Raw genomic sequence first — 105,238 nt, 5'->3', positions numbered from 1 at the left:
CCTAGCCTGGCATGTACTTGAAGGTAAGAATGGTCGCGCGTGTTTGAAACAGCTGGGCATGTTTGTCAAGGGTACCTTATACACTGAGTGTACAAACATTAGGAACCCTTCTATCTGGTTTGTACCCCCCTTTTTGCCCTTAGAACAGCCTCAATTCGTCGGGGCATGGACTACAATGTCAGCGTTCCACAGGGATGCTGGCCCATGTTGACTCCAATGCTTCCCACAGTTGTGTCAAGTTACAATGTTTGGTACCATTCTTATCACACTGATTTCTGAACCCCAGCAGTGTTGCAGTTCTTGACACACTCAAACTTGTCACCTCACCTACTACTCCCTGTTCACATTTTTTTGTCTTGCCCATTCACATTTAAATTGTTCATACACAATCCATGTCTCAAGCTTAAAATCCATATTTAACCTGTCTCCTCCTCTTCATCTATCTGATTTTAAGTGGATTAAACAGGTGACATCAATAACGGATCATAGCTTTCACCTGGATTCACCTGATCATCTACTATGTCATGGAAAAATAATCTAGGTTGAAGGTTATGCCTTTAGATTTTGAGAAACTTTGCAAATAAGGAATACTTTTTTAATGTTTTGTACACTCAGTGACTTCAGAAATTATTCACACCCCTATTTTCCAAATGTTGTTATTACAAAGAGGGTTAAAAATTGGTCAATGATCTACACAAAATACTTTCATGTCAAAGTGGGGGGAAATGCTAACACATATTAGGGTTTTCCTAATGTTTGTATACTCAGTGTATATTAAATCCTTTGCAACTTTTCTACACTACTGTGGTCTTTTCTGGGTAAGTCTCTCTAAACCTTTCCACAACATGATTGTGCAACATTTGCCCATTATTCATTTCAAAATTCTTCAAGCTCTGTCAAATTGGTTGTTCATCATTGCAGACAACCATTTTCCAGATCTTGCCATATGAATTTCAAAGCAGATTTAAATCAAAACTGTAACTCGGCAACTCAGGAACACTCCAGTGTAGATGTGGTCTTATGTTTTGTCCTGCTGAAAGGTGAATTAATCTCCCAGTGTCTGGTGGAAAGCAGACTGAAGAGTTTTTTTCTAGGATTTTGCCTGTGCCCATTCCAATGATTACAAGCATACCCATAACATGAGTGCACCACCACTATGTTAACATATGGAGAGTGCTACTCAGTAATGTGTTGTATTGAATTTCCCCCAAACATAACACTGTGTATTCAGAATACATTGTTTTGTCAATGTTTTTGCTGTATTACTTTAGTGCCTTGTTGCAAACATGATGCATGTTTTGGAATATTTTTGTTCTGTACAGGCTTCCTTATTTTCCCTGTCAATTAAGTTAGTATTGTGGAGTAACTACAATGTTGATCCATCCTTAGTTTTCTCTTATCACATCCATTAAACTCTTAACTGTTTTAAAGTCATCGTTGGCCTCATGGCAATCCCTTGGTTTCCTTCCTCTCCAGCAACTGAGTTGAACCCCTATCTTTTTAGTCACTAGTGTATTGATACACCATCCAAAGTGTAGTTAATACTTCACCATGCTCAAAGGGATATTCAATGTCTGCTTTAATTTTTTTCTTACCCATCTACCAATAGGTGCCCTTCTTTATAGGCATTGGAAAACTCTGTGGTCTTTGTGGTTGAATATGTGTGTAAAGTTGACTGCTCGACTGAGGGACCTTCAGATAATTGTATGTGTGGGGTACAGAGATGAGGTAACATAAAATAAAATAAAACTATTATGTGACTTGTTAACATATGTTTACTCCTAACTTATTTAGGCTTGCAATAACAAAGGGTTGAATACTTATTCTAAACATTTAAGCTTTTCATTTTTATTTATTTGTAAACATTTCAAAAAACATAATTCCACTTAATTCCAGTACAAAAAATCTCAATTAATCAATTTTAAATTCAGTCTGTTACACTGTAAAAATCAGGGGTGTGAATACCTTCTGGAGGCACTGTAGGCTATGGGATACACATGCACACATTATTTTTCTTTTTAACTATGAAGGTTCAAGCAGACTGTGAGCCGTACATCATTCTTATTCGAGGTACTGTTTGCCATATAATGCATGACAATAAACCACCAAACACATGTATACCCCCCCAAAAAAAAAGATAATGGTAACTGATTTTTTTTTCTTATACAGACTGCAAGGGTATGTGGGACCACTTGAATTGCTGGTCTCCTGCTTTTGTAGGGGAAACTGCATCACATAACTGTCCCAATTTCTTCAAATCAGAAGGTGAGATACCCCCCACCCCACCCCTGGCTGTTACGATGTGTGTGTTAGACCCCCACCCCACCCCTGGCTGTTATGTGTTAGACCCCCCACCCCACCCCTGGCTGTTATGATGTGTTAGACCCCCACCCCACCCCTGGCTGTTATGTGTGTTAGACCCCCCACCCCACCCCTGGCTGTTATGTGTTAGACCCCCCACTCCACCCCTGGCTGTTATGTGTTAGACCCCCCACCCCACCCCTGGCTGTTGTGTGTTAGACCCCCACCCCACCCCTGGCTGTTATGATGTGTTAGACCCCCACCCCACCCCTGGCTGTTATGATGTGTTAGACCCCCCACCCCCACCCCTGGCTGTTATGTGTTAGACCCCCCACCCACCCCTGGCTGTTATGTTTAGACCCCCCACCCCACCCCTGGCTGTTATGTGTTAGACCCCCACCCCACCCTGGCTGTTATGATGTGTTGGACCCCCCACCCCACCCCTGGCTGTTACAATGCGTTAGACCCCCCACCCCACCCCTGGCTGTTATGTGTTAGACCCCACCCCACCCCTGGCTGTTATGTGTTAGACCCCCACCCCACCCCTGGCTGTTATGCTGGTTAGACCCCCCACCCCACCCCTGGCTGTTATGTGTTAGACCCCCACCCCACCCCTGGCTGTTATGTGTTAGACCCCCACCCCCCCCCCTGGCTGTTATGATGTGTTAGACCCCCCACCCCACCCCCTGGCTGTTATGTGTTAGACCCCCACCCCACCCCTGGCTGTTATGATGTGTTAGACCCCCCACCCCACCCCTGGCTGTTATGTGTTAGACCCCCACCCCACCCCTGGCTGTTATGATGTGTTAGACCCCCACCCCACCCCTGGCTGTTATGTGTTAGACCCCCCACCCCACCCCTGGCTGTTATGATGTCTTAGACTCCCACCCCACCCCTGGCTATTATGTATGTGTTAGTTAATGATCCACTACTAAGATAATTTGTTTCCATTCAATACAAAAATGTTTGTCTTTCTACCATAAACTGTTGATTGATGCTCATATATGCGATAGACTAAAAGGACAGAGGAGTGGTAAAGAGTTCATAAAAGGTCTGCTTGTGGAAACAGCGGCATCATGAAGTGATTTATGACAACCTTACATAACACAAATGAAGCCTGCAAAAACTACTGCCTGCACTAAAATACCAGAGAGATTGAACCTGCGTACTATGTAGGTCTGTGTGTCTTAGAAAATATTTGGTCTGTTCCACCGTTGCTCTGCATGGTCAAGTTTTTTTACTCTGATGCCGACTATTTTGATGGCCATAATTCGTTTATTTGAACAGAACAGTAAGTAAGTATTGATGAGACTGTATGATTTTCCAGGTAAAGTGTACCGGAACTGCACAGACACGGGCTGGACGGACCCATTCCCTCCCGTACGAGCATGCATGTTTCAACGAAACCTTACACTTACTTGGAGAGGTGGGTACATGTGTAATCTTAGTATATGCTACATCAATGGTTTTGTCTTTGATTCAGGACAAATACATAAAAATAAGGGAAAGCCATAGAAGTGTTGAGCAGTGATTTAAAAATACATGGACAATTTTCATAAAAATATATTCTTACACCAGGCCACTTTTTCCTCCCAGTCACATGACTCCCACATGTACTTCCCCTACGTGAAGACCATGTACACTGCAGGCTACGCTCTCTCTCTAATCTCTCTCACCATCGCCATCACCATCCTCTGTCTCTTTAGGTGAGAAACAGAGAATCAAGTCTAAGAATTATTATGATAAAAATATATGATAATCCATTTGGATACCCAATAAACCAGACTGTAACCAACATGCTTATCTTAATATTGTGTCTCAGTGGAGGATTAAACATATTACAACATGGGTGTCAAAAGCATGTTGGTCAAGGAGGACATTTACAGCTGCTTTGACACTTTTCCTGTTGTCTAGGAAACTGCACTGCACCAGAAACTACATCCACATCCAACTCTTTGTCTCCTTCATCCTGCGTGCTTCCTTCATCTTCATCAAAGACTCTGTGCTCTTCACCGATGAAGACTTCTACCATTGTGACGACTACCCAGTACGTATCTACTGTACTTTGTAGTGACTGTCAATGCATGTGTAAATGGATGAACACATTGATAGAGAGAAATGTGTAATTTAGTGTGTGAAAGCAGAATAACTCACTTTTCTAACTCTTCAAAAAATACTAAACATACTAAAATACCCCTCCTACACTATACAGTGCATTCGGAAAGTATTCGGACCCCTTGACTTTTCCACATTTTGTTACGTTACAGCCTTATTCTAAAATGGATTACATTGTTTTTTTCCCTCATCAATCTACACACAATACCCCATAATGACAAAGCAAAAACAGGTTTTTAGAAATGTTTGCAAATTTATGAAACATAAAAAACTGAAATATCACATTTACATAAGTATTCAGACCCTTTACTCAATAGTTTGTTGAAGCACCTTTGGCAGCGATTACAGCCTCAAGTCTTCTTGGGTATGACGCTACAAGCGTGGCACACCTGTATTTGGGAATTTCTCCCATTCTTCTCTGCAGATCCTCTCAAGCTCTGTCAGGTTGGATGGGGAGCATTGCTGCACACCTATTTTCAAGTCTCTCCAGAGATGTTCGATGGGGTTCAAGTCCAGGCTCTGGCTGGGCCACTCAAGGACATTCAGAGACTTGTCCCGAAGCCACTCCTGCGTTGTCTTGGCTGTGTGCTTAGGGTCGTTGTCCTGTTGGAAGGTGAACCTTCGCCTAAGTCTAAGGTCCTGAGCGCACTGGAGCAGGTTTTCATCAAGGATCTCTCTGTACTTTGCTCTGTTCATCTTTCCCTCAATCCTGACTAGTCTCCCAGTCCCTGCCGTTGAAAAACATCCCCACAGCATGATGCTGCCACCACCATGCTTCACCGTAGGGATGGTGCCAGGTTTCATCAGACCAGAGAATCTTGTTTCTCATGGTCTGAGAGTCCTTTAGCCAAACTCCAAGCGGGCTGTCATGTGCCTTTTACTGAGGAGTGGCTTCCGTCTGGCCACTTTACTATAAAGGCCTGATTGGTGGAGTGCTGCAGAGATGGTTGTCCTTCTGGAAGGTTCTCCCATCTCCACAGAGGAACTCTGAAGCTCTGTCAGAGTGACCATCGGGTTCTTGGTCAACTCCCCTGACCAAGGCCCTTCTCCCCGATTGCTAAGTTTGGCCGGGCAGCCAGCTCTAGGAAGAGTCTTGGTGGTTCCAAACTTCTTCCATTTAAGAATGATGGAGCCCACTGTGTTCTTGGGGACCTTCAATGCTGCAGACATTGCTGTACCCTTCCCCAGATCTGCGCCTCAACACAATCCTGTCTCTGGAGCTCTACGGACAATTCCTTCGACCTCATGGCTTGGTTTTTCCTCTGACATGCACTGTCAACTGTGGTACCTTATATAGACAGGTGTGTGCCTTTCCAAATCATGTCCAATCAATTGAATTTACCACTGGTGGACTCCAATCAAGTTGTAGAAACATCTCAAGGATGAACAATGGAAACAGGATGCACCTGAGCTCAATTTCGAGTCTCATAGCAAAGGGTCTGAATACTTATGTAAATAAGGTGTTTTTAGTTTTCGCTTTGTCATTATGGGGTATTGTGTGTAGATTGATGAGTAAATATAACTTGACTGGCCTGCACAGATCCCTGACCTCAACCCCATCGAACACCTTTGGGATAAATTGGACCGCCGACTGCGATTCAGGCCTAATCGCCCAACATCAGTGCCCGACCTCACTTATACTCGTGGCTGAATGGAAGCAAGTCCCCGTGGCAATGTTCCAACATCTAGTGGAAAGCCTTCCCAGAAGTGGAGGCTGTTATAGCAGCAAAGGGGGGACAAACTCCATATGAATGCCCATGATTTTGGAATGAGACGTTTGACAAGCAGGTGTCCACATACTTTTGGTCATGTAGTGTATCTTTTCTCATCATATCCTGTAGGTGGTGTGTAAGTTAGTGGTGATGTTCTCCAACTACTGCATCATGGCTAATTACAGCTGGCTGCTGGTGGAGGGACACTACCTCCACACCCTGGTCAGCGTCTCCTTCTTCTCCAAGAAGAAACCCCTGTGGTGGTACATCATCCAGGGCTGGGGTACGGACACCTGTCCCCTCTACATTACAACAACACTACACATGCCATGTCATTGATGTCATCTAGCAATGTCATGTCATAGTGAACTGTTCACTGAAAAGAGGGATTGAATTTAACTAAACAGTTTTTGTTTTTCTACATAGGTTTGCCAATGATTGTCATTGTATCCTGGGGCTTGGCAAAATACTTCTATGAGGATGAAGGGTAAGATACAGATGAATGGGATGTCATAGACCATTTTAAACAGATGACAATTGCATCATCATCATAGTTCACATACATTAATAGGTTTCTCTTTCTCCTCAAGCTGCTGGGAGACAAGGGTACATGACTGGGTTTGGTGGATTCTCAGAGTACCAGTCCTACTCTTCATAGTTGTAAGTGCATCAATCTCTGTTGATAACTAATGATTAGGCCTATGCATTGTTCAAGATTCTTCAAGACAGAATACCAGGGCACATTCTCAGAGCATGCGCAGACCAGCTGGCAAGTGTCTTCACGGACATGTTCAATCTCTCCTTGTACCAGATTGTAATCCTAACATGTTTCAAGCTGACCACCATTGTACCTGTTCCCAAGAACTCCAAGGTAAACTGCCTAAATGACTATCGCCCTGTAGCACTCGCATCTTTAATTATTAAGTGCTTTGGAAGGCTGGTCAAGTCACACATCAACACCATTATCCCAGACACCCTGGAACCACTCCCAATTCACATACTGCCCCAACAGATCCACAGATGATGCTATCTCAATTGCATTTCACACCGCCCTCTCCCACCTGGACAAGAGGGGAAATCACTATGTGAGATTGCTGTTCATAGACTACAGCGCAGCATTCAACACCATATTCCCCTCCAAGCTCCTCACCAAGCTCGGGACCCTGGGACTGAACCTCTGTAACTGGATCCTGGACTTCCTGACGGGCCGGCCCCAGATGGTGAGGGTAGGCAACAACACCTCCGCCACGCTGACCATCAACACGGGGGCCCCTCAGGGGTGTGTGCCTAGTCCCCTCCTGTACTCCCTGTTCACCCACGACTCCAGCACCATCAAGTTTGCTGACGACAACGGTGGTAGGCCTGATCACTGATGGTGATGAGACAGCCTACAGGGAGGAGGTCAGAGACTTGGCAGTGTGGTGGCAGGACATCAGCCTCTCCTCAACATCAGTAAGACCAAGGAGCTGAGTGTGGACTACAGGAGAAAGAGGGGAGAGCATGTCCCGATCCACATCGATGGGGCTGTAGTGGAGCAGGTCGAAAGCTTCAAGTTCCTTGGCGTCCACATCACTAAGGACTTAACATGGTGTACACACACCCGCACAGTCGTGAAGAGGGCACGAAAGTGTCTCTTCCCCTCAGGGCCGAAAAGATTTGGCATGGGCCCTTGGATCGTCAAAAAGTTACACAGCTGCATCGAGAGCATTTTGATTGGGTGCATCACCGCTTGGTATGGAAAATGCACCGCCCTCGACCGCAAAGCGCTACAGAGGGTGGTGCGGACGGCTCAGTACATCACTGGGACCGAGCTCCCTGCCATCCAGGACCTCTATATCAGGCAATGTCAGAGGAAGGCCTGAAAATGTGTCAAAGACACCCACCCAAGTTCACTGTTCACTCTGCTACCGTCCGGCAAATGGTACCGGAGCATCAGCTCTCGGCCCAACAGGTTCCGAGACAGCTTCTACCCCCAAGCCGTAAGACTGCTAATAGCCATAAATAGTTAATTAAATGGTTACCCGGACTATCTGCATTGACCCTATCTTGCACTGACTAGCCCTCTCTATACATTTTATATATATATACACACATACATACACACACACACACTGAGTGTACAAAACATTACGAACACCTTCCTAATATTGAGTTGCACCCCCTTTTGCCATCAGAATAGCCTCAATTCATCAGGGCATGGACTACAAGGTGTCGAAAGCGTTCCACAGGGATGCTGGCCCACGTTGACTTCAATGCTTCCCACAGTTGTGTCAAGTTGGCTGGATGTCCTTTGGGTGGTGGAGCATTCTTGATACACACAGGAAACTGTTGAGCGTGAAAAACCCAGCAGCGTTGCATTTCTTGAAACATTCAAACCGGTGTACCTGGCACCTACTACCATTCCCTATTCAAAAGCACTTAAATCTTTTGTCTTTCCCATTCACCCTCTGAATGGCACACACACACAATCCATGTCTCAAGGATTAAACATCCTTCTTTAACCTGTCTCCTCCCCTTCATCTACACTGATTGGAGTAGATTTAACAGGTGACATCAATAAGGGACCATAGCTTTCACCTGGTCAGTCTGTCATGGAAAGAGCAGGTGTTCTTAATGTTTTGTATACAAAAAAAGAAACACACACATGCTGCTGCTGCTACTCTGTGCTTTATTTTACTTATATTTTTATCTATCCTGATGCCTAGTCCCTTTACCCTGACTTCATGTACTTATCTACCTCAAATAGTGTACCCCATACCCATGCACATTGATCTGGTACTCCCTGTATACAGCTTCATTCTTGTATATATGTTTTTACTGCATTGTTGTAAAGGGCTCGTAAGCAAGCGTTTCACTGTCAGTTAACACCCTTTGTATTCGGTGTATGTGACAAATACAATTTGATGTTTGTTTTTATATAACTCAGAATGTAAATATTTGTTTTACTCCCTACGGTAATCATTTGTTGCCATTTCATTGCAGATTAATTTTATATTTTTTCTGAGTATCATACGAATTCTGGTGGGGAAACTGCGGATGCCAGACATGCATGGAACTGAATTCAGCCAATACAAGTGAGTTGTCAAAATCACCAGAATATACTATTACCAAAGCATTTCAAGGATGTTTATTCTGTAGGGTATAAAAAAACTTAAAACAGTGTTACAGTACCTGTGCTAACTTTCTGTAAGCGTTGCCCAGTCAAACCTGAAAGACCAGCACAACGGCAAACTAATGGAATCTCTCCAAACATGTGTACAGTATTGATTTATGTATTTTGTGTATTGTAAAATTGCATATTTTCCTTGTATCTTTTCAGGAGACTTACCAAATCTACTTTTCTTTTGGTGACCCTCTTTGGTTTGTACTACATCCTCTTTGCCTTCTTACCCATCAAAGTCAGTGGTTTAACTTACAAAATATGGACCTTTGTTGAGCTGGCTCTTGCATCAACACAGGTAATTTTGATTTTTACTTTTTTACTTTGCAGGAATACTATTTGATGTCTAAATTCCCCTTTCTTCCTTTCCAGGGCTTTGGAGTTGCTGTTCTTTACTGTTTTCTAAATGGGGAGGTAGGTTTTTTGTCCATTTCTCAAAACTATGATGTTAAATGAAGTTGAAATAAGTGGTATAAATGTGCTATTGCTAATATTAGGCAGCTAGCCCTGATTAACTAGTGCTCGATGATACACTTTCTCCATCCCCTCCCCCCACACACAGGTACAGTACGAGGTACAGAGGAGATGGCGAAGGTGGAGGCTGAAGACACCATGGCTCCATGAGCCAAAGCGGCTCTCCCCTTACCCAGGTCTCCTTGCTTCCCTGTTCCGGACCGGCCAGCCTGGCATGACCTTTGACGACCCCCCCCCCCAATCACTGGAGATCTCTTAGACATGCCAGATAAAAACACTCATACAGAGGGACTCTCTCAAGACATCAAGGGTACTTAAGTTACATAACTTTATTTAACTTGAGGAATGGTCCACAGAATCACTTGGCCACTCTTGAAGACTTGGACATTGCATGGGAAACAGCACTGTTATTTTGTGTCATTCCCTCAAGCTCAAGCAACATTTCTACGACTATGGACCAGGCCTGAAGATCTAGGACATTTTGGGTTCAGTGGAAATCCTAAGAAACAGGAAGATATTCAAAAACAAGAAGTAGGCCTCAGCTCTTCATCATCAACATGTGAAAGATAAATCCTGGAAAGGGGTCTGGTTATGGCCAGCCTCTTGTCCAGAGAATGTATCGACATGATTGAAAATTCTCACTTTTATTATACTTCAAAGACAGATCTTTTAAGAAACATAATTTACTGTTCTTTTGCATCAATGTACTGTATTTTCTCACAATTTGACATTTTCTGAAATAAATACCCAGATCAAAAGGCTGCACTTTTTCAAGAGGATAACAAATTGCTGGTGAGTTGTCTAATAAACGGTCATCTTGGTTGTCTCAACACTTCACCCATGTAAAATGTCAGATTTGGTCCCTTTTCTTCTTGCTCATGGTAATTTATTATAAACTGGATGGTTCAAGCCCTGAATGCGGATTTGGCTGACAGCCGTGGTATATCAGACCTTATACCACGGGTATGACAAAACATTTATTTTTACTGTTCTAATGACATTGGTAACCAGTTTATAATAGCAATAAGGCACCTCTGGGATTTGTGGTAGATGGTCAATATACCATGGCTAAGGGCTGTTCTTAGGCACGCACTGACGCAAAGCAGAGTGCCTTGATACAGCCCTTAACCGTGGTATATTGGCCATATACCACACCCCTCGTGCCTTATTGCTTTATTATAAAATGGTTCTTAGAAAAATATGTGCACTAATGTCCTAAAGATAACCTCTACATTGGATACTTTGCTTTCATTTCTTCCACAAAGGCAATATATTATTTTATGGCATCTTCTTTGGACTTTCCTATTGGATTGAAAATAGAAACAGGACACATTGAAGATTTGTGTTACATTCAAAACAGAGAGAGTGGAAAGGCAGAATAATACATTGTCCAAAATACTTACCTTCCTGTGCTTTCCAACCATCCCATTTAGATTTTCCTTACATTTTACATTACATTTTAGTCATTTAGCAGACGCTCTTATCCAGAGCGACTTACAGTTAGTGAATACATTTTTATTTTTTTATACTGGCCCCCCGTGGGAATCAAACCCACAACCCTGGCGTTGCAAACGCCATGCTCTATCAACTGAGCTACATCCCTACCGGCCATTCCCTCCCCTACCCTGGACGACGCTGGGCCAATTGTGCGCCGCCCATGAGTCTCCCGGTCGCGGCCGGCTGCGACAGAGCCTGGATTCGAACCAGGATCTCTAGTGGCACAGTTAGCACTGCGATGCAGTGCCTTAGACCACTGCGCCACTCCTTGGAAGTCAAATATTCCCGGACGCTCTGTGGACACAACACATACATTTTCAAAGTTACTCTTACATCAACAAAAATATTACTTTAACTGGCAGGTATTGACAAAGTCTGAATACACTTGCCCATCGGGTAAGTCAGGATTATTTTTTGGTTACCCGAAGATTATGATCGCTTTCCCGATAATGTAAAAATAAACTACACTGAACCAAAATATAAAACGCAACATGCAACAATTTTACAGTTCATATAAATAAATACATTAGGCCCTAATCTATGGATCTCACATGACTGGGAATACAGATTTGCCTCATGCAGCCCGACATCTTCGCATTGAGTTGATCAGGCTGTTGATTGTGGCCTGTGGAATGTTGTCTCACTCCTCTTCGATGGCTGTGTGAAGTTGCTGGATATTGGCGGGAACTGGAACACGCTGTCGGAAACATCAATCCAGAGCATCCCAAACATGTTCAATGGTTGACATGTCTAGGTATGCAGGCCATCGAAGAACTGGGACATTTTCAGCTTCCAGGAATGGTGTACAGATCCTTGCGACATCGGGCCGTGCATTATCATACTGAAACATGAGGTGATGGTGGCGGATGAATGGCACAACAATGGGCCTCAGGGTATCGTCACTGTATCTCTGTGCATTCAAATTGACATCAATAAATGCAACTGTGTACGTTGTCCATAACTTCTGCCTGCACTACCATAACCCCACAGCCACCATGGGGCACTCTATTCACAACGTTAAGATCAGCAAATCGCTCACCCACATGACATCATACACGCTGTCTGCCATCTGCCCAGTACAGTTGAAACCAGAACTCATCCATGAAGAGCATACTTCTCCAGTGTGCCAGTGGCCATCGAAGGTGAGCATTTGCCCACTGAAGTCCATTATAACGTCGAACTGCAGTCAGGTCAAGATCCTGTTGAGGACAATGAGCACACAGATGACATTCCCTGAGATGGTTTCTGACAGTTTGTGCAGAAATTCTTCAGTTGTGCATACCCACAGTTTCATCAGCTGTCCGGGTGGCTTGTCTCAGACCATCCTGCAGGTGAAGATGCCAGATGTGGAGGTCCTGGGCTGGCATGGTTACACGTGGTCTGCGGTTGTGAGGCCAGTTGGACGTACTGCCAAATTCTCTAAAACGTTCAGTTCTGGCAACAGCTCTGGTGGACATTCCTGCAGTCAGCATGCAAATTGCACACACCCTCAACTTGAGGGACATTTTAGAGTGGCCTTTTATTGTCCCCAGCACAAGGTGAACCTAGGTAATGATCATGCTGTTTATTCAGCTTATTGATATGCCACACCTGTCAGGTGGATATATTATCTTGGCAAAGGAGAAATGCTCACCAACAGGGATGTAAACAAATGTGTACACACAATGAGAGAAATAAGCTTTTTGTGCATATGGAACATTTCTGGGATATTTTTCAGCTTTTGAAACATGGGACCAACACTTTACATGTTGCATTTATATTTTTTTGTTCAGTATATTTTACACGCAATAGTGCCATATATTGCCTGCCTTTCACATACACAGGGGAGGAATCTGAAAAAGAAGAACTGGAATTCTTTGTATTTTGGTTGTTCTCAGAGCAGACTCAACTTGCCCGACTGCCAAACATCGTCTGTCTTTCACAAAGATCAGTTTTAGGCTAGGCCTACTGGAAGTATTCACTTTTTAAATCACCTGCCCAACGGGGCAACATCAGAGCATGTTCAGGTCACCGGCCTAAATGTCCGTCCCTGAATGGTTTACTTACAGACAAAAAGGCAGCTAAACAATTGATAAGTCAAGACATTTAACTCTTGAGAAATGCATATAGAGACAAAATTATAAGCCTTGGTCTCACGAGTGGCGCAGTGGTCTAAGGCGCATTGCCTTTAAAATTGTAACTACAGACCCGGGTTCAATCCCAGGCTGTGTCACAACCGGCTGTGATCGGGAGTCCCATTTGGCGGCGCACTATTGGCTCAACGTCGTCCGGGTTAGGTGAGGGTTTGGCCGGTGAGGCTTTACTTGGCTCATCGCGCTCTAGCGACTCCTTGTGGCACGCCGGACGCCTGCAGGCTGACCTCGGTAGTCAGTTGAACAGTGTTTCCTACGACACATTGGTGCGGCTGGCTTCCGGGTTAAGCAGGTGGGTGTAAGAAGCGCGGTTTGGCGGGTCATGTTTCGAAGGACGCATGACTGGACCTTCGCCTCCCGAGCCCGTTGGGGAGTTGCAGCGATGAGAAGATCGAAAAAGGGGGTAAAAAATAACAAATAATTATATATACAGTTGAAGTCGGAAGCTTACATACATCTTAGCCAAATACATTTAAACTCAGTTTTTCACAATTCCTGACATTTAATCCTAGTAAAAATTCCCCGTCTTATTTTAAGAATGTGAAATGTCAAAATAATAGTAGAGAGAATGATTTATTTCAGCTTTTATTTCTTTCATCACATTCCTAGTGGGTCAGAAGTTTTACATACTAATTGAGTGTATTTGGTAGCATTGCCTTTAAATTGTTTAACTTGGGTCAAACATTTCGGGTTGCCTTCCACAAGCTTCCCACAATAAGTTGGGTGAATTTTGGCCCATTCCTCCTGACAGAGCTGGTGTAACTGAGTCAGGTTTGTAGGCCTCCTTACTCGCACACGCTTTTTCAGTTCTGCCCACAAATGTTCTATAGGATTGAGGTCAGGGCTTTGTGATGGCCACTCCAATACCTTGACTTTGTTGTCCTTAAGCCATTTTGCCACAACTTTGGAAGTATGCTTGGGGTCATTGTCCATTTGGAAGACCCATTTGCGACCAAGCTTTAACTTCCTGACTGATGTCTTGAGATGTTGCTTCAATATATCCACATAATGTTCCTTCCTCATGATGCCATCTATTTTGTGAAGTGCACCAGTCCCTCCTGCAGCAAAGCACCCCCACAGCATGATGCTGCCACCCCCGTGCTTCACGGTTGGGATGGTGTTCTTCGGCTTGCAAGCGTTCCCCTTTTTCCTCAAAACATAACGATGGTCATTATGGCCAAACAGTTCTATTTTTGTTTCATCAGACCAGAGGACATTTCTACAAAGAGTACGATCTTTATCCCCATGTGCAGTTGCAAACCGTAGTCTGGCTTTTTTATGGCGGTTTTGGAGCAGTGGCTTCTTCCTTGCTGAGCAGCCTTTCAGGTTATGTCGATATAGGACTAGTTTCACTGTGGATATAGATACTTTTGTACCCGTTTCTTCCAGCATCTTCACAAGGTCTGTTGCTGTTGTTCTGGGATTGATTTGCACTTTTCGCACCAAAGTACCTTAATCTCTTGGAGACAGAACGCGTCTCCTTCCTGAGCGGTATGAAGGCTGCGTGGTCCCATGGTGTTTATACTGCGTACTATTGTTTGTACAGATGAACGTGGTACCTTCAGGCATTTGGAAATTGCTCCCAAGGATGAACCAGACTTGTGGAGGTCTACTATTTTTTTTCCTGAGGTCTTGGCTGATTTCTTTTGATTTTCCCATGATGTCAAGCAAAGAGGCACTGAGTTTGAAGGTAGGCCTTGAAATACATCCACAGGTACACCTCCAATTGACTCAAATGATGTCAATTATCCTATCAGAAGCTTCTAAAGCCAAGACATCATTTTCTGGAATTTTCCAAGCTGTTTAAAAGGCACAGTGAACTTAGTGTATGTAAACTTCTGACCCACTGGAATTGTGATACAGTGAATTATAAGTGAAATAATCTGTCTGTAAACTATTGTTGGAAAAATGACTTGTGTCATGCACAAAGTAGATGTCCTAACCGACTTGCCAAAACTATATTCTGTTAACAAGAAATGTGTGGAGTGGTGGAAAAACAAGTTAACGACTCCAACCTAAGTGTATGTAAACTTCCGACTTCAACTGTTATATATATATATATATGCCTTGTAATAAGACACTATAGGCTGATACCTGTTTATAAGTAGGACCAGGGGTTTTGGGGCACTGAGACACTACTTTTATTGGTATTACCTGCATCATCCACTAGCGCTGCAGCAGGTAGGAAATGTTCTGTAATTGACACAAGCTGTCTCCAATCAATCCATATCCAGTTGTGCGTGTGTGTTTGGCAGGGGGATTGCCTAAGCCAGGGGATGAGTAGCTCTGCTAATCTTAAATCGCACAAAATCTATTATTTGGCAAGGAATACCATTTGTAGATCAGTGATTCTAAACCTCACTTTACTCAAACTGATCCTCCCCAACGGAGTCCAAAGTTGTAGCTAAAAAAGGGTAAATTAGGGGCAGTGTCAATGAAACCAACCATGGATGTACTGTATGTTGCAGAAAACTTGGGGGGTAGCCCCAACCGGGACTTGAACCTGTGTCCAGTGACTGTCAAGCCAACACATGAACCGTTACGCCAAGAGGTCCGAACCTCTTGGTGTACAGTCGTGGTCAAAAGTTTAGAATGACACAAATATTAATTTTCACAAAGTCTGCTGCCTCAGTTTTTATAATGCCAATTTGCATATACTCCAGAATGTTATGAAGAGTGATCAGATGAATTGCAATTAATTGCAAATAATTAATTAATTGCCATGAAAATGAACTTAATCCCCCAAAAAAACATTTCCACTGCATTTCAGCCCTGCCACAAGAGGACCAGCTGACATCATGTCAGTTATTCTCTTGTTAACACAGGTGAGAGTGTTGACGAGGACAAGGCTGGAGATCACTCTGTCATGCTGATTGAGTTAGAATAACAGACTGGAAGCTTTAAAAGGAGGTTGGTGCTTGAAATCATTGTTCTTCCTCTGTTAACCATGGTTACCTGCAAGGAAACACGTGCCATCATCATTGCTTTGCACAAAAAGGGCTTCACAGGCAAGGACATTGCTGCTAGTAAGATTGCACCTAAATCAACCATTTATCAGATCATCAATGAAGGCTTCAGGGCACCCAAGAAAGTCCAGCATGCACCAGGACCGTCTCCTAAAGTTGATTTAGCTGCGGGATCGGGGCACCACCAGTGCAGAACTTGCTCAGGAATGGCAGCAGGCAGGTGTGAGTGCATCTGCACGCACAGTGAGGCGAAGACTTTTGGAGGATGGCCTGGTGTCAAGAAGGGCAGAGAGGAGCCCACTTCTCTCCAGGAAAAACATCAGGGACAGACTGATATTCTGCAAAAGGTACAGGGATTGGACTGCTGAGGACTGGGGTAAAGTCATTTTCTCTGATGAATCCCCTTTCCGATTGTTTGGGGCATCCGGAAAAAAGCTTGTCCGGAGAAGACAAGGTGAGCGCTACCATCAGTCCTGTGTCATGCCAACAGTAAAGCATCCTGAGACCATTCATGTGTGGGGTTGCTTCTCAGCCAAGGGAGTGGGTTCACTCACAATTTTGCCTAAAAACACAGCCATGAATAAAGAATGGTACCAACACATCCTCCGAGAGCAACTTCTCCCAACCATCCAAGAACAGTTTGGTGACGACCAATGCCTTTTCAAGCATGATGGAGCACCTTGCCATAAGGCAAAAGTGATAACTAAGTGGCTCGGGAACAAAACATCAACATTTTGGGTCCATGGCCAGGAAACTCCCCAGACCTTAATCCCGTTGAGAAATTGTGGTCGATCCTCAAGAGGCGGGTGGACAAACAATAACCCACAAATTCTGACAAACTCCAAGCATTGATTATGCAAGAATGGGCTGCCATCAGTCAGGATGTGGCCCATAAGTTAATTGACAGCATGCCAGGGCGGATTGCAGAGGTCTTGAAAAAGAAGGGTCAACACTGCAAATATTGACTCTCTGCATAAACGTAATGTAATTGTCAATAAAAGCCTTTGACACTTATGGAATGCTTGTAATTATACTTCAGTATACCATAGTAACATCTGACAAATATCTAAAAACACTGAAGCAGCAAACTTTGTGAAGACCAATACTTTGTCATTCTCAAAACTTGACCACGACTGTACGGTTAAGGTGTTGGTTTAACAGTCGCAGGACCCGTGTTCGAGTCCTATTCGGGGCTACTCACCGAATTCACTAAAATATACTTTCATGGTTGGTTTCATTGACTCTCCACATTAACTGCCCTTAATTGACAATTTTTTTGCTACAACTTCCGAGTCCGTTAGAGGATCAGTTTGAGAAAAGGTGAGGTGTACAAATAGTATTCCCCTGCCAAATAATAGGCTTTGTACGATTAAGATTCACAGAGCTATGCCTCCCTTGCTTTAAGCGATACCCCCGCCAACCAGACATGGATTGATTGAGTGGAGACAGCTTGCGTCAATTACAGAACATTTCCTACCTGCAGCAGCACTAGCTGACAATGCTGGAAATACCGGTAAAAGCACAGTGCCTCAAAGTGCCCCAAAACTCCTGGCCATACTTATAAGAAGTTGTATGTCATTATCTTGATGCTTGAAGTGGTACCAGAAAGATTAGACAATAATCAGGGATTTGGCTTTAAGAATGAGCTGCAGCCTGTAGGACAGGTTGAACAGAATGACTCACCCGTGTTGACGTTGCCAATTGTCGCCTGCTTGTACAAACCATATACCACTCCTAGTTCTATATCGTGGAGCTCCGCCCCATAGGGGAGCTCTGCTCCTAGTGGTTTACCCTCTGCCCTAAGGCAGCAACAGCCTGAGACAAAATTATGCACACACCTACAGCCAATAGGAGTACAGGTGTCCCTATAAGAGGGATGCCTCCCTCAATCAGCCTCCCTTTTTCTTCAGCGACTGGATGACTAGACTGAAGAGCCAAGAAGAGACGAAGCACAAGACTCAGGGACGAAAACGCCGTTTATATTCCAGTCATCAACGTCGTCTAAATGAGCACACCGGGAGATTTTCCACCCCCAAAAGCTATTTTCAGAGCTCAGTGCAGATGCACTTCCATGGCGGCCGTGACCACCACGACCTGTGCCGTGTGTTTGGGATCCCAGCATGCCAAGGAAGGCGTCTGCAGTCCCCAATTGCGCCTCCTGCGCCCTCCTTTCTTTAAAGGAGAGGAAGCAGCGTTGGGCGTTTTCAGGGAGGACATCCCCCCTTGAGGACGTGCTGTCGATACTAACCTCAGCTTCAGAGGCGTCGTCCGACGGCGCAGACTCCGGGGAAGATAGGGACTTTGAGGGGGGTCTGGCATTCCAATGGAACAGTCGGACCCCATCCCTCATACTTTCAAGCCCCCCTTTCCTTTGGCGAGCGAGAGGGCTTGTAGTCCCTATAGTGAAGGGGATACAAGCTCCTGAGAGATCAGAAGCTCTCTCTTTCGCTGCAGCCTCTCTGAGATCTGATTTTCCGGGTCTCATTGAGAGAGCTGCTCAACGGCTGGTGATAAGGCTGCCCCCTCTTCCCTCCGCACCGGGAGGTTGATATGATGGAGGGGCGGTCCCTTATTCCAGGCCAAGGAAGGCAGCAGAGCCAGTGGCTCCTGCCATGCCTTCTTTGGCTAGGTACGTTGAGGGCTCGTGGGAGGCACCTTTAGCGGCGCGTTCGCCGGTAAAAGCGTATCTCCCATTCACGAGAGTGGAAGGAAGGTTTCAGGGTCAGGGAATCCCCAGGTTAGAGAGCGCCATGGCGGCGTATCTTGTACCGGGTTCGAGCCCTTGGCCCTCTTCCAAGAAGGCCACGTTGCCATCCCAGAAGGACCGACTCACAGCGTCGCTGTTAGAGAAGTCTGTTTTGTTCCTGCCCACTAATCTCTGGGATTCCATTGAGTGAGTGAGGCGGTCTACCGCGTTTACAATGTAGAGTGACACTTGGTGTCATTCCATTAGTGGTTGGTAGTGTTTTCACAGGATATTGAGGCACATCTATCTGCTAGTACAGATTAGTATGGCTTCTATTCTGGTGATCTGCCCACTAGTCATTGGCATTGCCATTGGACTAGGTGGTGCGGGTCTTTAACCGATGACGCGGTATATTGTGACGCCCGTAGGGGTTTTTAGTTGCAGTACTGCGGGACTCGGTTGCAGCCATTGCTAGGCCTGACCTTCTCGTTTCGATGGGAAGTGTTAGGCTCGGCAGGGAGTACATTTTGGGAGCGCTCACGCTCCGCCTTAAACCACTAGGAGCAGAGCTCCCCTATGGGGCGGAGCTCCACGATATAGAACGATTAGTTACCGGAGTGTAACTCCAGTTCTATGAGTGGAGCGGAGCCCCATAGGACTTAAGGCCCTGCCGACCCTCTCTAGTCTCGCTGAAGAAAAATATCTCGGGAGGCTGATTGAGGGGAGGCATCCCCTCTTATAGGGACACCTGTACTCCTATTGGCTGTAGGTGTGTGCATAATTTTGTCTCAGGCTGTCGCTGCCTTAGGGCAGAGGGTAAACCACTAGGAGCAGAGCTCCCTATGGGGGCTCCGCTCCACTCATAGAACTGGAGTTACACTCCGGTAACTAATCGTTCAGCGTAGCTAGGTTGTACGGTCAGCCTCCTCACCTCATCCGCAGCCTTTTCAAATTCAGCCTCGAGAAGAGAAAAAAAAGTTTTGTATTGTGCTCCTTGTGGGGACCAAAGAATCGATTCCCATCCAAAATCCTATTTTCCTTAACCCTAAATCTAACCCTTAACCTAACATTAAACCAAACCCTAACCCTAATTGTAACCCTAAACCTAAAATAGTATTTAGTCCCCACTTGTCAAAATGTTCTTGTTTTACTATCCTTGTGAGGACTTCTGGTACCACAAGGTCAGTTAAACAAAACCACACACATAATTTCCCCTATATACTGAGAATAATATGTAAATCAGCGGATGCTGAAAATACTTCCACACCACATTGTGTCAAAATATTTGTATCCGACTTAAAAATAAGTTGAATACCTTAACACCCCAAAATTCTCCCTATGACAAAATCAGTCCTATATGCCACACACATCAGTTAAAATGCATGTGTCTACACGAAGCTATTTGCAGTAGCGTCATAATAGATTCGCTGCAAAAACTGTTTTAAAGAAATGCATGACACCTAGAAGGTATCTAACATTTTAAACAGATGATTGTTAGTTACTGCACATAAAAACAAAAATAACGAGGTTTCTGTTTACCATAGACATGTTATTCCCCAGAAAAAGACCCAGCTACTCCTTACATGTGGGAATGCTCACTTCCGTGATTTCATATGGGAGTTGTCTTACCTTTAACCCTTGAGTAGGTGGTGGTGACATCTCAAATTCCATTGGAAAGCAATGAAATGAGAGGTGACAAATGCAATAGCCTATAGCTACCACAAGAGGACAGCATGTGTCCACAGTCTCTCTCCAGGTCAGTAAGGAGTGAGACAATAAAATTTCATTCATGAACTTCTACATAACAATGAATTGGTAAGTTGTGGAAAATACTGTGTTTATTCTGAAAATAAGCACTATCAAAATATACATGTCTTTGATTTCATTTTGTGGATAAACCAATGGAAATTCGTACATTTAACAGAACCACAAGTGACGCAAGAAAAAATTTAACAGTCAGAGAATATAAAATAGCTCTTACAATTTCAGATGTACCATTGAGTCACCATGACAGCAGGTTTATTTGATCATTCAATAAAATTAGTACATTTTATACAATGTCATATTTAAATTATACCTATATTACAGTGTAACTTCAACACAGAAACAAAACATGAGCCATCCTCGACTGGGTTTGGTGCCAGCAACAATTTGGGACTTGATAGTACATTTCTCCAATCTTTGACACACATTTGATCTTTGAAAGACTCTGACCAGGTAAAGTCTAAACATTATAGTGCATTCATTGACGCGTAAAAACAGTGCAACAATAATCTAAGGCAGAAAATATAAAGGTCTATTTTCTAAACACATCTCCGAGCAGTAAGAAGCGATTACACAGCAGAAGCAGGCATGACACCCCCAAACAACCGATGACATTGTTGTGAGTTGCAACATTTTGGCTCTGACTGACCTTAGCGTCAGGGCAGGCAAATCAGACAGCTGAGCCAGATTCAGCCGCGAGCAGGACAGAGCTGAGGCATCTAACAGTACTACAAGTACAGCCTCGGATGCCCAGGCTTCGCTCACATTGAAGTGAAAGCCTGAGACAGAGGCTACTACAAGTACAATGTATTTTATTTTGATTTGTGTGATAGCATTGGATGCCCAGTATTTGACTGGCTAAGAGACTAGTAGGAAGACAATGACAATGTCTGGTTTCCAGTTTAGTTAAAGGGAGTAGCGGCAGCAAATTTAAAAGCAGCACTATAATAGCCATTTCCGAAATGCATAACTGTACATGTGCCGGAGGCTTAGTGAGCAATACAACCATAGTTCATTTCTCTTGATAAATATACCAAGGTAAACAGTAGTGCTATAGATGAAATGGCATCCAAACAAGTAGCATGTTCACTAGTAAAACAAAGGCCATTGAAATCCCTAAATTGTTTTTGATGCATAAGGCTACTGTTGGTGATATTCCATCCCTTATAATGACACGGTCAGTACTTCTCTCCCCATCGCCACTTGCCTGTGTGTGTGTGTGTCTTCCATGCTTCCTTCATTCAACCCTGCATGTAAGACTAAACCAAGCATCTCTCTCAAACATTACTGATGTCATCCTGTGATGGCCCGTTACACTCGTCCTCAGGCAGTGTGAAGCGGATGGCTCGGCTCTTCTCCCAACCCCTCCTGATACGACTCAGCCGGAGAGCCACACACGGCAGGGACAGAGCCAGCCTCCCCAGCAGCACAGCCAGCGGCAGGGCCAGCACCAGCAGGAAGGTGGTAGAAGCGATACTGCTCCGGGTCCAAGCCCCGGTCCCAGCCGTAGGTCAGCGTGTGGAGGGTGGCCATCACCAGGGCGGTGTAGCCAAGTCTGGACTAGAGGGGAGAAAACGTATTTGAATTGAACTGAATCTGGGTGATAGCCGGCTTCAGATGTACTCACTATAAGTTAATTTGGTTTGAAATCCAGTTTTTTTTATTCAATACAATGTCAGGTCGTGAGATCCGATGGTGATGGCCCATTTTATATTGAACGTTTTAAAAAATACACTTCGAACTTATAAATCCCCCAATACTCCATCCATACCCAATCAAACCCCTTTATGAAAGACTGTAAATGCAAACGAGGTTGGCCTACCCAGATGTACAGAACACCGGGGATCTGGCTGTTGACCTTTGAACCTTCTACATAACCTAATAACTCAACATCTTAGTGAGGTGAAAGGAAGTGGTGACTTGAGTGGTATATTATATGTGCAGTATATTAGCTCACGAGTGTAGTAAAGAGGCCCAAGGGGGACAGTATGACCTACAAGCTCAACATTTGTCCTTAATGAGCCCCTGTAGTCAGCGCGTGTGTGTGTCTGTGTGTGTGTTTCCCTCTAATTATTAGCACAGTACAGGGCACTACAGAGAGCAGCTGAATTATAATTACCCTTGACAGGCGGGAAGGTTCACTGTCGTGACTCACCCATTTCATCCCCATCCCTAAGTATACTGAACAAAAATATAAACGCAACATGTAAAGTGTTGGTCCCATGTTTCATGAGCTGAAATAAAAAATCCCAGAAATGTTCCACAAGCACAAAAAGCTTATTTTTCTTACATTTTGTGCACAAATTTGTTTACATCCCTGTTAGTGAGCATTTCTCCTTTGCCAAGATAATCCATCCACTTGACAGGTGTGGCATATCAAGAAGCTGATTAAACAGCATGATCATCACACAGGTTCACGTTGTGCTGAGGACAATAAAAGGCCACTTTAAAATGTGCAGTTTTGTCACAACACAATGCCAGAGATGTCTCAAGTTTTGAGGGAGTGTACAATTGGCATGCTGACTGCAGGAATGTCCACCAGAGCTGTTGCCAGAGAATTGAATGTTCATTTCTCTACCATAAGCTGCCTCCAATAAAATTTTACAGAATTTGGCAGTACATCCAACTGGCCTCACAACCGCAGACCACATGTAACCACACCAGCCCAGGACCTCCACATCCGGCTTCTTCACCTGCGGGATCGTCAGAGGGAGGGTGGGGGTATGCTGAGGAGTATTTCTGTCCGTAATAAAGCCCTTTTGTGGGGAAAAACTCATTCTGATTGGCTGGGCCTGGCTTCCCAGTGGGTGAGCCTATTCCCTCCAGGGCCCACCCATGGCTGCACTGCTGCCCAGTCATGTGAAATCCATAGATTAGGGCCTAATTTATTTATTTAAATTGACTATTTTCCTTATAAGAACTGTAACTCAGTAAAATCGTTGAGATTGTTGCATTTATACTTTTGTTCAGTATACATGTTTATTACTTTTATACTTAATGCATCTCATTTTACCAATAATTATACAAGGCTCTGTTAAGAAAGTCTGGGCAAGTTAACAGTTCCTAATACCAGCCTAACTCACTTAAAGCCATGTCCGTCTGTCGTCCGCACTATGAATCAGCAGGACTGAACTCACTACATTATGTCTGGCTGGCTGCAAGCTTAAGGGACTGCAAGACTGTAATCTTGATGGAGAATAATGCTCAAATGTTTTACTGCGGCTCCGGGCTGTTGGCAGACAGGCCATTCTGACAGGCCAAGCAGAACCCAGGCCTTTTATCACAGGGACTAGCAGCATGTGACTAATCTGGCGCCCGACTGGATCAGCTTAACATACATATGACGGGGAAGTTCTAAAAGCTCCAAAGAAGGACAAATCCCTGGAAAATGGAACCATTATAGTAAAGTTCCCCCTTTATGAATTCCGAGGCATGCGAGAAGAAGAGTTGACACGCATAGCTCAGAGGTTGTCTTTCTACAGTAGGCTACAATGTTAATGGGTTTTGCCAGTCTTTCGACTGCTCCATTGACTTACTGCTCATGTACACAGAAATTGTGGCGCAGTGGTCGGGAGAGGTTGTGTTTTTCTCTAGCAGGAGGTAAGCTTGGCTTCTTATATGGTGTTGAGTAAAGCTTAAACCATGTATTTAGATTGTAGGTAGGTAGTTAGTTGTACTTAGGTATTGTAGTTATTGTAGGTTAGTATTGTTGTTATTGTAGGTTTCCGTAGGTAATTGTAGGTTAGTATCGCAGCACGAGGCTAGCTAGCTAGCGGGTAGCTACTGGTAACGTTAGCTAGCAGGAGGTAAGCTTCTCATATGGTGTTGAGTAAAGCTTAACCATGTATTAGATCGTAGGTAGGTAGTTAGTTGTACTTAGGTATTGTAGTTATTGTAGGTTAGTATTGTTGTTATTGTAGGTTTCCGTAGGTAATAATAATAATAATAATAATATGCCATTTAGCAGACGCTTTTATCCAAAGCGACTTACAGTCATGCGTGCATACATTTTTTTTTTGTGTATGGGTGGTCCCGGGATCGAACCCACTACCTTGGCGTTACAAGCGCCGTGCTCTACCAGCTGAGCTACAGAGGACCACACATAACAGGTTGTCCGTTCTATTTGTTACTGAGTAATTGTAGGTTAGTATCGCAGCACGAGGCTAGCTGGCTAGCGGGTAGCTACTGGTAACGTTTAGCTCCTTAGCGGTGGAGAGCTGTTTCCAATGTTAATGTGCTGCTAGCCAACGTTTAATTTTTGCTGCGTTATGCGTTATGAAAGGAACTAGACACGGACATGAATTATCTGTTTTGTGTGCTAACACACTCTTGGCAGTTTGTTGTAACCAAGTATTGGTGCTATACTGTGTGTTAATGGATGCTAGTTAGCTATGGCGTCATAGCTAGGCATCGTGGGCTGTTGTGGGTAGTTACTGTGTCTTGGCAGTGTCTTCGCCGTGCCGGCTGTAGCACGAAGCGAGCTAACTAGCCGTTTTTCGAACAGAGTCAGAGTCAACACAGTAGCCATTGTGTGCCGGGTGTAGCACGAAGCTTGCTAGCTAGCCGTTCTTCAAACAAAGTCAACACAGTGGCCACTGCTAGCTACCCAACACGACCAGCTAACTGTACTGTAGTAGCTAAATACAACGTTTAATCATTGCTGCGTCATGAAAGGAACTTGACACAGACACGAATGATCTGTTTAGTGTGTTATCACACTATTGGTGGTTTGTTGTGACCAAGTGTTGGTGCTAAACTGTGTGTTACTGGATGCTAGCATGCTAGTTAGCTAGTTAACACACTATTGGTGGTTTGTTGTGACCAAGTGTTGGTGCTAAACTGCGTGTTATTGTTATTGGATGCTAGCATGCTAGTTAGCTATGGTGTCATAGTTAGCTAGCTGAATAAAGTGGGTTGAGTCTATTCCTTTAAACATTGAACCGCTGTGGTTCACAACAATTCTGATTTCTAAAGGTGGAAGTTGGGAGAGTTTTTGTTCGGGTGGTTCAGTGAAACAATTTTAGTTTCTGAGGTAGAAGTTTTGGTGAGGGAGGCCCTGCTCTCTCCTCTCTCAGATGCTTAGCTCATTTCATTCCGATCTCCTCTGCATTTTTGTAGCCATTTGCTACAGCCTGTCAACTATGCCTCTGCCTATCCCTGTTCTCTCCTCTCTGCACAGGCTACACAAACGCACCACACCGCGTGGCTGCTGCCTCTCCTAACCTGGCGGTCCCTGCACGCACCCCCACACCTGGAGTTCCAGGTCGCAGGCAGCCTCTGGAACTGCCGTTCTGCTGCCAACAAAGCTGACTTCATCCCAGCCTATGCCAACCTCCAGTCCCTCGACTTTCTGGCGCTGACGGAAACATGGATCACCACTGAAAACACTGCTACTCCTACTGCTCTCTCCTCGTCTGACCATGTGTTCTCGCATACCCCGAGAGCATCTGGTCAGAGGGTGGTGGCACAGGAATCCTCATCTCTCCCAAGTGGACATTCTCAATTTTTCCCCCTAACCCACCTGTCTATCTCCTCATTTGAATTTCATGCTGTCACAGTCACTAGCCCATTTAAGCTTAATATCCTTGTCATCTATCGCCCTCCAGGTTCCCTTGGAGAGTTCATCAATGAGCTTGACGCCTTGATAAGTTCCTTTCCTGAGGATGGCTCACCCTCACAGTTTTGGGGGATTTCAACCTCCCTATGTCCACATTTGACTCATTTCTCTCTGCCTCCTTCTTTCCACTCCTCTCCTCTTTTGACCTCACCCTCTCACCGTCCCCCCTACTCACAAGGCAGGCAACACGCTTGACCTCATCTTCACTAGATGCTGCTCCTCTACTAATCTCACTGCAACTCCCCTCCATGTCTCCGACCACTACTTTGTTTCCTTTTCTCTCTCGCTCTCCTCCCACACTACTCACTCTGCCCCTACACAGATGGTAATGCGCCGCCGCAACCTTCGCTCTCTCTCTCTCCCACTACTCTCTCCTCTTCCATCCTATCATCTCTTCCCTCTGCTCAATCCTTCTCCCTCCAATCTCCTGATTCTGCCTCCTCAACCCTCCTCTCCTCCCTTTCTGCATCCTTTGACTCTCTGTGTCCCCTATCCTCCCGGCCGGCTCGGTCCTCCCTCCAGCTCCGTGGCTTGATGACTCATTGCGAGCTCACAGAACAGAGCTCCGGGCAGCGGAGCGGAAATGGAAGAAAACTAAACTCCCTGCCGACCTGGCATCTTTTCCTCCCTCCTCTCTACATTTTCTTCATCTGTTTCTGCTGCTAAGGCCACCTTCTACCACTCTAAATTCCAAGCATCTGCCTCTAACCCTAGGAAGCTCTTTGCCACATTTTCCTCCCTCCTGAATCCTCCCCCTCCCCCTCCTCTCTCTCTGTGGATGACTTCGTCAACCACTTTGAAAAAGAAGGTTGACGACATCCGATCCTCGTTTGTTAAGTCTAATGACACTGCTGGTCCTGCTCACACTGCCCTACCCTATGCTTTGACTTCTTTCTCCCCTCTCTCTCCAGATAAAATCCTGCGACTTGTGACTGCAGGCCGCCCAACAACCTGCCCGCTTGACCCCATCCCCTCCTCCCTTCTCCAGACCATCTCCGGTGACCTTCTCCCCCTACCTCACCTCGCTGATCAACTCATCCTTGACCGCTGGCCATGTCCCTTCCGTCTTCAAGAGAGCGAGAGTTGCTCCCCTTCTCAAAAAAACCAACACTCGACCCCACTGATGTCAACAACTACAGACCAGTATCCCTTCTTTCTTTTCTTTCCAAAACTATTGAGCGTGCCGTCTTTAGCCAACTCTCTTGCTATCTCTCTCAGAATGACCTTCTTGATCCAAACCAATCAGGTTTCAGGACTGGTCATTCAACTGAGACTGCTCTTCTCTGTGTCACGGAGACTCTCCGCACTGCTAAAGCTAACTCTCTCTCCTCTGCTCTTGTCCTTCTAGACCTGTCTGCTGCCTTTGATACTGTGAACCATCAGATCCTCCTCTCCACCCTCTCCGAGCTGGGCATCTCCGGCGCGGCTCACTCCTGGATTAGCGTTCCTACCTGACCGGTCGCTCCTACCAAGTGGCGTGGCGAAGCTGTCTCCGCACCACGTGCTCTCACCACTGGTGTCCCCCAGGGCTCAGTTCTAGGCCCCTCTCCTTTTCTCCCTATACACCAAGTCACTTGGCTCTGTCATATCCTCACACGGCCTCTCCTATCATTGCTACGCTGACGATACACAACTAATCTTCTCCTTTCCCCCTTCTGATAACCAGGTGGCGAATCGCATCTCTGCATGTCTGGCAGACATATCAGTATGGATGACGGATCACCACCTCAAGCTGAACCCTGGCAAGACGGAGCTGCTCTTCCTCCCGGGAAGGACAGCCCGTTCCATGATCTCGCCATCACGGTGGACAACTCCGTGTGTCCTCCTCCCAGAGTGCGAAGAGCCTTGGCGTGACCCTGGACAACACCCTGTCGTTCTCCGCTAACATCAAGGCGGTGACCCGCTCCTGCAGGTTCATGCTCTACAACATTCGGAGAGTACGACCCTGCCTTACACAGGAAGCGGCACAGGTCCTAATCCAGGCACTTGTCATCTCCCGTCTGGATTACTGCAACTCGCTGTTGGCTGGCCTCCCTGCATGTGCCATTAAACCCCTACAACTCATCCAGAATGCCGCAGCCCGTCTGGTGTTCAACCTTCCCAAGTTCTCTCACGTCACCCCCCTCCTCCGCACACTCCACTGGCTTCCAGTTGAAGCTCGCATCCGTTACAAGACCATGGTGCTTGCCTTTGGAGCAGCGAGGGGAACGGCACCTCTGTACCTTCGGGCTCTGATCAGTCCCTACACCCAAACGAGGGCATTGCGTTCATCCACCTCTGGCCTGCTGGCTCCCTTCCTCTGCGGAAGCATAGTTCCCGCTCAGCCCAGTCAAAACTGTTCGCTGCTCTGGCACCCCAATGGTGGAACAAGCTCCCTCACGACGCCAGGACAGCGGAGTCACTCACCACCTTCCGGAGACATTTGAAACCCCACCTCTTTAAGGAATACCTGGGATAGGATAAAGCAATCCTTCTACCCCCCCACACACACAGCGGAGTCGCTCACCACCTTCCGGAGACATTTGAAACCCCACCTCTTTAAGGAATACCTGGGATAGGATAAAGTAATCCTTCTACCCCCCCACCCACCCCACAGCGGAGTCACTCACCACCTTCCGGAGACATTTGAAACCCCACCTCTTTAAGGAATACCTGGGATAGGATAAAGTAATCCTTCTACCCCCCCCCCCCCAAAATTGTAAAGTGGTCATCCCACTGGCTATAGGGTGAACGCACCAATTGGTGAGTCGCTCTGGATAAGAGCGTCTGCTAAATGACGTAAATGTGCCCTTGAGCAAGGCACTTAACCCTAATTGCTCCTGTAAGTCGCTCTGGATAAGAGCGTCTGCTAAATGACTAAAATGTAATATGTAAATGTAAAAGGTGTGTGTGTGCAAATGTGCTGACCTGTACGAAGCTGAACTCCCTCCAGTTGAGAGATTTGCCCACGGTGGGCAGTGAGGAGATAGCCAGCAGAGAGAGCAGGCCCAGGGCCAGGATGCCTATAGACAGATACAGCTCCATCCTTCACACCTTCTCCTCTACCCACGAGTCCTCCTGGCCTGCCTTCACCTGCACAGCAAACACACATTGTTGCTTACTGTGAGGTCAGGTGGTTACACTATAATATGCATAATCCATTACAAATGTTTTACCATATTGAAAACGTTATAAATGCTGATGAGTAGAAATGTTTTTAATGCTTATGTTTAGACCCATACATTTATACTTCAATACTAATTCATTTATAGTATGTAGGCTACACTATTCATAAATAGTTTGATGACGCTTTCTCACCTGTTTGAAGGCAGCATTGAGCAGACTGTAGCGTGCAGACCTGCGCATGGGCAAACACAGGCTATAGACGGCATGCAGGGCTGCGCAGAGGAAGGCACAGAGGCCCAACTGCTTCCGAAGCTGCAGCCAGCGATCCAACCAGTTGGGGAAGCGCCTGTACTTGGTGCCCCACGACAGCTGCAGGAAGGCAGCCACGAGGCCCGGCAGGTAGACCAGAGCCAGGGTCACCAAGGCCACCGAGGGGAGAGTCACGTTTACCACCTCCACCGGCATTTTGTAGAATGCGCTCTTCCCCGCCGTGGCGTAAGGGTGGATGACGTCACGTAGGAAGTTGTAGGCGTAGAAGAAGAGGAAAAGGCAGAGGGTGGAGAGACAAGGGAGACGCCACGAAGGGAAGAGGTACAGGGGGGTGTTCTCTATCTCCTGGGCAGAGGAGAGGCGGCCCATGTCAACAGGGATGAAGCCTAGACTGCGGCAGATCTGGAGTACAGCGCTCTTGGCCCTACTGCTGTCACTGCAAATCAGCACCTGGATAGTAAAGAGAAGAGTGTCAGCTAAGGGAAGGGAATCTTCACCAAGGAGAACCCAACTGAAGAGACACTATACTTCACCAATAGCCTACCCTACATCACATCGTTTAGCTACAGTGACATCGTATGACCAACACCTGTGAGAATATGGTTGCAAGATGAGAATGTGTGAAACATCTAACATTACATAAACTGCAGACATTGTCCGGTTTAGAGCAAAAAATATATAAAAACTGTACGTCCAAATGTCATTCAGAGTAGTAATGTCTGTCTGTATGTCTCTTCTCTGGCACTGTTGTGTGTTCAGAGGACTTAGGCCTTACCTGTCTGCTGCCGTCCCGTGGCCCCGTCTGCAGGCTCCAGGCCGAGATCACATTGAAGCCCTTCACCACACTGCTCTCTGGGAAGATATCGGCCAGCTGCTCCGCGTAGGACTGCTTATCCCTGTTGATCTTAGTACCGTTACTAACATCCACCAGAATCTTCCCCACTAGCGGCTCCCTCAGCCCAGCCAGGGTGGAGTAGTGCTCGGGGAAGAGGGCCACGAACACCAGGTCGGCCTGGGTGGCAGCCTGGTGCTGGGTGGTCACCTCAGCCTCCTCGGGAAAGAGGGAGGCACAGCGCTTGGGGGTTGCGGCTGCCCACCACCACCCGGTACCCGGAAGCTACCAGCCCGGTGGCTAAGGAGCGGGACAAGTCACCTGTGCCCAGGATGCCAACCAAGGGGGTACCTGGATCGGAAATTGAGGTTTTGAGGTGTCTGGGGCTGGGGCTGGCACCACCCCATATTAGAGGCTTCTTCATCTCCTCCTGGGGCATCCTGTCCTGCGCTGAAAAAAACAAAAGGTCACTAACAGTGTCACATGTCTATCAATAGACAATTGTGTCTGTGCAGCATTCAATGTAAAGATGATTTTGTTATTGACACAAATTAACACTGATGTACTACTTGATTCAACTGGCAAACTAGCTAGCTAGCTAATGCAACCTGCTTATAACTGCTATAGCTAGCTAGCTAGCTAACTAACTAACTAGCTAACTCTACTACTACTACTACTACTACTACTACTCCTCCTCCTCCTCCTCGCAGGCTAACGAAGTTACTAGCTAGACATCCTTTATTTGTGCACACCTCTTGCAGGTGTACTGCCTTCAATACTTAGACAATGAGGTATTGAAGCCAGGGCTACGCAAATTGATATTCTAGCTAGCTACTCCTACTCCAAAGGAGAACTCATGTTAGCTAGCTAACAGTTAGCTAGCTGAGCTGGCTACCTACCTGTCCTTGCTTGGTTGAACGCAATGCTAGCTAGCTAAGAAAGTTAGCTAGCTAACATTTGGGCAAAAATATAGAACACAGAAGTACCAACTATTTTCGACAAAATTGGTCAACTTCTATAAATGTCCTATGTATACTTTAACTAACTAGCTACAGCAAAACAGTAGACACAAATAACTTTTTAATTCATCTTGGTTGGCTCACCTCCTTTCTTGACGTCTGTGTATTTTTGTCCTATGCTCATAACTTTGTGACGCAGAAATCTGTCCCCACCCCAACCGCGCCTCTGTGTGAAGAAGATAAATTCCTCGCCAAACTGACATGAGAGCTGACCTACAGTAGGCTAGGACTGGCCCATTAAGTTAACAGTAGCTACAGTATAAGTTATTCCTAGCAAGAAGACAGTAGACAACCCATAATTAACATGGTTCGAAAAGCTCTGACTCTTATGTAAATTGATTGCAGTGTCTATGGGTATTTAGAATTTTTATTTCAAGATGTTCTCTGTGGTGCATTAATTTTACATTGGATGTTTGGCTTGCTGTATCACAAGTTTATTTTCCATGGGGATCTTAAATGCTGTTGTTAAAAGTCAGCCCTGGGATTTACTGTAAATTAAAAACATAGGCCCACTAAAAGTAAAAGGGAGATTTGACTGCAGGTCAGAGGCTGTCAACACAGCTGTAACAGTCTGCCTTTGCCAGCTGTAGAAGGTTAAATGTATCCTTCTGGCTTACATGGTTTCCTCTCTCTCTCTCTCTCTCTCTCTCTCTCTCTCTCTCTCTCTCTCTCTCTCTCTCTCTCTCTCTCCTCACATAACCTACATTTGTCGATTTTCCATCCATTTGTAAATTATGGTTATTGATGGCTAACACTTGGGATGTTGAAGTAAAGTAAAGCACTGGAATTGAAACTGTCATTTTGTGGCTATGACCTATGATGGAGATATTGTAATCTAATTTTGGAAGGTCATGTGACATTGATTGTGCAATTTGTTTGACATGAGTAGGCTACATCTGAATGTTATGTGACTCCAGTGCCATGCCACTCCTATGAAATGATAAGTGATCTAATGAGAATGAGATATGACAAGGTTTTGTCTCTATCCAGATTCAGGAGATTCAAGGCTACTTGATTCAAGGCTACAGTGCATAGGCCTACATAATGTAAGTAGGCTAAAGACAATTAACCAACGACTGTAGCAGTCCGTTCCATTTCATAAGATGGTTATGAAGACATTTCTGTCAGCCACCGCCTTATATTGCTGCAGCATTTTAGGCCACTTTAAACTCTGACTTTACACTCCGAGATCCGTTATGGCATCAGTGTCTGTGGTTAACTTTAATCTCAGCAGACAGCTCTATCTGGGCTCATGTTGGATGCCAGGCATGTCCGAACTATTTCCCCGCCTCCTTGCTCCCAAGCCCTGGCTGCTCCTCCGTATTACTGTAACCTTCCCGGCTCCGTCGGTCAAGATGAGCGTGGAAAGCTGGGATTTCTGTGGAAAGCCTCAGCCTTGATCACAGAATCACACAAATATATGACCATCAGCAGCCGTCCGTGACAGATTTGGAGTGTAATATCACACTGATCCATCTTGTAATCTATAAATCACAGAGCATTTAATGTGATTTATTGGAAATAAATGACTGTCTTTGATACAGGACCACATTTTTTTCATGAAGATTGTATACATATTTCATATACATTAGCCTATGTTTCAGTCTATTTTAACATCTAAGATTTCCCTTCATGCCAACAACTGTAAGAATGCATTTGCTGGCCTCCTGAGTGGCGCAGTGGTCTAAGGCACTGCATCGCAGTGCTAGAGGTGTCACTACAGACCTGGGTTCGATCCCAGGCTGTGTCGCAGTTGGCTGCGACCGGGAGACCCATGAGGTGGCGCACAATTGGCTCAGCGTCATCCTGGTTAGGGGAGGGTTTGGTCGGCCGGGATGTCCTTGTCCCGTTGTGCTCTAGCAACTCCTTGCGGCGGGCTGGGCGCATGCACGCTGACATCGGTCGCCAGTTGTACGGTGTTTCCCGCCGACACATTGGTGCGGCTGGCTTCTGGGTTAAGTGAGCAGTGTGTCAAGAAGCAGAGCGGCTTGGCGGGGTCGTGTTTCGGAGGATGTGTGGCAATGGACCTTCGCCTCTCTCTCGAGTCCGTACGGGAGTTGCAGCGATGGGACAAGACTGTAACTACCAATTGGGGAGAATAATGCATTTGCCTACCAGCAGCAGATAACCATTGTCACATTCAGTTTGCTTATAGTGAGGTGTTAAGTTATTTATCTTCTACAACATGTTTTAAGTTTTTAATGTAAAGATTTGATTTGTAACAGAACAAGGGACTACCGGTCACTCTGTGACCTCTAGGGTCAAAGGTCAACAGAAATCCAGCCAAGTCTAAAAACCTTCCTCCACGTCATCCACTGGCACCATGTCAACCACTGCCCAAATCTTTTCATTATGAGCTGGGCAGTGGGCACTAATGCAGCCCAGGGGACCATGACTCTGTGAGTCCAGTCTTACTGCATCAGATAACGCAGACTGGGCTGGAGAACTGGGTCAGGCTAGAGTTGGAGCCTGGGAGCAGACATTTATAGCCAGCAGTAGCAACGCATGTTCAATGTGTAGACAATGGAACACTTTGGTGCTTCAAAATCGGACACATACACAGAGAGTGGCGCAGATCAATGTCAAATGCTGTGTTTAGCTGGGATTCGATCTTTAATTTTGCTGAAATTTTGCTGATGATATTTCAATGGGCATTGCTCATTTGAATCACATAATTTCAAAAAATGTATTGCATTGTACCAGTTATTATTATTCACCAACTACTTCTCAGATATAGTTCAATGTGTCAAATCGGAGGGCCTGTTGTCTGGACCTATGGCAGTCTCTATGGGGGTGCCAAAGGGTTCAATTCTTGGGCCGACTCTTTTCTCTGTGTATATCAATGATGTCGCTCTTGCTGCTGGTGACTCTCAGTTCCACCTCTACGCAGACGACACCATTTTGTATACATCTGGCCCTTCATTGGACACTGTGTTAACAAACCTCTAAATGAGCTTCAATGCCATACAACACTCCTTCAGTAGCCTCCAACTGCTCTTAAACACTAGTAAAACTAAATGCATACTCTTCAATCGAACGCTGCTGGCACCCGCCCACCCGACTAGAATCACTACTCTCGACGGGTCTGACCTAGAGTATGTGGACAACTACAAATACCTAGGTGTCTGGTTAGACTGTAAACTCTCCTTCCAGACTCACATTAAGAATCTCCAATCCAAAGTTAAATCTAGAATCGCTTCCTATTTCGCAACAAAGCCTCCTTCACTCATGCTGCCAAACATGCCCTCGTAAAACTGACTATCCTACCGATCCTTGACTTCGGCGATGTAATTTACAAAATAGCCTCCAACACTCTACTCAGCAAATTGGATGTAGTCTATCACAGTGCCATCCATTTTGGCACCAAAGCCCCATATACTACCCCCCACTGTGACCTGTACGCTCTTGTTGGCTGGTCCTCACTACATATTAGTCGCCAAACCCACTGGGTCCAGATCATCTATAAATCACTGCTAGGCAAATCCCCGCCTTATCTTAGCTCATTGGTCACCATAGCAACACCCACCCGTAGTATGCGCTCCAGCAGGTATATCTCACTGGTCATCCCCAAAGCCAACACCTCCTTTGGCCGCCATTCCTTCCAGTTCTCTGCTGCCAATGACTGGAACGAATTGCAAAAATCTCTGAAGCTGGAGACTCTTATCTCCCTCACTAACTTTAAGCATCAGTTGTCAGAGCACCTTACCGATCACTGCACCTGTACACAGCCCATCTGAAATGAGCCCACCCAACTACCTCATCCCTATATTGTTATTTATTTTGCTCATTTGCACCCCAGTATCTCTATTTGCACATCATCTCTTGCACATCTATCATTCCAGTGTTAATACTAATTGTAATTATTTTGCACTATAGCCTATTTATTGCCTTACCTCCATAACTTGCTACATTTGCACACACTGTATATATATTTTCTGTTGTATTTTTGACTTTATGTTTTGTTTTACCCCATATGTAACTCTGTTGTTGTTTTTATCGCACTGCTTTGCTTTATCTTGGCCAGTTCGCAGTTGTAAATGAGAACTTGTTCTCAACTGGCTTACCTGGTCAAATAAAGGTGAAATAAAAATTTAAAAAAATATTCTGCATGTTCCTAACTAAGGTTGGATATGCTGGGCTATGTGACGTTTGATTGAGTCCTCTACCTCCATTGGCATCTGAAAACATAGCATCCTCCTGACGAGTTGTGTGATTAGGGACATTGTACCTAATGACTGTATCACAGGGCAGCAGTTCATTGCAATGACCTCCATAGCATGGATAGTGGTGCACCATCCCGTCCTCTTTCCCTTGTTTTGTTATCGCCCAAAGGTGTATTGTACAAATCCCTGGGAAAGGTCACATCAGCAGCCATGTGAGTAATGAGGCAGTAAGCATTTATCCTTTGTTGATGGAAACAAATGTGTTTCTACTGAACTGGATGGAGCACAGATAAGAGTTTGGTTTCACTTGTGCTAAATGAAACAGGTCCAACTTAATATACAATTGATCCTCAGATAAAAGCTCATACATTTTACTTGTATTCTTATGTGAGTGGTGTGGTGCATTTCTTTGATTGATTGAAATGTAATGGATGCTATATATAGAAAACAGAGGGGAGTTTTGAGATCCATTATACACATTGTGGATCGTACGAGAACCAGTGTACCGGAGATTCCTTTCCTTTTCAAACACAACAGCTTGCCATGTCTTTGGCCACTCAGAAACTCTACATCGCCTTGAGTTATGCAGTTACTCTGATGTGGGTCAACCATGTCATGTTGTCCTTCTCTTTGAGGAACTGTTTGATCTGGACTTGAAATGACTCTAATGCAAACCTACATACTTTTATGACCACTAATCTCTTTATGTGTACGTTTTCAGTGACCTGTTACTATATCATTTTGGATTTCGAGATTAGCGAGATAATCCAGATAGCTAAAGTGATAACATGAGATTGAATCTGTCTTGGAGATAGCCAGGCCTGTTGCTGATGAAATGATAGCTCAAGTCCACCCACCTCCTAAGGGATATGTCTGGATCTGACATTGTGCCAGCAGCCAGCATCAGCTCACGTCCTCCACGTGTTAGTCTATCAACAATGGGACTCTGATAGTGTTAGGTTGAATCACTCTTTTCGTGTCTGAGATAGAGAGATTATGTTTTCACATGCAATGGTGGGAAAAGCAGGACATCAATTATATGGGCAATGTAATCTTGATATGGGATGTCCATCACCTTATTTGTGTGGCTTTATTCCTCTTAGAAAAACCTACCAATATCACAGAAATACAAACATTTAAACTGGCTACGGATTCACACATAATTTTGGTATCTTTGGTATCCAATGGACTGATAGTGTGGGAGTGCTGGTTTAACATCTACTGTAGTTACAATGAATAAATAACAGGCATAAGCAAACTTTGTCTCATTGGATTTTATAAGAAGTATTATAAGCACAAGATGCTTGAGTTTATTTATTTTTTCTAAGTATGCTATGCTCCACTGCATCCTTTTTTCTGGCAAAATAGCCTATGTGAGAAAGAGAAAATTAGTGACATCCCTTACCACAAACATAGTTTACTGTTGAAAAGGTGCACTTATATCAACCTCAGAATTACATTGACTAAAATAGATTAATTTGGATTGTTGTGGCAAAAAGGTGAGCTGGATTAAATAATGTAGTACCTAAAAAAGCCTTAAAATGTCCAGGGGAAGAGTCAACACATGTAGAAGTCCCAGGGGTGGACATGTGATCCCAACCAGAGTCCCATTCACCATCATCTGAACACAATTCAGGAGAGTCTTAATCAATTGTTAACTAAATGTAAACCATGTGCTAGAGAAAAAAAACATTAATTGAAGTCTGAACCCTGTTAGGATATAGAGTAGTCAATGGTGGACATTATTTTGCTCACCAGCCCAATCAGGCTTGTTACAAGAGTAGAGAGGATATTTACTATCCAAAAGGTCACTTACCTTCCGGCACACACATCGGTGAGAGAGGTCTGAGCATGTGAGCCAGGGCAGTGTCTGATATTCCAGGCCCAGCTTTGGTAGTTGTACCTGGATAACCTGAATATTTGCTAATTGGAGCACCTGTTACGAATGGAAATCAGTGTTATATAAGGTATATGACTAGCTGACAATTTTTTTCTCTCTCTCTCTCTCTCTCTCTCTCTCTCTCTCTCTCTCTCTCTCTCTCTCTCTCTCTCTCTCTCTCTCTCTCTCTCTCTCTCTCTCTCTCTCTCTCTCTCTCTCTCTCTCTCTCTCTCTCTCTCTCTCTCTCTCTCTCTCTCTCTCTCTCTCTGTGTGAAATGTGAGCTAGCTAAAGCATAATCACCTGCTTTCACTGAATATGGGTTAACTCCATTTTGGGCTCTTTGGAAACCCTGTGGTGGAGGTGAATCTAAGAAATCCTTGGCCCTTTGGAAACCCTGTGGTGGAGGTGAATGGAAGACATTCTGGGCCCTTTGGCAACCCTGTGGTGGAGGTGAATCGAACCAATTCTGGGCCCTTTGGCAACCCTGTGGTGGAGGGAAATAATCCGATAGGCAGGGAGGAGGTGGAGTACTTTTGGTCTGTGGAACTGAAGTTTCCATGTCTTTTTGTCTTTTTTTATGTTGCTTCAGCAGACCCTTCAGCTCAAACATGACATGCTTCATAATTGGAGCGATGGGCAGCTCAGCCACGATGAGCTTCACTGGTGGAGAGATGGGAAGCTCAAACATGATGGGCTTCACTAGTGGAGAGATGGGCAGCTCAGCTACGATGGGCTTCACTGGTGGAGAGATGGGAAGCTCAACCATGATGGGCTTCACTGGTGGAGAGATGGGAAGCTCAACCATGATTGGCTTCACTGGTGGAGAGATGGGAAGCTCAACCACGATGGGCTTCACTGGTGGAGAGATGGGAAGCTCAACCATGATTGGCTTCACTGGTGGAGAGATGGGCAGCTCAACCACAATGGGCTTCACTGGTGGAGAGATGGGAAGCTCAACCACAATGGGCTTCACTGGTGGAGAGATGGGAAGCTCAACCATGATGGGCTTCACTGGTGGAGAGATGGGCAGCTCAGCCACGATGGGCTTCACTGGTGGAGAGATGGGAAGCTCAACCAAGATGGGCTTCACTGGTGGAGAGATGGGAAGCTCAGCCACGATGGGCTTCACTGGTGGAGAGATGGGCAGCTCAACCACAATGGGCTTCACTGGTGGAGAGATGGGAAGCTCAACCATGATGGGCTTCACTGGTGGAGAGATGGGCAGCTCAGCCACGATGGGCTTCACTGGTGGAGAGATGGGCAGCTCAACCACAATGGGCTTCACTGGTGGAGAGATGGGAAGCTCAACCATGATGGGCTTCACTGGTGGAGAGATGGGCAGCTCAGCCACGATGGGCTTCACTGGTGGAGAGATGGGAAGCTCATCCATGATGGGCTTCACTGGTGGAGAGATGGGCAGCTCAGCCACGATGGGCTTCACTGGTGGAGAGATGGGAAGCTCAACCAAGATGGGCTTCACTGGTGGAGAGATGGGAAGCTCAGCCACGATGGGCTTCACTGGTGGAGAGATGGGCAGCTCAACCACAATGGGCTTCACTGGTGGAGAGATGGGAAGCTCAACCATGATGGGCTTCACTGGTGGAGAGATGGGCAGCTCAGCCACGATGGGCTTCACTGGTGGAGAGATGGGCAGCTCAACCACAATGGGCTTCACTGGTGGAGAGATGGGAAGCTCAACCATGATGGGCTTCACTGGTGGAGAGATGGGCAGCTCAGCCACGATGGGCTTCACTGGTGGAGAGATGGGCAGCTCAGCCACGATGGGCTTCACTGGTGGAGAGATGGGCTATAGATAGTGGTATAGAAAGAGAAGTTTAGTCCATAAACAACATATAATCAATTACAATGAAATAGACGCATGGCCTAAAACATATCTGTTTGCTTACTTATGAATATGCAAACCATAATAATCATCCCCTCCCTCATCATCCATTCTAACTCTGCTGTCTCATCCAACGAATAAACGTACCTGTGCCCTACTCTGTGAGAACAACAGCGTAACACAATACCACATGAAGAACTTAGATTGGTACTCCTGACACTTCTGCCATGCAATCTCAATCATCTCCTCAAGAGTCCCAACGCTACAGGAGAGGAAACACACCAGGTTGTTTAGAATGTGTGGAAAGAGGCTTCATACCGTGGATACGAAACAGTCTTTATATTTCAGATCTGAACTCAATCTAGGTACTCTGGGTAATCCAGGTAATCTGAAACTCCATTACATTGGTCCAACATCTCAATCAACTTCACTGTAAAGGCAGTGTAATCATAGCACTCCAAATCCCAAAATGAATGTATCTGGTGGATTGTGTAGCTGTGCAGATGTCAATGCTGTGTTAACGAACAAAGTGCTTACTTTGCAAGAGGCCAAGGGGATGCTGCGAGGAATCCAGGCTGCTCCTGTGGGCTCTGCTGAGGGAGATCAGAGGAAGTAGGGAGGGGGAGATGGGCAGGAGCATCGACAATCTTAGAAGAACCAGCCTCTATTTCCCATTTGGCCCCTTGACCAGGTTGATCCTGGTCATACTTGTACGCATACTCATAGTTGTACTCGTTGTTGTTTAGGGTCCACCTCTCTGTAAAAAGAATGAGAGCAGAAGCTTGATCCTCTCATTTCCATAAAGGAATGGTAATACAATGATTAAACCAAGACCCAACAGAGGTGTGAAATGCTTACCCCAATGGCCATGTTCTTCATTCCAGTGGAAATATCCATAATCATCGCCCACGTAAAACCCGTCTGCATCAGCCTTAACAACATAATCAACATGGAGACAGTCAGGTGAGAACAACTTTAAAGAGCAAAACCTGTTATCAAAGCAAAAAAGCTGGAAGGTACAGTATAAATTGAATCCCTTTTAATGTTCTCAGAATGTATTGGAGAAAACATTGTACCGAGACCTTTTAAAGCTAGAATCCTTAATTGAAACAATAACAAAGCGGACACCCCACCTCTCTTTTGGTAAAAAACTAAGGGATGGGCCTGGAGAAATATAACCACTCTCAAATTCAGACAGAGCTGGCCATCCATGATATCAAAATTACAGTTTTAACCATGTTTTAAGGTTATACAGTGTTGTTTTCATTACATTTACATTGTTTACACACATTGGAGTAAAACAAGCTTCTATTTTGGGTTCTGATGGGGTACATATGACAGTTGAATTAAGATTATGAGGCATTTATAATTATATTCTTCAAGAATCAAATGGGTATATATCATTAACCTCTTAAGGATCGTACACTTTCTTTTGCCTAAAATGACATACCCAAATCTAAATGCCTGTAGCTCAGGACCTGAAGCAAGGATATGCATATTCTTGATACCATTTTAAAGGAAACACTTTGAAGTTTGTGAAAATGTGAAATGAATGTAGGAGAATATAACACATTAGATCTGGTAAAAGATAATACAAACAAAAAAACATGTGTTTTCTATATATTTTTTTGTTCCATCATCTTTGAAATGCAAGAGAAAGGCCACAATATAATAATGCTGTTTAGGCACAATTTAGATTAATCAGAGCAAGATTACTGAATGTAACGCACATTATTTACCTTCAGAGAGGTGAATGTATCAAACCAGTTGCCGTAGAGGTTAATTAATAAGTCCAACAATGGATGTAGCAACTAAGGGTTCTAGTTTTAAGGAACCAAACAGCTAATGTTGGGAATATCTTGAAAAACTTCCAGTCCTAGACCTATGTCCCTGGAATCTTCTGACTGTAACATCATACTACTGACATTCCATGGACCAAAAGAAAACGTATTGAATGTTGCCAGAACTTCCTGGAGAAATACGTTACATAAAGAACATTATAAACTGGGTGGTTTGAGCCCTGAATGCTGATTGGCTGACAGCCGTGGTATATCAGACCGTATACCATGGGTATGACAAAACACTTATTTTTTCTACTCTAATTACGTTGGTAACCAGTTTATAATAGCAATAAGGCACCTCTGGGGTTTGTGATATATGGCCAATATACCATGGCTGAGGGCTGTGTCCAGGCACTCCACGTTGCGTTTTGCCTTTGCGTCGTGCATAAGAACAGCCCTTAGCCTTGGTATATTGGCCATATACCAGACCCCCTCTGGCCTTATTGCTTAAGTAACCCACTGGGCACAGACATAATTTCAACATCTAGTTTGGAATTCAGTTTGGTTGAGTTGTCAACTAAGGTGAATTCAACTTGAAATCAACAACAACAAAAATCACTGGGTACTTGCTAACTCTGGTCAATGGTGATAGTGTGGAGAAACTCACACTACCGCCCTGAACCAGAGCTAAATATGCTACTCGCTACCGCCCTGCTCCAGAGTGAGGTGTTTGATTACTCACATTATATGGATCCATAGTTGCTGGATCCATGGTTAGCCAATCTTCAACACAGACGCACCATCCAACATCTCCGGTAAAATTTACGGTAAGGTCTCCAACATCCGGAACAACAGACCGTAATGGTTTCAAAGAGTGATCCAAGTAGTAGTCTCCAGAAACAATTCGTTGCTACTAATAAACGAAAATCGATTGCTCGGGGTTATTTATAGGCTAGATAACGTCACAATACTAATCGTCAGATTGGAACTCACAGAGATTCTGTAGCTCATTCTGTAAATGTTTTAACTCTACTTTGAGTCATAATGTAAGTAATTACACTGCACGCGACCACTATTGACATGGGACGGGTTGTTCATTTGAGTCAAATATTTGGCCACTTCCTTGTGTTTGTTTATAATTGAAAATCAATAAACAATTTATCGTAAAGTTTTGGTCACTCACATTTGTCTCGATTGATTGTTTCTAAATATTTCCCGCAAATGTTCCACTAGTAGCCTAGGCCTAGCCAACAAGACAAAATAGGTTTCAAGGGAACACACAGCAACACATTAAATTACTATTCTGTTCTATTTATGGGAACACCTATAGGGAACACGCATAGGGAACGTGCATAGGAAATGTTTAGTCTGTCTGCATTACCAGTGTCTATTGGTAGCTTATAATGACAGACTCAATCACAAGGGATGACCGCGAATAAATGTTAGCTTTGCTGTTAGCTGATTGCTTATCTGCTGAGACAGGGTGGTAGATGTTAAACCCCAGCTCTAGAACATAAGGATTAACAGATTTGTTTCAGACATGAAGCCGTCACTTTCTTAGAGATTGAAGACAGAATACAAGAATGTGTGAATGTAAATGTAGGTTGACTTGGATGGTGTGGGGTATGCCATTTGTTACAAAGGGGAGGTGACGAACTAATGAACTAATGACGAACTAATTAATGAAACAAATATTAGATAGGCTTTTAAAGCGCATTGATACATAGGCTAAATGTTTTGATGCATGTGGATTTCCAGTTGGGCGCCAGCGTCCTAATGATTGGGAGTGGTGCTGAAAGGACAGCTACTGCACCATACACAGAGCCTTTCGTTTCAGCAAAATAATGGCTATTCTGTTCTATTTAATTATATGGGGACACGTTCTGTACAACCACATGGTGTGCATGTTTCAAAATATAAATGGATCAAAAGTGTTTAATGCTTTCTAATTCCATATGCTCCTTGTTGTAACACCCACCCATAGTATGCGCTCCAGCAAGTATATCTCACTGGTCATCCCCAAAGCCAACACCTCCTTTGGCCGCAATTCCTTCCAGTTCTCTGCTGCCAATGACTGGAACGAATTGCAAAAATCTCTGAAGCTGGAGACTCTTATCTCCCTCACTAACTTTAAGCATCAGTTGTCAGAGCACCTTACCGATCACTGCACCTGTACACAGCCCATCTGAAATTAGCCCACCCAACTACCTCATCCCCATATTGTTATTTATTTTGCTCATTTGCACCCCAGTATCTCTATTTGCACATCATCTCTTGCACATCTATCATTCCGTGTGTTAATACTAATTGTAATTATTTTGCACTATAGCCTATTTATTGCCTTACCTCCATAACTTGCTACATTTGCACACACTGTATATATATTTTCTGTTGTATTTTTTGACTTTATGTTTTGTTTTACCCCATATGTAACTCTGTGTTGTTGTTTTTATCGCACTGCTTTGCTTTATCTTGGCCAGTTCGCAGTTGTAAATGAGAACTTGTTCTCAACTGGCTTACCTGGTTAAATAAAGGTGAAATAAAATTGTAAAAAAATATTCTGCATGTTCCTAACTAAGGTTGGATATGCTGGGCTATGTGACGTTTGATTGAGTCCTCTACCTCCATTGGCCTCTGAAAACATAGCATCCTCCTGACGAGTTGTGTGATTAGGGAAATTTTACCTAATGACTCTATCACAGGGCAGCAGTTCATTGCAATGACCTCCATAGCATGGATAGTGGTGCACCATCCCGTCCTCTTTCCCTTGTTTTGTTATCGCCCAAAGGTGTATTGTACAAATCCCTGGGAAAGGTCACATCAGCAGCCATGTGAGTAATGAGGCAGTAAGCATTTATCCTTTGTTGATGGAAACAAATGTGTTTCTACTGAACTGGATGGAGCACAGATAAGAGTTTGGTTTCACTTGTGCTAAATGAAACAGGTCCAACTTAATATACAATTGATCCTCAGATAAAAGCTCATACATTTTACTTGTATTCTTATGTGAGTGGTGTGGTGTATTTCTTTGATTGATTGAAATGTAATGGATGCTATATATAGAAAACAGAGGGGAGTTTTGAGATCCATTATACACATTGTGGATCGTACGAGAACCAGTGTACCGGAGATTCCTTTCCTTTTCAAACACAACAGCTTGCCATGTCTTTGGCCACTCAGAAACTCTACATCGCCTTGAGTTATGCAGTTACTCTGATGTGGGTCAACCATGTCATGTTGTCCTTCTCTTTGAGGAACTGTTTGATCTGGACTTGAAATTACTCTAATGCAAACCTACATACTTTGATGACCACTAATCTCTTTATGTGTACGTTTTCAGTGACCTGTTACTATATCATTTTGGATTTCGAGATTAGCGAGATAATCCAGATAGCTAAAGTGATAACATGAGTTTGAATCTGTCTTGGAGATAGCCAGGCCTGTTGCTGATGAAATGATAGCTCAAGTCCACCCACCTCCTAAGGGATATGTCTGGATCTGACATTGTGCCAGCAGCCAGCATCAGCTCACGTCCTCCACGTGTTAGTCTATCAACAATGGGACTCTGATAGTGTTAGGTTGAATCATTCTTTTCGTGTCTGAGATAGAGAGATTATGTTTTCACATGCAATGGTGGGAAAAGCAGGACATCAATTATGTGGGCAATGTAATCTTGATATGGGATGTCCATCACCTTATTTGTGTGGGTTTATTCCTCTTAGAAAAACCTACCAATATCACAGAAATACAAACATTTAAACTGGCTACGGATTCACACATACTTTTGGTATCTTTGGTATCCAATGGACTGATAGTGTGGGAGCGCTGGTTTAACATCTACTGTAGTTACAATGAATAAATAACAGGCATAAGCAAACTTTGTCTCATTGGATTTTATAAGAAGTATTATAAGCACAAGATGCTTGAGTTTATTTATTTTTTCTAAGTATGCTATGCTCCACTGCATCCTTTTTTCTGGCAAAATAGCCTATGTGAGAAAGAGAAAATTAGTGACATCCCTTACCACAAACATAGTTTACTGTTGAAAAGGTGCACTTATATCAACCTCAGAATTACATTGACTAAAATAGATTAATTTGGATTGTTTTGGCAAAAAGGTGAGCTGGATTAAATCATGTAGTACCTAAAAAAGCCTTAAAATGTCCAGGGGAAGAGTCAACACATGTAGAAGTCCCAGGGGTGGACATGTGATCCCAACCAGAGTCCCATTCACCATCATCTGAACACAATTCAGGAGAGTCTTAATCAATTGTTAACTAAATGTAAACCATGTGCTAGAGAAAAAAAACATTAATTGAAGTCTGAACCCCGTTCAATTCTCTCTCTCTCTCTCTCTCTCTCTCTCTCTCTCTCTCTCTCTCTCTCTCTCTCTCTCTCTCTCTCTCTCTCTCTCTCTCTCTCTCTCTCTCTCTCTCTCTCTCTCTCTCTCTCTCTCTCTCTCTCTCTCTCTCTCTCTCTCTCTCTCTCTCTCTCTCTCTCTCTCTCTTCAATTTCAATTTAAGGGCTTTATTGGCATGGGAAACGTGTGTAAACATTGCCAAAGCAAGTGAAGTAGATTAAATAAACAATAAATATTAACAGTAAACATTACACTCAGAAGTTTCAAAAGAATAAAGACATTTCAAATGTCATATTATGTCTATATACAGTGTTGTAACAATGTGCAAATAGTTAAAGTACAAATGGGAAAATAAATAATGGTGTTTGTTCTTCACTGGTTGCCCTTTTCTTGTGGCAACAGGTCACGAATCTTGCAGCTGTGATGGCACACTGTGGTTTTTCACCCAGTAGATAAGGGAGTTTATCAAAATTGGGTTTGTTTTCGAATTCTTTGTGGATCGCTGTAATCTGAGGGAAATATGTGTCTCTAATATGGTCATACATTTGGCAGGAGGTTAGGAAGTGCAGCTCAGTTTCCACCTCATTTTGTGGGCAGTGTGCACATAGCCTGTCTTCTCTTGAGAGCCAGGTCTGCCTACGGCGGCCTTTCTCAATAGCAAGGCTATGCTCACTGAGTCTGTACATAGTCAAAGCTTTCCTTAAGTTTGGGTCAGTCACAGTGGTCAGGTATTCTGCCACTGTGTACTCTCTGTTTAGGGCCAAATAGCATTCTAGTTTGCTCTGTTTTTTTGTTTGTTCTTTCCAATGTGTCAAGTAATTCTCTTTTTGTTTTCTCATGATTTGGTTGGGTCTAGTTGTGTTGTTGTTGTTGTTGTCCTGGGGCTGTGTGGGGTCTGTTTGTGTTTGTGAACAGAGCCCCAGGACAAGCTTACTTAGGGGACTCTTCTCCAAGTTCATCTCTCTGTAGGTGATGGCTTTGTTATGGAAGGTTTGGGAATCGCTTCCTTTTAAGTGGTTATAGAATTTAACGGCTCTTTTCTGGATTTTGATAATTAGCGGGTATTGGCCTAATTCTGCTCTGCATGCATTATTTGGTGTTTTACGTTGTACACGGAGGATGTTTTTGCAGAATTCTGCATGCAGAGTCTCAATTTGGTGTTTGTCCCATTTTGTGAATTCTTGGTTGGTGAGCGGACCCCAGACCTCAGAACCATAAAGGGCAATGGGTTCTATAACTGATTCAAGTATTTTTAGCCAGATCCTAATTGGTATGTCAAATTTTATGTTCCTTTTGATGGCATAGAAGGCCCTTCTTGCCTCGTCTCTCAGATCGTTCACAGCTTTGTGGAAGTTACCTGTGGCGCTGATGTTTAGGCCGAGGTATGTATAGTTTTTTGTGTGCTCTAGGGCAACGGTGTCTAGATGGAATTTGTATTTGTGGTCCTGGCAACTGGACCTTTTTTGGAACACCATTATTTTTGTCTTACTGAGATTTACTGTCAGGGCCCAGGTCTGACAGAATCTGTGCAGAAGATCTAGGTGCTGCTGTAGGCCCTCCTTGGTTGGTGACAGAAGCACCAGATCGTCAGCAAACAGAAGACATTTGACTTCAGATTCTAGTAGGGTGAGGCCGGGTGCTGCAGACTGTTCTAGTGCCCTCGCCAATTCGTTGATATATATGTTGAAGAGGGTGGGGCTTAAACTGCACCCCTGTCTCACCCCACGGCCCTGTGGAAAGAAATGTGTGTTTTTTTTGCCAATTTTAACTGCACACTTGTTGTTTGTGTACATGGATTTTATAATGTCGTATGTTTTTCCCCCAACCCCACTTTCCATCAATTTGTATAGCAGACCCTCATGCCAAATTGAGTCAAAAGCTTTTTTGAAATCAACAAAGCATGAGAAGACTTTGCCTTTGTTTTGGTTTGTTTGTTTGTCAATTAGGGTGTGCAGGGTGAATACGTGGTCTGTCGTACGGTAATTTGGTAAAAGCCAATTTGACATTTGCTCAGTACATTGTTTTCACTGAGGAAATGAACTAGTCTGCTGTTAATGATAATGCAGAGGATTTTCCCAAGGTTGCTGTTGACGCATATCCCACGGTAGTTATTGGGGTCAAATTTGTCTCCACTTTTGTGGATTGGGGTGATCAGTCCTTGGTTCCAGATATTGGGGAAGATGCCAGAGCTAAGGATGATGTTAAAGAGTTTAAGTATAGCTAATTGAAATTTGTGGTCTGTATATTTTATCATTTCATTGAGGATACCATCAACACCACAGGACTTTTTGGGTTGGAGGGTTTGTATTTTGTCCTGTAGTTCATTCAATGTAATTGGAGAATCCAGTGGGTTCTGGTAGTCTTTAATAGTTGATTCTAAGATTTGCATTTGATCATGTATATTTTTTTGCTGTTTGTTCTCTGTTATAGGGCCAAAAAGATTGGAGAAGTGGTTTACCCATACATCTCCGTTTTGGATAGATAGCTCTTCGTGTTGTTGTTTGTTTAGTGTTTTCCAATTTTCCCAGAAGTGGTTAGAGTCTATGGATTCTTCAATTACATTGAGCTGATTTCTGACATGCTGTTCCTTCTTTTTCCGTAGTGTATTTCTGTATTGTTTTAGTGATTCACCATAGTGAAGGCGTAGGCTCAGGTTTTCTGGGTCTCTATGTTTTTGGTTGGATAGGTTTCTCAATTTCTTTCTTAGGTTTTTGCATTCTTCATCAAACCATTTATCAATGTTATTACTTTTCTTTGGTTTTCTGTTAGAGATTTTTAGATTTGATAGGGAAGCTGAGAGGTCAAATATACTGTTTAGGTTTTCTACTGCCAAGTTTACACCTTCACTATTACAGTGGAACGTTTTGTCCAGGAAGTTGTCTAGAATGGATTGCATTTGTTGTTTCCTAATTGTTTTTTGGTAGGTTTCAACACTACTTTCCTTCCATCTATAGCATTTCTTAATATTATTCAGTTCTTTTGGCTTTGATGCCTCATGATTGAGTATTGCTCTGTTCAAGTAGACTGTGATTTTGCTGTGGTCTGATAGGGGTGTCAGTGGGCTGACTGTGAACGCTCTGAGAGACTCTGGGTTGAGGTCAGTGATAAAGTAGTCTACAGTACTACTGCCAAGAGATGAGCTATAGGTGTACCTACCATAGGAGTCCCCTCGAAGCCTACCATTGACTATGTACATACCCAGTGTGCGACAGAGCTGCAGGAGTCGTGACCCATTTTTGTTGGTTATGTTGTCGTAGTTGTGCCTAGGGGGGCATATGGGGGAGGGAATGCTGTCACCTCCAGGTAGGTGTTTGTCCCCCTGTGTGCTGAGGGTGTCAGGTTCTTGTCCAGTTCTGGCATTTAGGTCGCCACAGACTAGTACATGTCCCTGGGTCTGGAAATGATTGATTTCCCCCTCCAGGATGGAGAAACTGTCTTCATTAAAGTATGGGGATTCTAGTGGGGGGATATAGGTAGCACACAGGAGGACATTTTTCTCAGTTGAGATAATTTCCTTTTGAATTTCTAACCAAATGTAAAATGTTCCTGTTTTGATTAATTTAATAGAGTGAGTTAGGTCTGCTCTATACCAAATTAGCATACCCCCTGAGTCCCTTCCCTGTTTCACACCTGGTAGTTTGGTGGATGGGACTACCAGCTCTCTGTAACCTAGAGGGCAACCAGTGGGTCCGTCTCCTCTATACCATGTTTCTTGTAGGATGACAATGTCTGTATTTCCGATTTCTTTGGTGAAGTCTAGATTCCTGCTCTTTAGGCCAAAGGCAGATGACCTCAGGCCTTGGATATTCCAGGATGAAATAGTGAAGGCTTTGTGTTCCATAAAGTGTCTAATGTTGTTGGTTGTGTGGTTTGGCCTCAGGCCAGTAATTGTGAGCAGAGCCTGCTGAGCATCTGGTACATGCCATTGGCTTGGGCTAGTGTAAGAGTGGGTGTTGGGCCTGTTTGCCTGCTCACGGCCTGGGCGTATGTGTGACTTTCATGTTGAGGCCCTCTTTGTGGGAGTGGGGGGCTTGGGGTGGGTAGGAGGGGCATAGGTCTGATCTGAGGGGGCCTAAATGGGGTGTGGGCATGGTTGACTTGGGGGGGAGTTAATTGGTTGGGGTGGGGGTGCAGATGTGGTTGATGGTGCTGTGGTCTGGATGTAGGTCCTCTCTGCGGGGGTCCTCTATGTGTAGGTCCTGGGGGGGGTCCCGCAGGTCTGGGAGAGTGTCTCGCTGGTCTGGGCGGGGTGTCTGTTGCTCCTGTGTGAGGTGTTGGGTCTGCGGTTGAGGGCGATATCCTTTAGGGTCCGGGCGAAGGTGGGCACTGCTGCCTTGTATAGGTGGACCTGGTCGTAAAGGCTGTTCACGTCCAGGGTGGAGTGGTGGGCCAGGTAGACATTTGGTTTTGATGCACAGTCACGGGAAATACTTGCGTTTACCCGCTGTATGGTAGCAGGGTGGAAGTCTTTTCGTGGTAACAGAGTTGAGATAACCACTTGTGCGTTGGGGAAAGTAGAAGAAGCTTTTTCTATCACTCCCTTGAGTGATGTGGCCACCCTTTCCTGCTGTGTTCTCAGGTCGTTTGTGCCTGTGTGTATTATTATGTGGCTGGGTGATCCTAGTCGGTCCTTAGACAGAAGGTCTAGGGCGCTGGGTGTTTGGACACCAGAGTTTAGACACTGTGTGTTTTGGAAAAAGTTTATTTTCTTGTATGTATTTCCCGTTTGAGTCCATAAGGAGTACAATCTGTGGCTTGTGTATGTCCTCAGTGGGTGTGGGGGGGTCGTCATGAGGGCTATCAGGGTGTCTGACTGGGGGGTTACTCAGAGGGGTTGGGGTCCCCAGGGCTTGGGGTTCTTCATTTGTTTGTCTGGGTGTGATGTCGAGGCTATGGTCAGGGTCTAGGGTGTACTGTTCTGCTGCGGTGTCGAGACTTTGGCCAGGATCTGAGGTGGGCTGTTCTCTAATGGGTTGTTCAATGTCACCCGTCATCGTTCTCACCTTCTCCTCCAGCACTCTGATCCTCTCTTCTAGTGCTCTGTTCTTCTCCTGCTCCTGCTCTTTCTCCTGTTGATGTTGTCTCACCACAGTCCAGAGTGCAGACATGTCTCTCTCCACCTGCAGCTCTCCAGGTCTAGTTAAGGGGGTGTTGTTGTGCTGGACTGTTGTCTGGGTCTGTGCTGACTGGAGTGTGTTCACCTGCTGTTCCAGCTCCACCTGCCTTACCTCCAGCTGGGTGAATTTATCCTTCATTTCAATGAGGGAGTAGTACTCTGTGCTGGGAAGTTGAGTTTCTGCTTGGGGTTGCTCTGTGGGGTTATTTAATGAAGAGGTCTGGTCTGACCCGCTCGGGGTAGGGGTATCTTTCTCAAGGGAGAGCTTCTCCTGCTGAGCTATTTCTTTGATTAGGTGAAAGTCCAGCTGGAACTGTTTGGTGTTGCCTTGAACCAAAACGGTTCCAGATTTATAGAGATTAATATTAGACGACTCAGAGTCCTCGTTGTCCAGTATCCTGAGTTTCCACGTCGCTAACACCCCCCTCTTAACAGAGGGGTAGTGTGCTAGTATAGCACTGTGCCATGCCAGGGGATGGTCTGTGTGGAAGATAAGGTTGCTTATGTTCCCATTTTTATACAAATCAGCAAAAAGTGTCTCGTGCTTCCCCAAAAGAAGTTTCAATTTGTACTCTTTTCGTGTCTTGTCGTTTTTTTACATTCAGAGGGTACTGTATTTTAATGACCTCTGAACAGTGGGGGGGTGCTTCTAAGGCCTCTCCATTTAGTTGGGGTAGACTGTACGACTCTCCTGCCATTGTTGGGATCAAGGGCTTTGACACCTCGCACTTCACACGTCAGTGCTAATTGAAATTGTATCTCTTTGTAGCAAGCTTAAGCTTGGTAGCCTTAGAATTCAGTCCTTATAATATAAAATATATCATTGTAATGAATTTTCCTTCTTGGTTTTTGAAAGTGAAAAATAGCTTCATACTAAACATTACTCACTCAGTTCCAGGTTGGATGGTGTTTTCAGGTTTCTGTTTGTTTTCCAGAGCATTTGCTGTATAGTTTGAGAATAGTAATCCTTGGTAGTAGAAAGCTTTCCAGGTAATTCCGTCCAAAATCAGGTAATAGGTTTGGAGTTTAGGTTTGGAATGAAGGTTATGTTGTGGAGGGTAGCAGCCTGTATATGTCCCTGCCAAAAAATCCTACTTTATCTAACTCTAAATCTATATTTTTTGTTAAAAATGCAGGAGCAATGTCTTTGAGCTCTGTCTCTCTGTCTCTCTCGTCTCTCTCTCTCTCTCTGTCTCTCTCTCTCTCTCTCTCTCTCTCTCTCTCTCTCTCTCTCTCTCTCTCTCTCTCTCTCTCTCTCTCTCTCTCTCTCTCTCTCTCTCTCTCTCTCTCTCTCTCTCTCTCTCTCTCTCTCTCTCTCTCTCTCTCTCTCTGTGTGTGTGTGAAATGTGAGCTAGCTAAAGCATAATCACCTACTTTCATTGAATATGGGTTAACTCCATTTTGGGCTCTTTGGAAACCCTGTGGTGGAGGTGAATTGAAGAAATCCTGGGCCCTTTGGCATCCCTGTGGTGGAAGTGAATTGAAGAAATCCTGGGCCCTTTGGCATCCCTGTGGTGGAGGTGAATTGAAGAAATCCTGGGCCCTTTGGCATCCCTGTGGTGGAGGTGAATTGAAGAAATCCTGTGCCCTTTGGCATCCCTGTGGTGGAGGTGAATTGAAGAAATCCTTTGGCCATTGGCATCCCTGTGGTGGAGGTGAATTGAAGAAATCCTGGGCCCTTTGGCATCTCTGTGGTGTAGGTGAAGGGAAATAATCCGATAGGCAGGGAGGAGGTGGAGTAGGTCTGGCCTGTGGAACTGAAGTTTCTATGTCTTTCTGTCTTTTTTTATGTCGCTGTGTTAGATCCCTCAGTGGCTTATTTTTCCGCGGTGGTGGGGCAAACTTGGAAAGGACATAAACAAATAAAATAAAATCTATTAATTGTATTTGTCAAATACACCGAATACAACAGGTGTTGACCTTACTGTGAAATGCTTGCTCACAAGCCCTGAACCAACAATTACGTTTTAAGAAAATAAGTGTTAAGAAAATATTTACTAAATAAGCTAAAGTAAAAAAACAACAACATATAAACGTGAGAATTGCTGATTGCAGTTAAAATACGACCGTGATGTACAAATTAAAAGGGACAGTTTGGAGTGAGTAGCCTACGTCAAATCTCTGAAGAGACTCAGCTACCACTGGAGAGATGGGCCGTTCAACCACGATGGGCTCCACTGGATGTGGAGGGAAGAAATCCTGTGCGCCTTGGCATCCCTGTGGTGGAGGTGATTTGAAGAAATCCTTTGCCCTTTGGCATCCCTGTGGTGGAGGTGAATTGAAGAAATCCTGTGCCCCTTGGCTTCCCTGTGGTGGAGGTGAATTGAAGAAATCCTGTACCCTTTGGCATCCCTGTGGTGGAGGTGAATTAAAGAAATCCTGTGCCCCTTGGCCTCCCTGTGGTGGAGGGAAATAATCCGATAGGCAGGGAGGAGGTGGAGTAGTTTTGGTCTGTGGAACTGAAGTTTCCATGTCTTTTTGTCTTTTTTTATGTTGCTGTTTCAGACCCTTCAGCTGGTTTTCACTGGTGAAGAGATGGGCAGCTCAAACATGACAGGCTTCACTGGTGGAGAGATGGGCAGCTCAGCCACGATGGGCTTCACTGGAGGTGGAGGGAAGAAATCCTGGGTCCTTTGGCATCTCTGTGGTGTAGGTGAAGGGAAATAATCCGATAGGCTGGGAGGAGGCAGAGTAGGTCTGGCCTGTGGAACTGAAGTTTCCATGTCTTTCTGTCTTTTTTTATGTCGCTGTGTTAGATCCTTCAGTGGCTTATTTTTCCGCGGTGGTGGGGCAAACTGGGAAAAGACATAAACAAATCAAATAAAATCTAATTGTATTTGTCAAATGCACCGAATACAACAGGTGTTGACCTTACCGTGAAATGCTTGCTCACAAGCCCTGAACCAACGATTACGTTTTAAGAAAATAAGTGTTAAGAAAATATTTACTAAATTAGCTAAAGTAAAAAAACAACAACATATAAACGTGAGAATTGCTGATTGCAGTTAAAATACGACCGTGATGTACAAATTAAAAAGGGACAGTTTGGAGTGAGTAGCCTACCTCAAATCTCTGAAGAGACTCAGCTACCACTGGAGAGATGGGCCGTTCAACCACGATGGGCTCCACTGGATGTGGAGGGAAGAAATCCTGTGCCCCTTGGCATCCCTGTGGTGGAGGTGATTTGAAGAAATCCTTTGCCCTTTGGCATCCCTGTGGTGGAGGTGAATTGAAGAAATCCTGTGCCCCTTGGCTTCCCTGTGGTGGAGGTGAATTGAAGAAATCCTGTACCCTTTGGCATCCCTGTGGTGGAGGTGAATTAAAGAAATCCTGTGCCCCATGATTGGCTTCACTGGTGGAGAGATGGGGCAGCTCAGCCACGATGGGTTTCACTAGTGGAGAGATGGGCAGCTCAGCCACGATGGGCTTCACTGGTGGAGAGATGGGAAGCTCAACCATGATGGGCTTCACTGGTGGAGAGATGGGAAGCTCAACCATGATGGGCTTCACTGGTGGAGAGATGGGCAGCTCAGCCACGATGGGCTTCACTGGTGGAGAGATGGGCAGCTCAACCACAATGGGCTTCACTGGTGGAGAGATGGGAAGCTCAACCATGACAGGCTTCACTGGTGGAGAGATGGGCAGCTCAGCCACGATGGGCTTCACTGGTGGAGAGATGGGAAGCTCAAACATGACAGGCTTCACTAGTGGAGAGATGGGCAGCTCAGCCACGATGGGCTTCACTGGTGGAGAGATGGGAAGCTCAACCATGATGGGCTTCACTGGTGGAGAGATGGGAAGCTCAACCATGATGGGCTTCACTGGTGGAGAGATGGGCAGCTCAGCCACGATGGGCTTCACTGGTGGAGAGATGGGAAGCTCAACCATGATGGGCTTCACTGGTGGAGAGATGGGAAGCTCAACCACAATGGGCTTCACTGGTGGAGAGATGGGAAGCTCAACCACAATGGGCTTCACTGGTGGAGAGATGGGAAGCTCAACCATGATGGGCTTCACTGGTGGAGAGATGGGCAGCTCAGCCACGATGTGCTTCACTGGTGGAGAGATGGGCAGCTCAGCCACGATGGGCTTCACTGGTGGAGAGAAGGGCTATAGATAGTGGTATAGAAAGAGAAGTTTAGTCCAGAAACAACATATAATCAATTACAATGTAATAGACGCATGGCCTAAAACATATCTGTTTGCTTACTTATGAATATGCAAACCATAATAATCATCCCCTCCCTCATCATCCATTCTAACTCTGCTGTCTCATCCAACGAATAAACGTACCTGTGCCCTACTCTGTGTGCACAACAGGGTAACACAATACCACATGAAGAACTTAGATTGGTACTCCTGACACTTCTGCCATGCAATCTCAATCATCTCCTCAAGAGTCCCAACGCTACAGGAGAGGAAACACACCAGGTTGTTTAGAATGTGTGGAAAGAGGCTTCATACCGTGGATACGAAACAGTCTTTATATTTCAGATCTGAACTCAATCTAGGTACTCTGGGTAATCCAGGTAATCTGAAACTCCATTACATTGGTCCAACATCTCAATCAACTTCACTGTAAAGGCAGTGTAATCATAGCACTCCAAATCCCAAAATGAATGTATCTGGTGGATTGTGTAGCTGTGCAGATGTCAATGCTGTGTTAACGAACAAAGTGCTTACTTTGCAAGAGGCCAAGGGGATGCTGCGAGGAATCCAGGCTGCTCCTGTGGGCTCTGCTGAGGGAGATCAGAGGAAGTAGGGAGGGGGGAGATGGGCAGGAGCATCGACAATCTGAGAAGAACCAGCCTCTATTTCCCATTTGGCCCCTTGACCAGGTTGATCCTGGTCATACTTGTACGCATACTCATAGTTGTACTCGTTGTTGTTTAGGGTCCACCTCTCTGTAAAAAGAATGAGAGCAGAAGCTTGATCCTCTCATTTCCATAAAGGAATGGTAATACAATGATTAAACCAAGACCCAACAGAGGTGTGAAATGCTTACCCCAATGGCCATGTTCTTCATTCCAGTGGAAATATCCATAATCATCGCCCACGTAAAACCCGTCTGCATCAGCCTTAACAACATAATCAACATGGAGACAGTCAGGTGAGAACAACTTTAAAGAGCAAAACCTGTTATCAAAGCAAAAAGCTGGAAGGTACAGTATAAATTGAATCCCTTTTAATGTTCTCAGAATGTATTGGAGAAAACATTATACCGAGACCTTTTAAAGCTAGAATCCTTAATTGAAACAATAACAAAGCGGACACCCCACCTCTCTTTTGGTAAAAAACTAAGGGATGGGCCTGGAGATATATAACCACTCTCAAATTCAGACAGAGCTGGCCATCCATGATATCAAAATTACAGTTTTAACACATGATTCCAAGATGGCGTAGCAGTACGGTCGCTTTTATTTTTCGTCCTGTGTAAATATCCCGTTTCTTGTTTTTTTGTCTATATTTCTCAATTTTTTACTTTCATTCTTTAACTAAATATACTTTCCTGCAACCCGCCTCTGTCACGGTTAACTAAGCCAGAACCCAGAAGCAGACCAGGACACGGTACGTGAGACAAAGGTGAGTGTTTATTGTTAGAGTCCGAGTGAAGCTGAATAATCCAGGGAACAGAGCGGGTGGCGTGGATGGGTTGTTGAGGGTGCGGTGGTTGGTCCGGTACTGGCTCGGCAGCCGCCGACCATCAGGCAGAGGTTGGGTGAAGGTTCCGGTGAGAGACTGCAGACAGAACAAAACGGAGGTCAGTACACAGCAAGTCAAAAGGTGCAAAACAACAAAACTAACACTACTGGCTCAGAGACTGATACGCTGACAACATACTGTTCATGGCTAACGATCCGGCAGGAACTGGATGTTGGGCCAGAGCCTAAGAAGGGTGATGATCAGGACCAGGTGTGCAGATTGCTGATGGGATGCAGGTGCGGAAAACCAGAGCGCTCCCCGGAGCGTTCCCGAACCCTCGGGAAACTGGAGAATACGAGCAGGAACACTAGTCACCAGACAGGACCCGACTCAGACAGCCGGGATCGTCACAGTACCCCCTCCGACGAACGCCACCGGGCGGACTTCCGGAGCGCCAGGATGGAGGCGGTAGAAGTCACTGATGAGGTCTGCGTCTAGGACCTGTCGCCGCGGAATCCAACTCCTCTCTTCAGGGCCATACCCCTCCCAGTCCACGAGATACTGGAAACCCCGGCCCCGCCGTCTGGAATCCATGATGCGACGCACCGTGTAGGCAGGACCACCTCCGATCATCCGAGGAGGAGGAGGAGGAGGCGGAGGAGGCAACAGAGGACTGAGGAAGACAGGCTTGAGGCAGGAGACATGAAAGGTGGGATGGACTCTGAGCGTCCTCGGTAGTTTGAGTCGAACTGCCACTGGATTGATCACCTTCTCCACCACAAACGGACCAATGAACTTCGGTAACAACTTCCTAGACTCAGTCCGTAACGGAAGATCCCGCTGCTGGCCAACCAAACCCTATCTCCGATGGTATAGGTGGGAGCGGGAATCCGGCGACGATTCGCCTGGAGCTGATACCGGTCCGAAACTCTAAGGAGTGCCTTTCTGGCCCGATGCCAGGTCCGGTGGCAACGCCCGAATATGGGCCTGAACAGAAGGCACTGAGAGCTCCTTCTCCTGAGAAGGAAACAGGGGAGGTTGGTAGCCATACAGGCACTGGAAGGGAGACATCCCAGTGGCAGATGTAGGAAGAGTATTGTGGGCATACTCAACCCAAGGCAACTGAGAGACCCAGGAGGTGGGGTTGGAAGAGACCAGACAGCGTAGCGTTGATTCCATCTTCTGGTTGGCTCTCTCCGCCTGACCATTGGATTGGGGGTGAAAACCAGATGTGAGACTGACCGTAGCTCCAATGGCCAAACAGAAGGACTTCCAGACAGCAGAGGTAAACTGAGGGCCACGGTCGGAAACGATATCACTGGGCAAACCGTGGACCCTGAAAACCTCCCCTAACCAGGATCTCGGACGCCTCCGAGGCAGAGGGAAGCTTGGCAATTGGCACAAAGTGGGCGAACTTGCTGAATCTGTCCACGATAGTCAGAACGACCGTGTTCCCCTCAGAAGCGGCAACCCCGTGACGAAGTCCAGGGCCAGATGCGACCATGGTCGCCGGGGAATAGGAAGGGGGTGAAGTAGTCCAGAGCTGGGCCGATTGGTACTCTTATTCTGCGCACACACTGACAGGCAGCAACAAAACCCCGAGTATCCTCGGCCATGGCAGGCCACCAAAAACGTCTGCGAAGAAACGCCATAGTCCGAGCCACGCCAGGGTGACAAGCCATCTTGCTGGCGTGGGACCATTTGAGGACAGCAGGACGAACCGACTCAGGCACAAACAACCGACCGGGTGGACCGTTACTGGGACCGGGCTGAGTCCGAAGGGCCGCAGCACCTCCTCCTCAATCTTCCACATAACTGCTCCTACGACGCAGTTCCGGGGGAGGATTGTCTCGGTCTTGGACCCACTCTCCTCCGTCTTGGAGAACATCCGGGACAAGGCGTCCGCCTTGCCGTTCTTAGATCCAGGTCGAACGTCAGGGGCAAACTTGAATCGTCCGAAAACAACGCCCACCTGGCCTGACGGGAGTTGAGACGTTTAGCCGATTGCACGTAAGCAAGATTCTTGTGGTCCGTCCAGACAATAAACGGTTGCTCCGCCCCCCAACCAGTGGCGCCACTCCTCCAAGGCAAGTTTCACCGCGAGAAGCTCCCGGTTACCCACATCGTAATTCCTCTCCGCAGGCGAAAGGCGACGAGAGTAGTAGGCGCAGGGATGGAGTTTACTGTCCGTGGAGCATCGCTGCGACAGGATGGCGCCAACTCCCACATCAGACGCGCCCCACTTCAACGACGAACTGACGGGCCGTGTCCGGTTGAGAGAGAATCGGTGCGTTGGTGAATCGCCTCTCAAATCCAGAAACGCTCGATCCGCCTCCGGATTCCACTTGAAGGTCCTGATGCTGGAAGTCAAGGCAGTTAACGGAGCGGCCACACGGCTGTAATCCCCGGATGAATCTGCGGTAGAAATTCGCAAACCCCAAAAAATCTCTGGAGCTGCAATCTCGTACCGGGCTGGGCCCATTCCAGAACCGCTCTAACCTTCTCCTGGTCCATCCTAATCTCTCCCCTGGAGATGATGTACCCGAGAAAGGATGTCGTGTGGGCGTGAAACTCGCACTTCTCGGCCTTCACAAACAGGCGATTCTCCAACAATCGCTGCAGAACCTGCCGGACATGCTGGACGTGGTCGGAAGGTTCCTTCGAGAAGATCAGAATGTCATCCAGGTAAACAAACACAAAGAGACCGATCATATCTCTCAGGACGCCGCTCACCATACTCTGGAATACCGCTGGAGCATTGGTCAGTCCAAACGGCATCACCTGATACTCGGCGACCCATCGGTGTATTGAAACCCGTCAACCACTCGTCCCCCCTCTGATCCGGACCAGGTGATACGCATTGCGTAGGTCTAGCTTGGTGAACACCGTAGCACCCTGTAAGGAGTCGAAGGCAGAACTCATCAAGGGCAGGGGATACTTGTTCTTGACCGTGATGTCATTCAACCCCCCGATAATCAATACACGGTCGAAGAGAGCCATCCTTCTTACCCACAAAGAAGAATCCGCCCCCAGGGGTGATGACGAGGGACGAACGAGACCAGCAGCTAGGGACTCCTTGATGTAGGTCTCCAACGCCTCACGTTCAGATCGGGAGATACTGTATAACCTTCCCTTGGGGTAGACAGCTCCAGGGACCAGGTTGATGGCACAATCATATGGTCGGGTGGGGAGGGAGTGACAGAGCCTTCTGCTTACTGAAAACTTCCCCAAATCGTGATATGTCTCGGGAACCAGGGACAAATCTGGGGTTTAGCCTCAATCACCTGACTGGGAACCGAATGGGGGCAGGCAGTCTTGAGACAGTTAGCATGACAATCAAGGCTCCAACTCGCTACCTTGCCCGTCACCCAATCGAACGTGGGATTGTGTTCCTTCAGCCAGGGGTATCCAAGGACCAGAGGAACATGGGAAGACGGCAGAATGAAGAATGAAATCATCTCAGAATGATTCCCCGACAACCGCATCTTAACCGGGTTCAGTCCTCATCGTGATACGCGCCAGACTACTGCCGCTCAGAGTGGTAGCTTCAATGGCTTCCGGCAATTGCTCCTTGGAAAGCCCCAGCTGTTCCACCAACTCGGCATCTAGAAAGCTTCCATCGGCACCTGAATCGATAAAAGCGTTAATCGCTAAGCTCTGATTCCTGTTCATAAGGGTAGCCGGGAAACGGGGTCTGACAGAGGTATTGAGAGGTCAAACTGGCTCGCTAAAAGTCCTCCCAACTTTAGCGAGCCGCGCAGTTTGACGACCCGACTGGATCCTGAGAAGCTGATCGCTTGGACGGAACCCATTGCTTCTCCCTCCTTCGCTCTCGGACTCGATTATCCACCCGAATAGACAAAGCTACCAAGCTGTCCAGGTCACTAGGCTCGGATAGGAGATCAACTCATCCTTGAGCTGCTCCGACAGACCCTGGTAAAAGGCCGCGCAGAGACTCCGTTCCACCCACTCTCCACAGCCAACGCCTTGAACTCGATCACGAAGTCGCCACGCTGCAGTTCCTTGGCGCAAAACAGGCGCCTAGCTGCGTCCCTTCCTCGGACGGAATGGTCGAAGAGCTTCCTCATCTCGGCCGTGAACCCCTGGTATGAAGCCATGCAGGATCCTGTCGTTCCCAAACGGCTGAAGCCCACTCCAGCGCTCGACCACGCAGCAACTCAATCACAAAGGCTATCCTAGCCTTGTCTGTGGCATAAGAGTAGGGCTGTAGATCGAACACTAGTCCACACTGCATAAGGAAGGAACGGCATCTTCCCAGCTCTCCCTCATACTTATCCGCGCTCGGAACCTTGGGCTCACGGATGGACACAGCTTCAGAAGCGGCAGGCGAGATGGGTGAAACCGCAGTGGATCCTCCACCGACACTTGCGTTGGTTCTGGACCTCCGTCAGACCGGTAGAAAGGTTCCGAACTGACAACGCGATCTCCTGTAGTACCGTGCTATGATGGCCCAACATCTTCTCCTGCTGGGTAATAGCATGGCGAACAGAGTCCAGGTCCGCTGGGTTCATTACTGGCCGGATCGTTCTGTCACGGTTAACTAAGCCAGAACCCAGAAGCAGACCAGGACACGGTACGTGAGACAAAGGTGAGTGTTTATTGTTAGAGTCCGAGTGAAGCTGAATAATCCAGGGAACAGAGCGGGTGGCGTGGATGGGTTGTTGAGGGCGCGGTGGTTGGTCCGGGTACTGGCTCGGCAGCCGCCGACCATCAGGCAGAGGTTGGGTGAAGGTTCCGGGTGAGAGACTGCAGACAGAACAAAACGGAGGTCAGTACACAGCAAGTCAAAAAGGTGCAAAACAACAAAACTAACACTACTGGCTCAGAGACTGATACGCTGACAACATACTGTTCATGGCTACCGATCCGGCAGGAACTGGATGTTGGGCCAGAGCCTAAGAAGGGTGATGATCAGGACCAGGTGTGCAGATTGCTGATGGGATGCAGGTGCGGAAAACCAGAGCGCTCCCCCGGAGCTGCTCCCGAACCCTCGGGAAACTGGAGAATACGAGCAGGAACACTAGTCACCAGACAGGACCCGACTCAGACAGCCGGGATCGCCACAGCCTCACCCAACGTGGAAAGGATTATATTATTTCTTTATAACTTTCATCAAGAACCGTAAGCTGAAAATAGTGGCTACCTGTTATTAGTCACCGTTAGCGTCTTCACCATTGTCCGTGGCCTACACTATCCACCAGCCAGCTCTAGCTAGCCTGGACAATTTGGTCGGCCAGTCTGCACAGCGTGCATACGACCCAGCGTGCTATCGACCCATAGCTTATTGGACTTTCTGCCGGAATCACTGGACCCTAGCGCCGGATCATCACAACCAGCTAGCTAGCTGCAACCTGTTGTTGGCTGGATTACCATTACCATTGCCCTATAGCAAGCACCAGTTAGCCTTGAGCTAGCCTCAGGCCCATCTCCCGGCTATCTACCTCTCTGTCAACCGGACGGGACCTCCTAGTGTTGACACTGAGCCCCGCCGATCCAACACGACTGGTTTGCCGACGTAAATAGTCTGATGTGGTTTCAACCGGCTTCCCGCTGCGACGACCACGAAGATCCATCTGCCAGCCCCGCCCGCTAGCACACGCAAACCACAACTGTGCTCCCTGCTAGCTGTGCTGAAGCACCAATTTGAACTGCTCTCGGACTCACATATTGCTGTTCACTGGACCTTATGATCACTCAGCTGCACAGCTGATGCCTGCTGGACTGTTCCTTTACACGGTACTCTGTCCTGTTTATTCTGTTTAGTCTTAGCCCAAACGTTATCGCTATTTCCAGTTGTGTCTTAGCTCTCTCTAATAACACGTGACTGCTTTATGCCTCTCTCCCATGTCAATTATGCCTTGCCTATTGCTGTTTGGGTTAGTTCTTATTATACAATTTCAATGTAGAACCCCTAGTCCCTCTCAAACTGCCTCATATAGTTCCTTTGTTCCTCCCCCATACACGCCGAGACCGGCTCAATCGATGCCTCCAATGACGCTATCTCTTTCATTGTTACCCAACGCTTAGGGTTACCTGAACTGTACTCATATCCTCCATATCCTTTTCTGTACATAATGCCCTGAATCTTTTCTACAACGCCCGGAGAACTGCCCCCCTTTATTCTATGTACCCAACGCACTAGAAGACCAGTTCTTAAAGCCTTTAGTCGTATCCTTATTCTAGTCCTCCTCTGTTCCTCTGGTGATGTAGAGGCTAACCCAGGCCCTGCAGCCCCCAGTATCACTCCTACTCCCCAGGAGCTATCATTTGTTGACTTCTGTAACCGTAAAAGTCTTGGTTTTCTGCACATAAATATCAGAAGCCTCCTTCCTAAGTTTGAGTTATTCACTGCGTTAGCACACTCCGCCAACCCTGATGTTCTAGCAGTGTCTGAATCCTGGCTTAGGAAGGCCACCAAAAATTCTGGAAATTTCCATCCCCAACTATAACATTTTCCGTCTAGATAGAACTGCCAAAGGGGGTGGAGTTGCAATCTACTGTAGAGATAGCCTGCAGAGCTCCATCATACTATCCAGGTCTGTGCCCAAACAGTTTGAGCTTTTACTTCTAAAAATCCACCTTTCCAGAAATAAATCTCTCACTGTTGCCGCTTCTACAGACCCCCTCAGCCCCCCAGCTGTGCCCTGGACACCATATGTGAATTGATTGCCCCCATCTATCCTCAGAGTTCGTACTGCTTGGTGACCTAAATTGGGATATGCTTAACACCCCGGCCATCCTACAATCTAAACTAGATGCCCTCAATCTCACACAAATTATCAACGAACCTACCAGGTACAACCCTAAATCCGTAAACATGGGTACCCCATAGATATCATCCTGACTAACTTACCTCTAAATACACCTCCGCTGTCTTCAACCAGGATCTCAGCGATCACTGCCTTATTGCCTGCGTCCGTAACGGGTCCGCGGTCAAACGACCACCCTCATCACTGTCAAACGCTCCCAAAAACACTTCAGCGAGCAGGCCTTCCTAATTGACCTGGCCCAGGTATCCTGGATGGATATAGATCTCATTCTGCAGTAGAGGATGCCTGGTTGTTCTTTAAAAGTAATTTCCTCTCAATCTTAAATAGACATGCCCCATTCAAAAAATACAGAACTAAGAACAGATATAGCCCCTGGTTCTCCTCAGACTTGACTGCCCTTGACCAGCACAAAAAACATCCTGTGCGTACTGCATTAGCATCAAATAGCCCCCGTGATATGCAACTTTTCAGGGAAGTTAGGAATCAATATACACAAGCAGTTAGGAAAGCAAAGGCTAACTTTTTTCAAACAGAAATTTGCATCCTGTAGCACTAACTCCAAAAAGTTTTGGGACACTGTAAAGTCCATGGAAAATAAGAGCACTTCCTCCCAGCTGCCCACTGCACTGAGGCTAGGAAACACTATCACCACCGATAAATCTACAATAATCGAGAATTTCAACAAGCATTTTGCTACGGCTGGCCATGCTTTCCACCTGGCTACCACTACCCCGGCCACCAGCTCTGCACCCTCCGGCTGCAACTTGCCCATGCCCCCCCGCTTCTCCTTCACACAAATCCAGACAGCTGATGTTCTAAAAGAGCTGCAAAATCTGGACCCCTACAAATCATCTGGACTAGACAATCTGGACCCTTTCTTTCTAAAACTAGCCACCGAAATTGTCGCAACCCCCTATTACTAGCCTGTTCAACCTCTCTTTCGTAACGCCTGAGATCCCCAGAGATTGAAAGCTGCCGCGTCATCCCCCTCTTCAAAGGGGGGTGACACTCTAGATCCAAACTGTTACAGACCCATATCCATCCTGCCCTGCCTTTCAAAAAGTTTTTGAAAGCCAAGTCAACAAACAGATCACCGACCATTTCAATCCCACCGTACCTTCTCCGCTATGCAATCCGGTTTCCGAGCTGGTCATGGGTGCACTTCAGCCACGCTCAAGGTCCTAAATGATATTATAACCGCGATCGATAATAGACAGTACTGTGCAGCCGTTTCATTGACCTGGCCAAGGCTTTCGACTCTGTCAACCACCGCATTCTTATTGGCAGACTAAATAGCCTTGGTTTCTCAAATGACTGCCTCGCCTGGTTCACCAACTACTTCTCAGATAGAGTTCAATGTGTCAAATCGGAGGGCCTGTTGTCTGGACCTATGGCAGTCTCTATGGGGGGTGCCACAGGGTTCAATTCTTGGGCCAACTCTTTTCTCTGTGTATATCAATGACGTCGCTCTTGCTGCTGGTGACTCTCAGATCCACCTCTACGCAGACGACACCATTTTGTATACATCTGGCCCTTCATTGACACTGTGTTAACAAACCTCCAAACGAGCTTCAATTCCATACAACACTCCTTCAGTAGCCTCCAACTGCTCTTAAACACTAGTAAAACTAAATGCATGCTCTTCAACCGAACGCTGCTTGCACCCGCCCACCCGACTAGAATCACTACTCTAGACGGGTCTGACCTAGAGTACGTGGACAACTACAAATATCTAGGTGTCTGGTTAGACTGTAAACTCCTCCTTCCAGACTCACATTAAGAATCTCCAATCCAAAGTTAAATCTAGAATCGGTTTCCCTATTTCGCAACAAAGCCTCCTTCACTCATGCTGCCAAACATGCCCTCGTAAAACTGACTATCCTACCGATCCTTGACTTCGGCGATGTCATTTGCAAAATAGCCTCCAACACTCTACTCAGCAAATTGGATGTTGTCTATCACAGTGCCATCCGTTTTGTCTCCAAAGCCCCATATAATACCCACCACTGTGACCTGTACGCTCTTGTTGGCTGGTCCTCACTACATATTCGTCGCCAAACCCACTGGCTCCAGGCCATCTTTAAATCACTGCTAGGCAAATCCCTGCCTTATCTTAGCTCATTGGTCACCATAGCAACACCCACCCGTAGTCTGCGCTCCAGCGGGTATATCTCACTGGTCATCCCCAAAGCCAACACCTCCTTTGGCCGCAATTCCTTCCAGTTCTCTGCTGCCAATGACTGGAACAAATTGCAAAAATCTCTGAAGCTGGAGACACTTATCTCCCTCACTAACTTTAAGCATCAGTTGTCAGAGCACCTTACCGATCACTGCACCTGTACACAGCCCATCTGAAATTAGCCTGCCCAACTACCTCATCCCTATATTGTTATTTATTTTGCTCATTTGTACCCCAGTATCTCTATTCGCACATCATCTCTTGCACATCATTCCAGTGTTAATACTAAATTGTAATTATTTTGCACTATAGCCTATTTTATTGCCTTACCTCCATAACTTGCTAAATTTGCACACTGTATATTAATTGTATTTCTGTTGTATTTTTGATTTTGTTTTGTTTTACCCCATATGTAACTCTGTGTTGTTGTTTTTATCGCACTGCTTTGCTTTATCTTGGCCAGGTCGCAGTTGTAAATGAGAACTTGTTCTCAACTGGTTTACCTGGTTAAATAAAGGTGAAATAAAAAAAATAAAAATAAAATGTTTTAAGGTTATACAGTGTTGTTTTCATTACATTTACATTGTTTACACACATTGGAGTAAAACAAGCTTCTATTTTGGGTTCTGATGGGGTACATATGACAGTTGAATTAAGATCATGAGGCATTTATAATTATATTCTTCAAGAATCAAATGGGTATATATCATTAACCTCTTAAGGATCGTACACTTTCTTTTGCCTAAAATGACATACCCAAATCTAAATGCCTGTAGCTCAGGACCTGAAGCAAGGATATGCATATTCTTGATACCATTTTAAAGGAAACACTTTGAAGTTTGTGAAAATGTGAAATGAATGTAGGAGAATATAACACATTAGATCTGGGAAAAGATAATACAAACAAAAAATCATGTGTTTTCTATATATTCTTTTGTTCCATCATCTTTGAAATGCAAGAGAAAGGCCACAATATAATAATGCTGTTTAGGCGCAATTTAGATTTTGGACACTAGATGGCAGCAGTGTGTATGCAAAGTTTCAGATTGATCCAGTGAAGCGTTGCAATACGCTTAGTCTGCTAAATGGTCTGCTAAATGTCTGCTAAATGAACTGGAGTGAGTTTCTTAAAAGCCTTGTAGCTACCATTGTAGTTTATTTCTAGCATGACTATCTCTGTGCAGCTGGGTTTTCAAGATAATTAAGGTGTGATGTTAGCTAGAAGTCTTTCTGGAAATGCACATTTACATTTACGTCATTTAGCAGACGCTCTTATCCAGAGCGACTTACAAACTGGTGCATTCACCCTATAGCCAGTGGGATAACCACTTTACTATTTATTTATTTTTTATTTTTTTGGGGGGTAGAAGGATTACTTTATCCTATCCCAGGTATTCCTTAAAGAGGTGGGGTTTCAAATGTCTCCGGAAGGTGGTGAGCGACTCCGCCGGCCCTGGCGCCGTGAGGGGAGCTTGTTCCACCATTGGGGTGCCAGAGCAGCGAACAGTTTTGACTGGGCTGAGCGGGAACTATGCTTCCGCAGAGGAAGGGAGCCAGCAGGCCAGAGGTGGATGAACGCAATGCCCTCGCTTGGGTGTAGGGACTGATCAGAGCCTGAAGGTACGGAGGTGCCGTTCCCCTCACAGCTCCATAGGCAAGCACCATGGTCTTGTAACAGATGCGAGCCTCAACTGGAAGCCAGTGGAGTGTGCGGAGGAGCGGGGTGACGGAGAGAACTTGGGAAGGTTGAACACCAGACGGGCAGCGGCATTCTGGATGAGTTGTAGGGGGTTTAATGGCACAGGCAGGAGCCCAGCCAACAGCGAGTTGCAGTAATCCAGACGGGAGATGACAAGTGCCTGGATTAGGACCTGTGCCGCTTCCTGTGTAAGGCAGGGTCGCACTCTCCGAATGTTGTAGAGCATGAACCTGCAGGATCGGGTCACCGCCTTGATGTTAGCGGAGAACGACAGGGTGTTGTCCAGGGTCACGCCAAGGCTCTTCGCACTCTGGGAGGAGGACACAACGGAGTTGTCAACCGTGATGGCGAGATCATGGAACGGGCAGTCCTTCCCCGGGAGGAAGAGCAGCTCCGTCTTGCCAAGGTTCAGCTTGAGGTGGTGATCCGTCATCCATACTGATATGTCTGCCAGACATGCAGAGATGCGATTCGCCACCTGATTATCAGAAGGGGGAAAGGAGAAGATTAGTTGTGTATCGTCAGCGTAGCAATGATAGGAGAGGCCATGTGAGGATATGACAGAGCCAAGTGACTTGGTTTATAGCGAGAATAGGAGAGGGCCTAGAACTGAGCCCTGGGGGACACCAGTGGTGAGAGCACGTGGTGCGGAGACAGCTTCTCGCCACGCCACTTGGTAGGAGCGACCGGTCAGGTAGGACGCAACTAAGAGTGAGCCGCGCCGGAGATGCCCAGCTCGGAGAGGGTGGAGAGGAGGATCTGATGGTTCACAGTATCAAAGGCAGCAGACAGGTCTAGAAGGACAAGAGCAGAGGAGAGAGAGTTAGCTTTAGCAGTGCGGAGAGCCTCCGTGACACAGAGAAGAGCAGTCTCAGTTGAATGACCAGTCCTGAAACCTGACTGGTTTGGGTCAAGAAGGTCATTCTGAGAGAGATAGCAAGAGAGTTGGCTAAAGACGGCACGCTCAATAGTTTTGGAAAGAAAAGAAAGAAGGGATACTGGTCTGTAGTTGACATCAGAGGGATCAAGTGTTGGTTTTTTTGAGAAGGGGTCAACTCTCGCTCTCTTGAGCGAGGGGGGATTCAGCAGGGAGGAGAATGTGGCAAAAGAGCTTCCTAGGGTTAGAGGCAGATGCTTGGAATTTAGAGTGGTAGAAAGTGGCCTTAGCAGCAGAAACAGATGAAGAGAATGTAGAGAGGAGGGAGTGAAAAGATGCCAGGTCCGCAGGGGAGTCTAGTTTTCTTCCATTTCCGCTCAGCTGCCCGGAGCTCTGTTCTGTGAGCTCGCAATGAGTCATCAAGCCACGGAGCTGGAGGGGAGGACCGAGCCGGCCGGGAGGATAGGGGGACACAGAGAGTCAAAGGATGCAGAAAGGGAGGAGAGGAGGGTTGAGGAGGCAGAATCAGGAGATTGGAGGGAGAAGGATTGAGCAGAGGGAAGAGATGATAGGATGGAAGAGGAGAGAGTAGTGGGAGAGAGAGAGCGGGTGTGCGGCGGCGCATTACCATCTGTGTAGGGGGCAAAGTGAGTAGTGTTGGAGGAGAGCGAGAGAGAAAAGGATACAAAGTAGTGGTCGGAGACATGGAGGGGGAGTTGCAGTGAGATTAGTAGAAGAGCAGCATCTAGTAAAGATGAGGTCAAGCGTATTGCCTGCCTTGTGAGTAGGGGGGGACGGTGAGAGGGTGAGGTCAAAAGAGGAGAGGAGTGGAAAGAAGGAGGCAGAGAGAAATGAGTCAAATGTAGATGTAGGGAGGTTGAAATCCCCCAAAACTGTGAGAGGTGAGCCATCCTCAGGAAAGGAACTTATCAAGGCGTCAAGCTCATTGGATGAACTCTCCAAGGGAACCTGGAGGGCGATAGATGACAAGGATATTAAGCTTAAATGGGCTAGTGACTGTGACAGCATGGAATTCAAATGAGGAGATAGACAGATGGGTTAGGGGAAAAATTGAGAATGTCCACTTGGGAGAGATGAGGATTCCTGTGCCACCACCCCTCTGACCAGATGCTCTCGGGGTATGCGAGAACACATGGTCAGACGAGGAGAGAGCAGTAGGAGTAGCAGTGTTTTCAGTGGTAATCCATGTTTCCGCCAGCGCCAGAAGTCGAGGGACTGGAGGGTAGCATAGGCCGGGATGAAGTCAGCCTTGTTGGCAGCAGAACGGCAGTTCCAGAGGCTGCCTGAGACCTGGAACTCCAGGTGTGTGGTGCGTGCAGGGACCACCAGGTTAGAGAGGCAGCAGCCACGCGGTGTGAGGCATTTGTGTAGCCTGTGCGGAGAGGAGAGAACAGGGATAGGCAGAGGCATAGTTAACAGGCTGTAGCAAATGGCTACAATAATGCAGAGGAGATCGGAATGAAATGAACTAAACATCTGGGAAAGGAGAGAGTAGGGCCTCCCTCACCACAACTCCCAAATATAACTCTCCCAACTTCCACCTCAGAAACTATAATTGTTTCACTGAAACACCCGAATAAAACTCTCCCAACTTCCACTTTAGAAATTAGAATTGTTGCAAACTACAGCGGTTCAATGTTTCAAGGAATAGACTCAACTTACTTTATTCAGCTAGCTAACTATGAAGCCATAGCTAACTAGCATGCTAGCATCCAATAACACACCCTTGGTAAGTACAGCAGGAGTTAAATGCTTGCAGTACCTTTGACTTTTCAGGTGTCCGCATTGACCTCTGCTTGGTTTTGGTCAGAGGCTGTATCAAGGAGACAGGTGGAGGCCCTCGACTGTCAACAAACAGAACTTCTCTTGCATGTCCCATGTCTTTCTCCTGTTGACTGGGTCAGAAACAACACCAATAAATGTATGTAGCATGTTTCCTGCAGTCAAATGACCAAATTGCCCTCTAGTGGCCTCATCGGTGGAATGTTATTAATATTTGTTTAATAATTTCACAATTCACAACATTATTTCAAAAAGCCAGTGGAAAATCATGTGTTTCTCTGTCAAACGGTTTTGTAATATTTCAGTCTTCTGTGATGTGTAATATTGGGATGCAAACTCAAAATGTAATACAATTCAACTCTATATCTGACATGGTACAGGTGTCTTCTTTTTTTTAAAGCCCATAACCATGTGTGTGAGGTGTATACTTTTGTTTCAAAGTAGATTTGTTTAAGACTACCAAGAAACACTCTGCGTGACCCTGATTTAGCCCACTGCAGTAAAATTTCAATAATAAACTTTTATTGCGGGTCCAGGGAGAAGTAAACATGGGAATATTTGATCCAAAGCACACACATTGAATGGATTGGATACCAATGCATTTTGATATGACTGCAGTTCCCTTGCTTGATGAATCATTAACTTATTTCAGTCATAACACAGGGGAGTAAAACTCGTCCACTGTCAGTGATGGAGTACACCCATTTTCTCATGGGAACTGAATCAAAAATTATATTTTATATACAGACTCGAAACAAGAACAACCTGTTTATCAGTATAAGTGACTGTGTGTGGTTTTGAGTCTGTAGCCCAAGACTAAACAAAGAAGTTAGCCATGAACAGAAATCAATGGAACAGAAGGGTATCATCATCATTTGAATCGTGCAGAAGAACCATATATGTGCATTTTTTGAAAAATGTAGATACACAGAATGCATCATTATAAAACATTTAGAAAAAAAATGATTCAAGTATCTATCAACCGTAAAAAATCCTAATGTGGTATATACACACTTAAAAACAGATAAATATTTGATTATAAGAAAATGGAACAGTATGCACTTGTATGGTTCTTCACTGCAAGGGTTCATTTTTATCTCTCTAAATGTTTGTACAATTTCCATTTTCAAAGTTTGCAGATGGAGAGTTTCAATACAGTACATGTGCAGCACTTGGTCTCTCTCTCAGCAGTTGCTCTATGAAATGTGCGTAACCACTTAACAATCACGTTTCCATTCTTATCAGTAAAATAAATATATTTGGCTCAGTGCATTAATTGATGGAACTCACAATGACACCAAATAACAAGCAATAACGTGATACAAACCAAGAAAACATATATAAATAAAAGACTGGTATATATACCAGTCTTGTCATTGTAACTATGACCTGGTAAAAGTGACATAATTCAATATAATGTTTGATGAATTAACCTGTAACATTTCAAAATGGATCTGAGATACCTGAGAGGCAGGTGGGGCGAGGAGGACCCGCTGAGGGTGCAGACGTAGGGTTTGGAATTGAACTGGGAGATGACCACTTGTAGAGTGACCTGGGACGTGACATACTGGAACGGCCTGAATGTGACGGTCACCTCCACCTTCCCATTGGCTGGAATCACTCCTAGAATCACACACAAACAAAGGATTATACCGGTCTTGAATGTAACGCATTTGTTAAAGGAAAACAATACGTAGGCCTACCTAAACTCAACACTTCAATACCCTCAAACCATGGGAAACATAGAGAGATACTTTTTCAGACATCTCTACCCAGTCTGAGTACTAGGCTATTTGCGTAACCCCGAAATCCATCATCACGCATTGCCTGGAAAGCGTCACCATCCATGCCAGAGACAAAACAACACAGCTCCCCCTGTGCTAGATGCACTGAGTCCCTGACTGCTTTGTGTCAAGGTGGCAGTTGCAGACTATGAGCATCTTTCCACAGTAATTCAGACACAAGACATGATGGTGATGTTGAGGAATCACAGGTCAGGGCTAGGTAATCAGCTAATAATATTATGTGAGTTTATACAGGTGAGTCTGGGTCTCTGGGAGCCAGCAAAAAATGTTTTATGTGGTTCAAAGTTTTAACTAATCACCTCAAGGAACTAACACAAAAACATAGCTGGAACCTTATTGTGAACCAGAAATTATCCTACCATCAAATATAAATAAAAAAAATTGATACATATCTGGCAAATAGACTCACAGGATTAATACATTAATCAAATAATATATACCTACTGTAGATAGAATAATACAGGGGTTTTCCTCACTGTCTGTCTGAGTGAGCAGGTAGGATGTTGTTGCTATCTTGTTAAGGACTGTGTTATTACTACTTTATTCAGTGGCCTAATGTAAAGTGCTACCAAGTCTGCTGATTGGAGTTACCTGACAGGGGCTGGACCGAGAAGGCCTTGTGTGGCTGGATGATGTACACCTGGAACTCAAAGTCAATGGGACAGCTGCAGCTCAGAGGGATCACATGGCTGACACTGGAAGGTCAAAGACAGGTCAAAGGTCAAAGATCACAAGCATATACACCACCAGTCAAAGTTTGGACACACCTACTCATTCAAGGGTTTTTCTTTATTTTTTTACATTGTAGAATAATAGTGAAGACATCAAAACTATGAAATAACACATATGGAAACATGTAGTAACCAAAGAGGTGTTAAACAAATCAAAATATATTTTATATTTGAGATTCTTCAAATAGCCATCGTTTGCCTTGATGACAGCTTTGCACACTCTTGGCATTCTTTCAACCAGCTTCATGAGGTAGTCACCTGGAATGCATTTCAATTAACAGGTGTGCCTTGTTAAAAGTTAATTTGTGGAATTTATTTCCTTCTTAATGAGTTTGAGCCAATCAGTTGTGTTGTGACAAGGTAGGGGGAGTATACAGAAGATAGCCCTATTTGATAAAAGACCAAGTCCATATTATGGCAAGAACAGCTCAAATAAGCAAAGAGAAACGACAGTCCATTACTTTAAGACATGAAGGTCAGTCAATATGGAACATTTCAAGAACGTTGAAACTGGTTCTCATGAGGACCACCACAGGAATAGAAGACCCAGAGTTACCTCTGCTGTAGAGGATAAGTTCATTAGAGTTACCAGCCTCAGAAATTGCAACCCAAATAAATGATTCACAGAGTTCAAGTAACAGACACATCTAAACGTCAACTGTTCAGAGGAGACTGTGTGAATCAGGCCTTCATGGTCGAATTGCTGCAAAGAAACCACTACTAAAGGACACCAATAATAATAAGAGACCTGCTTGGGCCTAGAAACACGAGCAATGGACATTAGACCGGTGGAAATCTGTCCTTTGATCTGGAGTCCAAATTGGAGATTTTTGGTTCAAACCGCCGTGTCTTTGTGATACGCGGTGTTGGTGAACGGATGATCTCCGCATGTGTAGTTCCCACCGTAAAGCATGGAGGAGGAGGTGTTATGGTGCTTTGCTGGTGACACTGTCTGTGATTTATTTAGAATTCAAGGCACACTTAACCAGCATGGCTACCACAGCATTCTGCAGCGATACGCCATCCCATCTGGTTTGGGCTTAGTGGGACTATCATTTGTTTTTCAACAGGACAATGACCCAACCCACCTCCAGGCTGTGTAAGGGCTATTTTACCAAGAAGGAGAGTGATGGAGTGCTGCATCAGATGACCTGGCCTCCACAATCCCCCGACCTCAACCCAATTGAGATGGTTTGGGATGAGTCGGACGGCAGAGTGAAGGAAAAGCAGCCAACAAGTGCTCAGCATATGTGGGAACTCTTTCAAGACTGTTGGAAAAGCATTCCAGGTGAAGCTGGTTGAGAGAATGCCAAGAGTGTATAAAGCTGTCATCAAGGCAAAGGGTGGCTATTTTAAGAATCTTAAATATAAAATATATTTTGATTTGTTATCACTTTTTTGGTTACTACATGATTCCATATGTGTTATTTCATAGTTTTGATGTCTTCACTATTATTCTACAATGTAATTTTTTTTTTACAAATAAAGAAAAACCCTTGAATGAGTAGGTGTGTCCACACTTTTGACTGGTACTGTATATCACACAGACCCAGAGAGAAAGGACAACAGCCTACATGTTCATTGAGACCTACAATAAAATGTAAAGCTAAATCAAATTCAGCCAGCCACTCAGTTCAAAGACAATCATTTTTATCAAGAGATAAAAATGCCCTCCTATAAAAAAATTGTGGAAAGTGGATTGTGTCACAATCTGTAAAATGTAAATAATTATTATATTGTATCTCTATGGCCTTACATATGTTTATATTTGGATTTTTTTTTAAGTATTCTCTTTCCAAGTGTATTGTTTTGACTGAAGATTGTTGAACATGCAAGACAAATACTACTGACCCTAGCATATACCCCAGCATACAGCTTACTTAGAGAACTACAATTAGCTATCTACTGTGCAAATGGACTCTAATATATTGACTGCTCACCGCATCGTTAGTGTCAACAGAGATTATTAAAACCAATGTTTATGATGCGTTACATGACCATAATAACACACTGAGTTTATTCCTCAAACAAGCCTTTGTTGCCACTCATCATGTTTATCTGGCAGGCTAATTCAGAAACTGGTGCACTTAGCAACTACTTAGCAGACTAGGCTGTAGCTGTAGCCTATCCCTTACGGAAAGAACATGTGAATTTCACATGTGAAGTGTTCCAAAAACACATGTTTTCATGTGATCATATGTGATCTTATGTGAAGTTAATGTGATAACTTGCGACAACATTTAAAGTAACATGTGATAAAATTAAACTACACGTGTGGAAACGTGATCATATGTGAAGTGTTCCAAAAACACATGATTTCACATGTGAAATTATGTGTTTTTTCTGTAAGGGATTTGAGTGGCCATGCAACTCATGTACAATCCTCTTATGAAGGTTCATTGGTGGGTTTAAAGACTATTCAAAGGGCAAAGATGCACAGTGAGACACGATTGTCCACTTCACCTCACCTTTGGCCCAGTGGGACAGCTGGTATGGTGATGTGTGTTGGGATGTGCAAGTCATCGATGATGGGGTAGGCATGGACTGGTACCTGTAAATTCTCTTCCCCCTGGAGAGAGATTGAGAGAGAATAACAATGCTCCCTTATGCATTCATTTCCTGGAGTTCTAAACAGGAGGGAACCTCCTAGCAGTAAGTAGACTGGTTCCAGATCAGTTTGCCATGGAGTGACAATGACCTTAGAAGTTTGCAAGACAGCACAAACAGATCTGGGACCAGGCTTACCATGCAGCAACTATGGAGAGAAACGTTGACAACAAACAACATGTGATGGATAAACACAGCAAATCCCTCTTTTGATGGACAGTTGAATAGATTAGAAGTAGAAGTTGAAGAGATCACTGTCAGGCATGACGGCATGCGAACTTGATTAGAAATTAACATAGCACTGGATTCCAACCTTGCAATGAACCCGAATACAGTCGTAGAAGTAGCGCCATTTTTTAGGACAGAAGTGTACTTTCACTGTGTAGGACAGTCCGGGGACAAGACGATACTGCATAGAATATCAAAATGGAGGAATTAACCATCAACACTGACACGCATACGAATCAAAGATCATAGACGGAATGCATAACATGACATCAAATAGTAATAAACAAACACCTTTTTTAAATATTTTGTTTGGAAGTGGTTTGTTTGGGTGGGGATAATGTGAATGTTGATCACTTCAGATGATATGTTGATAAGTTTCTGAGGAAGATTAAAACAAAGATGAATTACATGACGCCTTGTATAAGAATGTACTGGTACATGAAGTGCATATATCGGCAAAATCCATCTAAAGTCAGTGCTTTGTCTTTTGTTCTCTTGGAACAGTCAACACTCTTTGCTTCACTCACCAAGGTCCTCTGATAATCCTTCCCCAGTTTAAACCCACTGAAGTGAAGTGCTGAGGGTTCTGCATGGATTGCACTGTTGCTCTTGAGTTTGGTATAGGTTTCTGGAAAGTATAATATAAATGAGATGTCTTCACCATCTGCTTAGTCCCGTGTGGCTCAATTGGTAGAGCATGATGCTTGCAATGCCAGGGTTGTGGGTTTGATTCCCATGGGGGACCAGTACGGGGGAAAAGTATGAAAATGTATGCACTAAGTCGCTCTTGATAAGAGCATTTGCTAAATGAAGTAAATATTAAAACCCAAAACAAGTGGAAAATATTATCAAACGCCTGAGGAACCACACACTGCATAATGTAGGCTACGGTAACTCAGATAGCATCATGAGCATGCATATTATAGTTCTAGCCCTAGCGCTCTACTACAATAAACATATTATTCTTGACTGAATATAGCCTGTTAAATATATGACTGAGATGTATCAAATTGTTTAAGTGTAAGGGTCCTACGGGTCTCTAGTAGGTGATGAGGGACATTAGAGGGACTTATTTTTGTGTCCTCCACCAGTTGGCACAGGGGAAGAGGGGTCTTCTTCCTTTGACTGTCTGTGAATGTCTCTGATGCAGAGTGTGCCACTTCCATCACTTCTCCATTAAAAACAGGGCTGAAGAAGATAGCAAACAATATCACAATTCATATCACATCAGATATGTAACGTTAAACGCTTGCATTTCAAAGATGCAATGTTGTCCATATGCTAATGAAAAGAACCAAATGACACAAAGCTAGCAAGCCAACTTTGTGCATGTGCAGCTACTGTGGTTGACACAGTAAAGTAAGCAAACTAGCTAGGGACGGGTTAGCAAGAAAGAGTGGAAGCTAGCAGCTAGCAGAGAGAAACAGCTAGCAAAGAAAAACAGCTAACGTCGTTAGCTAGCTTGTTATCAAACTCATCAAACAGTTGTTTTAGTTTCGATTTGGTAACGTTAGCTCATAAACAACACACGTTTTTATTCGTTGCATGATGTGGGTGCTTTTCAAGGTTGAAAACTGAACGTACCTGTTGTTTCACTGATAGAACATCCACCAAACACTCTCGTCACCATAGTGATTCTTCCGTGGGGCGGGATATTTTTTCAAGGGTTAGTATTAGCAAAGAGTTTCTAAACCCAGAGGCGCAACATCTGGGAACGCTTGCGAAACAGGCCAAGCAGACAAGACCGGGGTTTGGGGTTTATGAAGTCAATGAGATAAGTAAAAATATATTCATTTGTTGTACATTTTCTCGAAATCTAAAGGCACAACCTGGAGTCGAGACATCGTCTTAAGTAGATGAACATGGTATTACTACAACCTCGTGAAACTGACAACCTCGATTACTACAACCTCGACACACTGACACGTTTTCATTTTTGTCAAAAACAACTTTATATCAAAAGAGTGCCTTTGACATGACGGTCTGCACATGTGCAGTACAGCGTGAGACGACCATTAGACCCAATGACGTATTTTCTGCGCATGAGTTAAGCGAGCCAACGTTGCCATGACTTCGCCTACATGCGTTATCGGGGATTTATATTGGAGAAGCAGTTTCTGCCTATCTTCATACTGTACTGTCTTTGGTACTAGTCTATTATAAAATTGGTCAGGTGTAATAACTGCTCAAACAAAACACATGCAGTTGGTTTGGACAAAGCCAGTGGATGCTGTTTGATGACTTGCTGGTTTGAATTGGACGATTATTTCAGACTTTTAGTACCGAAAGTCCGTTTGCAGTTTATTAAAGTCTATAATTAGGTTACAGTTTTCTGGTATATGATGCTTGTGACTGACAAAATGCACATTGGAATTATTGGAATCCTACTGGGCATGTACTTGAAGGTAAGAATGAACGCGCGTGTTTGAAACAGCTGGGCATGTTTGGCAAAGGTACATACATATACACTGAGTGTACGAAACATTAGGAACACCTTCATAATACTGAGTTTGTACCCCTTTTGCCCCTAGAACAGTCTCAATTCGTCGGGGCATGGACTACAAGGTGTCGAAAGCGTTCCACAGGGATGCTGGCCCATGTTGACTCCAATGCTTCCCACAGTTGTGTCAAGTTAGCAGAATGTTTGGTGGACCATTCTTGATACACACTGGAAACTGTTGAGCGTGGAAAAACCCAGCAGTGTTGCAGTTCTTGACACACTCAAACTTGTGCACCTGGCACCTACTACTACCATACCCCGTTCAAAGGCACTTGCATTTTTTGTCTTGCCCATTCACATTTAAATTGACGCATACACAATCCATGTCTCAAGGCTTCAAAATCCATATTTAACCTGTCTCCTCCTCTTCATCTATACTGATTTTAATGGATTAAACAGGTGACATCAATAACGGATCATAGCTTTCACCTGGATTCACCTGGTCAGTCTACTATGTCATGGAAAAATAATCTAGGTTGAAGGTTATGCCTTTAGATTTTGAGAAACTTTGCAACTAAGGAATACTGTTTTAATGTTTTGTACACTCAGTGCCTTCAGAAATTATTCACACCCCTTGACCTTTTCCAAATGTTGTTGTTACAAAGAGGGTTAAAAATTGGTCAACGATCTACACAAAATACTTTCATGTCAAAGTGGGGGGAAAATGCTAACACATATTAGGAAGGTGTTCCTAATGTTTGGTATACTCAGTGTATATTAGAATCACCTTTGGCAGAGACTTTTCTACAGAGACTACAGCTGTGAGTCTTTTCTGGGTAAGTCTCTCTAAGAGCTTTCCACAGCAGGATTGTGCAACATTTGCCCATTATTCATTTCAAAATTCTTCAAGCTCTGTCAAATTGGTTGTTGATCATTGCAAGACAACCATTTTCAGATCTTGCCATAGATTTTAAAGCAGATTTAAATCAAAACTGTAACTCGGCAACTCAGGAACACTCCAGTGTAGATGTGGTCTTATGTTTTGTCCTGCTGAAAGGTGAATTAATCTCCCAGTGTCTGGTGGAAAGCAGACTGAAGCAGGTTTTTTTTCTAGGATTTTGCCTGTGCCCATTCCAACGATTACAAGCATACCCATAACATGATGCAGCCACCACTATGCTTGAAAATATGGAGAGTGCTACTCAGTAATGTGTTGTATTGAATTTCCCCAAACATAACACTGTGTATTCAGGACAAAAAGTACATTGTTTTGTGAATGTTTTTGCAGTATTACTTTAGTGCCTTGTTGCAAACAGGATGCATGTTTTGGAATATTTTTTGTTCTGTACAGGCTTCCTTATTTTCCCTGTCAATTAAGTTAATAAATCAAATCAAATCAAATTTTATTGGTCACATGCGCCCGAATACAACAGGTGCAGACATTACAGTGAAATGCTTACTTACAGCCCTTAACCAACAGTGCATTTATTTTAAACAAAAAAAGTAAGAATAAAACAACAACAAAAAAGTGTTGAGAAAAAAGAGCAGAAGTAAAATAAAGTGACAGTAGGGAGGCTATATAACAGTAAAATAAAGTGACAGTAGGGAGGCTATATATACAGGGGGGTACCGCTGCATAGTCAATGTGCGGGGGCACCGGCTAGTTGAGGTAGTTGAGGTAATATGTACATGTGGGTAGAGTTAAAGTGACTATGCATAAATACTTAACAGAGTAGCAGCAGCGTAAAAAGGATGGGGTGGGGGGGGCAGTGCAAATAGTCCGGGTAGCCATGATTAGCTGTTCAGGAGTCTTATGGCTTGGGGGTAGAAGCTGTTGAGAAGTCTTTTGGACCTAGACTTGGCACTCCGGTACCGCTTGCCGTGCGGTAGCAGAGAGAACAGTCTATGACTAGGGTGGCTGGAGTCTTTGACAATTTTGAGGGCCTTCCTCTGACACCGCCTGTATAGAGGTCCTGGATGGCAGGGAGCTTTGCCCCAGTGATGTATTGGCCGCACGCACTACCCTCTGTATGCCTTGCGTCAGAGCCAAGCAGTTGCCATACCAGGCGGTGATGCAACCAGTCAGGATGCTCTCGATGGTGCAGCTGTAGAATTTTTTGAGGATCTGAGGACCCATGCCAAATCTTTTTAGTCTCCTGAGGGGGAATAGGCTTTGTCGCGCCCTCTTCACGACTGTCTTGGTGTGTTTGGACCATGATAGTTCGCTGGTGATGTGGACACCAAGGAACTTGAAGCTCTCAACCTGTTCCACTACAGCCCCGCCGATGAGAATGGGGGGCGTGCTCAGTCCTCTTTTTTTTCCTGTAGTCCACAATCATCTCCTTTGTTTGGTCACGCTGAGGGAGAGGTTGTTGTCCTGGCACCACACGGCCAGATCTCTGACCTCCCCCTATAGCTGTCTCATCGCTGTCGGTGATCAGGCCTACCACTGTTGTGTCGCCGGCAAACTTAATGATGGTGTTGGAGTCGTGGCCTGGCCATGCAGTCATGGGTGAACAGAGAGTACAGGAGGGGGACTGAGCACGCACCCCTGAGGGGCCCCCGTGCTGAGGATCAGTGTGGCAGATGTGTTGTTACCTACCCTTACCACCTGGGGGCGGCCCGCCAGGAAGTCCAGGATCCAGTTGCAGAGGGAGGTGTTTAGTCCCAGGATCCTTAGCTTAGTGATGAGCTTAGAGGGCACTATGGTGTTGAATGCTGAGCTGTAGTCAAGAATAGCATTCTCACGTAGGTGTTCCTCTTGTCCAGGTGGGAAAGGGCAGTGTGGAGTGCGATAGAGATTGCATCATCTGTGGATCTGTTGGGGCGGTATGCAAATTGGAGTGGGTCTAGGGTTTCTGGGATTATGCTGATGATGTGAGCCATGACCAGTCTTTCAAAGCACTTCATGGCTACAGACGCCAGTGCTACGGGTCGGTAGTCATTTAGGCAGGTTATCTTAGAGTTCTTGGGCACGGGACTATGGTGGTCTGCTTGAAACATGTTGGTATTACAGACTCAGTCAGGGACATGTTGAAAATGTCAGTGAAGACATCTTGCCAGTTGGTCAGCACATGCTCGGAGTACACGTCCCTGGTAATCCGCCCGGCCCCGGCGGCCTTGGTGAATGCTGACCTGCTTAAAAGTCTTACTCACATCGCCTACGGAGAGCGTGATCACATAGTCGCCCGGAACAGCTGGTGCTCTCATGCATGCTTCAGTGTTGTTTGCCTCGGGCGAGCATAGAAGTGGTTTAGCCTGCCTGGTAGGCTTGTGTCACTGGGCAGCTCGCGGCTGTGCTTCCCTTTGTAGTCTGTAATAGTTTTCAAGCCCTGCCACATCCGACGAAAGGCTGCCAGAGCCAGTGTAGTATGATTCAATCTTAGACCTGTATTGACTTCTTTGCCTGTTTGATGGTTCGGTCGGAGGTCATAGCGGGATTTCTTATAAGCGTCCGGGTTAGAGACCCCCTTGAAAGCGGCAGCTCTACCCTTTAGCTCAGTGCGGATGTTTCCTGTAATCCATGGCTTCTGGTTGGGGTATGTACGACGGGTCACTGTGGGGACGACATCATCGATGCACTTATTGATGAAGCCAGTGACTGATGTGGTGTACTCCTCAATGCTGTCTGAAGAATCCCGAACATGTTCCAGTCTGTGCTAGCAAAACAGTCCTGTAGCTTAGCATCTGCGCCATCTGACCACTTTTTTATTAGCCGAATCACTGGTGCTTCCTGCTTCAGTTTTTTGCTTATAAGCAGGAATCAGGAGGATAGAGTTATGGTCAGATTTGCCAAATGGAGGGCGAGGGAGAGCTTTGTATGCGTCTCTGTGTGTGGAGTAAAGGTGGTCTAGAGTTTTTTCCCCTCTGGTGCACATTTAACATGCTGGTAGAAATGAGGTAGAACGGATTTAAGTTTCCCTGCATTAAAGTCCCCGGCTACTAGGAGCGCTGCATCTGGATGAGCGCTTTCCTGTTGATTAATGGCCTTGTACAACCCATTCAGTGCAATCTTAATGCCAGCATTGGTTTGTGGTGGTAAATAGACAGCTATGAAAAAATATAGATGAAAACTCTCTTGGTAAATAGTGTGGTCTACAGCTTATCATAAGATACTCTACCTCAGGCGAGCAAAACCTCGAGACTTCTTAGTATTTATTTTGTGCACCAGCTGTTGTTTACAAATATACACAGACCGCCGCCCCTTGTCTTACCAGAGTCTGCCGCTCTGTCCTGTCGATGGAGCGTATAGCCTGCTAGCTGAATGTTATCATTGTTGTCGCTCAGCCACGACTCCGTGAAACATAAGATATTACAGTTTTTAATGTCCCGTTGGTAGGATAACCGTAATCTTAAATCGTCCCATTTTATTCTCAAAAAGCTTGAACGCTGGCTAATAGGATTGATGGGAGAGGCAGTTTACCCGCTCGCCGTCGGATCCTTACAAGGCACTCCGGATCCGCGGCCCACGATATCTCCGCCTCTTCCTCACGCGAATGACGGAATCTGGGCCTTGTTGGGTGTCTGTAGAATATCCTTCGCGAACGCCTCGTTGAAGAAAAAGTCTTCGGCCCAACGCGAGGTGAGTAATCGCTGTCCTGATATCCAGAAGCTCTCTTTGGTTATAAGAGACGATGGCAGAAACATTATGTACAAAATAAATTACAAATAACGCGGAAAAACACACATAATAGTACAATTGGTTAGAGGGCTGTAAAACGGCAGCCATCTTCTTCCGGGCGCTGTTCGCTAGGGGTGGAGTAACTACAATGTTGATCCATCCTTAGTTTTCTCTTATCACAGCCATTAAACTCTTTAACTGTTTTAAAGTCATCGTTGGCCTCATGGCGAAATCCCTGAGTGGTTTCCTTCCTCTCCAGCAACTGAGTTAGGAAGGACACCGCTATCTTTTTAGTCACTAGGTGTATTGATACACCATCCAAAGTGTAGTTAATAACTTCACCATGCTCAAAGGGATATTCAATGTCTGCTTTAAAAATTTTTTTACCCATCTACCAATAGGTGCCCTTCTTTGTGAGGCATTGGAAAACCTCTGTGGTCTTTGTGGTTGAATATGTGTGTAAAGTTGACTGCTCGACTGAGGGACCTTACAGATAATTGTATGTGTGGGGTACAGAGATGAGGTAGACATAAAATAAAATAAAACTATTATGTGACTTGTTAACATATGTTTACTCTTGAACTTATTTAGGCTTGCAATAACAAAGGGGTTGAATACTTATTGACTAAAGACATTTAAGCTTTTCATTTTTTATTTATTTGTAAACATTTCAAAAAACATAATTCCACTTAATTCCAGTGACAAAAAACTCAATTGAATCCATTTTAAATTCAGTCTGTTACAACAAAAATGTGGAAAAAGTCAAGGGGGTGTGAATACCTTCTGAAGGCACTGGAGGCTATGGGGAGATGACACATGCACACATTCTTTTTCTTTTTAACTATGAAAGGTTCAAGCAGACTGTGAGCCGTACATCATTCTTATTCGAGAGGAGGAGAGGTGCCTTCATGAGTTGCGGCTGCATAATGTGTCCAAAACTCCCCAACCAGGTGAGATGAGACAGTTTCTATGTTTTCACCTTAGAAATTCATACCCAGCATGGTTTGTCATGTTTTCCTAAGCTAAACAAATATAGGTTAACATGTTCCTTCTCTATTCCATAATAGTCAATGTTCTTAGACATTTTCTGTCCGCTTTTTAAAGTTTTCTCTGAATGGCATTATATGATATACATACAACATAAGAGGAAAATAATTTCCAGTCCCACAGGTATCAAAATCTGAAACTGGTGGCAGTATAGAGTAGGTTACAGCTCAACATACTGTAATATTGTTGTAGTTAGTTACCCCTTTTTGAGTTCAACATTACTGTCATGTTGGTGAGAGCAGTTCATCTGGTTATCAGAGCTGTTTGTCTTGCTCCTCTTGTTATTACTGTACTTGTTATTACTGTACTATGGGCGGCAGGTAGCCGAAGAGCGCTTGGCCAGTAACCGAAAGGTCGCTGGTTCGAACCCCTCGAGCCACTAGGTGAAAAATCTGTCAATGTGCCCCTGAGCAAGGCATTTAACCTCAATTGCTCCTGTAAGTCACTCTGGATAAGAGCATCTGCTAAATGACTAAAATGTAAATTATTCACAACGATCAAACAAGGACTGTCATTGTACTGTTTGCCATATAATGCATGACAATAAACCACCAAACACATGTATACCCTCCACGATGTGTGTGTTAGACTCCCCACCCCACCTGGTGTTGTGTGTTAGACCCCCCCCCCCCCGGCTGTTATGTGTTAGACCCCCAACCCCACTCCTCTGTTATGTGTTAGACCCGCACCCCACCCCCTTGCTGTTACAATGTGTTAGACTCCCCACCCCAGCCCTGGCTGTTATGTGTTAGACCCCCACTCCACCCCTGGCTGTTATAATAATATGCCATTTAGCAGACGCTTTTATCCAAAGCGACTTACAGTCATGCGTGCATACATTTTTACGTATGGGTGGTCCCGGGACGAACCCACTACCTTGGCGCTAACAAGCGCCGTGCTCTACCAGCTGAGCTACAGAGGACCACGTTATGTGTTAGACCCCCACCCCACCCCCTGGCTGTTATGTGAGACCCCCACCCCACCCCCTGGCTGTTATGTGTTAGACCCCCCACCCCCACCCCCTGGCTGTTATGATGTGTGTTAGACCCCCACCCCACCCCCTGGCTGTTATGATGTGTGTATTAGACCCCCACCCCACCCCCTGGCTGTTATGATGTGTGTTAGACCCCCCACCCCACCCCCTGGCTGTTATGATGTGTGTAGACCCCCACCCCACCCCCTGGCTGTTATGATGTGTGTATTAGACCCCCACCCCACCCCTGGCTGTTATGATGTGTGTTAGACCCCCACCCCACCCCTGGCTGTTATGATGTGTGTAGACCCCCACCCCACCCCTGGCTGTTATGATGTGTGTATTAGACCCCCACCCCCACCCCTGGCTGTTATGATGTGTGTTAGACCCCCACCCCACCCCTGGCTGTTATGATGTGTGTTAGACCCCCCACCCCACCCCTGGCTGTTATGATGTGTGTATTAGACCCCCACCCCACCCCCTGGCTGTTATGATGTGTGTTAGACCCCCACCCCACCCCCTGGCTGTTATGATGTGTGAGACCCCCCACCCCACCCCCTGGCTGTTATGATGTGTGGATTAGACCCCCACCCCACCCCCTGGCTGTTATGATGTGTTTAGACCCCCACCCCACCCCTGGCTGTTATGATGTGTGTATTAGACCCCCACCCCACCCCCTGGCTGTTATGTATGTGTTAGTTAATGATCCACCACTAAGATCATTTGTTTCCATTCAATACAAAAAATGTTTGTCTTTCTACCATAAACTGTTGATTGATGCTCATATAGGCGATAGACTAAAAGAACAGAGGAGTGGTAAAGAGTTCATAAAAAGGTCTGCTTGTGGAAACAGCGGCATCATGAAGTGATTTATGACAACCCTACATAACACAAATGAAGCCTGCAAAAACTACTGCCTGCACTAAAAATACCAGAGAGATTGAACCTGCGTACTATGTAGGTCTGTGTGTCTTAGAAAATATTTGGTCTGTCCACCGTTGCTCTGCATGGTCAAGTTTTTTTACTCTGATGCCGACTATTTTGATGGCCATAATTCATTTATTTGAACAGAACAGTAAGTAAGTATTGATGAGACTGTATGATTTTCCAGGTAAAGTGTACCGAACTGCACAGACACGGGCTGGACGGACCCATTCTCCTAGCATGCATGTTTCAACGAAACCTTACACTTACTTGGAGAGGTGGGTACATGTGTAATCTTAGTATATGCTACATCAATGGTTTTGTCTTTGATTCAGGACAAATACATAAAAAATAAGGGAAAGCCATAGAAGTGTTGAGCAGTGATTTAAAAATACATGGACAATTTTCATAAAAATATATTCTTACACCAGGCCACTTTTTCCTCCCAGTCACATGACTCCCACATGTACTTCCCCACGTGAAGACCATGTACACTGCAGGCTACGCCTCTCTCTAATCTCTCTCACCATCGCCTATCACCATCCTCTGTCTCTTTAGGTGAGAAACAGAGAATCAAGTCTAAGAATTATTATGATACAAATATATGATAATCCATTTGGATACCCAATAAACCAGACTGTAACCAACATGCTTATCTTAATATTGTGTCTCAGTGGGGGATTAAACATATTACAACATGGGTGTCAAAAGCATGTTGGTCAAGGAGGACATTTACAGCTGCTTTTACACTTTTCCTGTTGTTAGGAAACTGCACTGCACCAGAAACTACATCCACATCCAACTCTTTGTCTCCTTCATCCTGCGTGCTTCCTTCATCTCATCAAAGACTCTGTGCTCTTCACCGATGAAGACTTCTACCATTGTGACGACTACCCAGCACGTATCTACTGTACTTTGTAGTGACTGTCAATGCATGTGTAAATGGATGAACAGATTGATAGAGAGAAATTAGTAATTTAGTGTGTGAAAGCAGAATAACTCACTTTTCTAACTCTTGAAAAAAATCTGGTTTTGATAGTTATTAATCTTTCAACATGATATGAACATACTAAAATACCCCTCCTACACTATACAGTGCATTCGGAAAGTATTCGGACCCCTTGACCTTTCCACATTTTGTTACGTTACAGCCTTATTCTAAAATGGATTACATTGTTTTTTTTCCCTCATCAATCTACACACAATACCCCATAATGACAAAGCAAAAACAGGTTTTTAGAAATGTTTGCAAATGTATGAAACATAAAAAAACTGAAATATCACATTTACATAAGTATTCAGACCCTTTACTCAATAGTTTGTTGAAGCACCTTTGGCAGCGACTACAGCCTCAAGTCTTCTTGGTTATGACGCTAGAAGCGTGGCACACCTGTATTTGGGAATGTAAGAGTGCGTCAATTCAAATCTGGTATTGGAATGAAAGACATCATTGTAGTTATTGCAAATCAAGCTAAGTTTATTAAATGCAAATGTATAAATGATAAGTATGATGGTTTCGTATACGGGCTCACTATGCACCACGCAGGGAGATCAGAGAACTGGCGGCTGTCTCACATGTTCTTCCCTAAATACCCTTGACAGAGATAGTTCCTGTTTCTGAACAGGCCTGTCAGAGCAGAGGCTGGGCGTGGTTTAGACTTGCTGCCTGTTCAGATGGCGCGCGGGTTGGTCCCAACCCCTAGGCGCGAATTGCCAGGCGTAGTTCTGTCTCTGGTAGATGTCCTCAAATTGATGTCCTTAATCAGCCCTGTTTCATAGCAACTTTACTCCTTGTTCTGTTCTTTTTAGTAAAACCACAGAGATACGGCCTATCATGACTTAACAGCTGATAACTCCACTGACAGTTAGTCACACTCACCGCTTCTTTGAGTAGAATATCTATACTCTGGGTATCTGATATTGAGACACCAACAGTTTCTGTCCAAAGGTTAAATTCTTGTATTTCAATAAACAAGTTATCTGATATTGAGACACCAATTTCCATCCAAAGGTTAAATTATTGTATTTCAACAAACAAGTTATCTAATATTGAGAAACCAATTTCTATCCAAAGGTTAAACTCTTGTATTTCAACAAACAAATTAAATCCCAATAATCCCCCTTTTTCACACCTGCTAGGTGTGATTAGCAAGCTTTTAAAAAAAAGTGGGAACTTTTAGAGTCCCCTTTGACACCCCCCAAAGGTGTCACATACCAAAAATCATCACAAAAAATGAGGAAAAAAATATAACACACCAATTCAATTAAAAATCTGTAAGTAGTAGAAAACCATCAAGTCCTCCCCCTACACCTAACATGTACTGAGTTGGCTACCAGCCACCCAGGAATCCTTTACCTTCACACAGGAGGAACAACAATTACAGTGGAATAAATATAAAAATGTTTACATTGTATCAGCCAAACAGTGATATATATTTTAGGCAAACGATGGATCGCTCAGCTTGGTCTCAGGGTCAGCAGCAGACTCTTCTTCGTGGGCCTGTAGCAATGGCATCATGCCCGAAGCCTGCACGACGCCTACTACTGACTTCCGAGGCAAGGGACGATACAAGCAGAACAGCACATTAACAGTAAAAACACAAGTATTAGGGTCAGGAATCCAGTAACCACCATAGATGTATACTCACCGAACCAGCCACCCATCCAGGAGAACAGCCCACCACTCCCTAAACCAGCCATACCTGTCATTTCAGCTGACAGTTTGTCCAGGCCAACCAGGGCCTTCGTGGATGCTTCCATCAGGACTAGTATTGTTAGGAATAAACATACAGCATTGTTCCCCAAACATTATACATACTCCTCCCTGGTTGGCAAGCATCATATCAAGCGCTAACCTGTTCTGTCTGGCAACCCTGGAAGTGGATTCTAGCTGTTCTGACATTCCAGTCAGGGCGTATGCGGGTGTAGTTAACAAAACGCTGTTGATTATAGTAAATGTAATTTATCCAAGACCGTTGTTTGGCAGCATCAATAGCAGGACCTATAATAGGCAATAAGTGCCATAAGCCATCATTCCTGTTAAGTGCCTGGAATTGTAATGGCACTCCCACGGGCACACCCAGCATATTGGTGCCAACATCCTCTCCTGCTGACCATGGAGCACTACGCCTTACTCTTCTCGACTCCCTGTAGGGAGTTTTTTGAGAAATACCCAAAAGCTGGTCTGAGGAAACATCAATAATGGTCAGAGGTACAATTAAACTTGCCAGTGCACATGTGCCCTTCCAATCCCCCCTCTAGGATTGGAGTCAGCCTTCTATTAGGGCCACAGATCCACCAGACATCAGCTACTCCCTTTGTCTGGTTCTTGCCTTCTACAGGCCACGTGCTGTCTATAGTTATGTTTACTACACAGTCCCCAGGTGGCAGCCCACCATAATTCTTTCCCGCACCTGTCCCCGTGATACAACTGTAATTACCCCCATGTTTTAACACCTGCCGGTGCTTTCTGTGGGGGAACCTCGGGGAAAATTAAACTTAAGGTCTTGCACAAGGTTGTGTTTGGCGCTGAGTGATAGAACTCTTCTAATATGCACTGCCATCCTCCCCTTCTCCTAAGGCGAATGGGTGGGTTGCCAACCCAGGTCTCGTGACCACAAACAACACAATCCTGTCTTCCCAATGTCCTAGCAGTATACCTCATGTATGCCAACCAGGTTTATCATTCCCTCCATAGCCAGTCCCTGTTCCCAGCTGATCGCTGTCCGTTATATCCCTAACATTAATTACCTGTACAGGATCTGATTCCCTAGTGGGCCGAGTCTGAGTCGGCTCTGGAGTGGTGGTGCCGCTCAACTGGGTCTGTTTGTCTCTCGCAGGTTTAGGCGTAACTGCAAGGGTGAACACCCCCAATGGTGTCTGGTCCGGATCGCACTGCTGCTAGGGTGGAGCACCCCTGCATCTGTAAGTTTAATGTCTTGGATGGTTAGGCAGAATTTCATCGCCTTTACAAGCACCCCCTCTGGTCTCTGCACACCCTTTATTATTGAAAACCTTCCCGCTTTAGAAGCGCCTTTTAATGCATATGGATAACCCCTTCTCCATTCCCAAAATGTGCCAACATTTGTGACCACATAATCCCAGTATGGCCACCATTTCCTTTCACACAGATAAATGTCCCTTTGCAATACATATGGATATAGTTTGTTGCAGCTATCCTTCTGATTGTAAATGCAACCTATGTCCCCAGTTCCACTAGCCCTATTTCTCCATGACCAAATTTTACATGGTTCCAGGGACACCACTTGAGATTCCCCTTCCTGTAAGGTAATGACTATGTTATGGTACTGGGTGGGGGCTGTGAACACTACTTCCCCTAAGCTCAACCCCACTACTAACCACAACATCAACATCACTTCCCTTCTGTTGCTAAGTCCTGTTGTACCGGGATCTAGAGTTCTCCCCGGAGTTATATCTTTAGCACAATGTGTCCTGTGATACCACACGTCTTTCTTGTCTGTGTTTACCCTCAGTGAGTGGCTTGATACCCCCATTTATGGAGTTACAGTGGGGGGAAAAAGTATTTAGTCAGCCACCAATTGTGCAAGTTCTCCCACTTAAAAAGATGAGAGAGGCCTGTAATTTTCATGATAGGTACACGTCAACTATGACAGACAAAATGAGAAATAAAAATCCAGAAAATCACATTGTAGGATTTTTTTATGAATTTATTTGCAAATTATGGTGGAAAATAAGTATTTGGTCAATAACAAAAGTTTCTCAATACTTTGTTATATACCCTTTGTTGGCAATGACACAGGTCAAACGTTTTCTGTAAGTCTTCACAAGGTTTTCACACACTGTTGCTGGTATTTTGGCCCATTCCTCCATGCAGACCTCCTCTAGAGCAGTGATGTTTTGGGGCTGTCGCTGGGTAACACAGACTTTCAACTCCCTCCAAAGATTTTCTATGGGGTTGAGATCTGGAGACTGGCTAGGCCACCCAGGACCTTGAAATGCTTCTTACAGCCACCCCTTCGTTGCCCGGGCGGTGTGTTTGGGATCATTGTCATGCTGAAAGACCCAGCCACGCTTCATCTTCAATGCCCTTGCTGATGGAAGGAGGTTTTCACCAAAATCTCACAACATGGCCCCATTCATTCTTTCCTTTACACGGATCAGTTGTCCTGGTCCCTTTGCAGAAAACAGTCCAAACATGAAGTTTCCACCCCCCATGCTTCACAGTAGGTATGGTGTTCTTTGATACAACTCAGCATTCTTTGTCCTCCAAACACGATGAGTTGAGTTTTTACCAAAAAAGTTCTATTTTGGTTTCATCTGACCATATGACATTCTCCCCAATCCTCTCTGGATCATCCAAATGCACTCTAGCAAACTTCAGACGGGCCTGGACATGTACTGGCTTAAGCAGGGGGACACATCTGGCAATGCAGGATTTGAGTCCCTGGCGGCGTAGTGTGTTACTGATGGTAAGCTTTGTTACTTTGGTCCCAGCTCTCTGCAGGTCATTCACTAGGTCCCCCGCGTGTGGTTCTGGGATTTTTGCTCACTGTTCTTGTGATATTTTGACCTCACGGGGTGAGATCTTGCGTGGAGCCCCAGATCGAGGGAGATTATCAGTGGTCTTGTATGTCTTCCATTTCCTAATAATTGCTCCCACAGCTGATTTCTTCAAACCAAGCTGCTTACCTATTGCAGATTCAGTCTTCCCAGCCTGGTGCAGGTCTACAATTTTGTTTCTGGTGTCCTTTGACAGCTCTATGGTCTTGACCATAGTGGAGTTTGGAGTATGACTGTTTGAGGTTGTGGACAGGTGTCTTTTATACTGATAACAAGTTCAAACAGGTGCCATTAATACAGGTAACGAGTGGAGACAGAGGAGCCTCTTAAAGAAGAAGTTACAGGTCTGTGAGAGCCAGAAATCTTGCTTGTTTGTAGGTGACCAAATACTTATTTTCCACCATAATTTGCAAATAAATTCATTAAAAATCCTACAATGTGATTTCTGGATTTTTTTTTCTCAATTTGTCTGTCATAGTTGACGGTACCGATGATGAAAATGACAGGCCTCTCTCATCTTTTTTAAGTGGGAGAACTTGCACAATTGGTGGCTGACTAAATACTTTTTTTTCCCCACTGTATCAATACCAGAGTTCTCAACCAGTTCGTTCGCAGCGTGGTGATGGTCACTCAAGCGCTTTGGTCACAGGCCCGTCCGGTGCTATGTTGTTGGAGATGAAAGTACAGCACATATATCCAAACAGAACACAAACCCGTCCTGCTCAGCCAAAAGCATATCTAAAGCTATTCTATTCTGCCATGTCATTAAGCTAGTTACCGCTGTCTGCTCAGCTAATCCCTTTATTGCATCACGAAAGTGTGGTTTATAAATCTTTATAATTTATCCAATCTACGCTTTTATTAATTGTTGACCACCAGAAAATACTTGATTCAAAACCCAGCTGCGATCTGATTGTGGATCCCATCAATATATATCCTTTCATCAAAGCGATCCCGGAGGAGGTCCTACTTTCTACGTGACAACTCACCAGTCTCTGACACGCCTTGATTGTTTGCGTATGTAGGTGAGTTCACAATCAGTTATCACCACACATCCATCAGATGTCAGCACGGGCCTGGTTTTGGCTCCTAAAATCCTCTGGCTGCAACAAAGAGGAGAGATTAGTCATGGTCTCTTTTAGTTGTGACATTCTCTGTGTGGGAGCAGGAGCTAAGAGGCCCTACCCTGTATCCTATCTTACTAGTCCTAGAAAAACAATTAGAATCCCCTGAGACTTCAAACTGAGGCAACCCAGGCTGGGATGACTTTGTTATCGGGGGGATACAGATAGTGCAAGTTACCATAAGACTCTTCCACCACATTCCCAGGTGGCTTGCATGGGAGGATAAACCTGACACAGAGTTAAAGCCTGTCAAGGGGAACGGAGTAGTTGTTAACCTTGGTTTGGCTGTCCCACAGGCATAACAGTCCTCTTTAGACCGTATACTGAATTCATTCCAACCACAGGTTAAAATCTATTTACTCCGCCTCCATCTGTACTACATTGTAAAAACGACCTTGTCTTGAATCCATCAATAGCCGAGGCCCCTAAGTTGCAGAGAAACACATTGTACAATATGAGGAGGAAGATATAGTCCTAAAAAAGCTTTCCAGTTTCACTGACTCACCCAATGATGTGCAGCTCACTCACCGGTCAAAACATTCTTTTTGCTTTACTTTTTTTAAACAATGCTTTCGCCAATAGGCCTATTTGGAAGTTGTTAACTTGGTAACATACAGACATTAGTATTTTATTTTCAGCAGGATCCATTTGCTTTACAACCTCTGTTTTCCAGCAATTGTATTAGAAATATTTGCGAAAGGCCTGTTTTGGCTGCATGCTGTTAACTGGACAGATTTGCCACACGTTAGGCATGCCTTGTGATTTGGCTACACACAATCCACAGATAGGCTATTTTTAAAATTAGCTATGGATCCTCTGTGGTGAAATTCTAGGCTTCCTCGTGGTGTAGTATTGGGAATTATTTAATTTATTTCTAAACAGACTGCAGAGTGCTCCAGCACACTTCCCACAGCTATTATTCTATTAGGAGATAAATGATGAAGTGCAATGCTGGAGAGAAGAGAGTTGCCGGCTTATGTCTATAACAGCACAGAGAGGGAGAGAGATCATAGAAAGTGAATGTCATTGTATTTCTGTGAGAGATACAGGCGTGCTTCTCTCTCTCACCACAGCAATGGCCACGCCTTGGTCTAGGCTACAATGTTGTGCAAACCATAAACCCAAGACGGCCCAACATGAACCAACTCTTAGAATATCATGCACGTTTTCACATTACGTTTTTTTAGGGGGTCATGACAATTACAGAGGAATCGAAATGTAATTACTCTGATTGCTTTTATTAGGATTTTTACATTGCAAACAGTGGAATTTTTTTTTCTTGCCACAAGAGGTAGGCTACCTGATTCTGGCAAATGGGTTCCGGAACCATAGACTACAAAACTGGAGAGGTACCGGAGGATCCATCTCAAATTAAGCACCGCCCATCTCAGATAATGGGGTAGGGCCATCCCAAGGATCCCTGAACGCACGGACGGTTGCACCAATGATTTTTAATAACTAAAACCAAGATAGACCACAGCTGGTCGCTTCAATGGGAACAGATGAGTCATAGTGGGCAGAGCCAAGCACGAGCTAGCGAGATCCTATTGGCGTGTTCTAGCATACATCTGCATATTTCTGTTAGGGAATACCTCCTCTGTGAAGCGCCCGTGTGCACTAACTCACCCGCCTTTGCGTTCCTTCTAAATAACGTGATACTTTTTTTTTTTTGCAACAGGTAAGTCCACAAAACTTGACAATTATACATCCAGTGAAATATCTGTCTCATTGTTCTATCTGTGGCTGCACTGTGGTAGTGGGGGAACAGGAAGTTCCAGGCAGGCACGCACCATTCTTCAGTAAAAGAAAGCGCCAGAACTGTGATGTAAGAAGATAACCTTTGTGTCCGTTTCTTTTTATTACTATAGTTATGTGTTATGACGATAAAGCACTTTGTGACAACTTCTGGATGTAAAAGGGGCTTCATAAAATACATTTGATTGACATGTATATCACACCAACTGACTGGTTCTTCTGTTGTTGTTCACACAGGAGACCATGTTGAGACATTCTCTACATCCAGAGAGCAACAGCAGGAAGATCACAGAGCTAAGAGGTCTCACCACTGCCCACATTGTGAGGCGTAGCTCTCAATCTCTATCAAAGTTAAAAAATACACCTACAAATACACACAGGAGAGAATCTGAATTCCTGTACTGACTGTGGGAAGAATTTCACAACATCAAAGGCTCTGACACCCATCAGAGATTGCACATAGGAGAGAAGCCTTACTCCTGCTCTGACTGTGGGGTAAGTTTCTCTCAACCTGGCAACTTAAAACAACATGAACGCATACACACAGGAGAGAAGCCTTACTCCTGCTCTGACTGTGGGAAGAGTTTCTCTCAACGGGGGCTCCTTAAAACAACATGAACGTATACACACAGGAGAGAAACCTTACTCCTGCTCTGACTGTGGAAAGTGCTTCACAACATCAACTGAGCTAAAAGTTCATCAGGAGAAAACACACAGGAGAGAAACTTACTCCTGCTCTGACTGTGGGGCAAGTTTCTCTCAACTGTGCAACTTAAAAACTCAAGAACGTATACATACAGGAGAGAAGCCTTATTCCTGCTCAGACTGTGTAAAATGCTTCATAACATCAACTGCGCTAAAACGTCATCAGAGAACACACACAGGAGAGAAGCCTTACTCCTGCTCTGACTGTGGGAAGAGTTTCTTTCGACTGGGCCACTTTAAAAATGCATGAACGTATACATACCGGAGAGAAGCCTTACTCCTGCTCTGACTGTGGGAAGAATTTCTCTCGACAGGAAAGCTTAACATTGCACCAAAGGATGCACACAGGAGAGAAGCCTTACTCCTGCTCTGACTGTGGGGCAAGTTTCGCTCAACTGTGCAAATTAAAAATACATGAACGTATACATACAGGAGAGAAGCCTTTCTCCTGCTCTGACTGTGTAAAATGCTTCACAACATCAACTGACCTAAAACTTCATCAGAGAACACACACAGGAGAGAAGCCGGACTCCTGTTCTGACTGTGGGGCAAGCTTCCCAACTGTGCCATTTAAAAAGCACATGAACGTATACATACAGGAGAGAAGCCTTACTCCTGCTCTGGCTGTGGGAAGAGTTTCTCCCAACAGGAAAGCTTAAAATCGCACCAAAGGATACACACAGGAGAGAAGCCTTATTCCTGCTCTGACTGTGGGGCAAGTTTTTCTCAACTGTGCAGCTTAAAAACACATGAACGCATACAACAGGAGAGAAGCCTACTCCTGCTCTGGCGGTGGGAAGAGTTTCTCTCGACTGGGCTACTTAAAACAACATGAACGTATACATACAGGAGAAAAGCCTTACTCCTGCTCTGACTGTGGGGCAAGTTTCTCTCAACCTGGCAAGTTAAAACAACATGAACGTATACATACAGGAGAGAAGCCTTACTCCTGCTCTGACTGTGGAAAGATTTTCTCTCAAATAGGCCATTTAAAAAAGACACCAAGGTAAACATAAAACGAGAGAAGGCTTACCACTGATCTAAAATGACAGCTAATCTGCAAGGTCATCAGAGAACACACATAGGAGAGAATTTACTTCGCTCTTAATATGGCAAGAGTTTCTCCCGATGGCAAAAGTAAAAACACAAAAAATTACACACTGGGGAGAAGACTTATTACTGCACTGACTGTGAGACGAGATTCTACAGATTGGGCAATTTAAAAGACACCAACGCATGCATAAGAAGCGGTAGTGGTCAAAGACAAGACCACAGAGGGGACTCCATCCTAGATCTGATCAACACAACCCACTGTACTTGTTCTCAGATCCAGTGATCACAAATGTCTGCTGTCCTCTCCAAACACAACATCAGGAGGGAGAAGAGAGGTGCAGCGGAAAAAAGGGACATTGGTAACCCAGAACAGAAAGGAGACCTTTGCACGATGTAAGGCCAGCACTGACTGTTCTTGCCATATATGAGGTGGAGAGCATTGATGCAAAGGTGGAGATGTTCAACTCCTGCATTCAAACTGCACTTGATGTATGCATGCCAATAAGAAATAAGAAAACAACAACACTGGACCAGCCCTGGATGACTGGAAAGAATAAAAAGAAGCTGCCATCAGGAAAATGCAGAATATTTTCAACAGATGGGGAGAAACAATGACATGGAGAAAAATCCAGGACCTAAAGAAGAAAAACCCCAAGGAATGGTGGGACTTCATTAACAAAGGACTGGGACCAAAGAAAACATCAGGAGGGGAGAATACAGGTCGAGGGAATTGAAGACTACGACGTGGCTGATGTTTTGAATTTGCTGAGGCATGGACAAGCACCACACCTCTTGCCATCTTCCCCTGCCCGTGCCTACAAGGCAGGTTGAGCTGTGCAGCATTGGCCAGTTAAAGAAAGCTCTGACCAGACTCAACCCACGTAAAGCATGTGGGCCTGATGCCATTCCACCATCAGTGCTGATAGTTGGATGCAGTGAAAAGCAGCAAGCCCAACTAGACAGGGTGCAGAGGAGGGCCTTGAGGATCATCTCCAGAGGTGGAGCAGTCCAACCACAGCTCCTGTCACTGCAGAGCAGGCGAGAACAGGCTGCAGTGGCACCCGGTGAAGGACATGCACACTCTTGACCATCAACTGAATGACCTGCTCCCTCCAAGAAGAGGTAACTGCACCACCAGGCTCCGAGAAACGGCCACAAACTGTCCTGTATAACTGCCTGTACAAACCGCCTGTGAAACATTTTAATATTTCAACTTCCATCATGAAAAATGTCCTGTAATGTTTCAAGTGTTTTGTATTCTACTTATAGTTGAAGTCGAAGTTTACATACACTTAGGTTGGAGTCATTAAAACTTGTTTTTCAATCACTCCACAAATGTCTTGTTACAAACTATAGTTTTGGCAAGTCGGTTAGGACATCTACTTTGTGCATGATTCAAGCAATTGTGCATGATTCAAGTAATACCAGTGGTAACAACAACCAAGTATCTTGGTTTTCATCTAGACTTTAACTCAGTGGTGACACCTGGAGCAGTCATCTACAGTGGTGGTCAAAAGTTTTGAGAATGACACAAAATACAAATTTTCACAAAGTCTGCTGCCTCAGTTTTGATGATGGCAATTTGCATATACTCCAGAATGTCATGAAGAGTGATCAGATGAATTGCACTAATTGCAAAGTCCCTCGTTGCCATGAAAATGAACTTAATCCCCAAAAAACATTTCCACTGCATTTCAGCCATGCCGCAAAAAGCACCAGCTGCCATCATGTCAGTGATTCTCTCGCTAACACAGGTGAGAGTGCTGACGAGGACAAGGCTGGAGATCACTCTGTTCTGCTGATTGAGTTAGAATAACAGACTGGAAGCTTTAAAAGGAGGATGGTGCTTGAAATCATTGTTCTTCCTCTGTTAACCATGGTTACCTGCAAGGAAACACGTGCGTCATCATTGCTTTGCACAAAAAAGGGATTCACAGGCAAGGATATTGCTGCTAGTAAGATTGCACCAAATCAACCATTTATCGGATCATCAGGAACCCCAAGGAGAGAGGTTCAATTGTTGTGAAGAAGGGCGTCAGAGCGCCCAAGAAAGTCCAGCAAGCACCAGGACCGTCTCCCAAAGTTGATTCAGCTACGGGATCGGGGCACCACCAGTGCAGAGCTTGCTCAGGAATGCCAGCAGGCAGGTGTGAGTGCATCTGTACACACAGTGAGGCGAAGACTTTTGGAGGATGGCCTGGGTGTCAAGAAGGGCAGCAAAGAACCACTTCTCCAGGAAAACATCAGGGATAGACTGCTATTCTGCAAAAGGTACAGGGATTGGACCGCTGAGGACTGGGGGTAAAGTAATTTTCTCGATGAATCCCCTTTCCGATTGTTTGGGGCTCGGAAAACACCTTGTCCGTAGAAGACAAGGGACCTACCATCAGTCCTGTGTCATGCCAACAGTAAAGCATCCTGAGACCATTCATTTGTGGGGCTGCTTCTCGGCCAAGGGAGTGGGCTCACTCACAATTTTGCCTAAGAACACAGCCATGAATAAAGAATGGTACCAACACATCCTCAGAGAGCAACTTCACCCAACCATCCAAGAATAGTTTGGTGACGACCAATACATTTTCCAGCATGATGGGAGCACCTGCCATAAGGCAAAAGTGATAACCAAAGTGGCTCGGGGTACAAAACATCGAAAATGTTGGTCCACGGCCAGAAACTCCCCAGACCTTAATCCCATTGAGAACTTGGTGGTCAATCCTCAAGAGGCGGGTGGACAAACAAAAAACCCACAAATTCTGGACAAACTCCAAGCATTGATTTTGCAAGAATAGGCTGCATCAGCCAGAGACGTGGCCCATAAGTTAATTGACAGCATGCCAGGGCGGATTGCAGAGGTCTTGAAAAAGAAGGGTCAACACTGTAAATATTGACTCTTTGCATAAACGTAATGTAATTGTCAATAAAATCCTTTGACACTTATGGAATGTCTTGTAATTATACTTCAGCATACCATAGTAACATCTGACAAAAATATCTCATAACACTGAAGCAGCGAACTTGTGAAGACCAACACTTGTGTCATTCTCAAAACTTTTGGACCACGACTCGAGACTCTAACCTCAGTGGTGACACGCGGAGCAGCCAGTGAGAAAGGCCTCAAAATGCCTTTTTTTTGACTGTTCTGCCAGAAATGTCCTACTGAAGATCTGGTCACAGTCTATACTCACTGGCCAGGCCTTGTCTGAACATACGGTGGAGTGCTGTTAGTTGGATGCAGTAAAAAAAGCAGCAGGCCCAAACTAGACAGGGTGCAGAGGAGGGCCTTGAGGATCATCTCCAGAGGTGGAGCAGTCCAACCACAGCTCCCGGCCACTGCAGAGCAGGCGAGAACAGGCTGCAAGTGCACCCGGAGAAGGACATGCACACTCTTGACCATCCACTGAATGACCTGCTCCCTCCAAGAAGAGGTAACTGCACCAGCAGGCCCCTGAGAAAAAGCCACAAACTGTCCTGTCTAAATGCCCGTGACAAACCGCCTGTGAAACGCCACTCTACCCACTGCTATCAGACTGCATAATAACTCCGCAAAATCTTTTTTTTAAAATCACATTTTAATATTTCAATTTCCATCATGAAAAAATGTCCTGTAATGTTTCAAGCGTTCTGTATTCTACTTATGTTACGTATGTGACTATGTATTTTAAAATGAGTGTTTTGCAGTTATTAGTCATGTAAATTCGGTATTTCTTCAGTTTTATCGGTGAGCAAGAATAAATCAACTCAAACTCAAAGGGGGTTTGCAACTCAATATTAGGAAGGTGTTCCTAATGTTTTGTGCACTCAGTGTAGATCAAATAAAGATGCTTAATGATCAGTTTTCAGCATTAGTTTGGGTGGATTATTTTTTATTACTAAACATATTGTTTAATATAAACAGGCTATGAATTGACTACTTGTGTTTTATGAAATTGTCTTTTAATACTAGATTAATTATTTTAGTAATTGATGATGAATGTATTTGAATAACTGTATTGAAGTTAATTGGATCTGGCGGCAGGTAGCCTAGAGGTTAAGAGTGTTGGGCCAGTATCTGAAAGGTCGCTGGTTTGAATCCCTGCCAACTAGGTCCAAAATCTGTCATTGTGGTTGGCAAGGCAATTAACCCCAATTGGTTCTATAAGTCGCTGGATAAGAGCATCTGCAAATTACAAATAAGTAATGAAAATTCGTGTTTGTACATGAGTTTGTGCTGGGCAACTTCTTCTTTTCCTGTGCATAGCTATAACAAACTGTTTAAAGTGAAATAGTTAGTGTCTATACAGTCCATTCGAAAGTATTCAGATCCCTTTGACTTTTTCAACAAGAAAAATACGTTACAGCCTTATTGTAAAATTGATTTAAAAAAATAAAATTCCTCATTAATCTACACACAATACCCCATAATGACAAAGCGAAAACAGGTTTAGACATTTTTGCAAATTTATTAGAAATAAAATGAATCTCAAAATGTAGCTCAGGTGCATCCTGTTTCCATTGATCTTCCTTGAGATCAGGGCGCAGGAACAGCTTAGTGGTTAAGAGCGCGGCGCCAGTAACCGAAAGGTTGCTGGTTCTAACCCCGAACCGACTAGGTGAAAAATCTGTCGATGTGCTCCTTGAGCAAGGCACTTAACCCTAATTGTTCCTGTAAGTCGCTTCTGGATAAGAGCGTCCCTAAAATGACTAATTATTATTATGTTTCTACAACTTGGATTGGAGTCCACCTGAGATAAATTAAAATTGATTGGACATGGTTATGAAAAGGCACACACCTGTCTATATAACATCCCACAGTTGGACAGCGTGCATGTCAGAGCAAAACCAAGCCATGAGGTCAAGGAATTGACTGTAGATCCCCGAGAAAGGGATTGTATCGAGACACAGATCTGGGGAAGGGTACCAAAAAAATTTCTGCAGCATTGAAGGTGCACTTGTGCTGGGTACAATAAAAGGCCACTTGAAATGTACCGTTTTGTCACACAAACACAATGCCACGGATGTCTACATTTTGAGGGAGTGCGCAATTGGCATGCTGACTGCAGGAATGTTCACCAGAGCTGCTGCCAGAGAATTTAATGTTAATTTCCACCTGAGAATTTGCGCAGAACGTCCAACTGGCTTCACAGCCGCAGACCACGTGTAACCGTCAGAGCCCAGGACCTCCACATCTGGCATCTTAACCTGCAGGTGATCATCTGAGACCAGCCACCCGGACAGCTGATGAAACTGAGGAGTATTTCTATCTGTAATAAAGCCCTTAAGTGGGGAAAATCATTCTTATTGGCTGATGGGTGGCTCCTGTCATGTGAAATCCATAGATTAGGGCCTAATGAATGTATTTTGAATTGTCTGATTTCATTATATGAACTGTACCCTTGTAAAATTGTTGAATGTTGTGTTTGTATTTTTTGTTCAGTTAGTTAAAATCTTTACAAAAAAACTGATGATGAATATGTTTGGAAAACTGCGTGGATCTGCCAAATGAAAAAAAAACGTTTTTACATGAATATGTACTGGCCAACCTCTCCTTCTCTTTTTGTATTCAGTTCTTCCATATTAGATCTGGACAGTATGAATGGTTCTAATGGTTGTATTCAGTTCTTCCATAATAGATCTGACCATATTAATGGTTCTTATGGTTGTATTCAGTTCTCCATATTAGATCTGACAGTATGAATGGTTCTTATGGTTGTATTCAGTTCTTCTGTATTAGATCTGGACAGTATTAATGGCTCTTATGGGCTGAGTGCCTGGAGTGACTACAGTCATACCAAGTTTTCTTTTGGCTGGATAAAAGACCTGAAATAGCATCACAAAGATACATTTGACCTACGGAGACTAACAAGCTTTTTCAAAATACGCAGCTTTTATCATCTGGCTACAGTACTGTAGCTTTATTAATCTACTGTACTTCAATCAACATGTACTGGCATTGGATGGGTTGATTAGGTTCATACCATGTCTTAAACCGCTTAGCTAGCTACTTACAAGCCACAACATTTACATTTTAGTCATTTAGCAGAAAATCTTATCCAGAGCGACTTACAGTTAGTCAGTGCATACATTTTTCATACTGGCCCCCTGTGGGAAACGAGTCAACAACCCTGCGTTGCAAAGCATGCCAAGTTCTACCAACCGAGCTACAGGGGGACTTACTACACACGACATTTGCTGTAGAACTGTTTCAAGGGGTGTGAAAATATAAGGTAATCAAAAACTATCCGAGAAGGAAAATTGTTCTACAATTTTCTTGCACTTTGAAAATGTGAAATAGTTTTTTGTATGTTGGCAAGATAAAAACAAAATATTTAATCCCTATTAATATTTAAGCTAGCAAAATGTAAAGCGGGTGTGTAGACTTTCACTGTGGATTGGTATACGCACCATTGACTTGCAATGGATTTGAGCCACAAATGCTAAAAAGTTAGCATTTTAAACAATAGTAAGATAAACAATATATGCCCAGGACTGTATTGTAGGGACAGACTTTTGAAATGCCCTGTTGATTACGTAAACAGTATTGTAGAACTCTTTGGCATTGATGGTCCATCTGAGGGGTGAGTCATTGATATGAATGCTCAGAGTAAAAGAGCTATGAACTCACCTGTGATGGCCCACGCCTACCACAACCTTTCCTATTGTGTTTGTAAGCACCACAGCATTTAGGCAGCCATTGTTCAAAATGTGTCCATACAGCAAGCAGTACAGTCGGGATAAGGGCGTGTGGAAGCTGAAACAGGGAGAACCTGGAGTTTGGATCTCTGACTTCTATTTAGGACTGGGATCCTCTGTGGGTCGGCCTTTCCAGAATATCTCTCCATTCTCTTTTAAACATGCTGGAAAACCTAAAGGACAAGCTCTAGTAAGAGCAGATGAATAGTTCCCCTCACAGTTCTTATCCACCCTCCCTTCAAATCATTGTGAGAACTGTAATGTGATGACCAAGGGGTATCCATCTCTTTACCTCATACTGAAACCTCCCGAGTGGCGCAGTGGTCTCGAGCTGTGCCACCAGAGATCCTGGTTCAATCCAGGCCCTGCTGGGAGCCGGCCGCGACTCGGGAGACCCATTGGGCGGCGCACACTTGGCCCATCGCCCAGGTAGGGGAGGGAATATAGCTCAGTTGGTAGAATGCATGCGTTTGTAACGCCAGGGTTGTGGGTTCTGATTCCCACGGGGGGCCAGTATGAAAAATATATATATAATAATGTATGCACTCACTAACGAGAAGCCGCTTCTGGATAAGAGCGTCTGCTAAATGACTAAAATGTAAATAAAATGTATGTCATGGGTAGAATTTCTGTAAAACAAAAATGTGTGGTATATTTTCTGATGTGGCTATTATTGTGTTGGAAAGTCTAAGAGAAAATTGAAAGAGCAACATCAGAACTGGTGCCAGAAGCTTTAATGTGGCTCGGTTATGTTGTGTGCCAACTTGAGGTTCACATGGGATACAAAAAAATGTATCCACGCGATGACTGTAAGTCGTTGGATAAAAGCTGTCCCACAATGGCTTATTATTACTACAGGCGTAGGGCTTAGAAGTTGTACAGCCACTTAAGAGAGGAGGTGATAGAGAAAGAAATTGTTGTTACAGAGAGAGACATATTATATCCATGACTTACAAAGCAGAGAAAAACATATTATATCCATGACTTCATACAAACAGAGAGAGACATATTATATCCATGACTTACAAACAGAGAGAGACATATTGCTATATCCATGACTTCACAAACAGAGAGAGGACACATATTATATCCATGACTTACAAACAGAGAGAGACATATTATATCCATGACTTACAAACAGAGACAGACATATTATATCCATGACTTACAGAGAGAGACATATTATATCCATGACTTACAAACAGAGAGAGAGACATACTATATCCATGACTTCAAAAACAGAGAGAGACATATTACATCCATGACTTACAAACAGAGAGAGACATATTATATCCACAGACTTACGAGAGAGAGACATATTATATCCATTGACTCTACAAAGCAGAGAGAGACATATTATATCCATGACTTGATAAAAACAGAGAGAGACATATTATATCCATGACTTACAAACAGAGAGACATATTAGCATCCATGTGACTTACAGAGAGAGACATATTATATCCATGACTTACAAACAGAGAGCGACATATTATATCCATGACTCTACAAAAACAGAGAAAAACATATTATATCCATGACTTACACAAACAGAGAGAGACATATTAGCATATCCATGACTTACAAACAGAGAGAGACAGGGGGATGTGCTTAGTCCTCCTGTACTCCCTGTTCACCCACCCACTGCGTGGCCAAGCACGATTCCAAACACCATCATTAAGTTTGCTGGACGACACAACGATGGCAGGCCTGATCACCGGACAACGTTGAGACAGCCTATAGGGAGGAGGTCAGAGACGAGGCAGTGTGGCGCAGAGACAACAACTCGCACTCAATGTGAGCAAGACAAATGAGATGATCGGACTACAGGAAAAGGAGGGCCGAACACGCCCCACAAACATCGACAGGGCTGTAGTGATGAGAATGTGAGCTGGGTGTGCCGCTCAATAAACTGTCGTATTCAAAACACCAAATTGAGAGGGCCTGATGTTTTCAGGAGATTTAAGATTTGGCGTGGGTCTAGGTCGTAAATGGAAAGTTACACGTCAGGCTCCGATTGCCTGGTATCAGCTCGACACCGACGGCGCAGAGGAGCCATATCACTGGGGCTAAGCTTCCTGTCATCCAGGACCTATGGATACCAGGCAGCAAGCCAGAGAATAGCCCAAAAAATTGTCAAAGACGCCAGTCACCCAAGTCATAGACTGTTCTCTTGTGCTACCACACGGCACACGGTACCGAGCGCCAAGTCTAGATCCAAAAAGGCTCTTTAACAGCTTCTACCCCCGTCACAATAATTTTGTTATCTCACTGGTTGAAGCCAACTACAGTGAGGGAAAAAAGTATTTGAACCCCTGCTGATTTTGTACGCGCTAACCCACCGACAAAGACATGATTGGTCTATAATGTTAATGCTAGGTTTATTTGAACAGTGAGAGACAGAATAACAAAAAATCCAGAAAATGCATCACAAATGTTATAAATTGATTTGCATTTTAAAGACGAAAATACCTACTTGACCTCTGCAAAACATGCAGACTTAGTACTTCTGGTGGCAAAACCTTCATTGGCAATCACAGAGGCCGGATGTTCTTTGTAGTTGGCCACCAGGTTTGCACACATCTCAGAGGTATTTTGTTCCACTCCTCTTTGCAGATCTTCTCCAAGTCATTAAGGCTTCGAGGCTGACGCTTGGGCAACTCAACCTTCAGCTCCCTCCACAGATTTTCTATGGGATTAAGGTCTGAGACTGGGGCTAGCCCACCTCCAGACCTTAATGTGCTTCTTCTGGAGCCACTCCTTTGTTGCCTTGGCCGTGTGTTTTGGGTCGCTGGAATAACCATCCACGACCCATTTTCAATGCCCTGGCTGAGGAAAGGAGGTTCTCACCTAAGATTTGATGGTACATGGCCCCGCTCCTATCGTCCCTTTGATGCGGTGAAGTTGTCCTGTCCCTTAGCAGAAAAAACACCCCCTTAAAGCATAATGTTTCCATCATGTTTGATAGTGGGATGGCATTCTTTTTTTTGTTTTACAGGAAATTTACCCATGACATACATTTTATTTCCAGTATGAGGGTAAAGAAGCTTGAAGTTGCAGGTAGCTTAGTGGTTAAGAGCGTTGGGTTGTGCCAGTAACCGAAAGGTTGCTGGTTCTAACTCGAGCTGACTAGATGAACAATCTGTTGATGAGCCCCTTGAGCAAGGCACTTAACCCTCAATTGCTCTTATAAGTCATTCTGGATAAGAGTGTTTGCTAAATGACTAAAA

General features: G+C 44.8%; 3 protein-coding genes and 1 pseudogene across 5 annotated transcripts; 1 reads left to right on the top strand and 3 right to left on the bottom strand.

The window, feature by feature from the left end:
* The first annotated feature begins 3,690 nt into the window (after positions 1-3,690).
* On the top strand, positions 3,691-10,261 carry LOC121563710 (secretin receptor-like). The gene is made up of 10 exons (XM_045218887.1): positions 3,691-3,727; positions 3,898-4,007; positions 4,216-4,348; positions 6,258-6,411; positions 6,555-6,615; positions 6,719-6,788; positions 9,111-9,202; positions 9,448-9,586; positions 9,661-9,702; positions 9,851-10,261. Exons 2-10 carry the CDS (start codon positions 3,913-3,915, stop codon positions 10,019-10,021), a joined length of 957 nt encoding a protein of 318 aa, XP_045074822.1. The 5' UTR covers positions 3,691-3,727; positions 3,898-3,912; the 3' UTR covers positions 10,022-10,261.
* Positions 10,262-20,859: 10,598 nt separating this feature from the next.
* LOC121565998 lies at positions 20,860-31,834 on the bottom strand (annotated as a pseudogene).
* A 5,238-nt stretch (positions 31,835-37,072) lies between these two features.
* On the bottom strand, positions 37,073-38,397 carry LOC121563793. Its single transcript, XM_041875504.1, has 4 exons — positions 37,994-38,397; positions 37,630-37,749; positions 37,339-37,434; positions 37,073-37,182 (listed from the first exon to the last, which is right to left on the bottom strand). Exons 1-4 carry the CDS (start codon positions 38,379-38,381, stop codon positions 37,124-37,126), a joined length of 663 nt encoding a protein of 220 aa, XP_041731438.1. The 5' UTR covers positions 38,382-38,397; the 3' UTR covers positions 37,073-37,123.
* A 16,466-nt stretch (positions 38,398-54,863) lies between these two features.
* On the bottom strand, positions 54,864-76,834 carry LOC121566186 (cilia- and flagella-associated protein 221). 3 transcript variants are annotated; one of them, XR_006659898.1, is made up of 12 exons: positions 76,741-76,834; positions 76,190-76,344; positions 75,684-75,784; positions 75,448-75,534; positions 75,242-75,337; positions 74,790-74,890; positions 72,182-72,285; positions 71,249-71,408; positions 69,766-69,898; positions 55,799-55,871; positions 55,477-55,697; positions 54,864-54,903 (listed from the first exon to the last, which is right to left on the bottom strand). XR_006659898.1 is itself a non-coding variant. In XM_045218886.1 (11 exons), the coding sequence occupies exons 2-11, from the start codon at positions 76,320-76,322 to the stop codon at positions 55,543-55,545; spliced, it is 1,143 nt and encodes a 380-aa protein (XP_045074821.1). In that variant the 5' UTR covers positions 76,323-76,344; positions 76,741-76,834; the 3' UTR covers positions 54,910-55,542. The 3 variants fall into 3 exon arrangements, 1 of the variants encoding a protein (XP_045074821.1); XR_006659897.1 differs by lacking the exon at positions 54,864-54,903 and adding an exon at positions 54,910-55,201; XM_045218886.1 differs by lacking the exon at positions 54,864-54,903 and having other exon boundaries at positions 54,910-55,697.
* Between the last annotated feature and the right edge of the window lie 28,404 nt (positions 76,835-105,238).

Source organism: Coregonus clupeaformis, unplaced genomic scaffold, assembly GCF_020615455.1.
Source record: "Coregonus clupeaformis isolate EN_2021a unplaced genomic scaffold, ASM2061545v1 scaf1874, whole genome shotgun sequence".
In the NCBI taxonomy this organism is placed as follows: domain Eukaryota; kingdom Metazoa; phylum Chordata; class Actinopteri; order Salmoniformes; family Salmonidae; genus Coregonus; species Coregonus clupeaformis.
Note: the sequence above shows the minus strand (reverse complement) of the source record. Positions and strands in the feature narration are given on the sequence as shown.

What these genes read in the sequence shown, in the direction of transcription:
- LOC121566186 (XM_045218886.1), bottom strand. Translation starts at nt 76,322, where the DNA reads ATGGAAGTGGCACACTCTGCATCAGAGACATTCACAGACAGTCAAAGG. An exon ending in TCGCCCCACCTGCCTCTCAG is followed by an intron (nt 69,899 to 71,248) that starts GTATCTCAGATC and finishes TTTCTGACCCAG; the next exon opens with TCAACAGGAGAAAGACATGG. An exon ending in TGAAGAACATGGCCATTGGG is followed by an intron (nt 55,698 to 55,798) that starts GTAAGCATTTCA and finishes TTCTTTTTACAG; the next exon opens with AGAGGTGGACCCTAAACAAC.
- LOC121563793 (XM_041875504.1), bottom strand. Translation starts at nt 38,381, where the DNA reads ATGTTTGAGCTTCCCATCTCTCCACCAGTGAAGCTCATCGTGGCTGAG. An exon ending in ACCGATGTGTGTGCCGGAAG is followed by an intron (nt 37,435 to 37,629) that starts GTAAGTGACCTT and finishes AATTGTGTTCAG; the next exon opens with ATGATGGTGAATGGGACTCT. An exon ending in ACATTTTAAGGCTTTTTTAG is followed by an intron (nt 37,183 to 37,338) that starts GTACTACATTAT and finishes TTTCTCACATAG; the next exon opens with GCTATTTTGCCAGAAAAAAG.
- LOC121563710 (XM_045218887.1), top strand. Translation starts at nt 3,913, where the DNA reads ATGTACTTCCCCTACGTGAAGACCATGTACACTGCAGGCTACGCTCTC. An exon ending in ACCATTGTGACGACTACCCA is followed by an intron (nt 4,349 to 6,257) that starts GTACGTATCTAC and finishes CATATCCTGTAG; the next exon opens with GTGGTGTGTAAGTTAGTGGT. An exon ending in ACTGTTTTCTAAATGGGGAG is followed by an intron (nt 9,703 to 9,850) that starts GTAGGTTTTTTG and finishes CCCCACACACAG; the next exon opens with GTACAGTACGAGGTACAGAG.